The sequence below is a fragment of the Drosophila yakuba genome, chromosome 2L (genome assembly GCF_016746365.2).
Source record: "Drosophila yakuba strain Tai18E2 chromosome 2L, Prin_Dyak_Tai18E2_2.1, whole genome shotgun sequence".
NCBI classification, from domain to species: Eukaryota; Metazoa; Arthropoda; class Insecta; order Diptera; family Drosophilidae; genus Drosophila; species Drosophila yakuba.
In genome coordinates, this window is record NC_052527.2 from 14,696,040 (window position 1) to 14,821,378 (window position 125,339).

The following is a 125,339-nucleotide window of genomic DNA, read 5'->3' on the forward strand; positions in this document are numbered from 1 at the left end:
GAGTCAGAGGTAATTGTTCCCATTCAAGTGAGCGGAAGTGTCGGCTCATTGTATTAACTGCGATTGTCTTTCCGTTTCAAGGAATTGAAAACGTGCCCTCCCCTCGCAGTAGATGGCTACCTAGTATATGTATGTACATAGGTATAGAGCCACCCTATGCACCCTACTTCGTGGTCATTTAACGCTCCGTCATAATTCGTTTCCTGTTTATTCAACTACTTAAGAGTGACAGGGGACTTTTGTGTCAACTAATAAACCGAAAAACGAAAGAGACTCGTAGCGCACTGAAATAAAAACGAGTCAGCAAATTTACGACCATCCGACCATCCTCAAATCGTGACCCTGTCCCGAGGGGTTGACCAATGTCGAAAGTACCCCACACTCCATACCCCTCACTCCATACCAAATACCCCACAGCCCATGGCCTGATGGAAAGTACACAAACGAGTATATCCTTATGTGTATCAGTGCCTTTAGTGCGGTACGTGTGAATAGCCTTAACGAGAGAATGTCTCCCGCCGCCGGTCGTAAAAAACAAAAGGTTCCAGCCGTCGTACATACGTATGTACATACATATGCAACTCCCCTCGGGCTGCCTGGGATCATAAAAACTAACCACCCATGGCTAGGCCCCAACGCTTTTGCTAAATGTTCGATAATTTTTGGTCGCAATTGCAGTTTTATGACATTTCATGGATCATATGTGACGCTGGCCATAAATTGTTGCAAGCTTTCTCCGCAGTAGTTATCTTCCATATTATGTCCTGTTCGTCCTGGTCGCATCCTGGTCGTAAACTCCCCGATAGACGCCAGCCAAACCAAGCCAGCTGTCGTCGACTGCTCTTAATAACTATTTCTATTACACTTGGCACTCGCATCACGAAGCGCAGAATGGGGGGCACTGCGGTTCTGGCAACATTTTCTACTTATCTCAGTAACGTTAAAGGCGTCGATCCCAGGGGCTTAAGGAGCTAAGTGCCGCAGCAAAAGGACACTCGCACAGACATTAGGGGTTACAACGAGTATCCTGGCTATTTTAGATTAGCATACGACAGCTGGAGCGTTTAGCTCTGAACGATTCAATAGTTGCCCTCTTCTACATGAAGCTCTATTAAATATAAATTGAAATTTGCTTCTTGTAATGTTACTTTATTCGTATGGCAACTTTGTTGAGTCCGCTGTTAAGAAAACGACAGTACATCCAATCAAACCCATTGAGAAACGCAGGAGTGACCGAAATGTTCAGTTCGCAACAAATGAATACAAGCTTAAACTGGCGCTCATAATTCTCAACTAATTTAAAATAATTTATAACGGGCGTTTGTCACATAAATCAAGACGACTATAATCCTTTTGAACGGGGCGCTCGCACAAAGGAGCTCGACTCCATGTCACTTGAGGATTTATATCTTCCTTTTTGTATCTCTCAGCTGAGCCGGCGTAACATCGAACAGAAGCCCTGAAACCCAGAAACACTGAAACACTGAAACCCCAACTCCAAGTCGGTTCCAAAGTTAAGCTCGATGGCAGCGTTGGGGCGGCCGCCTTTGATGTGCAAACATTATTAAAAAGCCAATAAAACATTTAAAAACAGCTTGAAATTTTTCATTGTTGAGCTGCCCCACTCGCTTTCGGAATGTTTTTTTTCTTCTCCCATTTCGCTTTTCGAAATTGAAAAGCAAAAAAAAGGGAATGAACCGCGCAGTCTCGAAGACTTATTAATGCGACAAGAACGATTCCGCGGCGCAGCATCGCCGACAATTTAATATCTTTTGAATCCCTTTGAGCTTATACCGAATGCAGAGGCCGCGTTGCCCGCCGAGAACGGTAGCACACGAAAATGTCAACAATCAGGGAACAATCACATTTGGCCTGCTGTCAATGTGACAGCTACCAATATTTATTTTAAATCACCAGCTCTCAAGTATATGCACAGCGAAAAATTCAATGGTTACTTATATGTGCAAGGACATAGTTTGAAATACAAATCTTAATTTATGTTAATTTTAATGGATTGGTTCAACTTTTACAGTGACTCGGTTTGGTTTGGTTTGGACTTGAAATATTTCTTTATCTTAAAGAAACAAAAAGGTCGTTTGTGACAAAGAATCCTCTCAATAATTTAGTACTATTAACAAGATACTACTATTTTTGCTCAGTGCTGCGGGGGCTTACCTGGTTGCTGGGTCCCCAGATCGGCGTTTATTTAGGCAGCTACTGTGTTTGTTTTTTGGCTTCCAATTTCGTTTGAATCCGCTGCTCAAGTCAGTTGGACAGTCAGTCAAAATGAAATACAAATATCTTTGACAGCTCCTGTGTGTGGATGGATCGTGACAAGGACTGTGAGGGGGCTGGGGAGTCTAAGGAGGAGCTCAGCCACACCGACTTTGAAGTCCGCCTGACTTGAGTTGAACTGAACTGAGCTGAGCTGAGTTGACTTGCCCATCATTCGATTCATTTCGTCTTCCCTACTTTTTTCTTACTTTTGTCATGTCATGTCTCGGAACTCGGCTTGAATCTCAGCTTGGCTTGAATCGCAGCTCGGTTCAATTGAACTCAGCTCCTGACTCAGCGCGCCTCATTTCCTTTTTGGTTATTTTAGACGATGTGTGACACACATTCCTTCTGCATAAAACGGCACTACTTCAAAGGATACTCTCTCGCCCCGACTGTCTTTTTAAGCCGGGCGTGTGTCTGTGCGGCTTGGGTCAAACGAAACAAAGCCAAAACTAAAGGAAGCTGGCAAAAAGACAACAGTCACCGAAGAAATGCCCCTATGCCAATTCACAATTTGAAACAATGCATTGGCCTTGAGGCGGTTTGTTGATGTTCTCAGAATCAAATAGTCTCCTAAGACAATGTATATTGTCATTCGCCTAATGATCTTTCATAGTTCTTGCTCGTAAAAGATTGCCATAGTGAATAGGGGAAAACTAATAACCTTGGTACGATATATCAGTAGCTAAACTAAATAACATTCGGTGTTATAGAATTATTTTCGCAGTTTCTATTTTCCACGGGTATCAAATTCCCCAAAACTCACCTTGTAGTCCAAACAAATTAACAATCCATCCACACACTACCATTTATATATACATACATACATCGATTTTTATAAAGTACATTGTATATGGATGGGCAATCAAATATCACTCATATGCCATATGAATAATTCATCCCATTTAATGGGTACAACCAAAATGGAGGAAGGAAAACAGCGCTTCCAATGCAAATGCCCATAAAATTATACAATTACAAAATATTAAAACAAAGTTATGGTTAATAATTTTCGACGCGTATGAAGCAAAAACAAAGCGAGCTTTTATTTGTATTTTATATGCAAAATATAAACAAAGACCCAAAACGAAAGTAACGAAATGAAATGCATGAGGAAAGGTAAATGGTGCCGACAAAGTGGTTGCTGTCTGATCATTTCATATATCAAAAGACCATAAAAAGAAACGGGCTCGTTACGAAAAGCATTTAGGGATGGTGTAGACATGGTGATACTGTGCTTTTTATAATATACTTTATGCACAACAATTGTGACTGACTAAGACCTGGAAATTCATTAGTTATTAAAACCTTATCATATATATTAAATTAATAAAATAAAAAGATTATTAGAATCAATGGTATTTAGTCGAACAAAAATGAGTTTAAAAATGTTTAAAAACCACCAATGTTTTTTATATTAATCTGTATATATATTTACCAAATGAGTTAAACTCCCGGGTTTGATGGGTATCTCATTTATTTCTATGCACGCGGCAATGGCTCGATTGAAACGAGACCCCCATAAAGAGTGAAAACGTTTTCATAGTGTTTTAAATAGTTTACGATTATTGCAGGGCATCGAAGCCAACCGACCGACCAGAAACTAATGCCAATGGGCTGTGATTAGTAAACTGTCTGCTGCTTTGAACTGGCCCGACACTTTTCGGCTTTTTGTCTGGGGCCTTGAACAGAGGTTTTCCGATGCATTTTTAATTAGGGCCCACGGACAGAAGTCTAAGTGTTGATAATCATGAAATATATCACCTGTGAACCGAGCCTCGTTACCAAGCAATCAATTAAAGGTGGTCTATGCTCCTCTCTCCCTCTCTCTCTCTCTCTCTATCTCTCTTTCTCCTGGCCATAAAATGAAAACATGTTTTTGGAAAGCTGAGACTTAAGGCCAGACTAAAAGATTTAATTTGACAGCCACCGCCTCATCATCATCGCAATCAACATTTTGCGGCGAGCTGCCATTTACCGTCACGTCAATCACATCATTTCCACATCACAGGCTTTTGTCGAGCCCAAAATTGGTGGTTGTTATGGTTTGTTGTGCACATTTCTAAGCTATCGCTAATTGCAGTCCCACTTGAATAGTCGAACCGCCTAATTGCGGCTAAGCACGTGAATGAGAGCACTTCAGGAAGGGACCGCATTTTTATAGATTTCATAACGGCTTAAATGAGTAAATGATGTACTTTAATTTAGTTAAATGTTGGCTCTACTAAAATATCGCCTGTCAACTAGTTTAAAATTTCCGCAATAATATGTAGTGCTTTGAAATTCAACCCCAATTCGAGAAACATCAATAGATTTTGGATCAATTTGCGAATAAAAAACGTGATTTTCTCAAGTATCCGCTGAATGTTTTCATGTTACCTTTTTGCACAAATTAAATCCTTCGGGAATTGAAGTAAAGAAAAAATAAAAAGTAAAACGCATTTCTGCTTTTAAGCAATTTCCGCACTCACACACTCTTAAGGACTCTCAAGAAGGTTTCAAAAAGTGGATTTTCTTTTCAAATTTTTCCCCTGTTGCCAACAACAAATGCAATCAAAAATCTGCAAGTGCCTGGCTGCAGCCCTTGAGTTAATGATATACACTCACTTCAAAAGGAGTGTGCGATGGGGAATGGTGGGCCTACGGAAGGGGTTGCGGCATTATCTGGGCACTAAAGAGGCTTTCCCTCACCCCGCTTATCATTCGGTTTGAGGAAACATTGTGTCAAGTTTAAAAATTGCAAAGAAAGCAAAGCCATTGAGTAGAGTCCATTGAGAATCCAGTGAAGAACCCGATTTGGGTTGCGCACCCCTTGACGGATAATGCAAACACTCTCGTGCAACTCACACGGGCTTGATAAGGGTAAAAAGTATCCGGATAGCTCGGTTTTTCAATGACTGACAGCCTTTCTTCTCCGCTGAATTGCAACTGTGAAAACAATTAAGCCCTAGACATGAAAATATTTGCCCTCTCCATCTGCTCCCATGGTGATGTAATAAATCCCTTAATGCCTCAGTTGACTGACTGAGCGGCTGCTGGCTGCTGGCTGCTGGTCCATAAACCCGAAGGCACTTCAAGTGTCAACCAATAGATACTTTTGATACTTTTAATGCCAGCCCGGGTAGTAACCCTGACAACCCTCGCGAATGGGTTGATGATATCCTCACTTATCCGATAAAATCTGTTAGCTATTTAATTTGAATTAGGGCGGGACGGGGAGTGGCTGCGACTTTGAGCTCCCCGCTGTTCAATGTGAGAAGTTCCCATGATCAGCGTCCAAATGTCACTTCCGAGTTGGTCTCTGAACTTCCTAGAAATCGCCTTCGCTCGTGTGTCTAAGAATTGGCCAATTTCAATAAATTAGAAGAACCTTGAGATCCTCAACCGTTTGTCAACAGAATGGTAGAGCAGCCCAGAACAACAGCGGGGTTCCCGAGAAACCAAAGAGAAGGGACAACTTCAAAGGAGCGACATCTACTTAGGCTGCCCGAAAAAGGTGAGCCCAAGTCGAATTAGGGCTTCCATTTCATTCATATATATATTTCTGCACACGGATATGGGGTCAACAGAACTGTGCAAATATTTTCACTCACCCAAATTTCTTCATAATTTGTGCGGCACTTTTTATTTCGATTCCTTGTTTGCGTTCTCTGCAGGACAAAGTGGCCAACAATGGATATGACCACTGTGCGTGCCCGAAGGCATATTAATGGGATTTCTTTGGGTGCCGCCTGTTCCAGTGAAATATAAACAAGTTAAATTTCCCATTCAGGTGCAAAAGGTGTTTTTTCCTTTGTTTCTGGCTTTGTATTACTAAGCAAAAGCGGTAGGTCTATTTGATGTTTTTATATTTGGATGATTTTACAAAAAGCAACGTGTTTTCGATAGTCAATTTTAATTATGCCATAAAGAAAAACTTACGTTTTGAAATTATTTTAATTATTTGTTTAAAAAAGCATCGAATAAGTTATTGAATATTTCTTTAAGTATATTTCAGAGAGCAACACCAAGATGTCATTGACTTTTGCTGTTCCCAGGGACTTGTTGATAAGAAAGCTTTCACCATAGATAATGTAATATGTATATAATCTTCTCCTAGACCAGATTTCATTGTGTACATATATAATCTTCTCCTAGACCAGATTTCATTGTGGGTTGCAGTCAACTGACAGATCAGTTGAATATTTAACGTCGTCGGGAATTTACAAATAATGCGGCTACAGTTTATTCCGGTTTTAATGATATTATATCCCACGCTTTCACTGGCTAATTCCCTTGAAGAGGTTAAATAATATTACAAAAAATATCAATGTGTTGTTTTAAAATCTTTTTTTTAGTCCTGTACCACATCTAGTGAAATGGAGAATCGTTGTGCCGCAGTTTGCTATCCAACCGTCAAGCCTCTGCTGCGATATATGGAAGTTTGTGAAAGAAATTTAAAGCTAACCTCTGAAAATCAGGCTAAATTGAAAGCGCAGGATATTGAGTTGATGAAATGTATGGAAGACGTTAAAACACAGAGGCATAACTTAGAAAATTTAGAGGGACAGTGCAACTTTAATGGAATTCTAAGGCAGTCTTTTGAGGAAGTTAGACAAGTGAATTCCAAGCTCAGGGGAACGATAACGGAGTTGCAATCTAAGAAATATGAAGAATTGTATCAATCTTATTTAGAACTTACTAGGGAAAAAAACTATTTTAAGAATTTGGCTAAACGAAACGAAAAAGAGGCCGCAGATGTGAGATCTGAATTCGTTAGCTTCAAGACAAGCTGCGAAAGGCAGCTGAGTGAATGTTCATCAACAGAAGATATACATCATTTCGGCTCATTTCATAGCAAATTTGAAATGAAATTTCCTTGAATCCCTTTTAATTAATTGATTTGAATATTTAAATGTATTAAACAAATTATTATTTTAAAATCATAAATAAAAAAGCGTGTTATTCTTAAAAAACACAATCAAAATGTAAATTCAAAATGCTTTTTTCTGTGAATAGTTGTGATGCCTCACTGCTTTGACATCATTGTAATGGGGTTCGCAAATAAGAATCATATATACACTATTTAACTTCATTTATTTCTTCATATACAAAAATCACGTCTGATCGCTATGACCGCAAATTACAAGAGAGAAAGAAAGAATACAGTTCAGTTCAATTAGCATCGATATATAAAATGTTAATCCGCTGTTAAGACAGCTGAAGCACCGGGTGACTCCGCTCATAATCCGTACATGCCGCCCGCCAATGCGTCGTCCAGCATGAAGGCTCCTTGTGATTCTTGATCCGTGTGTTGATCATAATTATGTTGAAATCGGAAGTGGACAAAGCTTTGTGATTGACCTCTTTTGAATGCCAGATTTCGTCTTTAATGTAACCACTCTGACTAGCGAGTCCGATCCAGGGTGCAGTTCGACGACTCGGCCTATAGTCCATTTAGCTGGTGGTAGATTATCATCCTTTATAATGACTAAGTCGTTGATGCTTAGATTATCTTTGATTTGGCACCACTTTGGCCGAGTTTGCAAGTGTGATAACCAATCACGAGACCATTGAGACCAGAATTGTCGCGTCATGTGTTGTTGTGCGAGAAATAGTTCACGCAAAGGCTTATTATTCGGCCGACCTTGTGGCGGTGCCAGTAGTGCGTCACCAATTAAGAAATGTGCTGGAGTTAGTACTTCTAAATCGTCAGGGTCGGCGGTTAGCGGGCAAAGTGGACGTGAGTTCAAACATGCTTCAATCCTGATCAAAACTGTAGTAAGCTCCTCATACGTCTGCTTGTGGCTGCCGACGATCCGTTTAAGATGATGCTTCATTGCTTTCACGTTTGCCTCCCAGATGCCACCAAAATTGGGAGAATATGGAGGTGTGAAATGCCACCTTGTCCCATGTTGACATGTCGATTCGTTTAGGGCTGCCTTGCAAGTGATGGGCTGGTTAAGCGATGTACTCGCGCCAACAAAATTTGTGCCGTTATCACTATACATATGTTGAACTTGTCCTCGACGTCCGGTGAATCGCGTAAATGCTTGCAGGAAGTGCTCTGTTGAAAGTCCAGTGACGGCTTCCAAGTGGACCGCCTTGGTTGCTAAGCATATAAAAATGGCTACATAGCCTTTGTAGGTGGTTGATCCTCGTACACGCGCGGCTTGAAGTTCAATCGCACCAGTGTAGTCAACTCCTGTTGTAATGAACGGACGAGTTGGGGGGTTGACTCGATGTAATGGCAAGTCACCCATCAATTGCTTCGCTACGACTGGAGCTACCTTAAAACATGTGACGCATTTCCGGATGATTCGCCTGACTGCTTGTCTGCCTCTGGGAATCCAGAATTTGTAGCGTATGTGAGCCAGTGTTAATTGAGCGCCGCCATGTAGAGTGAGCTGATGAGAGTGTTGAATTACCAAATCTGTAAATAGGTGACAATGAGGTAATATAATTGGATGTTTTCGAGAAAAAGAGAGATTTGAATGCTTGAGACGGCCACGAATCCTCAAGATATTGTTGTCAAGAAACGGTGTAAGATTTGAAAGTGTGCTACGGGGTGGTAACGGCTTGTTCCTTTTAAGCGCTTGGATGTCGGCGTGAAATGTATCGGATTGTGCAAGGCGAGCTATGCAGCACAGGGCCTCATCCAGCTCGTCAGGAGAGAGTGATCCGTGACTTCGTTGTGCTCGAGCATGAGCATTGTGGCAGAATCGTAACATGTATGCCGTGACACGTAGCAGTTTTGTATACGACGAGAATCGGTCAATAATAGAATCCTTTGTGTCTGACAAGGTAGTGAAGGCTCTAATTTTTATGGATTTGGCCTCCAGATCCCGTTCTTCTGGATTGAGCAATTGTGATTGCGTGTTTGGCCAAATATTGTGTGGTTTGCATAGCCAGGATGGGCCATGCCACCAAATATCAGGTATTTGGCTCGGTGGTAAGCCTCTGGTTGCGCAATCTGCTGGGTTTTCCGATGTGTCTATGTGGTGCCACTGAGCCGCTGAGGTGTGGTCGAGAATGTAAGACACTCGGTTGGCTACAAACGTTTTCCACCTAGTAATGTCTCCTTTAATCCAGTGCAGAACAATGGTAGCATCGGTCCAGTAAAAGGTAGATATATGTGCATTGGTCCATCGGTTATTCTCCAGCACCCATTTGGTGAGTTTGGTAGCTAATACTGCACCGCATAGCTCAGTGCGCGGTATTGTTAACGGCTTGGTTGGCGAAATTTTTGATTTTGCGACGATGAGCGTTGTATAGAAAGTCCCATCAGACTGTTGGGTGCGTGCATACACTGCTGCTGCGTAAGCACTGGAGGATCCATCGCAAAAGGTGTGCAGTTGTATCTCACTACTAAATAGTGGCGTAAATTTGACGCTGCGTGGTATTTTGATCGTCTTAACCTTCATTAGTTGCTGTCGAAATTGTTGCCATTTGACGGCAATGGTGTTGGGAACTGGCTCATCCCAATCCAGTGATGTACTCGATCCGTCCTCGCGATATTGCTTCGCTAGTGTGATTTCTTTCAATATAATCTTTGCTGAAATTACAACTGGAGCGATTAATCCAAGAGGATCAAATAAACGTGCTATGGTCGATAGGATTTCTCGTTTTGTTATACCGGCTGGAGTATTTGCTAGTAATTTATAAGTGAAGCAATCTTGCTTGGGCAACCAGTACATACCCAGTGTTTTGATGGTGTCCGCATTGTCCCAACTGAGGGATGTCTGCTTGCATCGATGCTCGAGAGGTATCGTTGCCATCAGATCCTGGTCATTACTAGCCCATTTTCGTAGCTCCATGCCAGAGGATTTTAAAGCTAGCATAGTTTGCAAACTTTTCCGTATTGCTGCCTCTTGTGAATGATCGCCTGAGAGAATGTCGTCGACATATATCTCATTTTTGAGAACGTTGGATGCCATAGGATATTTTGTCTGTGTGTCTTCAGCTATTTGATGGATGACTCTTATAGCTGTATAAGGTGCAGACGCTGTTCCAAACGTGACGGTAGTTAAGCAATGCTGTTTGATGACTCCATCCGCCGCCCGCCATAAAATCCTCTGGTACTGCGTGTCATCAGGGTGGACATTGATACAGCGATACATTCGTTGTATATCGGCAGTGAAAACAAACTGATATTGTCTCCAATTCAAGAGAACGGCTGGCAGATCATTTTGCAGCGTGGGACCTACACATAGTACATCGTTTAACGATCTGCCATTTGAGGTCCGGGCCGATGCGTCAAAAACGATACGTTGTTTTGTGGTGAGGCTTTCTTCTTTGAAAACTGCATGATGTGGTAGCACGCATGATGCAACATGCCGACCGTAGGAATCCGTGGTTATGGTTGAGTTTTCGCTCGTCTCTGCCAACGTGATTTGACCTAGTTGAAAATATTCTTCAATTCCTTTGCAGTATCTGATCCATTTGTCTGGGTCCCTTTGAAGGCGCCTTTCGAGTTGAAGATATCTGTTCAGGGCGATCTGATGAGATTTTCCGAGCGTCATACTGGGGTCAAAGTTCCTCTTGAATGGCAAACGGACTTGATAACTGCCGTCTGGTTGACGTTGATGGGTCTGCTTAAAGAAAGACTCGCACCATTGATCTTCTTTGGAGAGCTTTGGGCGTTCTGGAACTGATTCTACCTCGCAAAATACCTTAAGCAGCTCTTCGGAGTTTATTATGGCATGATTACATCGAATGTGGCGTGTAATATGCGTGTTGCCAACATTGCCTAACAGAACCCATCCGAGTTGAGTATTCTGCGCTATGGGTTCGTTTGGCAAGCCAATCTTAGTTCCAGGTAACAAGAGTTGTGCCATAAGGTCGGCTCCAAAAATGATATCGATTCGCTTGGATCTATAATAATAGGGGTCTGCGAGCATGAGACCATGGATATGACTCCAGTTTCCTGCTGGAAAACTTTGACTTGGCATGTGTGATGTCAACGTGTTCAAAACATAAGCATCGTCGACCTTTAACGAGAAATTTGGGTTAGTTGCTGTTTGCACCGAACAACTTACGATGAATTTGCAGCGTCGTCCTGAATCTTGACCGACTCCGGTGATTGAAGTGCGAGTTGTGCTTCGGGAGAGCTGGAGAGACTGTACAGCATGCTCCGAAATGATAGTTGCTTCCGATCCTTGGTCAAGAAGCGCGTTTACCGTGGCCTGGCATCCTGTCTGTGTGTTACTGAGTACAACCCGAGCTGTTGCTAGTAGTACCTTTCGATGAGTCATAGATGAAGTTGTAGTTGACATGCACTGTAGAGTCGGCTTGGCATCTGAACTGGCTGCTGAACTTTGGCATGATGTCGAGGAGGGTATCAGCGTTGGCTGTGTTGCTGGAAAATGTAACATCGTGTGATGACGTTGACCACAATGAAGACAATTCTTGTTGCTGGGGCAGCTTGCTTGTGTGTGCGATTTTCCCAGGCAATTGAGACACAATTTTGCCTTGCTGGCCACTTCCTTCCGTTGGTAGCAATCCATTGAAAGAAATTGCGGACATCTTCGAAGTATGTGTAAGTTGCCACAATGATAGCAAGCGGACGCGGAAGCACCCGACCTGGTGTGGGCGCTGTGCACACGCACGCGTTTAGTACCGTCTGAAGTTTCATTTGACTGTTTCATGCCGCTGCACGCGTTACGGCTTTCAATAGCGTCTAACGTAACAAGTCGATCATTGAGGAACTGTTGCAGATCTTTGTATGAAGGAACGTCAATCTTGCTGCCCAGATGATGCTCCCAAGCTGTGTGAGTGTCTTTGGGTAGTTTGGTTGTTAGATAATGAGTCAACCAAAAATCTCCTCCCTGTAGTGGCGCCTTGACGGTATTGCAAGCGGCAATGCAGACGTTGACTGTGCTAACCATAGACCGTATGTCAGCAGATTTTTCTTTCGAAAGATTCGGTAAGTTGTAGAGCATGTTCATGTGGCTGGCGAACACAATTCGTGGGTTGTTATATCGTTGTAGAAGTGTGGTCCAAGCGACTTCATAGTTTGCTTCAGTTAAAGCGATTTGGCGAATGTCGTTGTCCAGGCCTACTGGTAATGCTTCCTTTAAAAAATGGAACCTTTGAATATTATCCAGACGCTCATTATTGTGAATTAAGCGTAAAAATGCATCATGAAAACTTGGCCAGTCCGCGCAGTTGCCAGAGAATTTCGGAACTGGTAATTTTGGCAGTGGTATCCGTACTTCCTCTACATGTGTTGTTATTGTAGAGTTAGCTGATTCGTTGTGCGTCACTGTGCCTGGATAAATTCGTTTCTTTTCTTCGGCCACGAAACAGTAAACTTCCATGCCCAGGTCTTCGAATTGGCTGATTGTATTTTGTTGCTTATACACACTTTCTTCGTAGTCTGCCATGCATATAAGTGTGTGATGCGCCTGATGAAATTCTTTGTTAAACTCGTCGATTTGATTCAAACGTTTTTCGAAATATATTTCCGTTTTCCGCGCACTCGAGTCTTTTTTCACATTACTGAACAAGCGCTTCAAAGACTCAATGCGGTCAGTTTGAACTCGCACCAGTTGATCAAATTTCGACATTGTTTATACTGACGTTGCTCCACTGTATGTAATATGCACAAATGCTCGTATGTTATCGGTGTTCTTCTTTGACGTCTTGTTTTTTTGAGTTGGCAGAGATTCCGGCAAATCTAACGGAATCGAAGGGCAACGGGACTTAGCTCTGTCGTGATGAGAGCGAGCGCGAATGTTTGCGTATACTGCTCTGTCGTGATGAGAGCGAGCGCGATAGAAAACGTAGGCACGGTGATTTATCTGGATGAAGCCGACCACGAAGATAAAATTGCCAAACAGCTTTTAGCAATTATTAATTATGATTCTTATGAGCAAGGTTCCCCTCATGGGCCACCAATGAATAGTTGTGATGCCTCACTGCTTTGACATCATTGTAATGGGGTTCGCAAATAAGAATCATATATACACTATTTAACTTCATTTATTTCTTCATATACAAAAATCACGTCTGATCGCTATGACCGCAAATTACAAGAGAGAAAGAAAGAATACAGTTCAGTTCAATTAGCATCGATATATAAAATGTTAATCCGCTGTTAAGACAGCTGAAGCACCGGGTGACTCCGCTCATAATCCGTACATTTACTAATACTCGACCAAGTGCCAACTGCATTTCGCGAAGCGACAGATAAAGGAAGTTGCAGGGAGTGGTAAGAAGATGCAGCTAACTGACATTTGACTGTCAGATGCTGTTGGCTCTCATTCGTTAATGTCAGGGCCAAGAGTTAATCTCGCGTGCATTCGTAAGAGCCCAGACAGGATGAAGCTGAAACTGGGAGTTGGGAGAAGGAGAAGGGCATGGCTGGAAAGTCAAGGTACCAACTGGTCTCCGGGTTGGGCTTCCTTCATATCTGACGCGAAACAGGAGCAAAAGCAGCATGAATGGTAACGATAAACACTGCTCCGAAAAATGTACATAATTCAATATGGAAGAAATGTGAATGCATTTAAATAAGTTATAATATTTGAGATATTTACCTAGTACCTGCTTACATTTATTTAAATACTTTAAATTATATCATATTCATTTCTGCCCGTGTATTGGCGATTGACCGACTGACTGACGTCCTGCCAACTGGCGAGGAAAAGCTGCAACAGGACCATCGGCTGATGGATGGCTGAAAGGCATTAAGAGAGAGAGAGAGAGGGAATGCGTAGAATGATAGAGACAGGACTATACCGAGAGGAAAAAGACGCGTAACACAGATGGCAAGAAAGAGATGGAACGGCTGCAGAATGGATGAATGGCATGGCAGGCATTTTCCCGCCCGAATGATGATTCGGAATCCCAGTTGGAATCGAGACTCGAAAATGGACTTGCTGTTCTTCCACAATTTGCAGTGGTAATCGCATACAGGTCGAGGGGAGATAGGGGGAATCGGCGAAGTGCAGCGCGTGATAAGTTGCCCGGCCATTCAGTGTGGTCAACTGAACTGCAGCTGTGCGGAGTACTTTCCACGGACATTGGAACCCGCCAGACGGACACTCCACTCCGGACCACGGAGCAGGTATTCCTGACAGATTCCACGAACCATATACCCCGAACCATGTACTCCGAACCATGTACCCCGTTCACTGGACCTAGCCACGTACACTCCATTCCGGAACATGGATTCCCGAGCCGTGTACCCCGGACATTGGACCCTGCACCTTGGACCCCTGACAACGTTCGCCGGAATGCTTAGTTTATTTAACAAAAATATGACAACAAACGAGCTGGCAAGCGCAAGTAACGAATTTTGGCACGGAACTGACTTTGACACGACTTTGGATCGCCTGCATTGACTTTGGCCCCCTTTCGCAGACTTTGCCGGAAGAGAACGCCGGCATATAGACCATGATATAGTGGCAAAGTAATTTGAAATGAAAATTAATGACATGCAATCAATTTTCGTAGTCGTCGTTATTTGTTATTTTGATGACTTGCCTGGCGCACACACACAAACTTGGCTCCGCTCCCTCCCACTCTCGCCCATTTGTCAAGGGCGAAACAATTGGGAGCATGAAAATGAAATATGTCTGCCATTCTGGAGAGGAGTAGCTTCAGTTCAGTGAGGACTGTTTGCTTTTAACCGCAATATGCTTAAGTTGCGGTTATTTATTGTCTGGCATTTATAGTGCGGCAGAAAGGAGCAGTACTTTGCTACCCTCTACTCGGAGGAATATGTTGCTAGAAGACTTGTTGAACTCATCAGAGCTTCTCTACTTAAAATTCACACGATCTATGCATTTTATACTTCGACATGGCAGTCAACATCACTCAATCGACCTATTATTATAGTCTTAAAAGCAGATTAAAGATGATGTTATTATGATCTTATTTTCTATATTAAGTAAAGAGGTTCTGCATAAAATTGAAATAAGCTTTTAGTTGGTAACTTTGTTTAAAATAATTGAAGGGAATTTACCCAGATTAATGTTCACCTTTTCCCTTTAATTTTCGTGTATTAAGCCCGGTTGCAGGATGTTTTCTGCTGATCTTATTTTCTATATACTTAGTAAAGAGGCTCTGCATAAAATTGAAATAAGCTTTTAGTTGGTAACTTTGTTTAAAATAGTTGAAGGGAATTTACCCAGATTAATGTTCACCTTTTCCCTTTAATTTTCGTGTATTAAACCCGGTTGCAGGATGTTTTCTGTCTGATTCGTATCGACATATTTCGCCCGCATTTTGTATTCCGGCTGTCAACGCCAAAAGTTCAAGCTGATCAGACCCTCTTTTGCCCCTTCACCTCTCCAATCATTTACGCCCCCGCAGCGCTTTGTTCCTCTTTTTTGGGTGACTGACATGAGCTTTCGTTTACACCGGCCTCCGTGCCCCGGCATCCCAATCCTTCTGATGGATGGGCGACAGCAAAAAAGTTGGCACTTGCTTTGCAGTGTATTGTGCCAGCGTCCCCAGAACCACCCACTCGCCCACAAACCCCCCTACACACACACACACCCAACAGAACAACAACACAACCATCCATCCGAAAATCGAGCCAGTTCTCGTATTTTGGTAGGGAAAGGTGGTCAAAACACCACCCGAAATAAGTCATCGCGTGCAGGGCTGCCATCAAGCTAAAGCCAAGATTGATTAGTTATTGAAAATACATCAGCTGGGGGAGTTGCGCGACTCGTAAAAACGCTGAGCTATACCCTGTAATTAACGTCTTTGCTGATGGAACGTACTGTTTTTCAGAATGTTTCTTGAAGAAAAAAGTGTTCATACTACAAGTATTATGTTTGCTCAACTGTTATCATTCTTTCAGCTTAGCTATTACTTAACAGATACAAAGTTATGAAAAATTCTCTCTGTGTAATCACTTTGGGCCTTCTCAAATAAGTCATAATGATTTTTGATCGATGCACCCCAGTCCGAGGACGTCGACGGATCATTAACAAAAGTGAAACTTGCCGAGGAGGGCAACCCTCCCCTATCGATTCCTCGATTCCCTGCGCATAATCATTTTCAATAAATAATTTTTTCCTCTGTCCCGGACTTCCACTCGTTGTTGTTGGTGTTTTTCGACGCTATTTTTTGTCGGTTGGCATAATGACAGCATGACAGGATAAATTACTGCCAAATGAATGAGGCGAAATATGTCTTAAGCGACACACTCGCACACTCGCACACACACAAACACACGCAGACAGCCACGCCCACTTGGCGCTGCCAAAAGCCAAACATCAAAAATTGTTTTCCCTCGTTTTTGTTGTGTAATTTACCACCAACCAGCGATGGTCGACTGAAGGAAGGCAACGCCCGCATGGGTAAAATTAATAGGCATAATAATTTTTTGACAGCACACCCAAGGATAACGCAGGCAACTCATCAGAGTCCTTTGCATGCGGTGGTAGTGAATTTTTTCCCAACCCCGGCGGTTGGGGAATTCGTTGAGTGACAGGCAGGTTGATGATAAATGATGTCGCTGATGTTGGTCCGGGTTGTGCCCCGGCAACTTGCCTCTTGCCGCTTGCCACGTCACGGAGGCAATCATTTGGGGCGCCCCCGTCCTGCATATCCTCTGAAAGGGCCCCCTGCTCCCCTCCCTCCTCCCTGACAGACACAGTCGTCGCCTGATTACTTTGATGACGTTGCCACATATTTGTGTGTTCTGCCCCATCCAGGAATTAAATTCATAATATTTTGTGCACTCTCACTTTGGGCTCCAATTGGAACTATAGTTTGGGTACATCAACTAAGGAAACAGGTAGGACAAAAAAAAAGATTATTATCTGATTAAGATATTCGGTTGCAAAATTAACTAAAATTACATTTACATAACTCATAACCTTGCTTATAATTTTTATAAAGTTTAGAATTACAGGTTGTTAGCATACCAATTAAAAAGAAAAACATATTGAATAGTAAGTATACTAGGTATCACTTCTTCGAATGTCCAAAATTTTATTTGACTACATGACAAAACAACTTAAAGTTCGAGACTTTTCTTGATCATTCTATTCTTTCACATATTTTGGCTTGCCAAATAAAGTTGAATAATTAATTGATGGAATATTTCGGTGCGTGCGTCGCTTTGACATTGAATAATTGCTTTCCATTTGGCCAAAAACCACTCACGTGGCCATCTCGTCCGTCTGCCGTTATCTATTCAGTATAAACCAACGAGCCTAGAAAAACATAAAGACGGCAGTATATATGATAAGTGCCGAGTCATCAGGATCCAATCTATCACATGCGATGTGTCAATTTAAAGTGTGAGAAAATTGCTGGAATTGATGAATGATGATGACGCTACGGATCGTAAAGAAATAGTAATTAGTGCGACTCAATGATGTGTGTACTCTTCAAATTTGGGGAACAATTTATTTACTTTTCCCCTTATTTTCAGATGAGATGATTTTCCTAAAATAAAACAGCACAAATATACATTGTAAGCATCTTTGTCGTTATTGTGATCGTGACTCGTTCACATTCTGCAATTAATCAATTTACTAAAATACAAAGTTTTATTGCTCGTGTGAAAATGGGCAAATTGCTCCACGTTTGTTGTAGTAAGCGCTAAATGCATATAAAATGTGTTTTTAATTGCGAATTGCCAATTGGTAACGAGCAGCCTCTATTTTTTGTTGATAATTGAGCGATTTTAGAATAGGCAGTCTTGCAGATTACGTATACGTAGTATGCGCAATTAACTAAGCTCTCAATACAAATCAAATAGAATGTACTGCACTGGTGGAATTGCTGGCCGTGGCATAGAAATTGAAGTCAACACCCATACAATGGATACTGAATCTGAAATGGCTCATAAATAAAACAATTGAGTTAAGCCATAAATCAAACACTTAATACAATAGTTTCCGCTTTTATTATTATGTGTTCGCTTTCAACTTCCCAACTACGCTGTGCACTCGCATAAAATAGCCATAAATTAAAATAACAGTAAAATAAACCACTGAGTCCGTAGTATTTGCTGGCAAAGGAGTGCTTTATAGCCATATACCCATATACCACTATACCCATATAGCCGTACAGCCACTATGCATACAAGTACGGTGGTGTGTGTGTGGGCCATTGTGAAGCGGCCTAAGCTCGCAAATTAGCATACAAACTGTCTGGCAGAAAATTCGCTATTGAAAGAGACCAGCTGAGTCGCACGATAATATTAATATGTACCTCACTTAATCATAAATGCCCGGCGACATGCGAGGCCCCTTCCTTCTCTGCCCCGTCGCCACATGAAAAGCAATTGATGTATGGTAGTAGGTACACTCGCACTGCCAACTGCCAACTGGCAACCAGTTGTTTGTTGTTTCAGTTGCGGGTTTTGTTATTTTTCCCTGAAAGCTCAGCAGGCAGACATTTGTGAATTGGGCGGCTCGGTACCAACAAGTTGCATGTCGCTAACTAGTTAATAATAATGCTTTGCACAAAAAGTGGCAGCCTGTGTGACGTGACGCATTGCATGACATGCAAGTGGCCATTTGGGCGATGTGGGGTGGCCTTTTGCCACCCAAACGCTGCGATACGACCCAATCCGATACGATACGTTACGATACGATACTTAGACCCAGTTTGAGACCGGGCCAAGCAAAGCCGCACCGAAACTAAGCCAAATTAGACGCTTTTCATTTTCCGTCGGATAATTTATGACCGGCACTTTTCGAGTCAATTCAGCCAAGCGTTAATCGCCGTTTGACTCGTTTCCCCCGCAAGTCCAACAATGTGCATAATTCAGACTACACTGTGCTGCAAGATAGCGATCGATCTATCATTTTACAAGCATCTTTTGAAAATGCTCTATAATGTATTATTTCAAATGTTTTGTTCGTATTGAAAGTATAGTTTTTGTTTTGTCTGACATTCAAATTTACACAATATTTCAAAACATAACTTTGTATATTATTTGTAATAGTATTAATTGTATTTTTAAAGTAAAATAGTTATTTTCCATATAAGTCCTTTATTGATTGCTAAGTATAAATGTAGTGTGGTAAGAGCGAAATACATTGTACTAGTTCTTAGGAATCCCATCTTTTGCTGGGCAGTGAAAGAAGTAGACATCAGACCGGCTGCACCGAATGGAACTGGGACGGAGAGTCGGCACTTTGTCGCATTGTCGTCCACATGGCCAGAAGACTGCCCTTCTGGGCCAAGTCGCCGGCTACCGTTCCACTGTTATTATTATTGTAATTTGCTGGCTCAGACCACAGACCCCACGTTGACAGCGTGTCACTTCGGATCGTTTTGTTTAGTCATAGTCACAGTGGGTCCCCTTCCTTGCGACTGCCTGCGCTTTGTTTCCCGCTTCGGTTTACTGGTTCGACTGGGCTTTTTACACGAAAATTGTAATATGGCATATTTCATAATTAATTGTGAAATTATACAGAGATATGTATGCAAAAATGCTCGGAAAGTCATAATTTTCACGTGACTTGGTTTTTTGCCCTGCCATACGAGTATACCCTTCACACAAAAGGCATGGCGAATTGATTATGACTGTGGTATCGTAAAGGTGATTTATAAATCTGAGTTATGGTTTGAAAATCATTATATTCGTTTAATTCCTAAAAACTGCTACCTTAACGCCTACTTTCAGTTTTCTGTGCCGACAATCGCCTTCAACGCGAACAACACGCACCGGTGTAGAACCCAAGACTTGTTACATATCAAAGTCGGCTGTCCAAAGTTAAAACTCTTACAATTCATAGGAATTAATTGGTTTCCATGGAGGTGCCGGTGTCCGTGTTGCGGAAGGAACTACTTGCGGACAGGGAATGTTGATGCGATGACGCCAGCGACAACTACATAAAAGTTTGTGAAAGGTGAAATCATGACCGGGCGAGGCAATGCAAATCAGGAAGCCAGTTCAACACCTGCTCGAAAGCCAGAAGGACGAAACTTCAGTGAGGCGCAGTGGAAAAACCCAGGGGCTTTGAGCAACAACCCCTCACGGAAAACCAACTGTCATTGCCTTGTAATGGAGGTTGATTTTAACGGGGGTGGAGGTGACGTGTCAACTGTCAATTTGTATTTGAAAAGCTGTCACTTGCGCTCCCTCCACCCAGATATTCCTACTGCCACACACAAATCACAACAAATAAACGCCAATTGACAGCGACAACCCAGCGAAGAAGAAGTCGTTGTGATACAGTGTGCACTCGCAAAGTGGGATGGTGTACGAAAATAAAATTAAAGACATTAAGTTCCATAAAAAATTATACAATTGTAAAAATAACTAAAACAATAAAATAAAGGTGGACCAAGGAACATAAAATGAAAATAACTAACAAGGGATATAATTATTTAATGGTTTTTCCTATTCCTATAAATGAGCCTTACCTATTCCCCTCCAGAAACCTCCAGGCTCCTCCAGGGGTCACAGCCATCAATTGAACTTTGTCATGGAATACGCATTTCTCCGTTTGACTGCTAAATGCTCGTGTCTGGAGAGTTTATTTGTCTTACTTATTTATGTTTATGTGCGCTTCTTAAGCGTTGCTAAATTAGGCGCACGTCCGTTTCGGGATGGTATGGTAAGGCATTGGATTGGATTGGGGTGGCAAGTGGCATGTGGCAAGTGGCAAGTGGTGTAGGCGATAGGGGACCTCCAACACCACCTCTGCCGAATAGCAGCTGTGCCTAATTTATTTCAGTGGACGTGCCCCCATTTCGCCTGTGGCTGCCGCCCATCGGCTCGAATCAAACCGAAACCCAGAACGAATCCCACAGTTTGAAGATTTATTTCGTTCTGAAGAACATTAAAATTTTACAAATTGCTTTAATCAAATAAATTGCCGCGTTTATGGTGATAAATTGTGTTTGGGGCCAGCAAGTTCTTGATTCAGGACTCGTGAACACAACTCGGGAATTAGAGTAAGTGAAAGGGAGTCAGTTAAATGCAGTGTGGAAAAATAAAAGGGTGTTTGATATGTGATATTACCCCTGATTTTATTGATGTTACGTTGACAATATAAAAAGTTTGATGGAGACTGTCACTTAAGAGCTGAGCCTCGTCTCAACCCTTCAGCACGTCGGAGTTATTAAATATAATTTATGGTTGCTCTCAATTTAGTTTCAACGCCAGCCGAACTATAATAGTGTTTCCATCTTCACTTAAGTTCGCTTCCGATAACGATAACGATAAGTATCTTGCGTGTATATATAACGCTGTTCACCTAAGTGACTCTTTTGCATAATGAATGGACGGACGGACGGATGGACGGACAAACGGACGGACGGGTGAGTAAAAGAAGCCGGGCATGAAGAACAAGAAGAAACTTAATGACTTGACATCTGCAGACATGGCCACCATAATACTTTGTATGTAAATTTCGCCAATAAAGTAATTTCTTTTAATGAGCCGCGGGCTAGTCAGAAAGCGGCGAAAGAAATTGGGAATGGGAATGGGATGAGAATGAGAATGGGTGAGCCATTAAGTATCGCATAAAGTAACAAAATGAATTAGGCCCCGACAAGATGATGATGATGGTGGTGCGGCAGTGCGGTGGTGCAACACTGATGGGCCCCTATCAACTCGGTAGTCCCGATGCGCGGAAGTAATTGAGTTAAATATGCACAAGATGACAGCATAAATTATGCGCCTCACAAAAAAGAGTTAAATGTGGTCTTGTGGCAAGCAAAAGGGTGGAGGGGAGGGTCGACGGGGGAAAGACAATGACAAGAGCCGCCAGTCGTCCAGCGCTGCGATGGCAAACAAAAGGCAACAAATGAGGGAAGCCTACTTATCAACGGCATGGGAACCGCACCGAAGTGTAGAGAGCCCGTAGCATAGAGCACTTAAGATTCGGTCCTTGAAAGGGGTTGCAATCTACCTCCTCGACTGCTGACACTTGAAAAAGTGTGCATAACAAATTCGATAATGAACTATGAAATTTTTGCCAGATTGTAACCCTTTTTGGCATTGTCGGAAATCCCTGCCCCACATGTCGCAGTTGAGATTTATTTTGCTGTCATAAATTTTGAAATAACAATTATTGCCATTTATAGCTGGCAAAGGGAATCCTTGAAATGGGTTTCCATTTGCATAATAAACGCTTGTCCCAGAGCAAGACGTATTTCATCCTTGGCATTGTCATAATTTCTGGGAAGGACTTAGTTCGGGGGATGACGTCTGAAGGATTGAAGAAAAGTTAGTTTTGCGGTTGGGAAAATATGTCATCGTGATAATATTACTTTTAAAAGTTCGTGCTTCAAGCTTACAATTTTTTGTTCACCGAAAAAATATATACATATATTCCAGGTAACTACCATTATTTTGTATTCCTTTCAATATTTATGAAATTTTAATTCAAAATGTGCCATCTAAGAGTCTCTTCATTATTATTTCCTCAAATTCTCACTGAACAACATAAAATAACTCGATATTTATTTCATTTTTTAAAATTACCCAATTTTTGAGAATTTTTCTCTGATATTTCTCTATATTTTTCATACGTATATTCTTGGTGAAGCGTAGAAAGTAAATCAACTGTAAAATGGTTCGTTCCTGCTCGTAAAGTATAAATTTGTTCCACAATCTGCAGAAAAATATGTTGGAAATATGCAAATTTCCCCCGTTTTCCCTGCACTCCACCTCCTCGTAATTTTTATCCCAAAAATTGTACGGCTAGTGAGTGTGTGAGAAAAGTCTCGAGATGAGAAATCTGTGCTTAGGTACGCCACTACTCACTCGGTTTCCTCACCTCAGCCATTTTCCATTTAAATGTAAATTAATGGTCAGTTAAGCTGTCAGCCATGGAGTTTTGGGTCTCATTCAGTCTGTTCTGCGGCTCTAACGATTTGGGTGGTTGGTTGATGGGATGATGGGAATGGCCATCGCAGCACATCACAGATTTGTGGTGTTAATTTGCTGTGAAATGTTGACTGACCAGAGACCAGAGACCAGTGACCGAAGACCAGTGACTGGTGACCGGTGGCCGGTGGACCAGTTTACCAGTTGATGCCATTTGCCTGTAATTAATTGTCTGTGTTTAATGTGGGTTAATTTTATTTATGGCCAGCTCGTTATTTACATTTTCGCAGCGGAAGGAGCCTGATCTTCACACGGCACGCATTTACAGAACAATATTTCAGATTTCATTTCCACTTCTCTCCCAACTGCTGCTTTTCGTCCCAGAAGTCATCGCCGTTGTCAGGAATTGTTTTCTGCCCGAGACGTGGCAACACCGACAGGACTCTTCTGACAGCCCTGAGACAGCGGGGACTAAGCTTCTGCTAATGTCAACGGCAAACAGTTCAAATTGTGCAAAATATGGCCACGAACGCTGGAAGTGGGTACATCAGATGTTGTAGGAAGCAGCCGCATAGCGATAAGAAATAATGACAAAAATCATGCATTATGACACAAAATATTAGTGTACATTATTCTAACTCAGTTCTGATGCCGAAAAGAGCTCATAGACAAACCCTAATATTTGGAGCAAAATCGGTAAACGAATTCCGAAAATATTGAATAAAATTTAAGAGTTTGAAAAATTAAAACGTCTGTCCTTCTCGTTTTACAAACCTTATAAGGCTGCAGTACATCCAGCTTCTGTAGGGCATTTGAAGATATAAAATTGCATTTCCAGTGACCGGGAAGAGCGGCGAGGGGGGGATGCGAACAAAAGGGCTGGAAAACAAAAGCCAAACAATAAGCAACAGTGACAGTGGCAGTGGCACTGCTGTCTTCTGCTCCACGTTCCCTTCTGAAGCTGACAGTTGTCAACTGCTGTTGGCTGCCGCCTTTTTCGTTGCTCGCCTGTCATCCTCCGACCCTCTGCTGTTTTTGAGATTTTTCTTATTGCTATCTTGTACTTTTGTACATATTTTTTCGGGACTGTGGTAATGGGTGTGCACCGCTCCAGTTATGACGTTCTTCGTCAGTAGGGAGCTCAGCTCACCTACGTTGTGGAAGCGCCCCGTAAATCAAGTTCTAGTCCTCACTTACCTGGAATAAACTGGCAGCATTGTTGTCTTCGGCTGCGATCATAAATTTCCTTTTAACCAGTTTGGAAGTGGGGGAAAAATATCATAAAATACGAAATGAAGTACGCTCGACATGCCTCGGACGTTGTAGAATTTATGTGACAATTTTGTCCAGAATAAATGACTGCAGACTGGCCAGAGAAGGATGCCCCATATGTGTGTGAGTATGTGCGCATTCAGGTTTGCGGCAGGGTATCACGCGGGTCTATTAATTAGTTAGGGAATCTCAAATCTAAGAAAGTGCACATAAAATATCTGTATACATTATACAAAAAGTTATATGGCTATTAGAGGAGCCACTTAAAGCGACCTGTTTTACACGTAGTAAGTGTAGAAGAATATATAGACAACAGCTCTCCACAATGAAAACAAGAGAGAACGCTATAGTCGAGTTCCCCGACTATCTGATACCCGTTACTCAGCTAGTGTAAGTGCGAAGGACAGTTTTTGGCGGTTTGTGGGCGTTAGAGTGGGCGTGGCCAAAAGTTTTTTGGCAAATAGATATAAATTTACAAGAGTAATACAAAAATGAAAAAATATCAAAACATTTTTCAAAAGTGTGGGCGTGGCAGCTTTGGGCGGTTTGTGGGCGTTAGAGTGGGCGTGGCCAAAAGTTTTTTAGCAAATAGATAGAAATTTACAAGACTAATACAAATATGAAAAAATATCGAAACATTTTTCAAAAGTGTGGGCGTGGCAGCTTTGGGCGCTTTGTGGGCGTTAGAGTGGGCGTGGCAAAAAGTTTTTTTGCAAATCGATAGAAATTTACAAGACCAATACAAAAATGAAAAAATATTAAAACATGTGGGCGTGGCAGTTTTGGGCGGTTTGTGGGCGTTAGAGTGGGCGTGGCAACCTGAATCGACAAACTTGCGCTGCGTCTATGTCCCTGGAGTCTGTATACTTAATCTCAACTTTCTAGCTTTTGTAGTTCCTGAGATCTCGACGTTCATACGGACAGACGGACAGACGGACAGACGGACAGACGGACGGACAGACGGACATGGCCAAATCGACTCGGCTATTGATCCTGATTAAGAATATATATACTTTATATGGTCGGAAACGCTTCCTTCTGCCTGTTACATACTTTTCAACGAATCTAGTATACCCTTTTACTCTACGAGTAACGGGTATAATTAATAATAAACTGTATTTTCCTTTTCAGGGTACCTCAAATTCCAATTCCCTTTCATTCAACTGCACTCTCCAACTTTCCCTGTGTCGTAGAAATTAGTTGGGCTAAAAGGCACGCACACCGAGGAGGAAACCAGGCGGAGGAAGGAAGAGGGATGCAAGTCCTGGCCAGCGTTTGGCTCCGGCGATTGCCATTCCACAGTGCCCACAAAATGGGTGCCCACTAAAAACTAAACCACTGGCCATCGGACGGAAAAAGTGGGCTGGTGTCCATGGGGGATGTGGAGATTGCGGCTGAAGGATGCCAGGGATGCCGGGAATGGTGGGGAGGGTTCGCCACTTCAGCACTTGGTCTGGGATCGCTTTTGTCTGTTGTCGGTCATGTTGCATAAATCTCATTTTGGGCTTTATTTACTCACAAAATGTTCACGTTTCGAGCTCGACCGCCTCTCCACTTCCACTTCCACTTCCACTTCCTGAGCAGCTCGTTCGCCCTCTCTGTCCAGCAAATAAATTCATTTAGTGGCATTTAGTGGCCCCTTTCACCTTATTGTCCGTGGGCCATGGCCATGCCATCTCACCCCAGGAAAAACCAGGGTCCAGGTTCCAGGATATTGCCAGTGTCCCATGTGTATGTGCCGTACTATGGGTACGTATGTGTGCATTTTATGGCAGTGCCTGCGTTTTTGCGGCCAAACATGAAGTGAAAATTATACACACACATATGGCAAATGTAGCGCAATTGTTTTGCCCATCCCGCCCCCCTTTCACTCGACCCTTGTTGTGGCTGCTGGATTTGGCTTTAGTCGGCAGTTAATTTTCATATTTTCCAGCCGCACTCACATACCAGAACCCAACCCACCCACTGCCGCCACTGTGCGGACATTTCGTCGTAAATAAATTTAACAATTTATTTAGATTGCAATGACAGGCGGATGCTATTAAAAGCGAAATTTATGAGGTCCTTTGGCGCTGTTCTGAGGGGTGGAAGATGGAAACGGAAGATGCACAAATGAACTTTATGATATTGCAATTTGCAACGGAGCAGTCAGTCCTACGAGAACTTAGTGGAATGATTTAGGAAAACCAAATAAACCGGATCAAGTTTACTTAAAAATTTCAATTTAATTTAGATTTTTTATACCCAACTTCAGTTTGAATAGAACAGACATTGGCAGCCATTTTTAGAATGCCACACCGCTCTTTTCTGAGAACAGGAAATACATTTTCCATAAATCAAAAGTATGCTGACAGCTGGCGATTAAAAATCTTCAGTTGGGACAGTAAAAATCAAACCACTTGACCCAACGATGTCATCAATTAGAAATTTGAGCTCTCATCCTGACAGACTTTTTTTTAAGTATAGCACTTGACAATGTAAGGTCACCAAAATGTACACACGAATTTGTTTTACTTTCCATTCCCAGCCACATGTTGGACTGAACAACTTGAAGTGCAGAAAGCAGAACTTTTTTATGAATATATTCCGGCTTAAATAATTTATTGGCAGCGTTTAACTAACCGCAAAAGTGAAAACCAAATGAAGTTGGAAAAGGGTTAAACTATGCTCTGGGAAGTGGACTTTTGCCATCTTTGACAAGCTGGTGGAGGGCAACCGTGCGTTAAACAAACTTCCTGCATAATCCCAAGCCCATGAATCTTGTCAACCACCACCCCCTTTTCATGTTCAGTCGGATAGAGGAAGTTAACCCCCGTTCGGTTTTGGATATGCCTTTGTTTGCCTGAAATTGACTGATTACCCACAAAATTACCAACATTTATTTGTCCGTAATTTGAGACATTAATAAAAGTTCTGCTCCTTTTCTGTTTGTTCTCGCCTTGGGTTCTTCGGTGTTGTTGCGTTAGTTTGCCGGATGTTACCCCTTTTCATACCGGCATCTGACAGTTGGCTTCTAATATTTCAAAATTTGTAACATTTGTTACACTCAAATGACATCAGCTAATTAGCCCGAGACAGCAACGCATTTGTTGATGTTAATTTGGTTTTATGGCCTCCATGGGAGATCGGGTTCAGGTTCTGTGGGAATCGCGGCACACAAAAAGTTAGAATGGAAAACAGTATTCAAATGTTTTGTTGGAAAAATAAAAGTTTTTACCAGACACTCCGAGTGAAATGAGCTTTGTAGAATCAGAATGAAATTTCAACTACATTGCAGTGCAGGCGAAGTGCAAAATGGAGTATTTAAAAATAGCACCATAAAATATTTAAATTCTCCACTTCCCCTTAAAATATCATAAATGGCACTTGATGGCATCACATAACTTTCTCCGGGCTTCCAGGCAATTGGCTGTAGTGCGTTGTTTATGACCCCTCTGAGCCCAAGTGTTGACGGAAGTTGTGAGAACCATTCAATTTTCTTGGGGTCCTCATTGTTAGAAATTCGGGGAACTAATTGAGCGTGTCTCATGAGGTCTCGGCACTTGAAACAAACGCAGACGAGCGAGCGACCGGCATCACAGCCAACAGACTACAGACTACAACTACCGAGAACTCAATTTACTTTTTCATTAGGGCGAGCGAGGATGGCTGACGCTGTCAAGGATTGAGGAGCCCGAGGTGGAGGGCACTTGAGTGCAGCTCCAATTATGGGGCGAAACTGACGTCAGCCCGCGGCTCAACTCGACTCGACTCGAATCAACTGAACTCATAATGAAAACATTTAACCTGTCGTCGTCAGTGATTCAACATGAAAATCATTCCGCATCCAGGGCCGGGGATTTGGTTTTCCTCTGTCTATCCACTTTTTCAATTATTCGAGAGCGATGCGATGCCATGCGATGCGATGCGATGAGATGCCCAACGCCACGGCTGCGGATCCTTTCGAGGAATCGGAGGCAAGCTGGAAAAAGCAAAGGGAGAAAAAAGCGAAGCACTTGAGTGGGAATTGACAGAGAGGCAGGTTTCAAGTTGAGTGCATAATACACCTTTTTCTTCTGCACGGGCTCCTTGTTGTCATTAATGAGACGTCTTCTTCAGGCGCAGCGCCGATTCTGGTCCGATTCTGGTCCGGATCGGGGGTTCCTTTGGTCCGGGTGCGCAGTCATTTCCACTCCAGCTTGTCAAAGACTATGGACAAGACCCCTCGTCATCTTTTGTGGCGCATCGTGGTACCTGGCCCTCTCACCGCACCCTCTAAGAACCCCACACCCTTTTCTCGCAGTGTGCATGTGTGTTTTGGACATTTCGGGCATTATGTCGCGCCTACTTTTTCCGCCTTGCGCCCTCAGTTAAATGAGCGTCGTCCGCGTCTAGCCTTTGATCTTACGCTTCGCTTCTAATTTGATTATGAACGCACTCTATCGCACGAGGAAGTAGTCCGGCCTGTTCTCGGTGTGCTCTCAATCGAGCACTCCGGGTCCTTTGATACCCTCTACTGGGGGTAGCTTTGTGAACTGACATATTAGGTTAAATACTAAGATGTGCAGACAGAAAGAATACAAAAGAATAATGAAAAACTTGATATTTTAAATACACATATTTTTAAAAATACATTAGGGCTTTGTTTAGTAATATAATAATGATATTGCGATATTGTCTGCATTTCTAGCTTTAGTTCCAATAAACAAGTTGATTTGAAAACAGTAGAAATATACCCTTTAAATTGAAATATGTCATCTCCTATATGGCTGTCCATTATCATTACAAATAAAAGCATGCACTGCTGATGGGTATCTAAGAGTGCCGATGGCTATCTGCGGATTCCACCTTGCCGCCATTCCAAACGTCTTCATTTTCAGCTCGAATGCTCTGCGGCTGAGGTTGGGGATGGGGCAGCACTTTCATTCCACTCACCCACTTGCAAACACACTCCAAGTCCATTCCGCTTCCACTGATGCTGATGCTGATGTTGATGCTGATGAGTGCGCGCCGCGGCTTACTCAATGACGCGTTGAAAGTGCCATAAAAAAGGACATGAAGACGTCGCCGGGTCTCGGAGGCAGATGGTGGGGGAAGTCGGGTCTGGGGTTAGGTGCTGACAGCATTTTAAATGAAATGAAAACGAGATGCTTTCACTTTGGCCCACAAGCAAATGTCTCACTTGGGTAGCTTGCCCCTGGTCGCTTCTGTTCGCATAGATTGCCAAAGTAAGCAGAAGTAATGCTGAGCAGCCGAGAATGAGTATCTGTATTCGGGACGGGGTGAAAATCCTTTCGGTACAAAAAAGGGTTTTATGTGATGGCCTGCTCAAAAGACGATTACATTCAAATCAATGGGCACGGTAAATATATTTTGAGTGTGGGGCGCCAATTAAAAGTAAGTTGTGAGTTTACTTTAGGCGGTTAAGAGGGTGTATTTAAAAAAACAATAATCTGGCATTTTAAAAAATCAATTCTATTGGCCCATCCCATAAACATAATGTTTAAAGACGAAAGATATATCGATTTTAAAACTTCCTTAAAAGAGCCGCCAGATTCCAAAGACAATAAAGAGTGCTACTTTCGAGTTTATGCAACCTCGTGACGATACGCAGGTCCATCAATAAAGTAGCACTGAAATCGGAGAGATGCGAGCGAAATGCGAATGAGTAGTCAGCTCAAAGGAAGCGACGACTGAGCAGCAATAACAAATAACAGGTCCAACAAAATGCCCGACAGTCGTAAAGGACCCTTGTACGAGTAAGAACAAACACGCCATGCATAGCTGATGAATCCTCCGAACGTGAAGAGTTATACGGGAAAAGTGAGGCAAAACCCTTGCGCAATAAAAACTAAATTATATCCTTTTGCGGCTCAAGTGGCGGCGGAAAAAGAACAAAACGCTGCACCAGCAACATGTTGGCCAGACGTGAAGTCACAGCCCGACCAGAAAGATCCATCCGAAGCACACAGATATATATATGTATATGCATGTAGAAATGTAAAAACCACCGACAGACGTTGTCGACCCACACACTATTTAATTTAGTACAAAATTATTATGCGCAACATTAGCACTCGTCTCGGCTTGCCTGGGTTTCCCTCCGGGCTTGGGTTTTTATCGGCTCTGGGCTTTGGGCATGGGTCTCTTCTCGAGTTTGGAGCGTGAGGTGCCTCAAATGAGGTGTGAATTTCGCTGTCAGCCCGTCTTTCTCAGCGAAGCGAACAGAACACACAAAAGTGCCGACTTTGGTGGTTCTTGTGCGTCGATTCTGAATTTATGTAAATACAGTCGCTTTGAAATCGAGCGTAGCGTTGAGCATCGCAATTATTTCAATACCCTCAGCATTCAAATAAGTCGCCATAGTCTGTGGAAGCTCTACTATTGGAAGCAATAAAAAGCATATGAGCAAGTATCGTAGCTTGTTAAACACTCAAAACCTTATTCATATTAATCATATTTTTCCCCTTTTTCTGTACCTTGGCTCATACAGATCTATTATAAATCAATGCATCATAAGCCATGCTCTTTGTGTTACTTACGGGTTCTCTAAAAATATTCACAACGCTTGCCATTCCATATATCATAATCGAACAGAACGAGCAGAGGAAAACATTTGCACAGGCACCCAGCACCCAGTACCCAGCGAGCATCAGCAGAACAACAAACAAAATATTTATGGCCAAACATAAAAATCTTTATGACCTTCCCGATTCAATCAGAGCAGAGCTGGAGCACAACAACTGAGCCAGGTCCCAATGCGACTACGGCTACAACGACTGGCGCTTCCTGGCGAGCACAGGATATAGCCATCCATAAGGTGTTTCCCCTGGCCAACTCGTCCTGCCGGCCTGCCGTCCTGCCGCCTTCCCGCCCATGTGTGCTCGCCTTGATAAAGAGAACGTAAATTATGGCCCTATATATCATGGGAAATCTATCGACAACGCTGAATTTTTATGGTCTCCGAAGGAACGACGCAGTTTAACGAGCCGGCGAGAGTCTGGCCATGTTTATTGATTTACTCGCTAATTTTTCAGCTCCGGCAAAGACGGCCGAGGAGTGCGGTCAATCAAGGACATCCGAGGACTTGCCCAGGCTGAGTTAAGGACGATCGCGGCAGGCAGGCCATTGTCCTTGATTTATGGTTCGTCATTCATTGCCAGCCACCAAAGTTGACACTTCTGCGTATATCCCGCAGCCTGTCCTGCCATTGTCATCCAGTCACTCCCCTCGATGTCGTCGTCCTGCGTCCTGCGTCCTTCGACGTCCCCTCCCTCCCGTTGCGTGCATCCTGACATTTTGACAAATAATTTTATTGATGCTCTGTTCCTCGCCGTCTGTGTTTGGTTTTTAATTGTCGCTCAGCTGCGCTGGACGCACGTGATAATTGCTCATTTTATGACGCATTTATCAAAGTGCGTTCCGAGCTCGGCCTTCGTCTCGTCCTTGGCATTGGAATTGGCATTGGCATCGACATTCGGAGTGTCCTTTGTTCGTGGTGATTTTCTGCATCAAGCTGCGTCTGACAGTTGGACCATCGTACTCCTCCTGTTCTTCTACCTTCCTATCGATTCCTTCGCAGATGCGACAGTCACGCGTCATTTATTTGGCCGTGACAGTTCCACTCCGGATTGCCATTTTCCTTTGCGGGAATTAGAGACCTGCCTGCAGTTTAATTTGGAAAAATGGTCCGAACTCACCGATTCATGCCAAGTACATTTAATTCTGTACCTAGCAGATGGTGCTACGAGTAAATCTTTGGAACTACATGGATGTTTCCTAAAATCCTAAATTGAAGACTATTTGTGTATAGAAGCATGATTTTTACATTAGAACGTACTTCCTCTATCTATAAACCCCTTGAAATCTATATTCCTTGCGATTCAGTACAGCTCATTATTTCGTTCTCATAAATACAATTCACGTGATTTATTTCCTAGCTTAAACCTTTATCAATAACCGCCGTATATCAACAGGAATCTCCGCCCCTGGACCCAAATCCGTCAGATCGGATGTTGTAGGCAATTAATACTTAATACCCGAAATGGCAATAAAAATCGATGCCATCAATTTATCATTTTAGAATCCTGCACGTGTCAACTCGTAGGTATTTCCACTTTTTTCTTTTTTTTTTTTGGTGTGTGTGTGTGTCCATTGTTCCAATCTTTTTTGAGGGGAGCATTGGCAACGATTAATTTGCAGTATTAATCCAGCAAGCGATGCCACACACAGGGGGTGTTGCAAACACAACCCGCAGTTGGCAAAAAGAATCCCCTTTTTTGGTGCATTACCGTAAAATTTCAATGTCACCATTATTCTTCTTCCTTTTTGGGCAACTATTACGAGATAAATCGCCGTCGATAAATTATCGACAGGCAGCAGGCGGAGCTCGGACTTCAGCTGGGTTTCGGATTCAGCTCGATTCGCAGCGGGACACGCTCTGCATCCGCTTCCCCTTCACAGAGTCCGGGATACATTTTTTACGGATCCGTCGCTCTGTGTGCCTGCTTAGTTCGCTTTCATACGGTTCTATTGAATTTATTGCAGTTTGTTTTTCAATTTTTTAAATGGCACTTTCGCCCTTCCGCGTTGCGAAGTGAGTTATTGTCTAGCTGCACGGCACGTAGACGCATTCAAATCGGAAGTAATTATGGTGAAACATAAGCCATATGAGGGAAAATAGCAGAATGGCTTATCAAGCGTAAAAAATTGGGAAATCACTTATGAACAAGCCTGATATTTGTATCAAGTAAACTAAAAGCAAATAGTATGAAAGCAAAGTCAAAGGCCTTTGAACTGCCAGTTTAGATAAATAGCGCCGAGATGAAGCAGAAATCTTCAGAGTAATTAAGTTTGTGGCATTAAATTTCATATATTCCCACCCCAATCAGGGAAAAATATGTCTTCCAAGATAGCTTTTTTAAGACTGCGCGAATGGATATGCAGCAGGCAAAATAAAGCAATTATCGTGGGTCGGTTGGGGTTTCTTCTTTGTGCGTAAGTCAACTGAAAATCCGCAGACAGTTAAACGACTTTCCCTCACCAGTGTGGAACCACTTCACGGATATATATACCTTCATATTGCCGGAGATAATGTCAAATTTATTGCATTATTTTTCGCTCCTTTTTGCTCGCCAGTTGCTCTGCATGCGTGCCACCCACTCTGGCCGCAGGCAAACCACCCATCCACCCAACACCCAACACACACCACCCACCACCCACTGGTGTGCATAAATCAAAAGGTAAATGGCTGCATTTTTATGACTGCGCCGCCATCGTCGTCGTTCATCGTCGTTCGCCTTTTGCGCTGCTTCGCTTTTATCACACAAACATTTCTGTGATAATAAATGCCATAAAAATGAAGAAATATGTGGTTAATTTTATGTGCTGCCTCTGCCGTTCCGCCGTTTGTTGTTCTTGTTGCTGTTCTGGTTGTTGTGGCATCCAGTATACTTCCTTTTTATTTTCCTCATATAAATGTTTTCGCGGCTACAAATTTCTCCCACTACATTTGGATATCTCTCGGCGCTTTCCTTTACGACTTCTGCAAAGATATCGAGAGTATTCGAATTCGGAACTTCTCATTATAGTCATGTATAGTAATAAAAACCTAGCATTCTGATTTTCAAAGGGCTCTGTTGTTAGTTTACCAACTGTTTCATTGGAAGCATACATTCATACATACATGCATACATACATACAGCTGCAAAATTAACTTATTTATATAACTTAATATAATTTAAAGAAAGGTTTTTTTTCGTAATCATAGCATCAAGACCTCTGCAGGCATAAAATAAAGTTATCAACGCTGAAATGCTGCAGGGTGAGCAGTACTCTGAAAGCAAATCGCTTTAGTCACGGTATCAAGGTGTTCCGCACTTCCGCTTGGCAATTTCTTCGTCTTCGTGTAATTTATAATATTTTTGTATTATTTATATGACACCCCCGACCACCGACCACCGGCTTGCACTTACCATCGGCCCGCTCCCGCAATTTGCTAGTAAATAATTCACATACAGGAGCAGCGAATTTATGACGCTGACAAAGTGGCCATAAAAAATAACAAATAATAAGGGAAAATGCTGTGGAACGTGTGCGTAAACTCTCCAACTCTCTACCAGTATATATACATATACATATATATGCATATATTCATATATATACATTATTTTGGCAACACTTTTTTCGCTTTGTTGCACGCAAAACCGCAAATTATGTCTAAGCCGTATCGTAAAGTATCGCAGCACGCTCTTAACTAATAAATCCATCAGTTCGCCGAAGGCCAAGAGTTTTTCCTCTACCTGTTTTACCCTAGAAGGTATTTTGCTGCCGGGTTTCGGCTTAGGAAATCCCACCGAAAAACATTTAAACACTCTAAATCGGGATTAAAAGTGTTGCTTCTGGGTTTTCGGCTTATAGCCCATATTTACACAGATTTTAATTTACTTGCCAGGGGCTTTGAAGGGTTCTTAAAACTCAGCCTGATGATTAGGTAACATCTCTCAGCGGTCAGATATTCAAAAATCCCCTTTGGGACTTCAGTTAAACATCTTGATGCATAGTTTTGTGGTAAAACCACCAGATTTGGTTCGGATTGCATAGGTATTTTAATATCGATTAGGTAAAGAGAGCAGAAAGATCAAAATCAAACTAATCTTAGTGATTAGAGGAATAATAATTTCTTACTACTTAAATAGTAATACATATTATGTTTAATAGGGCTTGCCTGATAATAGAACAAAATAATTAAATTATAACTCCGCTTCGTATGCAATTAAAGACGCATTAATTATCTAAAAACCAAGCAGCGCGAATAACGAATTAACTATTAACGAAGGTTCGTGCGGATCGCAAATAAATAAGCTAGGCAAGTGCTAACTGGAAAATTCAATCCAATTGCAGAGCGATTAAAAATGCAGCGGAGTTAACCAAACCATTAAACTATTACCAACTCTCTGAGTGCAACATGCCACAACACACATTCGCTTGTTTGATATGTGCAGATTAATTACACACACGCACACACACACACCAAGTAAGGAGGAAAAATTGCTTGGAAAAACTTTTCGACGCGACAACAAAACAACGATTTCCACTTAAACAGCAAAACAGGAGCCACAGAAAAAAAAAGAGGGAAAACCAACCGCAGAAGTTAATCGAAAAACGCTAAACAAAGGCCACAACAACAGCTGTGCGAGCGAGTGGGTCAGAGGGAGAAGGGTGGCGTGCGAGAGCGGGAGAGCGACAAACAAATTAATTTTTATATGACATTAAAACGAGCGAAGCGAGGCGATGGAAATGGAAATGGTTGAAGAGTGTGTTTAAGTGTTGAGTGGTTTGCTTTTCCGAGCAACAAATCTCGGTGCCAAGACAATGAGGCCTCTGCCGCGCCGCTGCTGCCGCCGCCGCCGCCGTCGCGCTGCTGCTGCTGACAGCCCCATCAAGAAAAAGTTCCCCCAGAGAGACAAAGAGAGGGAGAGTGAGCGTGACATATGTGCCAAGATAAAATTAATGTGCCCCCCAAAGCAGCAACAACAACGAAACTCAGTGCCACTGAGCGGCGCTCTCAGCGCTCAACTGTTGCTCTCTCGACGAGTGTTGCCGTGGTGCAGCCATATGATAATGATTATGCATCGAGCCAAGTCAGAGAGCGAGAGAGCGAAAACCTGTCTTGGCTTCCATTGCAAGGCGCATGCGATTGTGATTGGGCAAAAAGTACGCCATATTTGAAAATTACGCACAGTGCATCTCGCTCGCACACAGCAGGCGGCGCTCCTCTAACGCAGGCAGCAAGCCAAAGTGTGCAGCGCTGCTCGCCGGAGAGAGCGCTCTCGCGTGAGAACGAACGCTTCGCTGCGAGGGCAGTTACACTCGCGGCGGCAGTCGTTGAATTCAATTCGAGTTTAGACTTCGCAGCGTTCAGACGTGTTCGGAAAACCTGAAAACCATTCGAGTGGCAAGACACATAGCCAACAATAATAAGAAACGCCAGTCAACTGTGGTCACCGATCGAGAGTGTTTCGTTTCGAGTGAAAAAGTGAAAACAGAGCCAAAACACAAATCGCTTGGCCAGCAAATTGAAAAAGTGCTACACAGACCAGAGTTAAATTCTCTGCTCAAAACTACAAGTGTTAAATCGCCGAATTTCTTTGGATTAACCAACGTTTGCCGACGCATTTCTGTGGATTAACCTCATCGTCGCCGAAGCAAAGCTACGCATTTGTAGCCTTGTCTCGCATCTCACGTGGATTACCCTCGAGAAACCACACTAAGCAACTGAAATGGTTGTCTTGGAAGGAGGCGGCGGCGTTGTTACCATCGGTAACAACCAGTACCTTCAACCGGATTATCTGGCCCCATTGCCAACGACGGTTAGTATTGACTAGGTTCATTTTAGAAAGGCCGCAAATTATTAAATAATTAAATTCGGATAGTTCAGAAGGCTCAGTATAATCTACAAAGATTTTGAAAAGTTAAAATGTTGGAACAATATAGATTTTCTTCTGGATATAACTTAGAATCACTTATCTTCAAATTAAAATCAATATCAACCAGAACTCTGTGCTTACTATAAACTCATAAAAATATTTAGATAACAAAAAACTTAATTCGAACTCTTCACTTTTATTTCATTCACAACAGATGGACGCCAAAAAGAGTCCCTTGGCTCTGCTCGCACAGACTTGCTCCCAAATTGGAGCGGACTCGTCGGCGGTGAAACCCCTGTTGGCGATGGACAAGAACAAGACAAAGCCCGGAGCCTGCTCCTCGTCGTCGAACTCATCGAGTTCCTCGAGCAGTGCTGAGATCTCGGCAGCCAAGTCGCCCTCCGGCCAGGCCAAATCGCCCAAGTCGAGCACTCCAATCAGCTCGACGGCAACCAGCACAAGTCTGGGTAACACCAGCACCGGAGAGATCAAGCTGGCCTTTAAGCCCTACGAGACCAATGTGCTGAGCCACCAGAACCAGAACTCCTTCAAAAGCAGCTCCTCTCTGGAGGCGGAACCCACGCGTCCCAGCTCCAAGAACTCCTCGTCCGCCCAGGAGCGAGTGCCATCGCGCAGCAAATCCAATGCCACGCCCACAGATGGCGGCAAGGTGGAGATCTCCGCGCACGATTCCTCATCCAGCCGGAAGACTGTCTCCCCGTCGGGATCGTCGCAACGCGGCGCCAGTCCCATTGTGCGCTCCGGCATGGAGGTGCTGAACAATGCCAACGGCACCGCCCAGCATCCCAAGGAGATGAGCAGCATGGCAGCGGCGGCAGCAGCAGCAGCAGCGGCTTACAAGGCCGCCGGACCCTATGGCCTGAATCCCCTGTCCGCCCTGTGCTGCCCGCCCGGAATGGAGCAGCACGCCAATCCCGCTTTCCGGCCACCCTTTGCCGGAGGATTCTCACACCACCACGCCGCCATGTTGGCGGTGGCCGCCAATGGAGTGTATCCAGGAGGGGCTCCCGGCGGCGGACCAGCCGGACAGCCCAATCCGTACATCAGCTACCAGCGCATCAAGACACCAGCTGGCGGAGAGGCCATAGTGCCCGTTTGCAAGGATCCGTACTGCCAGGGCTGTCCCTACTCGGCGCACACGCAACAAATGCTCATGGGCGCCCCCTGCCCCGCCGGATGCACCCAGTGCGAGCACCAGAAATACGGCCTGGCCATGGCCAGTGCCGCCGGACTGCCACCAGCTCATCCGTACTCCCAGGCGGCGGCCGCGGCTGCGGCAAACGCGGCGGCAGCCCGCTCGGCACCCTACGTGTGCAGTTGGGTGGTGGGCGATGCCTACTGCGGCAAGCGGTTCCAGACCTCCGACGAGCTCTTCTCCCACCTGCGCACCCACACGGGCAACCTCTCCGATCCGGCGGCTGCTGCGGCGGCCTTGGCCCAATCGCAGGCTCAATCCCTGCTGGGAACCCTATTCCCGCCATCGGCTCTGCGGGCTGGCTATCCCACGCCACCACTGAGCCCCATGTCGGCGGCTGCGGCAGCGGCGAGGTATCATCCCTACGCCAAGCCACCACCAGGCGCCATGGCCGGAGGACCCTCGCCCTTCGGCGCCGCTGGAGCCTTCAATCCCGCCGCAGCGGCTGCGGCAGCTGCTCTGGGACCCTACTACTCGCCATACGCCATGTACGGCCAGAGGATGGGAGCGGCTCATCAGTGAAGTGACTTTCACAAAAGTTAGATACCAAAAAAAAAAAGGGGATTACATTGAAGAGACAACCAGAGATATAGGATGAAACCGTTTCCAAACCCTGTTTGAGATAATTTCATAGAAAACAAAAAAGATTAAAACACAAAACGATTGCAAAGGCTGACACACATCTCTGGCTTTTGCGCTATTCTGTGATACTAAACTGTAGTTTAAAGAGCGCTAGTTACACTTAAGTTTCGCAAACAGAAAATAATCAACCACCTAAAGAGCAGTAGCAGACGCAAAAATAGCAGGATCACTCTTCTATCATCGTAAATGTCTACATTGTCTACATAGGTAAAAAGGAGTGCAGCCAACACGAAGTTTACTCACTTCCATTTGTTCTCAAAGTTCAACCAAAGTTTTTTAAGTCTTAGCCAGAACGCATTCTACAACTTCCAATTTTGTTAACGAAGAACCCATTGCTGAGATGTTCAAACATTGTTTTAGTTTAACTTCGCTTTAAGTTCTATTAACTATTATTACGATTACGATTACGATTATCTGCAAGCATACAAGAAACCAACAATTGAAATAATGTTCTTTAAGTCAACTTATATGTAAAGTAAGCGTAATGAATATTTGTAATACCAACCAATCAGAGATAAAAAATGAAAAAAAAAATAATAATTACGAAAAATAAAAATGAATATTTCATATAATTATGTACTGTGTGTAAATTCTATAAATATAAAACTAGATTTGCTATTTACTCCTTGATGTACGCAAACCACAATACGATCTACACGAGAAGCCACGGAATATCAAACAAAAGTAACTTAATATACATACAACACATTCGTATAAAACTGAGAAATATACAAGAAAAAACCATTTTTAGAAGCATAATCCACAACTCTTTTCTTTCGAAACAACCTCTTTTACAGCTGGAAAACTTCTCTTTGGGCCATAATTTCGCTTCGGTTATCTCCGCTGTTTGGCTAGCTCGCTTATGGGTCATAAATATTGCTGATAATGCTCCGCTCGGTTTTCCATTATATTTACATGAGGCTGAGTGACAAATTGTGGAAACCATATCAAGGTCTAATTCGCTCCACTTTGTTGATACTTAGAAATGTTTAAGGAGCTTATAATTCCGAGCACTGAACTGCTTCTAAGAAGTATTACTGATGTGAAATGGAAACATCTAGAAAGGAAAGGAAGAACAAATATCTTTAAAAATAGGTTATCCTTTTTAAATATTTGGAATGGAATTGTTTTTAAAACTAAATATTCTGATGCATTCGGAATTTTGTTTCCATGAATTCTCGATCTTTTTAAATATGCACTCGAAGAGATCTGGTTTTCCCATCTCACTCAACACATTTGCAATTCAAATTAGTACTATTAATTTGCATTGCTTGTTGCATTTTAAGCGCACTTAATTTGTATGCAGCGATTCGAATTCAGCCCAAAAAATCAAATCAAAGGCAAATTTCAATTTCATCAGGGGTGGGGGAAATAACTTGATTGGGCAAGCCTTAATAAAACAGTCGCCGGCAACAGCCATAAAACACCCAAGCTGAAAATTAAAAATCAATAAAAATCACATTTGTACCAACAATGTGTGTAAAAAAATCAATTGCCATTCAATGAGCGACTCAAACGCATATAGACGGGTATGTTGGTATATATAAAAATAAATTTGCTGACAATGCGACATGACGAACATTATTCACAGACAATATGCCTCAGAAATATCAAAATCTGAAACCAACCTGACTACTCAAAGTTAAGCAACAATCAGGCACAGCAACAATGAAAATCAATGGCGATATTTCGAGTGTATCTCATAAATAAATTAATTGTGACAATATTCAATTGATTTGATTTGAAATTATCGCATTCAGCTGTCAAGCGATCAACGACAACGTTTTCTCAATTGTTTCAATTTCCAGCGGATTCTTTCAATGTCTGTACCCATTCCCCCTTCAACCCACTTGAATGTTGTTTCTGATTTGATTTTGATTCGTTGCGAACACAGCCGTTTGGCCCCAATACGAATGTGGGAATATGCTTTTCCGCAGGGTCGGGTCGCGAAGGGGGTAGACTTATCAATACTCAGCAATCAGTGTTGGCAAATGAAGTGGCGAAGTGCGAGTTCTTGATTTTAGATTGCCCAGGGATTTTAATATGGTGGAGCATTTTGAGTTGGATACAATGGAAAAGTATGCAGACCCCAATGGAATTGTGTATATTTATACGAAAACAGCATGATAAAAGAGCAGGATATCAGATATCAAAATGAATAAAGCATGCCAAAGTTGCTTTTTATGATTGAATCGTATGAAACCGAAGAATATGTAAATAACATTTATTGATAAGCCTGTGTAGGCGTAATTTATGGCATATAATTTCACCCTCCTTTTTCCCATTAACTGTGGATTATTAATCAAGTTTTGAATCCGTTTAAGCTGTTGTTGTTGCTGTCGTTCGTACCCAATTGAATTTATTTACATGCCACGCATTTCTTTGTTTTGACCTGCTGTCCATGTTAAACAATCTGTTTTGGATGTCAACACTCGTGCGGCGCCTCCGAACGGCAGCCATAAAAGCAAAATCAACTTGAAAGGCAGCAAAAGCAGCGGAACACCAAACCCAAAAACCAACTCAACAACAAACTCAGCAACTTTTCGTTAAAAATAGTAGGTCTCTGAATGGGGAGCAATCGCTCCAACTCTTTTGTTTTCTGGCCAAGAGATCTTTCGATGCACTGAAGTTGGCGGCTTGGAGCCCGCCGTTCAACTGGCTCGTTGGTCTAGGGGTATGATTTCCGCTTAGGGTGCGGGAGGTCCCGGGTTCAAATCCCGGACGAGCCCAAGTCAAATCGTTTTTTTATTTATTTCATATTTTTATTTGATTAGTACATTTGTTTTTATTCGAGGTACTTGCAGAGACAAAGGGTATGCTAGATTCGTTGAAATACATGTACCATGTAGAATAAAGCCTTTCCGACACTATAAAACGCACTACACCAGGTTTCAAAAAATGTTTTGATTTTTTTGATTTTTGTATGATATTTAATATTTAAAGGAAATTAAAAATGTACCGCGTATAGCGCATTCTTTGATTTTTGTTAGACTACAGAAAGTTAAAACATAAACATCATGAATAATCAATTCGGCATTGATTAATGTTCTTACAGTAACTTATTTAAACAAAAACAATTAGATAATCTAATAACGTAGTATAGGTCCTGTTATTTATAAAACTTTCCAAAAAAAAAAAAATAAACGGAATAAAGTAAAATTTCCATCGATTTATTGCTGCATTTCGTGCCATACAGTCGAGCTATCAGAAGTTGAGTCATAATTATTAATACTCTACAATAATGGGGCTGTTCAAAGCCATAAATATAAATATATATATGGCAAGGCTTATACCATGGCAAAACCTTTATGGTATCTTGTGACTTTGGAGCTCGCACCTGTCTAAATTTATGATCGGTGGTTGTGATTTCTTTCAAGAGGTTTCCCGACAAATGTGTTATTTTAAGTTTTAAGTTCGCTTGCAGTTTAAAAGTGCTTAATATTTAAATTAAACACTTTCGGTCAATTTTATAAATGCCCTCTTCTAGGGAATTGATCACCCCTCAAGTCAGTAAGAGTATTTGAATGGTTGGTTAACGAAACCAATTGATTGAAATCTCCATTTGTTCCCTTTGTGATATTGGTTTGTTATTTATTGGCACCTCAGAGCTGACAACTTGTGGGATGGTTATTGCTATAAAGTCGTAAAACCGATTTTATTGTCCGAGACGCATATAAAGATGTTCAAGATTATGCGACATGAAAAGCAATTTTGATAGTTTATGATCAAAACAGAAACGTGGAATTAGACAAAAATCTTTAAAAATATATTGTCGACGTAGGAACTATTTTTATTTATTTATTAATCAAGTTTCAGAATAATCAGAGTATTTGCAGCAATACTGCTAAAGCGGACCACCGCCCATAAATAATTTATAATAGCTGACTGAGATTGCAGGAGGATTATTTGTGGCCCTATACAATGTCGACAGCTGTTGGGTGCTGTGATTTTCCTTGGCAGATTGATATATTATTGCACTGGCAAGTTGACGTTTAAGATTCGGTGATTTATTCCGTGATTTATGAAGTGCCGTTTGAGATTAGCCAGAGATTAGCATTCGCGAACTTTGCCATTGTACAACTGATAATACCCTTAACCATTCATGGCCATTTATACTTTGTGTTTTGCTTTTTGTAATAAATTCAATTCCGCGTTCAGATGTTTATTATATTTTTTGCCTGTGCAGATAGATACCAAGGGGATACCAAAACTAGGGGACTTCCAGGGCCAGCCAAGAGTCCGGAGAGTTGGAACAAGTTCTAATAGGTGGCGAGACCCACTCGCATGAGACCACTTGGCCATAAATTAAACGCAACAGCACAGCAGCTGACTGATGTCAGTGTTGTCGTCGCAGCTAATTAACAGTTTTGTTATAAATTACACCCAAAGCCATTACAATTTTTCGTATTCTCGGCTCAAGTTGCCGCTCCTTAGGGCGGCACACCCATTTGGGGCGTCAATCATGCGTAAAGTGACACAGATGTGACATCCAGCGGGGGCCCACTGTTGGTAAGTGACTAGCGGATACATTTGTATCTTTAAGTCTGTGTGCCCGATGTCAACTGTCAACTCCTTAATAATTTTCCGTAGTCTTATTTCTTATTTCTTACTTCTTTTCTGCTTTTTTTCTGTGAAATTCACGCCCCCGCTGCGAGTCGGTCCAGGGTCCCTCCTCTTCGAATGTCCCATGCTGTGTTGTGACATTGTTGCTGCTGTTAGGCTGCTTTGTTTTAATATTTATGGCTTCCTCGTGTCATTTTCATAATGTTGCGTTTGACACTTTCCCTCTGGGCTCCACAAACAAAATCACACATACACATGCCCATCCCTTTCAGGTTCAGTATTATCTTACATTATATGGGCGGTTGGCTGTGATCGCCCATCTTGTTCATTTACCATCTCAGTCTTCTTTCCAGATTTTGTGTAAAATGTTTTTGAAAATGACATTTGTAGCTGACACGACGACAACTGTCAACGGGCACTCGGTGGGCATTTATTTCGGATTTGTTTTGGGCGTGGTAAACAAGATCTTGTAGTAAGGTGGCGGATTTGGAATGGTTTCGGTTGAGCCACAAGTTGAAGCCGTGGCATATTATCATGTTAAAGGTTTTGAGCCCCATTTTTATCAATTAAATATTTTCATTAATTTTTGTAGCGAACAAAAGCGTACCCACTTTGAGTTATGTACCCCCAACCCCTTTTATTTTAAGCCTATAAAGATACTACAAAGAACGCGTAGCCATAAATTACAGCCGGGAAACAGGGAATAAAATATGATATGGGAATGGACAAAAAATATACGTCCATTGGTATCTATAAACAAATATATGTAATGAAAAAATATATTAAATCTCGCTGAGAATTTATGGCCCTGCAAGGCCTTCCAACTGAAGCCGCGGCATAAATACTTCAGCTGTGATTATTACTGCACCCAGCGAGCCACCCAAAAGGAATACCAGAACCTGGCCAAAAAGCCAGCGGAAACAACTGGAAAGCGACAAAAAACGAAATACCTTGAGCCAAGCCGATTTCCCGATTTCACTGTGCCACACTTCAAAGGCCAGCCGCCGACACCGACACAACGAGTATGTGTTTTTCGGGGGAGCTTGGCGCTAATATTTTATTGATAGATATATCAGTGATATATGTGACACCGGTCAGTGGCGGCTTTGCTTACGTTAGATCTAGATTGTAAATTACCAGTGGCAAGAAAATGCCGACTGGCCGGAAGGGTTTGTTCACTTCACAGCGTGGGCTGATTGGTAAAATCAGGTCACTGGCAGAAAGCCGTCAGCGGTAATCGCCATTCGCAGATAACTCATTTATCGGAAATGCTCGTTGACAAATCCGGTGATGAATTTCTACGATCTCTGTTTAATCGATTGTGCGTTAATTTTACTTCGTTTTCTTTGTACTTTAATATTAATTATTAATGTCAAGCTGTCAGCTTAAAGTTTGTGCGACGGGCCAAGTCTGCAGTCGAAGTCGACTAAGGAATGCCCTATAAAACAGTCTAGTCTTCTAAAAATGAATAAGTATCGTGTGAGCATGGGATGTGTTCTACAAAATTGTTCAGAAATGTAAATGAGTGGGTATACATGCCGCAACTCCACACACGCTATAAGCCTCTGAAATAAGCTTTACAGCGAGGCCTCGAAAGGGAATACATATTTCATGCAATGTCAAGATAAGCGATTGGCTTAAACCGCCTGTTAAGTGTGATATAGTCAGAGGCAGAGTCAGAAGTTGCTAAATATGGGCTTGACCTGCTGCTGTGGTTGTTGTGGCTGTTGTGGCTCTTGCTGCTGTCCGATGGCCACATTATTAAGCCAATTCAGCGGCAGCAGATAAATAAATAAAATTTGAAACATTGCCGCAACAATAAAAGGCGACAGTACACGATTTATTAAACGGAGTGGCTGCTGCTGCTTCTGCTTCTGCTGGTTTCCCGGCTCCAAATGAAGAGGCAAAACACAACACCGTCAACGGCTACGGCAACAGCAACAGCAACAGCAAAAGCAACAAGAAAGCAAAAGCAACCGAAAAGCAAAAGCAACAGAAAAGCAAAAGCAAAAGCAGCAGCTGCCACCGTGTTGTTGCTCACATTACTCTTTTTGGCGTGGCCCAGGCTGGCGGGCAGACAGAGGGAAACCGACAGCAGATACAAAGATACAGATACATTCGCTATATAGAAAACACACAATACTTGAGGTTGAGGCCAAAATGACTAATGACCAGCGATTATCAAGCGATAAAAGGCAAAGAGAGCCAGCAGCAACAACAAAGATAATTTATTATTGTTTTAAACATTTGTGTTTTGCGCTCAAACGAGATACATTTGTCTCCTCCATGCCGTTTAGAAACCTTTTCGGCTTTTGTTCATTAAGCCAATGATGAAATAAAAATACCATCAAAATATAACCGAAGAAGGTTTTCCATACTCCATATGTTATATACATACATTTATTCAGAGGGCTCTGTGTAACTTTTATTGGCATTATATAACATGTATTTTATTTATTCTGAGCGGCGCAACTATTTAGCATATGTTTTTGGGAGCCATTGTGGCAACCTGTAATTAACTGGCCCTTCCTACGACCCGCTTTTTTCAATTCTGTTCTTACTACCTTTTGAGTGTTAAGTTTTCGTTGGCTACCAGAATTAGTGGCGGCAAAGCCAGAAGCTCCACAGAACAGACAACAATAATAAACTGGAAGATTCATGAAAGCGGCAAAAGGAAAATAAACAGTCAACGCGACGTAAATTTAAGACTTTCAGTATTTCATTTCTTTTGTTTCTGCCCTTCCCTAACCAGCCTTTTTCAGACCACTACCAAGCCAAAACTATACGAACAAGAAACGAACTTCCGAATATAGGTAACCGGCATACCTATTAAAACGGCATACCTATTTTACTTATAATAATCTTATAATTACTTACGGCTTATATACATCAACTTATCATTAATATGTAAATACTATTTATTTAAAATGTACAAAAAGTTGTGCAGTTTTTTATTCAAAAAAGCTCATTTTATTTGCCATGGTTCAATATACTTCATCTAAAGGGTATCCACAAAGGGGTAAGATGATCTTAGCCCGATTGTTGCTGGCAGCGTTGTAAATGTGAATTGGTCGAAATTAAAAATATATTTATGACTTAAGTGGCAATAAATTATGTTTCTTGTTAAAATTCTATTGTTTCAGCGTCTGCTAGGCTGTAAAATTTTCTGCTTCTGGCTTTCTTTTTCACCCTCTGAATTTATTTATTCTTTTGGTTTTGCTTAAATTATTCACTTGGTGGTGGCTACATAAATTTGCTCACAATTGTGCGCTAATGAAATATTTTTAAAAATTTGAATGTGTTGTCGCGGACGCGCTAATTATACTTTTTAAAAATATTCATGGACTATAAATATTTTCACTGATAACCAAATTCGTTGAAGCAAGATCATGTTGCACAAGAACAAAATTGAACAGATTTCGGGTGTCATTATCTGTTGTCAAGACTCCATTGGTGTCCGAGGTCATCTTGAGTGATTTGTTGTTTTTACACTTTAAAGCTTTTTGATTTGATTTTATGGGCCTATGCATTTAAAAACACTTTTTTACAATTTCAAATATTTTTCACTTCGTTAAATGAAATGGAGTGATTTCGATCTCTAGACGAGACAACACAGCACAGTTTCCGTTGGCATTTTTGTGGGCGCTGAAATAAAATTGATTTTATAACGACACAATTATGTTGGTCTAATCTAAATGAAGAGCAATTAAAATGAAAATTTATGGCCCTTATGTGCCACATACTCAGCGAGTTCAAGAGCCGACTCGGCTGTCATCAGCTTATTATATTTTATAGAATTTTACGAGGTCTGCCACATTCAAGTGATTGTATTTTCTGTAGGCAATTAAAAATTTGTTTGACTAACAATATGGACTTATACTTAAGTTTTTACTTGTGTAAACAGCACCTTTGGAATCAGTTAAGAATAGCCTGTGTTTTTTAGGCAGTGCCATGATAAACAATAGACTGCGACGTCTGTGTTTTCTTTAATAACATTGCTGGTATTAGGCTACTAAGCTTCCGAGCTAAGATAATAAACCAAATTTGTGAGGAATTTAAAAGACAAACGGCGCAGGAAAACAAGATAATAGCATCAGTGGAGTGGAGTCTCGTGATTGTCGTGCCGCCCCATGACAAGGTCTTTCGTTCTCGAATTAGAGGGGATCGTCTAAATTTAGTAGTCGCTCAGTAAGTTTGCTACCTGTCATTTAGATAGCACACGTCTGAGAGTAAATGACGCTCATAGAGACTCTTGAGGTATTAAACCAGATTGTTATTGCAGCAGCATATATCATCTTTCCTTATATTCGTTTTATTGAACTTTCAAAACCTTGGCTGTCTGCTTCACTGACAAGAAAATAAAATCGTAATTATTTACAATTATGAAATATAAAACCCCGAATAATAATAAAACGAGTTTAAATGGTTTAAAAGGAAATCTGCCGTCAAGAGGTGTCTTTGGATAGCTTTAAGGCTTCGCCCAGCCCAAATCGGCGGTCAGTCACAGCTGTCGGACATTAAAGCCGCCCACCATTGAGCCAAGCAAGCTGGATCTGTCCGCCACTTTGGCAGTGGCACTCTTCTCTTGGCCATTTAATCACAGCATTAACTCTTTTGCCGAGCCGCCTGTCACTCATGTCCACAAAACGGACTGGACGCTCAGTGGTGGTTGTGGGACAGACGTCGATGTTATAAACACTACTGTCTTCCAACTGTCAAGTTGGTCTAAGTTTTTGAGCGCAAAATAAAGGCCGACTTGACAGCTGAACGGTCGACCAACTCATGTTGATGATGATGATTATTATGTATTTTGTATTTTGTATTTTTGCCGTTTCTCGTTTTACTGCCCAATGACACTTGCACTGAGACAATTTTTGGATGGGGCACATTAATTCATTTAATTGCTATTTTATATTGATATATTATCAAAGTGTAAATGTAATTTTGAAATTGTGGTACTTATTATAATTTATTTGGTCTTATTTATGCATTTGGCTTAGAATCATATTCAGACGAGGACTAAAAAAGTTGAATATATTCAAGGTGGGGCGGCATTTCTCTCAGTGCTGCGAGGCTTGGCCGCTACAGACACACGGAGTCGCCCATGCACATTCGTTTAGGCTTTTAAACGCTTAGGTCGTCTTATGTTGGACTTAACGCGCTGCCCGATGCCAAAAGCCAACAGTTGGACAGCTGAAGACGCCTCAAAAACTCGATGGCGGCGGCGGCGGCGAAACTTGAAATGAATTTGGACGCGCTTCGGATAATGAAAACGAAACGAGGCGCGCGCGCTCCACAAAACGGACAGCCCAAAAACAAAAACTAAAACGAAGAAGGAAATAGCACCGAAAAAAGTCAAGTAAAATCCCAGCCGACACAAAGAATAAAAACGTCAAAAGTGATTTTGCGCTTTGGTCAGCAGCAGCGACATCCACAGCGGCAAAGCGAAATCAAAAAGTGCCGCCGCCGTCAGCACCTCCCCCCTAAACTACCCCTTGCTATCCAGCCTGCCTTTTGGCCAACAAAATGGCCAGTGTCCACAGCTAACTGTTTCGTACGGTACGAGCTGGTGAGGTTTTGGCCGCTTGGGGATTCTGACATTTCGTTTTTGAGTCTGTAGCTTTCTACAGAACTCCTCCTATTTCAAACATATTTGGTTATTTTGGCACGTACTTTACCCAGTAGTTACTTTTAGCCACGAAAACTCTACTGCCGGCGTGCTACAGAAAAAAGAATGTTTTTTTTACTTTTTAACAAAAATTACATTTTTTTAGAGTGTAACTCATTGCACCCAATAGAAATCGATAATTGCGCAGAGTTCACAGCTGGGAAAACTCTACCAGTTTCCCAGGCAATGAATTCGGGTTAAGGCCCCACGCACACAGTAACTCACGCAAAACTTCAGGTATTGGTCTTCGCCCTCTTCTTGCCAAATGCGAACCTGCTAAGAATTGTTTATAAATTATTGATTAAATGACAATGCGATGTCAGAGTTTGATTTATGGCCCGGCAGAGAGACACGCAAGCTACTCAGCCTGGGAGACTGGGAGTGTGAGAGTGGGCACGACAGCACACTGAAAAATTATTAAGCAAACAATAAAAGATGGCCGACGTCCCCCGCCGAACGATTTATGACAGCTAATTATATACGAGATGGAGCCCCAGAGCTCCAAGAGCTCCAAGAAATGCTTGGCCCAAAGTTACACAACGGCCAAAATCGAAATCGCATTGCAGAGGGGGAGTGTGGCATTGGGAGTACAGGGATATAGGCGTTTTTGCTCGTGATAATTTATCATCGGAAAAAGGCGAAACAAAAGTGACATCGAGTCACTCATCAATCAAAAATTACGAAATGACCAAAAGAAAAGTATGACAAACTTTGCAATAAATTATCGCTATAATCGCTGAAATAGGGTTCCTAATTTTTCCGGGGCTGCTTTCAATTGGCGGTTTTAGCACTTTTAACTTGTCATTAAAACAAATAATATGCTAATTACGGGGAATCAATAAGCCACTTCAGATATCAAGTTTTGCACAATAAGTTTGGTAGAAAATGGAATTCATTAAAGTAATCTCGTACTCATTATGGAAATTTTTTCTCTGCACCTTGTGGCAATCTTATCACACCTAATTATGGGTCTTACCTCAAAGAACTCGTTGAATCAGATGTGTTTTTGGGGCTTACAGGCAAGATCAATGGCACTAATGGAATATTTCTAGTTTAACAGTTCCTAAGTGAATTGAAAGTTAAGCCCTCTTACATCCTTTAAGAACCCGAACCGATTGCACTTCTTGTTATCAAGTCTTCGGCGCTGTCTGATAGAACAGAGTGACGTTATCTTAAATGGGGCTCTCTGCGCCGTAAGTAGGGAGGAGATCCTACTTAACTTAAGTCTTCCAAGTCTCTGCGGATTAAACTACGTTTTGTCATTTAGTAGTAGTACTCATTGTACGAGTTTAAGTAACTCGTGCTTATGGACAGTTACAGGAGTTGTATAGCATTAAATGTAAGGTTATTATTTGTTTGTACTTGGAATACAGTACACCTTAGTGTTTACTCTCTTAATAATCAGCTCCATTTATTTATGATACGAAGTATCCGCCAGATACGAAAACGAAGCGGATTTACGGCGGACAACATGACATATGATTGTGCGAGGTGTAAATACCGGGGATTATGCTGCTGCGAAAGCTACTGGGCTCTTGGCAAATAGGAATCAGAGGCAGCCACTTGGACAGGCACTTTCGTAACCCTTCTTTACTGCCTTTCGTCATCATCTTTTGGTAGAACAACTGTGCTAATATTTGCCAAACATTCAGCGCTGTCCGGGCGGTAAATTTCGTATGATATAAGCCAGTTGGGTTGCTTTTCAAAATTCTCTATAATGCGTCTCTGCCGCGGCAGTGTTTATCAAGTGTAACACGCTGTGTCTCTATTTGTTTTCCAACACTCGCTGTCTGGGCAAAGTTGATTACAAATCCCGCTTTATGGCAAACAATCCGAGTCGTTTCTCCTGACTCTGCTAACTCCGACTCTTGACATACAATAACTGAAAGAGATTTACAGCCCGTGGGCCTTGCTCTATCTCGTCGTGTACCCGTAATTTCCAGTTACCAGATTTCACTTTTTATTTGTGTGTTTTATTTAATTTTTTGTTGGCTTGTTTAAATAAATGGAAATAAATCTGCACGTCGGCCTGCTGGCACAGAATTGATTTACACCGTATAATGCGCATTTTTCTCGTGTTTAACAGACTAAATGTCTGTTTATAAGACTGCGAACGGTAACGTTCGGGTGTTGTGCTGTGTTCTGTTGTGTTGTGTTGTCGCGCTATAAAATATATTTAACAAACTGATTTATTGCATTTTGATAACCCCTCACTGGGTCGGGCCACCGCCTCAACTCGCCATTCCCGCTTCACATTCGTCGTCTAGGAGCTAAAAACCTAATGGCATCGAGCACAACTGTGCAAAATGTCAAGCCACACCAGATGAAGAAGAACGCGTTTTATAATTGCCTGGTAATTTATGAGCCACTTTTTATATGGACCCATATTATATACACCCACACGTACATTTACAGATTTATACAATTTTATTACGAGAGAGTGCGAGTGTGCCTTTAATGACTTTGTTTACAAATGAATTGGTGTTTTTTACGCCTTGGTTTATTCCATTTTACAAATTATTGCTGAGGCGCCCAAACTTGATGACGCAAATATAAAAAATTTTCATCAATTCAGCATGCTTGAGGTACATGAAAATGCAATGAGTTCAACGTTTAAATTTATTTCTGGGTAAGCCCCCAAAGACATAATCTAGAAAGTATAGCTCTCATTTAATTGGGGCATATGACTGTCAGCCGTTTCTTTTTTCTTGTCCAAAGATTAGCCACTTTGACATTTTTGTGTCAAAATATTTGCGCATTCAAACTCTGCGACTAGGAAAATGGGCTAGAAGCCGACTTGAGCGATAGGTAAACGAAGAGCTCGACATTTGACGCAATCTGCAAAGTTTGTTCACGTGTGACAAGGTTAATTTTATTCATAAATGAACTGATAATGCTTGAGTCTAGTGTGTACTTAGGAACTAGTGTTTGTGATTGAAATGACAGACAGCTGAATTGACAGTCAAACAGGGAGATAACGACACGACACACTTGTTGCGAGCTGAAATGGATATATATTTTGAACCAAAATCTCTTTTTTTATATGGCCAAATGAGGATAGGGGTAATGCTAGGATAAACACTCTTTTTCATGACAAGTATTCATTATACAAATATATGGTTCTTTGAGCTATATTTGTTTTATAAATGGCTGCTCAGACTCCCGTAAATCCAGCGACCCAAATACTTAGAAAACCCCTTAAAACCACCTCAGCACTTCTCGGGTAATAAGCGAGGCAGAATAAAGTGGAGAATGGAGTGACATATGCAGATGTGTAGGAATAAAAGAGCACCACCTTCTGTTGGCTTTCAGTCATTAAGTCATTTACATATTTGCCAACAAAATGTCAGCCATAAAATATAAACTAAAGCAACTGTGTGAAGAGCAGAACCCGCACAAAGTGGGCACCCAAGCCCGCGGCAAAGGCAAAAAGCCGGGAAGATAAATGAAGGCGCAGCTGCTGCGGCTACATCAACGCTAATTGCTCTGTGCATCTTACAGATACTCGACGGGCTGAGCAGCTAAGATACGGATACACGGGGCGCGCGGCCTGGGAGATATACGTTTATATATACGAAATCATAATTCATATTTCTCCTCTTCCCCCTTCCCTCTTCACTCATTTTTGTCGCTTCTCGAGCTGTTGTCTTCGTCTCTTTGGCGGACTTGTGATCTGTTTGACGGGGACGGATGGCGGCCAGCGACAGCAAAAATGTCAAAATGCATTAACATTTAATTGAGGCTAATTTAAGGCGAAATATTTCGCCTGGCATATATGAAAATTTATGCGTCTCATTTCGGTCAGCTCTTCGTCAGTTCTTTCGCTTTCGTTCTGCGTTTTTCAGTCCCTCACTGTCTTTCTGTCTGACAGAGCCGGATATGTTTGAGAAATGAGTGCATTTTGTAAAAATGTCACATTACATTTAATTTATGCACGCCAACGCTGAAAGCCATTTAGGTATCTGTGTCTTTTCAGTGCCCTTTTGCAGCTCCTTGCACTGGAAGTGTGGCATGAAATTGTCTTGATGGCGATGGAGATACTGCTTGTTTGTTTTCTCAGCGCAATGTTTTGTCTGCGAAATTGTTTTACATTCGAGCGGAAAGGAATTTTGTCGTTTGTTTAGTTGGTCTGGTTTTGTTAGGAAGCTGATGGAATATAAGTACACTTCACATGGCAAATTTATTATATCCATTTAAAACATATTCTGTTATTACTACAGCTTACGGTGTTGGAGTTATACGCCTAAAAATAAAGTACATCTGTGAAAAATAAGTAAATTAATACACTCCCTTTATTGTAAGAGTATAAGCTCGTCTACTATTCAGACTACTATTCAGACTTCAAATGCCACATCAATTTTAAATTTAAATAAAATTCAATTCCGATTCCAGACCTTGAGCTATCAATCATGCAGTCGGCTGAAGAAAGTCCTCAACAAACTTCGCCCCGCCCAGTGACAAAATTTGACAGGAAAGCTGGCAGGAGGTCGTACGCCGCCCCACTCGTCAGTAAGTGAGTGTAAACTTGAGTTCGGACTCCGGACCTCGAACTCGGACTTTGGACCACCAGCTGCCAGGAACGAGATGCGGCTGTCAGGCTTTTTAAGCCCAAAACGTTGTCGACGAATTGATTTTGCTCCTCTCAGCAGGACTCTTAGCCAACTGACACTGGCAGGCGGTCCGTGCAAGAGAGATGGGAAAGTGAGCACTTTGTAGCCGCATCTGGCAGACTTACATACATACTTATATGGAATCATAGAAATAAATAAATAATAATAAGTTATTTTTTAAAACTTTTAATTTATACTTTTGAACGGATTATTCTAACAGTAACTATATTTTCTATAAGTATATATCTATCATACAGTAATTAATATAAATAAAATGTTCTTTGAACCAGCACTTTCTTCGCCATGTATTTTATCTTTTCAGCTCCTTTTAGAGTTTTGAAAAATAGCTATATATTTTTGTAATATACTTAAAACCGACATCACTGCCGGCCATGCAGACAAAGCATCAACCACCTCGGACTTGTCACTGATATCAGCTGGATGTGGAAGTGGAGCTGAAAGCTGGGCGAAGTGGCTACGCCCAACAGCTAAACAAAGTTTGAATTGACTTTGTTAACTCGACTGGTGGGCTCAAGTGGTAGATACTCTTGCGTACATACGTAGATACTTACGCTCGTGCATGCCCGCCGCGCTGTGAAAGGCGTGCTGTGAAATCTGCAAATTGCCGTGTCATTATTTGTTAGCATCAAACCGAAACGCAGCCAGGAACCAGGATGATGTCAACGCCCCTTGGGCAGTCTTAACCCCAAGAAGCCCTCGCTGAGTGCGAGCTCATGCACATTGTGCTCGGCGTCAAAATGTGTAATTGGCAGTCCGCCCGACAGCGGACAGTCGATTCCTGGGGATCGCATCGGTCCTGGAATTGTAAAATTGGGGTGTAACCCACTGTCGGCTTACACACTCGAGTCAAGCGACCAACGCCATCCCCCATCAGCCTCACCAACATAACCTAACTGAACTGAACTGAACTCAGATCAACTCAACTCAACTCAGCTCAACCCAACCAAACCAAGCTGAACTGAACTGAACTGAACCGACGAGCTGGAACCGGCAGACAGTTGGTAACTGTCAGTGGGCATGTTCGACTTGACAGCATAATATTACAAATCCCTGCCGAAAGCAGACAGTAACGATGACAGGACGGCCGGCAACGCAACGGGGCAAAAGGCGAAAAGGACAACCGCAGGGCAGCCTACAAACAGAGAGAGAGAGAGAGAGAGGCAGAGAGAGAAAGAGAGAGGTAGTTGGGAAATATCCTGCCCTGTGAGAAGGCATATTTTATTCCTCAGGTAAAATGTCAGACTAGGGGAAATCATTTTACCCCAAAATTGTTTGCGGTTAGCCAGGGAATGGGTCGCAGTTGCCCTTTTCGGGCGGAAAATCGAGCTGGCCAGTTCAAGGGTCTAGTATGTGGTATGGTCTGGGGACTGGATTGAATCACAAGTAAAGTGGCCCTGATTACATTCCATATGACGGTTCAATCACTCAAAAATTGATTTTCCATTGATCGTTTCGTGCAAAATGGCTGTCAAGGACTTCCTTTGTTGTGGCATGCATAAGCTAAAAGATAAACGACTGTGCCAAAATATGCAAGCATTTTTTATTTAAAAAGAAATTATATAATTTAATCTAAGTTTTACAATCCTGCTTACATTTACTTTATATAAGTGAAAAATTTAATATCTCTGAATATTAATTTTCATGTGTGTACCTTTTATTTTACTCTACCGATTATGCCAATTAATGTTGAATAATTCGAAATAAATTTCTAAGAAAATCAAGTTTTATGCCCACATATTAATAATCAAATTTATACCTTGGGGCTTCCCAACGAGCAGCCATTCAATTAACAGACAAACAGACAGATGGAGATTTACCTCATCGCCAACTTCCATTTTCCCAATGCGAAAAATGCGAACGGTAATCAATTAATGTTGTGTAGGGGAAGTCACATAAATTTGCGTAACATTAAACGGATCGCGTCGTCGGCTTGAAACGGACGCATTCGATATGGTCACATTTCACAAATTTTACGAGGAGCCTTTCAAGTTGATAGAAACATTTACGAGCCACTCCATCCATGGCGGGGTCCACAGACTTGGTCTGGTTCGCCTGGTAGCAATTGGTAAACAAGTTTATGGCCAGTCTGCATCCAACTCCAACTCCATCTCCATCTCCATCTGCAGTGCACATTTTCTCTCTTGATTCGCCGACGTGGCTATAAATTTATTGCACTTCCTTTTGCATATAATTTTCAAATTAAGTGTTGCTTCATGTAAATTGATACATTTACCGAATGTATTTTTCGAGCTCTTCGCTGATAGTGCCAGCCAAGGCTAGTTGGCTGTCCGGCTTTTAGGATTCTTAGCGAACGAGGTTAGGGCCCATAAAACGCTGGTTTTCAATGATTCATGGGGCTCTACATATTTTCTATTGCTGAGCAGCCCGGATGGCAGCAAATGTATGTGCAATAAAATTTTTAAATAGTGTGAGATTCAAGTCGTTGTTAGTTAAGTTCAAGGGAGCTGCACAAAATAATAAAGCCAACACTTAGAATAAGTCATGGTTATGAATAAGTGGAAATTTATCTTTAAAAACTACTTTCTTATTTCGAAAGAATAAAAACATCTTTAAAAAATCACTGAATCATACTAGAGTGCTTAGGAACAAGATGAAGATTTTTCAACTCTGTAATACTTAGAGCATCGTCCTTCAATAGTTGCCTAACTCAGCTCTTCTCACCTTCTCTATTTTCCGTTCTTGACGGTTTCTTCGGGCTTTTCTTGGCCAACTACGGGGCCTCGCGTTCCTTTCGTTCAGCTGACAGTCACTTCCTGTCAGCGTGGAGCAGCTCGATCCCCTAGTAGCCCCCTCTAGAACCCCCTAGCCCCGCCTGTGACGGCTCATTAGCATGTGTGCGTGGCTGGTCCTGCTCGTCTGCCCGTCGCTCCTTTGGCCTGCCATTAATTTCGCAAACTCTCCCTGCTCTTCCTGCTCTGTTGGCTGTGTGTCTCCTTGGGGCGTTTACAACTTAGCCAACTTGCAGTGTAACGCTTTGTATTGTTCACGCAAAATTTATTTCCGCTACGTCATGAACATCCTGCTGTCGTCGTTGTAGTTGCACTGGTAGATGTAGTTGTAGTTGTAGTTGTAGTTGTACTTGTACCTGTAGCTGTATTGTAGTTGTCCTCATCAACATCCTTGTTGTATTTGTTGTTAATTTACGTAATAAATACGCTTGAAAATGTTGCACGCACATGCAAAATGAATTACGTTGCTGCTGGGGAGCAACACCAAAAGCAGCAGCAGCAGCAGCAACATCAACTTAACTGTCACTTGTCACAGGGACGTTTCAGGGGCCTCCCTCTGGATGTCCTGGCGGTGCTGTCGTCTCTCACATGTCAGCGGGCGTCGCTTTGCTTGGCATTTTTGTGATGTGAAATGAAGCAACGAGGTGACAGCAGCAGCAGCAGCAGCTAAAGGGGAGTTGCTGCTCCTTGCAGCGGCAGCATAAAATGAATTACTCGCGTGAACAACAAAACCTGTCAGAAGGCTGTCAGCTGTGGGGGCGACACGTGGGTGGGGCACCATGTCCCATTTGCAATCGCCTAGTCTCGCTGATGTTGCTGCTGTTGTTGGTGTTGCTGGTGTGTGCTGGGTGTCAGCGCATCGCATTTGAAATCCTCGCACACTGAGGCACAGTGAAACACACGGAACAGTTGACAGTCAGCAGTCAGGGCAGCGACAAAGTATTGCTCCCGACATTCAACGCCAGCGGCACCTACAGCAACAACACCTACAGCAACAGCAGCAGCAGCAACAACAGCAACAGCAACAGCAGCAGCAGCAACATGTTGCCATCGCTCGCATCCATGGCCATGCATAGGAAATGTGAGTGTGCGAAATCTTTTGTGGGTCCGTGGCCCATGATTATCTTACCTCAAATTGCTTGTAGCAATCATGGAAAAAGCAACGTTGCGGTTGTCAAGCTCTCTGAGTTCTCCCTCGTTTAATTTTTTTTCATTTTTCTGCTTTTTGGCCACAGCAATTTTCATTTTCGCACTCCATTATAAAGTAATTTTTTTGCATTACTTATGCCTGTCAACGTCTGGCGCTTTTCGCTTTCTTCTTCCTGTTTCCGAGGCAACGCCCCGCGAACCACCACGTGGGCATGGGTATCCTTCTCGTTGGCCAAGATTAATATGTTGCCGCTGTGCCGCATCCTGTACTCACTCACTCAGCTCGCCAGCTTGTGAGCTTGCCGCTGGTTGAACGCTCTCATGTGTGACAGTTTGCAAATGTGATTGACAACTGACGCTGGCATATAAATTCAAAGCTTTCGCACACACTCAGCCGTTGACAGTGTACACGAAGAGGACAGGAGCAGCAATAGCAACAGCAACAGCAAAAGCAACTGCCTCCTGCCTTGAAGGCATGACAAACTGACTGACTGAATGACGGACGTGCCGGAGGTCTGAACGGTCGCACTGACTCACTGACTGACTGAATGACTGACTGATGGCCCGACTGTCTGCAATGCAGTTGGGTGTTGTCTCAACTCGAGTCAGTTAGCGGACTGGGGAAGTAATCGCAATTCATCAGGGAAAGATCTTGGGAAAGATTTAGGGTTGTCTTTTGCACTCTGCTAACGCAAATAATTAATTACTTCCCATTTTGAAATTGGGTTTTATAATTTTTAAAAAGTCACAAGAAATCTGTAGGAATGTGACTTCAAAAGTAAGTTCTAGCATTATTTTTCCTCATGCAAGAATGGAATATAATGATTAAAGGTACGCAATCCAATACTTTTCCATTAGTGGAACTTGTACCTTACTTCTAATTCGGAAGAGCCCAAACCATTTGATCGCCCCGCTTGTAAGTACGATCATTAGGGTGGACCGACAACTCTGCCAAGTCATTTCCCCAAAGTACAGGTCTTTATTTTGTTAGTGGCTTCCCGTTTCTTTCAATTACCCAGCCATGGCCTATAGAAACTAATACCAATTATCATGACAACTTCCGTTTCTCGGCTCAAATTACGGCGGCCTAATTGCTATTTAGGGCTCCTTTCGGAACGTCGAGCCGCGTAATGTCCAATTATTCAAACAAGAGACGGAGCCCATAACCGCTGACACAACCAACCGTCCGGCCCGAGTTTGATAATAGACTCATCAGACATCGGTCGCCATCATCGTCATCGTCGTCATCATCGCCGCGCAGCAGGTAGTTCCTTCTCAAGGAGGGAAAACTCATTTGGGGGATACACAGGAAGAAATGAAAATGGTGGCTCCACCTTTTAGAAAAATGTAAAAATGGTAACAAGAAACAATTAAAACCAAATAAAAATATACTCATTATATAAAAAATATACTTTCCGAGTGTTAGTTTTAAATCTGATATGTGTCAATTTGATCGACTGTTTTATATTAAACCTTGTAGGGTATTATCTCCGATAGAAAAGTTCGGGGCCCTATTAACATTGCTAATCATTTGATCATCTGATTAATGACAGCTTTCAATCAGATACCTTCCGCAGCAATTAATAATTCCGCAGATCTGTCGCAGAACTACACATCTATTTCTCTCTGTGCATCAGTGATGAGACTCGAACCTGTCGCTCGTGCTGACGACAAATGTCTTCAGCGGAAGTGACACAACAAAAATCCCAGGCAACCGAAAGGGAACAAAAAACGCTTGATTATAAATGCCCGATGCCGCGAAGAAAATAAAACTAATAAATTGATGTCGATCTGGCGATGCTGCTGGCTACCGTCTCGAAGCAAAACAAACGCGCCATGACAATGACAAAATCAAGCGGCAGAGCTGACAATGATGGAAGTGACAACGACAATGGCGCTGAATGACAGGAGGATGTGGATGTGATGGCACTGCAGAAGCTGAGTGAGCAGAAGCGGAGTGGGGCCTAGGGGCGTCGGGGAGAGGGGTTTTCTGGAGGAGATCCGAGGGGTCGAACAGTGGCAGCTGTTCGCTAACTCGACACTCTTGGCGTGACTTGTCAACGTGCATCATTCGACTGGCGTCGAGGTTGGGGTTGCCGTTGGATGGATGCTGGAGCAAGAAGATCATCATTCATGACGATGATGATGCGGTCTCCGCCTTTTGTTTATCAAATTTCAATGAGATTGGACGACTGATGGAGGTAGCACATCACGTTGAAACGCAGCGTCTTTGTGCTCAGCTGGGCTCGATTTCACTGGAACTAGTAGTGTCGTTCAATGGGGGGAATTTATCACTTTTATAGCATACATCACGCCTCTTCGAACTGCGAAAACTGGTAGTACAAGTATTTGTTCTAATAGAACCCCTACTTTTCATACTCATTTTAGAAACTATTATACCCGCAAAACATGGTTCTTTACTTCGATGTCACCGTTCCTCTTGATCTCCATGCTTGCGGTCAGTCTTGTTTAGTTTTCGCCTTCCTGGCAACAGGAAAAAGACAGGCAATTCTCCGTTTATCCGCCAGTCAGTCAGTCAGTCAGTCAAGTCATCGATCCATCAGCCATTCAATCATTCACTCATTTCGACTGTTGTCACTCACTCGCATTCGAGTGGAAGGAAAAGAAAGGAGACGGGGCAGATGGGGCAGGAGAATTCAGGCAACCACGTTGCACGATTCCGTGGTGCGCTTCAATGAAAACAAACTGATATTTGCCTGACACTTGAGATTGATTGTCATCCATCAAGGGAGCTGCTGCTGTCGTCTGCCTGAGTGATTGAATGGTAAGGATGCGCTGTTTGCATTTCGAATTTACATGCCAGCCCTGTTCTCGTTTCCATCTCGACTACCTACCTACCAACCTACAAACCGCTCCCTGAGTTGGTTTGCCCAGCCCCTAAACATTTTGGCGTTGGCCTGAATTGATATTCAATTACTAGTCTGGCTTTTTATTTTGCTAAGCCGAGGGACAGGGCGGGGAGTAGTAGGTCCGAAGGTTGTGGCTTTCACACTCGGTCCACAAGTTGTTTTGGCCAGCGTCTCCATTACCTGACAACCTGGATGCTCGTACAAGTGATGGTCCTTCTCGGCATCGTGGTCCTTCACTTGTTTGCATTGGCATGTGTTGGCCAGCAGTCAGCAGCCAGAACCGCAGAAAAGCAGAAAATCTGCCAATTCGATTGGCCTTCTCAAGAGTCATGTGGTCAAGCAGCAGCTGTTAAGTTGCCATGTGATATCCAATTTACACGAAAGATGCTTGAGTCAGTGAAAGGTATAACTCTACCACTCTTTTTTATATCGAGCAAGGCAATATGGCCTCGGTAAAACGTACACGCATTTGTAATAAAAGCCGCGCACATTTTTTCAAATGAAATTTCGAAGCCGTTTCAATTGCAATTGTAGCTCAATTTGTTTTAATTAAAAAATTGTTTATGTCAGTTATTCATTGAAAACGTTGTTTTAACATGTAATATCAATTTGCTGCAATTTATTTCCAATCAATAACCAACTGAAATTTCAATTACTTATCAAGGCATTTGATCGGCTCTCGCGTAAGCAATCTCAACATATTGTAATTCAACATTTTCAGACATTTTATTATGTTAAACAGTATATAAAGACTACCAGTTTGTGGCTTTTTGTGTTAAATTAAATTATTGCTTTCACGAAATAAGAACTCCAAACTCCCAGCCACACATATAATATCCACTAAGACTTCAAAGACAAACACAAATTTTCCTTTCGGGCTGCCTTTCCTCCTAAAGACTTCAACCATTTTCAGATCGTCCAAGTAGCGCATAAAGAAATTGAATTCATTAAACATTAGCTTCCTGACACGATCGTCGCCAAGCCTCCGCCGGCAGAGACCTTAAAACATTTAGTGTCGCAATATGCAAATCCATAAATTTTCTGCCCCAGACATGCCGGGCAACGTGGGGGGATCCGGTGGAGACGATGGAGGCGATGGAGCCTCAGTCCTCGGTTGTCGGAGACAAGACATACACACGCGATAAAGAAATTCGATTAGGCATCAATTTTAAATGAGACGCATTCCCCTGCCTCCTTGCCGCGACAGGCCGCCTGCTGTGGATGCCACGTAACCTGATATGGTGACACTCGTCCATGTCGTTCACGTCGTCGTCGCGGTTGCAATCTAATTTATGACTTAATTATCAGGCCATATTTAATGTGTCCAATAAACTAGTCTACAAAATTATACCAACACGTCGTTGTTTAGGCTTTGCCGCGATCTGTGCTGCACTGGGAACGCTGATCGGATGGGATCTTTTAACTATAAGGATTATTCTTCCTAATATTCCTAAGGAAAGTTTTTTAGAATAAACATAAAATATTTCTTAATTTAGTGAAGCAGATCTGTTGCAAGCATATATATTTAAATGAAATAACTGTTGAATTGTTCAAGATTTAAGAAGAGTCTGTGTTGTACAGACTAAACATGCTTCATAGTTGCCACTTGAATGTCGTATTAAATTCATGACTGCAATTTTTCGCAGTGCATTGGACTTGGTTTGCCTGTGCTTAATGCGTAATCGGAGCGCGGGGAACTTGAATTTCAGCAACTCAACTCGCCAACTGTCCGTGGTGTGGCCTCCTTTAATTCTGCGGCCATCAATTTGCTTTTAAATGCAACAATTTGGTTGCCATTGCGGCGGCACCACCGACAGAGTCTGCTGCACCACGTCATCGTCACCGCAGCATGCAGCATTATTTTTTTTTAAATACGTATTTTGTTTTTATTTTGGCAGTGGGGACGGAACGAACGCTCGATCGGGCTGGGCTTCGTTGGCTTGGCTGGCTTGCTGGTTCAGCAATAAAAATTTCGTGAAGTGGCAATAAAATTCCATTTAAAATGGCAGCGATTATGTCTCAACAGACCATTAAAGTCACTCAAATGACAACTACTACTTAGGCACTCACAGCCAACACACCGCACCACTTTCAGCATCGCCTTGGACGCACAGCAGCATTTATTTTGTATTTATTCTTCAATTTTTTTCTGTATTTTTTACTCCTTCTGTGTTGATCGTGGCTCGCTGATCGCGACATTTGATGACGGGCGCCGGACTTGGAAGTCAACCGTTTTCGCACAGTGGGGCACATTTTATTACCTTGGTGCGTGGTGCCGATCCACCAGTGATCCACTTGCGTGGGTGTCTCCATTAGTAGTGCGGCTTAATCGGAAATGGACTTGGAAAGTTTGGCTTGCCATATTTGGCAGTACTATGATACAACTATCGAAAATTACTTTTCAGTCATGTCGTTCAGGTAATATGTAATACAGTATTTTATTTTATGTCCCTCACTTAAATTTTTTTTTTAATGATTTCCTGATTTGTGAGCAACCCCAAGTATGCATATTCATGCTCTATACATTCAATTACTTTTAGACCCCAGTGGCCTCATCAAGATTTTAAAACTCCAACCAAGTTGCATTTTCCCTCCATTTTTCTTGTGTGCTCAGCTGAAAAGCAGACGCAACTACCCCAGTGCGAATTTCCTGCTGACTTTGCATTTTATTATTCGACGGTAGTCTGGTTGCCACCACTGCCGCGTCTTTGCCCCCAGTATGATATGCTCATTTCAGCAAACGACTTTGGCTGCTTATGGTCCGACTTCCTGGCCATTTTGGCACTGTGCACTTTCCGAGGTTATGACGTCTTTGTCGGCACCAGCATCGTTTAGATAAGTGAATCTTTACTTCGCAGGGGGTTATATAATTTCGGTTGATAGGCTTAAGTTTTATTATATCCTTTGCAGAATTTGTATGTCCCGTGCTATGCGATCTCCATGGGTACCATGATTACGAAGGATGTGCCTGTGAAATCCAATACAAAAAGGATGTTTGCCCGTCCATCTGAAATTTAATGCCAAAATTTGACTTTCAAGTGGTTCGAAACAAAAAAGAGCGAGTATTGACAACCCATAGGGGTCCCCATCCTCCATTCTCGACTCCAGTTGATCCTCATTAGTGGTCACATGTCAGCTTGACGCGCATTTGCTGTATAATTTTGTCATTCATCATTTTTCGCCCATTTCATTTTGCGCTACATGCCGAAGGACTCGTATTTCACGCTCATCCCTCTGCTCCTCCTGCCGTTCCCCGCAGAGTGGTGTCATCTTTTCCAGCGTCGGGTGACATGTGACAACAATGTGGAACCGTTGTCATTGTCGCTGGTAGCTGTTTTGCTGTGACACCTCCCAGCATTCCCCTCCAGAAGTTTTCGGGGCCAGTGGATCTCCGCCCAGCTAGGTGTGATTTTCAACAAGTTCGTTCATTTTTCTGCTTCAGTTTTCCCATTTTCCTACGCATCCCTGCGACCGTGAGCCCCGTGATATATTACCCAGCCAAAAACACGACGCTCGAGTGAGTGATGAGTGACTGAATGGGCCACACTAATGAGGGAACCGAGTGCTGGTCAGCTACTGTCAGTCTGCATGAAAATGAATGACAATCGCGTAGGTGTGTGGTTTGATTAGCCAGCAAAATTGAACGTCAGCTAGAAAATATTTTGGGGTGACTTTTGTGGAAAATAGTTGCCTAAGGGACATTTTTTATATTGTCAATTTCATACAGGAGGTAGTAAAAACATATAAAAATGATTATAAACCTAGAGATTCGATAATAGTGCTTACTATCTTTATGGGTAATTTAATCTTTATATTTTGGTTAATTAAAATAGCTTCAACTATTTTTGTTGGGGAATTTCGGCGCCTTAAAATAAGAAGCATCGGTGGTTCAGTGGTAGAATGCTCGCCTGCCACGCGGGCGGCCCGGGTTCGATTCCCGGCCGATGCATAATAGATTTTTTTACTATTTTATAGTATTCTTTTTTAAGCTATAGCGTGACTTAAACTATCTGGGCGAAGAAATCGTAAAAATAAGTATAAAATAGTATATCCTTTGCTTAACATATTAATAGATAAGAAATAATCATTAACCAAAATATTATAATATTTTTCAGTAATTTAATATAATTATTAAAATATTAAGATGCATCGGCCGGGAATCGAACCCGGGCCGCCCGCGTGGCAGGCGAGCATTCTACCACTGAACCACCGATGCTGTTGGGAAAACTAATATTTTCCGAGTTAAAATTTTCCTTTAAGCAAAAAACGAGACGCGAATCTTCGCAAAAATCTTCTTCGCATTTTACAATGGTAAAACCGGATTACAAATGTAACCAACGAAAAAAGAGTTGGGTAAACAGGTTTCAACTAACGATTCCGTTGTGATTTTTATTAGTGTTAGCAAATAAACAATAAATATAAAAATATTGCAGTAAATATAAAAATAAAGTTATAAAAAATTGTGTTTGCATCGGCCGGGAATCGAACCCGGGCCGCCCGCGTGGCAGGCGAGCATTCTACCACTGAACCACCGATGCTGCTTAATTTGATCCGCCAATATACTAAAATTTAAGCTTTGGTCAAACAAATTAATTATAGTGCTAAAAATAGACAGGAGATTGTAAATTAATTGATCGACTTAAGCGATTAGTTTCTAAAATATCTTAAAAATAAAAACTCTTGTATTAATTTATGATATGGTCCAGCAGAATTCAAAACAACAACAAATACGAAAATATAACATATCACTTCCCAGAATTCCCAGGTTGTCCAAACGTGAAAGACGAGTACCACTGACAGCCGTCTATTAACTTCTGTGAACTCAAACAACTCAAACATCTAAGAGCCTATTAGAAACCAGAGCTCAACTACTCATGAACGCAAACAAACAAAGCTCTCAGGATTCGCAGGCACCAGGAGACCCCATAATTAAGGTAACCTGAGCTAATTTTCCGAGCACACCACACCGCGACAGACAACAATTGTCGCCAGATTTTGAACCATTCCTGCCCTGCCAAACAACCCTTCCAGGCAGGATGTCCATCATCTGACAAGCCCAGCCCAACCCTTTGTGTTCCTGGCCCCGTTGACAAGCGCTGAAAAATATCAAATTTCATGCAATTTCAATGTGAAGTGGTGGCAGGAGTTGCGAAGAGCAAAACCAAAAGAAAGCCAACCAGCACGCTAGCTTCTCGACCCATTAATACCACTTATATTATAAGTAACACCGAAGAATAAACTAAAAATCATTTCATTTGTTTCTACATTTTATAAATGTAATGATATTACTTTATAATATATTGAAAGTTTCATTACAAATTCTTTCAGTTGAACCATAAAAAGTGTATAATACTTACGTAATTAACCCTTTTGAACTGATGTTCCAGTGCGACATACTCCTCGTCCTACTGATTACAGGGTACAATGAAAAAGAAACTTGGTCCGGGAATTGAGGGAAATATGACGACGGTTTGTGAGTGACAGCAGCGCGGCAACACCTAATTCAATTTAACAATTCATTTATCATAATCAGGCATCAAGCCGTTGTCACTCACAATTACGATCAAGCCGTACTGAAGGCCGAGCAGAAAAGGCCAACAAAAGAACGCCACGACTCCTCCCCTCAATCTTCTCGCATCGCCTGATTGCCCCGCGCTACTCGTCTTACTCGTCTCTTCCTGCCAGCCCGCCGCCAGGATCTCCTTTCTCTCTGCCCCATTGTCCTCCGGCTCCTCGGTCTTCCTGTCTCAGTCCCAGTCCCAGTCCCAGTTTCAGTCCCAGTCTCAGTCGCTTCCTGCCAGCCTGCCTGGGACTCGCTATCTGTCACTTGGCTGCCAGCGGTGCAACGCAGCACGAAGTCCAACCAGTCGGCGGCGAAACAGCCAACAACTCATTGTCAGTTAAATGTTGAGAGCTACTCACATTTTAAATGAGACAACAGCCAAACAGCTGCGAAACCCAGACGACTGCCAGGACTCGCGGGAATATGGAGAAAATTCAAAATAGTCGAAACCTTGGCGGTTACCGAAAAGTCATGCCAAGCAACTCACCACGATTTCCTTCAAAGCAAAGCGATTTAACCTTAACTTCAGTTTAAAACCAATTATACTTCTTCGTACTTCCACAAGCTGAGTCAGTGGTATCATATAGTTGAGGAACTCGAATACATATATTATATTGTTTTTGGAAAGGACTATATTTTACGAGATCATTTCATTCTTAGGTATACCAGCAATCTTATATTTATATTTCTTTAAGAACGGAAGATGTGTACACCATTCTTCAGTTTCAAGTGCCAGGATACTCTACACCATCGAGAAGTGAAGTTTCCGTAACGTTTTAGAGAGGCCTTAATTAAAACGAAATTTCAAACGGTGTTCCCAATTTGGGTTACTGGCGGTAGGTATTCGTCGAAAATATCCTCGTTTCTTTGGTGTACGCAAGCCAACACATGTGCATATTACATATTCCGTGTTGCATTTCTCTTTACTCAGCTGCCACTTCCACTGGCCATTAATTTAACGGCCAACAGCAGTGACAGAACAGAGGGAACACCCATGCTGCCCCTTGTGTAACGTTGCTGCGTTACGTTACGTTAGTGTGCCCCTCCTCAGAGCCTGCCCCCATTCCCATTGCCACCCCCTCCCCCTCCTGGCGCTGTGTGGCACTATCTGTTTGGCTCGTAGTCACACAACACCCCCTCCCCCTCTTCGAGCCCTTTTCGAGCTGTCAGCCAACAATGCTTTCGCTGTCAGAAACAGCAGAGTTGTTGCTGCTTCTGCTGCTGCTGCTGTGCAATTTGTTATACGTTGCACTGTGGATTTTTATAACAATTTCTACTATATTTTTGCACCCAAGAGAGGGGGGCATGTAGGGATGGTCACATGTCAACAACAACGATGCATTCTGACAGCCCAATGACATTTTCTACATTTTCGTAAATTGCTTCGATTTGTTTGGGGGCCCTTGGCGCTGTTGGTTGTGTTAGGGTGTGTTATATGGCCGATGGCAAAATGGGTCCCTACTGCGTTGTGCAATGGCAACATGGGCAACACGGCCACGTGAACGTATTTATTTTATAGATTTTTTATCGGCTGCACATTTGTGTGAGCTCGGAGCAGAGCTTGTTGAAGCGATAAGGAGCTTTTCGGTTTTAGCTCCAGCGCTCTAGCCAAAACTGCGACTGAGTTTCATACTCAATCACTCTTACGTTTCCACATTTTTGCTCACTCTTTCATCACGTTTGACACCAAGCTGCATTCCCCTCGATGTTTTTATTATAGCCATAAATTTTCATTAAAGCAGATATGTTGTACATTAACTTGTACAGTTTCCTTTCATGTTGATTTGATTTGATTGCTTTTTCGAATGTGTATTTTTATAAATATCAGCTGGCGTTTATAATGATCTACACGCGCCCACCACATTAACCCCATTGCAAGCATTTGTTTTGGCTATAAAATATGAGCCAACTCGGCACTTAATTCCCAACGAAGCATTCTGTGCCACAGTCCCATGCACTGAAACTAAGGCTGCAAGAAGTATGTTGGATGCATTCTAAAAATACAGTTTGAACTTTGAATAGTTCCTAAGAAAGCATAAGTGCACTGAATATCCCGCACTGTTATTGCTTTGTCAGAGTACGGTGGATATGCACTGATTTCTTCTCAGTGTATATGTGCAACAATGTTGGCTGCAATTGTGTTTACCACTTGCCTCTGAGGCGGAGAGTTTGTGCCAAAATGAATGGACCATAAAGCAAAGACACAATAAACGCAACTCGCGCGATTAGCAAAATAACTCTAGGATGTCCGAGTGCACTCAGTATAGCAGTATGCTGTTTACGTTACCTTGGCCAAAGCTCTATTTATTAATAATATTTATGCACGGCCAGACTAATTGACTCATAAATTAGCCACAGGACGCAGCCCCCCACCCGCAGTTCACCACCAATTTCGCTTTTATAAAATCTTGACAAATTCACCCGCATGTCTGTGACACTTGGACATCAAGCACGGGGTCTGAGAAGTCATGATGGGAACTGCGACAGACGGACAGTGACACAAAGTGCATTTGACAAATGACATTTCACAGACTGCCAGACACACAATCCTGGGGTGGATGTTCAAGGGAAGGCCCACATTCTGGGGCCCGTCAAGACCAAAGTGTTCTTAAGTGAATTAGTTTCTCTGATTTTTTTGCCTTAGGTACTCTATGCTGGGGTATCGTAATTACCGAGAAGTAAGTCTTCAAATAATTCAATTTAGATCCCAAAAGTTGTAAATAGAAAAATGTGTACATATTGCGTTCGAAGCTATAAATAATATACATTTTTCTGTCATTAAATACTCGTTGTTACTTCTGAGATGGCTTATTAGTGCTGAGTACTTGGCGAGTGTGCGAATCTCTCCCTTGAAAAATGTATATTTATGTCTTATTTTTGGGAAGTATTAAGTTTTTTCGTCATTCTTTTATAAGCTTTTCGTCGTTCAGCGATTCGCGTTGCCATCACCGCCTTCTTCGCCCAAAAGAAGATCTCAATTTCCACTTCAATTTGTCTGCTGTCACTGGTAATTGAGTTCAATTTACAATAATGTGCTCTGACGTTTGTGCGGCTGAGCGCCAGCTGGGCGGCTGGGGCATCCAAGCTGATGGGGCGGGCGGAGTGGCAAGTGTACGAGTGTCTTGCGAATGCAATTTGTACCCGCTGACTCCGGGCTCCCGACTCCCGACTCTCGACTCCCAACTTCATGCTCTGATCCCAAGTAAGGCCCCCGACCGCTGGGATTCTGGAGTCTGGAGTCAGGCGGCATCTCTTTGGGGGTCAGTGGTGGTCAGGGAGTTCAACAGTTTCCAATCGAGGGGGCGTGACTGCCAGAGGGAAGTGGATTGGAAATTGTAATTGATGCCCGGATATTGATGGCACTTAGTGGATTTGAAGTGGTTTGCATTTCTGGAGCAGTTGTGTTTCCGATGGTAGCATATCTTTCATCTGTGTCTGGACACCAACTTATAGTTTCCGTATGCAATCAATCTAACGAAAACTGAATCCATTTTTACAAACTTTGGTTCGTGAAATCAATAATGTTTTTCTAGAATTTACCAATCACCATTTCATTGCTTTATTGATAACCAAATAGCCTTCCATTTGCTTCAGTGTTTGACGTAATGCCTTTATCTTATTCTATATGCGGTCAATCACGGGTAATCCTGTTGATTAAAGCAGCTTAGTAGACATCAACGCAACGTTTCCTAGACACCAAATAATAAACCTTTTGTTATCTGCGAGTCCTTGCCCACTTTACCGAGGGGCAACGATTTTTGCAAACTTTTCAAATAAAGCCGGGGAAAGCAGGGGTTAGAGAATGGGACTGCTGAGCTGGTTTCGGGTTCATGCATAGGGCATAATAAATCTTTTTAACGAAAACAATAAATCGCATTTCACGCATACTCTGCCACGGCGCAAACACTCAGGCACCAGAGGAGGGCGGCCAAAAATAATAATGGCAAGACCTAGTAACGGCTGGGAAAGGAGAAGCCAACGTGAGTTGGGCCAAGAGCGGCCAAGGTAAACCCTTTGCCCTCGCCCGAAAAGAAAATTGTAGAATTTATGCATTGGGTGGGGGAATTCTCGCCGAAAGACAACGAAAACCCATGGGCCAAGTAATTTCTCAGCGTAAAGCAGTCAGCGAGTTTCCTCTTTAGCGAAAAAAAGCAGTGCAATTTCCATACCCTTGGACGGGGTCCAACTAATTTTTCAAAGCCTAAAATGGCAGGAGCTTGCAAATGAAAACTTAATTTGTGATTACCCGGGATTTATATTTAACTTACATTGGCTTTAAAGTTATTGATGCGTGTAAACTGACTCATCCTTATCAAATATTCTATTACTATTTTATTAAATATTTTGAGCTTTAAAAATCTATAGGTAATATCTAGAGTTATTTCCTGCTAAGGTGCGAGGTATTCCCGAATGCGTGTATGCCTGTCACTTAAGATCTTATACCTATCCGCATGTGTGTGGCAGTTAGCCAGTGTGAGTGTGATTACACCTACTTGAAGTCATATATCTTTCACTTTGCGCTTTCAACAGTTTGTGACGTCGTCTCCGTCTACACATTTATCCTCCACTCCACTTCACTCGAGGGGGCGGTTAACAAAAGCTCTTTGATATACCGCCACCAACTCGACGCGAGTCGACTTTCGAGACATGCTACCAACACTTCAGCCCTCTATATGTACCAGACCCAGACCCATTCCCATACCCAAAGCCATACCCATACCCAAACCCATGCCCATCGTATAGCCTCGCCTCATTTGCTGCTGCCTCTGCCCGAAAAGCTCAGAAGTGGGCATGTCAGCGAAAATCACCGTAAATTTTCCGCATTGTTTAAAATTTATTACACTTTCAGATTTGCCAGCGAACTGAACCGCACAGCGAGCGAGGGGCAAACGATGCCTGAATGTTGCGGGTGTTGCGGGTTTTGGGGCTGTTGGGGGTGTTGGGGGTGTTGGTGCGGTTGATGAGGAAGTCGTTTGGGGCACGCCCTTTGTTTGCCGGGGTTCTCCGGGCCGCCTGCTATCTCTGACATGTTGCTGTCTAATAAGTGTAACCAGTAATTTTCTTATCACGTAAACTGACTCATGTAGCTGCCACCTTTTGGTCTCAGCGAGCGAGAACGTTAATTTGAATATTTTAAAATCTCGAAACTGATTAAAGTTGTATAAAACAATACCCAAAAATAGCGCATTTACGGGCAATTAAAAATACAAATCGTTGGAAATGAGAGCAATAACTGTAATTATCTATCTTATAAGCCACATTTATATTTATGGACATTAATTACTACATATTGGTGTATTTTATGTTGGTGTATTTATTATTAGATCTTCAGATTTAGTAACCTACTTAATTTAATTTAATGGTGGTTATGGTTAATGGTTTGTTTTAACAAAGTAAGTAGAGTTATGCAAAAGTAAAAGATTAATTTTTTGTAGGTCGGCTACTAAGTTGAATTTACCAACGTCAAGACGAGTATTCCGACGTTACGTGTCTTAAATAAACTTCCTGAATGAAAAGCTTACGAAACTTTTGCAAATTCCTGAAGGCGACTATCTTTTTGCGTTCAAATGGTTCTCTAATATTTCTCTTCTTTGCGAACGATATAACGATTTCCTAAGTATTAGGGTTGATAACTTCTATAGGTAAATAGATAAATTCTGTCATTTCCTAAGGTGGCACCTATCTTCTTATTGCTGTTGATAATCTCTTCAACATTTTACTGAACCAATCATGAAAATTGACGCTTAACTCCAATGTAACTTATATATTAAAAACATTAGACTTAAATGTTTCAATGGAGAATTCAATTAGAACTTCCCGGTCAGAGTAATAATTCTGCATCAGTTGACAGTTTCATGAACAGCACTGGACAATTTTAAGTACTAAATTAACATATCGGAAACATAAATATTAAACTAAATACTAATGCTCTGCTGTTATCCCAAAAGCCGGCAAAGTATAATGTACATATGCATAATTTTCGGCTAATCCATATTTCATGTCCGACAACTGCATTGGCCCTCGGAAAACCTCCACGTTATCAAAAACATCCTGTTTTTGCGGAAAGCCCATTTATAAAATATACTCGCATATAGTGCAGTGCCCTCGCTATGAGTATCTAATAGATATGGGTAAACAAAAAGAGTGCAACCAGAACCAAACCCGAAATTCGAGTCTAAGCTCTGACTGCATCCGCTTGTAAATCATATTAAAATATTTATGCTGCCGCCCGATATCCCCTGTTGCTGCTCTTTTTTTGTCGTTTGGCTTTCACATTTTGTGGGGCCACCGATAAATTGTGAACAAATGACATTATGCACATGTGCTGCGGTATCTGTGTGTGTGCGGTTTATTTAGTGCATTTAGATAAAGCGAGCGAAAATGTCAACTTTTGCGACTATTTTTCGTGTTCGTAAGTTTGTCGGGACTGACACTGCCACACTGCCACTGTGCTACTGCAACTGGCTGCAATTATCGTGCAACAAATCATGGCAACAGTGGTTATTGTTGCTGCCGCCGCTGTAGTTTATGGCATTAGTTGTGTTAATTTATGTCCCATTTATGAAATATTTACAAATTTTTCAGCTATTATTGTTGTGGCGCAGATTTCGCACACCCACTCCTTGCCACTTATTGTGCCTTATCGCAATGGAACAAAATAAAATAAAATATTTTGTAAACCATTTTTCAGCTCAATTCACTGGGGATCGGTTCGCTTCGGTTGGTTTATTTATGGGATTTTGGATGCCTGCTCTCCGTGACCTCCGCCGGATGTTTAGTCGCAGTAACTTTTGTTTGTTGTTGGCCACCGGAGGTTGGGACTTATAATATTTATTAAAATTATGCACTCGGTTTGGCAATTAATTAATGTAATGACGTTTAAAGAGTGAGCAGGTTCCATTGAATGGCTAGGCAAAGCAGGTGTAATTAGTCCTAAAACCGGTGCACGAATAATTGATATCAATGGCCTAAAACAGTAGCGATGACTAAATGGATAGGAGAGGCATATATTTTATAAGCTGATTTTTAAACAAACATTTAAAACGTAATCGCATTCCAGTTTAAGCAGTTAATAGCATCTATTACGTATGGAAATGTTATGAACTATTTAATTGATATTGACTGCAGTAATTGTTATAGATATGAGAGCCAACCCTTAAAACCTGTTCATAGGGTCTTATTAACATAAAATTGAGTACATATTATATTAAACACATGGAATCTGATTGGAAACTTTGACTTAAAAGAATAGTCGCTATTACATATTCATATATTAATACTCTAGATAATAACCCTTCATAGTCAGCACATATAGAATCTTTCTTCATATAGACACTACATTTTCGAAATTATCTTCCATTTCAACTTGGCAAACATTGACCGAGTCCAGACGTGGCAAGACCAGACCCAATGTCACAACAATCTCCAATCTCCAATCGATTCCCAGCACAATTGCTGTTGATTAAGATGCTGATGGTGCCCCATGCCACATCGCTCTCCGTTTGTTGGCTGTTGTGTAAATGTTTGTGTTATTGATTAATTACATTTACAACAATCAAAGTTCATTGAGTGATACCAATCAAAACAACGCCAGCGAACAACATTGGATGCAGTGCGATGCAATGAATCTTCGAGTGGAAGTTGGAGTGGTGGGGCCAAATGGACGCGCAGCGATCGGAATGGCTGACTGAATGACTGAGTGACTGGATGACTGGATGACTGAGTGACTGAATGACTGACTGAGTGAGTGAGTGACTGAACGAGCGAAGAACATGTCTAATGTGCTTGTGGTGTTGCCCCTTGCTGGCTGATTGCCGCATGTTCGGCTTGTCGCTGCTTGTACGGCATTTGTCTGTTTTGGGCTCCGCGTTGCTTTGATCTTATTTCTTTCTCCTTTTTTTTTTTTTTTTTTGATCTTCACTCGCTTTGATTGATCAATTAAATTCATTTGTAAACAACTTCTTGCCGACGATGATGCGGCATAAAGAGTACAGATGTACAGATGTATTCCCCACCACAGGAAGACGGCGTCCTCAAAGAGCGGAGAAGATTTATTTGGTTTTCTATATTTACGCGGGAGTCGGTCGATCTGCGGGCCGGTTAAAGCCACAACAAACACATCCCGCTGATAATAATTACCAGATGATTTGGTCTATCTGGATAAATTGGTTTTGAGGTTGCAACTTGTAACAGGAATTTGTAAATTTGATTGATGCACATTCCTTTTTCAATGCTAGAAGTAGCTTGATTATTTTTGGAGGATTTTCAGTTTTTAAACAAGCATTTTATTTTTAAGTTTTCCAGATTTGCACAGTATTTTCTGCCATGCTGTTGGCCATGTACTGCTAGTTTATCGTACATTTTTATAGCTGTCAGTGCGTTGGCTGTCAAGTGTCAGAAACATTTGCAGCTTGCAACGCGCCAAATGCAAAATGCAAATGCACTTACGAACGTCTCTCGCCAAATGCCTGACAATGACAAGCCAAGAGAAGATATATATAAAAAGTGTACGTACTTGCCCGACGGATTTGCATTGTTCGCCAGATATGTATTACACAAGTCACAGGCAGTCAGCATAACAGCAACAGCAGTTGGGTTACAATAGTTCCTCGTGTTCGAGCAGGGGCACACACATGACTAACCCACCAACTGACTCACTAACTCACTAACTGAGTGACTGAACGTGCATATGTACATATATAGAAGCAATGACGATAATGACGGTGCCATGGGGTTGATGATGCTCTGACATTGCCTGACGCCTTGATTAAACTGTCATTTAACTTCATTTATTTTGACACAAAACTGACAAGAGACCCCCATTCTAAGTGGCAGCTTATTCAATTTTGCACACCCGTCAGCGCACTAAGAGTATTCAATAAAATAAATTTAAATACTATTTATTACGTATATAACATAGTTCGTAGACGTATTCCATATGCAATCCTCGATGCGGTCATCACACGTCTGAGAGATTGCATATTCAGATGGGTTACCCGATCCCAAAGTAACAAATCAATTCCACTCATCCGCAAGTCATCCCGAGAGGCGAGAGGAGGCAACTCATTTATGCTAAATAACAAGTGATTAAAGTTCTTTTTGCGCCGATATAAAGCTGTCACTAAACATAAATTACAATATGTCAGTCTCGAGAACCTTTGACTTTTATTAATGTAAACATGAAAAGCAACACGCACGCCGAACCTCCGAACCTCCGAACGAGCACACAACAGCTACAACATGCTGACACTGAAAGCCGAGATAAGTTACCCAGGCACACACACTGGCTCCGTCTCAGACCCCGTCTCAGATGCCCAGCATATAGCCCAGACCCAGACCCAGACCCAGACCTAAAAACCCCAACTCTGAAGTCGGGCTCCACTTGGAACCAGCGCTGACAGGCAAAAGTTTTGTCCGAGCGACGAGCTGTGTGTTTGTTATTAAAGAACCCGATGTGCAGCAGCGCAAAGAAGATGCAACACTTGAGGCTGGCTAGGATTGGATTTTGGTATAATATGCTAAATTACAGGCTTCACTGCTGCTGTTGGCTTGGTTTATGTTGAACATACAATATTATAAACTTTGTGGTTTTTAATTATATATTTTAGGTTAATTATGTCACAAAAGAGTTCCAAATTCTAAAGCTTTAAAAAAGATTTTTTAAATTAACAGGTTTTATATAAGTTAACCGGAAATCATCCTATAAAAATGATAATATTCCTTGACAGCTTCCTTCCCAACTCCGTTCCAAACATTATTTTTCACATCGGCATGTTTTACTGTACTTTAACAGCCCCACCCCGCTAGTTTTGCATTCATCTGGCTATATCTTGGTATACCGTCCTGGGCTTTTGTGTGTTTGCGCTCACTTAGCGATCATATCATTTTGACATGCTCGTGTGTTTAAGCTGTCAAATTGCCTGCTGTCTACGGCTGCTGTCTGCGATAGCTTGTGGCTCCCTCTCTCTCTCTCTTTACCTCCATCTCGCTCCTACGGAGCCTTAACTATCTTTTCGTTTTACATGGGCTAGTCGCGCACTCCTCGGTGCCCCGGTTGTCTATTTGTATCTGGACAGGCACTTCGGTCGGCCTCATGCCTCCTTAAGTTGACGTGTTACGCTGTCAGCATGGAGAAAACCTCAATTTCAAACTGTCAGTTTATATGTCAGCTCCAACTGACAGTTCTCCATGTTGTCGCTGTCTCTCTCTCTCTCTCGCCGATTCGTTTCGTTTCGTTTCTTTCGTTGGGTTACGTGGTTTGGCATGCGCTCGCTTTGGCTTTTCCACGGACTCGGATACAGATACAAAGCCGGCGACAGCGACAGATACTTAGATGGGCATTTGAATAATGCGCACACAAGTCTGGCTTACAAGAGGGGCTTGCTTGGGGATACTATACTGCTTAAGGCTGCTCATTTGACCATGATCCTAACTCTATTCATGGTGCGCGCCTTCTTCAGGGGAAACAACTCAACTCGACTCATTCGGACTGCTGTCCGCAAGGTGAATGGGAAAAAGATACGGATGCGAGTACGAGTCCGCGGAATCAAGTGATCGTTTCCCAACTGATCTTTGATTAAGTTTTACAACCACGATTCCTGGAAGTTTGCCGACTTTTTAAGTAGCTACGAAGTTGTAAAGCCGATGCTACTGTACTGATTAACTTTATAAGCGGATTTTAGGATAATTCTTCCACGCAGGTAATATCTAATATAAAAAGGTACTTTAATAGATATAAAGTTGGTTGTAAATATGCTTATAGGGTAAAAATATTGTATTTGTTAGAATTAGACCGTGCACCAGCCCTGAGAAAACTTGTAAGCTAAAAAATCAAAATATGTATTTGCATCGGCCGGGAATCGAACCCGGGCCGCCCGCGTGGCAGGCGAGCATTCTACCACTGAACCACCGATGCTTCTTATTTTCTTTGGTCAAAATTACCGAACATAAACTACAACAACGGCTTTATGATTTTTCTTAATCTTTTAACAAAAAGGAAAATATAAACATGCATCGACCGGGAATCGAACCCGGATCACCCGCGTGGGAGGCGGGCATTCTACCATTGAACCATCGATGCCGAAGTGGCGTTCCGAAAAAAACTGACAAACATAAAAGGCTTTAAGGATCATTGGCCAATATCATTGTAATTCCAAATCGAAGGGCTTGAACTCCTTCATTTGAAAGATGCTTTCAAATATCTTCCTGAGCTAATAAGCTCCCAGAGTGCAAAGCCAGTGTTCATCACCTGAGAAACAATCCCTTTCTCAGCGAGGGACAGTTACCTGGCCGTGTTCTTAAGCGATAAATAAAGTTGTGAACATTGGCCCGATTTGTTTGTAGGTAGGACCGCCGTTCGGTTCGCTTGGCAAGGTATGGTGTGGTATGGGTTGGCATGGGTTGGCAATCGCCATCCCCATCCCCACGGTCTTATGGCTGCCGCAGTGCCTCCCTCCCTCCCAATCCACCGACCCCATAACCATGCCCATACCATCCATCCTGATCCGAGCCTTGGCTTTGTCGGCCCTGTCGTTCGTTGCACTGCGTCGGACACAAAAGATTTACGATTATGGCGCGACTATTAAAAAGTTTCGCCTCTCGCACACCTCCGCCACCGCTACTCCTCATCTCTCACTCAAGCCCACATCCAAAGTCAAAATATTGTGTAAAAAGTAAAAATAAAAGGCCAACAAACAGAGTGGGGGCCTGGTTTTTGCAGCCGGCTCTCTGGATCGATTAATTATGTGCGGAATTTGGTTTATTGAGTACGAACCGCCTTTAAATTGTCTAAAAGACCCGGAGAGCTGTCAGGGCATGTTCATTCGTTTCGGGGGGCGATCGCAGATCGCAGATCGGCGATCGGAAAACGGAGAACGGAGAACGGGTTTCAACGGCTGACTACGCCTGTAATTTATGAGTTTAACTATAATTTTTAACATTTACGCTGCGCCTGCGTGCGCTTGCAATATGACAATTTTACTGAGCGACAAGGAGCTCAACGAAGGGAGTATATGTATATTCAGTCAGGAGTCCAATGGACACAAAGATCGGAGAGTCCGGGGGACAGGTCATATTTGGACTCTACATGGACAGCTGGTCAATTGAGTTGGCCCGAATGCCGGCGTGTTGGCGGGGCAACCATTTTGTTGTTTTCGATTAGACTGTTAAGTTGTCAAGCTGAAATTGATTTGTAGCCACTGGCCGACACTGGCCGGCCTCTTTTAAATTGCTCAAATTAATGTTACACAAGGTGTTGCCTTCGTTGAGGTTACAGCCAACTCTCCACCAACTTTGGCTGCTCAGCCAACTGGATGCTGATCGTAAATCGATCTGGCTAACCATTTGCCCGGCTGCCAAGGGGTGTTATGACTGCTGTTAGATGCCGGACTAATCGCGGTTTTGTACGAGTGTCCAAGCCTTAATCGATGCTGATTGGCGTGAACTATTTGCCTGTTAAAGTGTAGCTGGTTTATTTGGAGCCGTGGCGACACTCGTGCGGTTCTTATTGGCCTTCCTTTCCGACTTCGTAATTTAAAGCAGCTTCAGCCACTGCCTAATCAAAACGCTTTCCAAAGAGAACTTTTATATGGTCATAGTTAAATTTATTATTTGGTAAAATATATAAGTTTCGATTATCTTCGATTTGTAATCCGAATAGTCCTAAGGGGGCTGCACATACCGAGCACTTCGATACAGTTTGAGAGATGAAGGCTTATTTACTGCATTAAAAAGCATTCGACCCTGTATGCTGAGCACCCCGTTTATATAGTCAGCCGATAGTTTTTTGTTCAGGGGTGAGCCCTCTCCTTTAGCTGGAATCTTATCCGATTTCTTGGTGCCGAATCCAAGAATAGAGCTCTCCACAACCGCAGCCAAAGCTAAAATTAACAGCAAAGTCCAGCGCAAATGCTTCGATTGCATTTTTTCAAGAGTTGGGTATTATAATGCTATGAAGTTCTCCGAAGTGGTTATTTTTTCCCAGTTTGATATGAGTGATTGACACATAACACATTGCTGGCAATGGATGTAATCGTGCTGATCGGACTCGAACAAGTGCTTAATCGCTTTATAGCGTGATTTCTGAACGCGATTGCAACCCACTAAAAATCCCAATTAACCGCCATTCTCATTATATGCTGGTTATCTGATAATCCAAATATTCATTGCGATTGCGTTTGCGACACTCATGGGGTGACCATCATGGCCGGCCTGACTAATCATTTTCGAAATCCACTCCGATTAGTCGTTATGCACACGTCCACTAATCCGCCAACGTTTCCAGCTCACTGATCTGTGGATTTCATTGGGGCAGTGACAAGGGGTGGTGCGTTTCCAGTAACCAACCAACTAACTAACTGACTGGCTGACTGACTGAGAGACAGTCAGATACGGTGTCTATCCTCCGGATCTGGCTTCAAAGGAGTGTGCGACGCCTTAGACGGCAGTGGATTTGGATGACGCCCCGCCCAGTACTTGATCCGGGGCTTCAAGTGGCGGGGCTTGTGTGTGTGTCAGGCCCGACTATAATCTGACATTTAATTAATAATAAAGTTGACAGTTTGTTTTGAGTGACTGTGACAGTTTTAATTGAGATTTGTTCTCCAAATACCCTGCACGGTTCGCAGTAGAGCTTATGCGTTTCCGCCCGTGCAGATGACAGTCATTTTGGATAGCGGGTAAATATAAAAGATTATTAACTTTAGTTTTTTTAAAGTTGGTGACATTGGAGATTGGAGTAATGTATGTTCTGTGTACGGCTTATCCACAGACATTTTAGTTACAGATTAAAATAGATTTTTGTTCTCCACGAGAGGCAAAAATATCATAGATATTGAATAGCTGCAGCGAGCAGAGTGATTTTCCCCAGTGATCTCACTTCCACTCAATCTTCATTTTTAGCCACTTGTAGTTGGACATCGACAAATGACCATCGCTATCTGCCTTTGATCTTCAAGTGCCTCAATCTTGGCCCCTTCCCCAAGCGAATCACTAATTACTGGGCTGTGCAGGGCATTCGAATGGACTTGATATTCGAAACAAGCGGTGAGAGTCAGTGAGTGAACGAGCACCCACCAGCGTCAACGAGGTGCCACTCAGAAAAGTCCAAACCACTTAAGTGCCTTGGGGGCCAGAAGGGGGAATTTCCAGCCAAAAAACAAAAATAAAAATAATAATAAAGAAAGAAAACATAAAAAACGCATAACGAAATGGGCTTTCGGGTCGATTGAAAGGCGATTAGCGAACAAAACAGAAGTGGCATGTTTTGATGATGATCAGCCGGGCACGTCGGATTGCCAGCAATCAAATCTGAATGGTGTGGGGGTTTCTCGTGGTCCACGGGTGTCTGCGGGGGAGCTCCGTAAGCTGGACACGCGTAAAAACGCTCCCCAGAAGACTTTTCAATTGAGTTGTTAAGCTGTCTGATGACGGTTGTCAAGTCCCCCTCCCCATTCGCTCCCCATTCGCTCCCCATTGCCGCTGCATTCGCTATGTGGCAAATGCTTGCGCGATAATTGAGTTTTATGATTGACACGACAACTTTGCTTTTTAAATTGACATAAATTTCAATATGTCGCACACAAAAGCGAGGAACACAACTGCGAGTTAAGCGAACCAAAAGCGATCTATCTCCCCATCCCCCTATGTATCTCCGCCTGCCCCTTGTCAGTCCGCCAGTTCTCAATATTCTGCCAGGGCGATAAATTGTGCAATAAATTTCAATTACTGTTATTTCGCCCGGCAAAGCGCCCATAGAATCCAAACCAGCTCTCGACCAAAAACCCATATAAACTATTTAAGTGAACCGAAAAAAAATGCGGAAAAATGAATGTGGAAAAGGAAGGCGAAACAAGAAATACAAGAAATATGCGACACACAAATTGTGATAAATTTTATGTTAAAGTGCATGAAATTATATGGCGACACATTTGGGCACTCATAAATTTTATTTAAACAATTTACAATTGTCATTCGAGAATTGCTTGTCGCAATTGTTGTTGCCATAGCTTTTGTTGTTGTTACCGTTGTTGTTGTTGGCTTCGCAGTCAGCGACTGGACAGCGACTTTGTTGTTGTTGGGCTATAGTTTATGTTGTTGCTTATGTGCGGCTTTGGCCTGCGAATTATTTATGTTTTATTGTCAGTTGGAGGTTATTATATTGCCATATTGAAGCACGTTAGCGCTATAAAAATAAAAAGCCAATGATATGCACGTTTTAAGTGGCTTGAACAAAAATTGGTTTTACGACCGTAAGTGAAGGTTGGGCTGACTTCAATGCATTCGTTGATTGGATATTTGGATTGGATATGGGGCACTTTTCAATAAAATACTGGAGCTCTATCCACTCTTGAAATTTTTAAGATACATATAAAAAGTAAGATGATATGCATAGATGTGGGTAACAACTAAATAGTTGGCTAGTAAAACCCGCCACCTTATAGTTAATACCCGTTTGGAATTCACATTAATATTTCCTTTTCATTAAGCTTTCAATTATTGATATCTCAATATCCTGAGTGCATCAGCAAACTGTCTCAGAATCCCAGCTGGGTAAGCCCGTTGTAGTTATAGTAGTTCGTTTGATCAGTTGGTTGAGTTGGTTGGGGAAAATGGATTGAATCCCGAGTGCGCACAAGTCATTTGCCTTCGTCTGGCACTCGTAATCGTAATGTTCGTTTGATTTGCCAGCTTAATTAACCCAGCGAAATGCTCCGAAACGTTTCCAGTCGAAAAGCAGCAGCAGCGGCAGCCGCAAGTCAATCAAGTGAGAACATCAAAGCAAATGTCGCCTGCACTTTGCACTGCCGACAAGATGAAGGCGAACCGCTGGGAAAGTTTCGAGCAACCCGGGATTCCGGAGGACTTCACTCAAAGTTCTCGCCCTCGTTCAGTCCAACTGACAGGGCCAGACATTTTGGCCCTGTTTATCCACTGCGCACCACTGCGATCCACTTCAGCGTCCTGCTGCCACCAACCAAAATCCAGCTTCCACCAACCAAAATCCAACATCCAACATCCAACATCCAACATGCAGCATTCAGCATTCCGCATTCAGCATTCAGTACCAGTGACAACTTACTTTGGCATTTGGCTGTCAGCATGCTGTCAGACATTTAAACAATAAATGACCAAACACTTTTCATTATGTTGCTCTTTGCGGTTTCGCCTGCAAAGGACAGGAAAACCGACTTTGACTTTGCTCGCAATTGAAATCCCAGTTTGAATCGGACGGACGTCGATTCAAAGCCCCTTTTAAAACTGACTGATTCGCACAAAGAATGTTGAGTGCTGAATGTTGGCCATTCATATGAAAATACTTTTCGAATTGCTGCTGATGTGGGTCAACGTCAACTTGTGGGTCGGTGGGCGGTCAGAGGTCAACGTTTTTACTGCTGTTACTGTCATAAAAACGTTGCCAACATGCCTCACAAGACCCAAAAAAGTTATTCGCCCGGCTTTGGTCCGAATGTGCTTTTGGTCGGCGATACAAATGCGAACCCATTTCAAAAATGTTGACACCCAACATAGGGCAATTAAATTCATTTTTCATTCATCTGTTACATACGTGTGTGTGCTGGACACAGTTGGCAGCCTTGTTGAAAGTAATTGACATATTGCGTTGCAAAGTTTGAAAGGTTTTTCTCTTATGGCAAACACACTCGCTTCGGCTGCAATTCTGTGGACTGGTTATGTCGGAAGGCTAGAATCAGGAAATTTGGAAATTTCCACTTTGGCAAACGTTTTTGTAAACTGTCATCGTGGAATGGTCATGTTGCAAACTTGAAAATCAAATTAAGAATATTAGTTTTGTTTTGAAATGCTTCTGTCAGCGCCTAAAATACTTGTTATTGAGCAATCTAGCAAATATTATTTCTCCACTTGTTTCTCAAATAATTTCTGAACATCTTTATGAGCTCTCGAACTTTCGAGCAATTATTTCCCATAAAATATCACTCACCGCACCCATTAATGCCTACAATAGATTCCGAGTATCCAGTGCCAGCGATTTATAGCCTTACCCCCACAATCGTCTTGTCACTTCCAGTGTCAGTTGGGTATTAAGTGCGTTTCGAGGCCATTAATGGACTCTAAACACGTTGATGGCATTCTTTGCCTCAAGACCGAACATTCGAACAAATTGCTCTGCACACATTAGGAAGATTTGGAATGGCTTTCTCCTCGGTCCTTGGACACCGCTCCTCTCCACAAGTCCACAAGCCCACGCACCTTGGGCACTAAGTCCCCTCCATCGTCGGGCCATAAATTTCGTTTTATTTATGAGCATTTAATTTTTGTAACATTAATTTAAACATAACTGCCAAAACATAAATTTGCTTCCGTTTCAACTAATTATGTCCGCCGTCGTCCCTCGTCCCTCGTCCCTCCGGCAATCCCCTTCCCCTTCCCCTTCCCCTGCCCTTCGTGGCAATCGCTCAAGCATGAAAATTGTTGACTGCACAAAAGGCAACATCAGAAACACCCCCTCACACACCCCGCACAGTCGAAAACCGCATAAATTTAAATGTGTGCCCTCGTCGGGTCCGCCCCCGCCCCCGCCACGCCCCCCTCTTTTTCTTCATCGTTTAGGGACTGTGCGAGCGCCACGTTTTATCTTCCCGTTCGCGGGAATGGAATGGAAATGGGATTATGGGTCCACCACCACATGGAGTGGGCCAGTTGGTTGGGGCTGGAGTTCTTTAAGTGCCGCTACACATGCATCGGCACCGCCATCGCTCGCAACCATATAAATTTTGATCTGTTTTGCCGGCTGCCCTTTTGAACCGCGTCCAAATTAGTTGCTCATCCAGGCAATTAAACAAAATGGGCCTTGTGCGCAGGGCTGGATAAAGTGCACGGGAACTCCTTCGACTTAACATAAAATGGTAATTTTTGGAAATAAAAAGAAATGGTATTTTTTAAAATATTAGGAGTTCAATTTATAATGAAAATGTATATGGCACTGATACTCGAATTCGCTAGAAATACTAACCACAAACCGCATTGAATGTAAGTAGATATAAATCGTTTGTTAATTATTATTAATTTTAGTTAATATACCATACTATTTAAGGTGGTCATTCTCACTCAGCCCAACCCCTTTCACGGTTCTACTTGGCTGCTTCTGGTGCCCTGGAAGCCGAAAACAAGAGCCGAATAAAGAAATACGGCCAGAGACACGGCACAAACATAATAATCATAAATATATCAGCCGGCTAACTTTCGGCTTGGCATAATAAAATCCAATTAAAAACCAAAGAAAGCAAATGTTTACGACCTGACACAGTCCAAGGGGCGATGGACCGCAGGGGGGAGCCGGGGAGGCCGAAAAGGGCTGTCTGTCTGTCGACGAGAACATTGAGTTATGTTAATGGGCGGCGCAAAATATGTCTGCGCCCCCACAAAGGGGGGCCATATCGAATTGGAGAGTGTTTTTTTGAGGTAGCACACAAAAATATTTTCCAAAGGGGTTGAGACAATATTACTCGAGAGGATATTGCCCAGATGGATATCTTTTAACATATTTAATATAAATTACTTTGTATCTAGGCACCCTGAATTCCAGCATTGATTTGTTAGTAATCTTTTCAAGAGCACAAGAAGTTTTCTTTGCGATCTTTATGTATCATCGGACCCTAAACCAGTACACTACCCGCAGTTGGACATAGACAAAACGGTAGTCAACAAGCCCTGGCAGAAACAGCATCCATGGCCAACTAACACCACATAATTCACAGGAAATGACAAACAGCTGAGCTCGAGCCATCAGGGCACCCTTCCTGCGCGAAATCCTGGGACCCCAAAATCCCTGCCCCTTGGCAAGTGTCAGCGTAAATCTTGAAACTCGCCGAGCAGAAAGTGTTGCCTTTGTGGAAATTGACTTGGCCAAAACCAGCAGCAGTCCAGACTCGGACTTGAAGTGGGTGTGACGAGGTGGGCCGAGACGGTGGTGCTTTGCACTTTATTATTTATGGCTGTCGGGTTGAGTACGAATTCATTTTATTTATGAAGCAAGTCAGCCAAGCGACCAGCCAAACAGCCAAAGAGCCAAGCGGCCAAAAAAGAAAGACAACCCAAAGCGAATGGCTAACGGACAACTGTGGTCGTTGTGGCTTTCTCGACTACTGAAACCCTGAACAAAAAACAACTCTTTTCTTCTCGCCCAGATGGGGAAATGGTTTCGGCTCACACAGCAGTGGTTTATGTGGCCTGCAACCTTAACCATTAATTTCGTATTGAAAAATGGTCTGTTTCAGCATTAAAAGTTTAAAAAAAGAGAACTAGAAATAAAAAGTTGGTTTCTAAAATAAAAACACTTTGTTAAAACAATCACAATTAAATTATAATAATATTTAACACATAATAACAAGTAAGCTACAAAAACGATTTTATTTTTGATGAAACATTTTGTAAATCTCTTCCAGCAATTTTATACATTCAAATGAGAACCAAAACTTTTTATTGACCATCAAGCTACAGAGCTCAAGTCGTTCCACTGTACTTACAGTGAGGATTCCCCAAAGAAAGTAATCCCATCCGCAGTTGGCAACACTTGCACTGTGGCTCAGCGAGACAATGAGGCCATCCCTCTTGCCTTTGGTTCCTCCCTCAATCCTCGACTTTGGCCACGGTCGTAGCAATTTTCGAGTCGGCTAATTAGCTTTGGGTGTATTGTTTATAAATTTATGACGCATGTTAAATGGGTTTAATTTATTTATGGCACTTTGACCGCCCTTACAAGAGCCCAAGTCCAAGACCATGGCCGAGTCGAGTGCTTAAGCTGTGGCCAATTGAATTTTCGTTTGTGAATTATGTTTATGAGCTGTCCTGTTCTACTCTGTTCTGTTCTGTTGTGTTTTGGTTTGGTTTGGTGCCGGTTCTGGTTCTGGTTCGGTTCTAGTTGTGGCGTGATGGGCTTTCCTGGGTGGGGGACACCGAGGCAGTGTTCCACATATTTGTGCGGTTAATTAGAGACGCCTCGTGGCGGGGCGCCACCAGAGTAAGCGCCCGACAAGAGACCCAATTAAAACTTCAAGTTGTCAGCCATCCAGCTATCAGCACCACCAACCTCCCCCGGCGGGTCAAATGGCTCTATTATGCGGATTCAATGGGGAGGTGGGCGGAGAAATCAACCCCGATTATGAAAATGGGAATACAAAATTCTGATGACTATCATTATGAGTGTGGTGATTATTCAAAAGGCACAAAACTCGAGGGATAAGAACGACTTAATTGAATACGTTTCAAAACTGCAGAGCATCGGGTATATCACTTTCAAGAAGGATTAGGCACTTTTATGTTACTGTAAGCTAAAAAATTGGAATCATATTGCTGAACATTGCCTTATGAAATCAACATAGTAGAGTGCTCTAATTAAAATGAAAGGTTTATTTGATTTTGGAGTAATACTTTATATATAAAGGAGTGCTTTTGTGAGATAAATGTTTAGTTAGGGAATTTTCGAAGTCGTTCTCGCTTCGGCGTGGGTAGTTCAAAGAAATTCGGAAGAAACTCTGTTGTCGCACCCAGGCGCCGGGGTCGAATGATCAATGGGCGCTAATTAGTGTGTCCTCCGCTTTCGGACCTTTACACATGCTCGCTCGATTCCCGGATCCACTCCGCTGGACGCCCCCATCCTCCTGAGCCGGGGGTTTTCAGTTACAAGTGCTGATTACGGCCTTGCCTTTCCCTAGTATTATGTGTTTTTGTTTTTCGGGTTTCCCGCTGCGGCCGCAGGTCATTTATTATGTTGCTTGCTGTTGTTGGGCGGGACTTGAATTTCAATCATGAGCTGTTGTTGCTGCCGCTGCTGCTGCCGTTGGTCGCTGGGCCTTCGATTAGAAATTGCGATAATGTCCGATGGCGACAAAGTTTCCGAGGCGCCCAGAAAGAATGGCCAGTTGGAGAGCCGACTTTCCCCTTCACATCCCATATCCCATATCCCACATCCCACGATCCCCAGTACCCAGTCCCCGATTCCCAATCCCCAAGCCGATATCCCATAGGCCACATCCTCGCCCATCGGCGCCTGTCTGCAGTTTGTCAATGCGACGGCGGCCAGAGGGCTTATCTGCACTTGGCTGCCACTAAATTATGTTTTATCTGCATCTGTGGGTCATCGTGTTACTCCCATGCACGGGGAGTACATTTAGCGTACATGTACATATATCTCCGGCGCTGTTGTGGTCACTTTGATCGATGGGCCCCGAGCGCTAATGAGCAGCAATTAATAAAGCCATGGACTTTGTTGACCGCAACAATATTCCAGTGTATTTGTGTGGGCATTCGGCATTCGGCATGCGGCATTCGGGAGAATAGAGACATTCGGGGGGTTGACCAACGGCCAGTGACTTAGTGACTTGTCGGTGTCCAGCTGATTAATGCCACGCCACGATAATGAGGTTTTGACTTGGCTCTGGAATATGTTTTAATGCCCATTTGATTGATGCCGATGCCCAAGGCGACGGCAAAAGCGCTTAAGGCACTGCCAAAAACTAAGTTTCTTAGAAGTATTTTTGGTGAGGACGGAATGGCTTGAGCTTGAGGGTTGATGGGTTAATTCTTGGGAACTCGCAAAGGGTTGGCCAACTCAAGCAAATATAAGCCTGCATCACAATTTAAGGTCTCAGCTGTGTAGATGAGTGTGCAGCTTTAAACCAATTACTATTATATATCACATTTTAATACATATCAGTTTTGAATAAATGTTTGCAAATGGAAAGTAAATTCGGCTGTTATTAATTAACTTGTCAGCTGGATATGCAAAATCGGGCAAACAGAACAATATATGTGTGAAATGAATATATGAAATGTACTGTGACCAGACAAAGTTATTTTCCATCACCTGTCAGATGAACCTTCAATGCCATTTCCCTTTGCTGTCACGCCTTTCTTTTATTCATAAAACGCCCAGGGGATGGAGCAGCTGCAACGATTACCACGAAAAAAGCGGATATAAATGTATTTAAGTTATGTAAATGAAATGCGCTTTGCAATTGCTTTTTTGGCCGAGCCCCTCCCGCAACACTGCGCAAAAATACATATTTTTTGGCGCAGTAGTTTAGGGAGCGCGTGCAAAAATAATTTATGGGGGCCATCAACAATCCTTAGAGCTGAAATGATAGATGGCGTGCCAGGATGTCTGCCATCCAGCGAGAGTTGGACTACAACTGAAACCGAAACCGAAACAGAAACTGAGTCTGAGTCTGTAACTGAGTTTGCAGTCGAGAGTCGGAGCCAAAGTCGAAGGCAAGTTAACCCAAAACCCCAAATTCGCTGCGGGCGCAATATTTCTCGCACTCACTGTCACCGAGGGAAATGGGAGTTGGGAGTTGGGGCCTTCGACTGGAGGGTGTCGAGCACTTTCCGAATTGAAATGTCGTTTTGGCTGGCGCTAGAATTTTTCATTGCCAATTGCTGCCAGGCAGTGGCAGTGGCAGTGGCAACTCGGGGTGAAGACGGGCTTTGCCAAAAGCTGCCATATTTCTCGAGGGCCCGGCACAAATGTCACATCAATCTTGTGGCCAGCGTTGCGTAAGAAGTAAAGAAAATATTCATTTTGTTTTTTGCGCCAGGTCCCGCTTCTCTGCCACCCCAAATGAAGAAAGAACATGAAATCAAGTCTTCCCGCTGGCTGCTTGCGAAAATGATTAATGGCCTGGCGTGTTGTGCGAATTTTTATATGCAAGACGCCTGCTGCAGAAAGGCCAAAAGAAGGGCCAAGTATTTTGATTGAATGAACTGTCCTAGGGTTTCCGCAAGTTGCTTATATTGGGCTATCAAGACACTGATGGTATTAAGATATTATATTCTAATTTTTGATGTCAAGAAAAACTGCAATTGGACTGAGAAACTATCTCAATCTGGCATTATTAAAACTGTTGCCTACTTAGAAGGTTAATTGGTTAGCCAAGCAAATTAATACCTTACTAGATCTTGGTCTTTCAACAACTTAAACTGTAGCACAACTTTTATAAGGTAACATAAACTTTGCATTAAATTGATTACACATTGGGCTTAAAATTGAAACTTAGCGCACCATAACGCAATTAAACAAGCACCCTCAGCATAATTTGCCAAGTAACGTTGCCACACAAGCACAAGTTATCAAGTCATCAAGTCATCAAGTGCGGGTGATACCACCCCCTCTTATGGCCACCGCATAGTTGACTCCCTCTAAAGTCTCCTCTACGCCACTGCTCACCTCTAACACGGCCACAGCGTCATTTGCGCTGCTTAAAAGTTGATTCGAAAAGTTTTACACCGCAACCGAGTGGGGAAAGTGGCGGAAAAGCGGGTGGAAAGGTGGGAAATTTGCGAGACATGAAGAGAGAGGGACGCGGAGGTGGATCCTTGAACATGCCGCAGTCGACGCCTTCGCTTTTCATCCTAGCTCCTGGCTCACACACACACTTGCACGCAATTAGGCATAATCACCTACACACACAATTAAACAGGAGCCCGCCAAAACAGCAACTCACACAGATACAGGAGCAACTCACACAGATACTCTCGCACACATGCATCAGGGCCAGGGACCGGGTTATAACCTGCTTGCAGCGCAGCGCCATCGTCGCCGTACAATTTCCGCAAGTCGTAAAAGTCGGTAATTTATACCTTTTGCCCCATATGCTACGGCATGGTAATTTGTTAAGTAGAGTTAAAATAATTGCTCGTATTTATAATTTACACATTTTGCCTTGGAAATTTATCGTCGCGCTGAAAGTGCGCTAGTAGATACAGGTCCCAAAGGCCCCAAAGGAGGATCCTGCACTCCGAAAACACAACTGTAAAGTGGCAGGGGCGGGGTGGGGGCTTGGGCTTGGGGTTTGCCAACATGCCTCCGCTATTTTTCGGTGTATTTTCCACTTTTGCGCTGTGCGCAAATTTATGGCCACAACTTGCCCCTGCTAAACTGAATGAATGAGTAAGTGAGCTTCTGCTCCAGGCGATGCTGCAAGTTGTGGCAGCACCTCCCTCTGGCCAAGTTGAAAGTTTTAGCCGCTATTAATTTCCCACACCAGCCCGTTTTCGGGGTGAAGCCGGGTTCTCGTTCTCTGCGGGGAATATGAATTTCAGCTGAAGAGATTTACCGACCGTTCGGGCTCCAGCATGAAAGAAAAACAATTTGATTTCACTTGATAGACGCTGGCTGTACAAAACTATGGCATTCATGTACTACTCGAGTGTATTTGTTCAGTTTCGTATTCAAACATACTCTTAGTGCCTCTAAGTTGGTACTGAAACGAGCATTTTAAATTGCCAACATTCTGCAACTTCAATGGTTATTATAATAATAAAACGAGATATTCTTCAGTAGCTCACAAATATAGTATATACGTAATATTCACATGGAGTAAATAGTCCTTGCATAAATCGTGTTTGGGGAAATATTAAGAGACAAAGTAACATTTTATGTGAACCCGAGGCTTGGTAGCATTCATTTTCCGTCCAAATTACCAAGTAACTCCATTTTGCACGAAAATTTCGAAAACCATAAAACATTGTGAACGATAAATTTCATTTTAATGGCTGGAGAATGGTTGGGGCACGTCTCCTTTCCCTCTCACTCGCACTCGCACTCAGGCACTCGGTTACTTTGTGTGCTGGAAACATTTTATAAAACATTTATTTGCTTGATTCCTAGCCTCATTTCCGCCAGACATTTCGCACCCGCTTCTAGTGCAAAGCCCAAAGCCCAAAGCCCCGGTACCATTCTACCCCAGTTCAGCAGAAAAGATATATATTTTGTCTGCACTCCGCGCTCTTCCTTTTCGGGCCATAATGAGGCCATAAAAAGGGTTAAATAAAATGTGCAGCAATTGCTTTGCTAAAGCCAACGAGGTCTAGCATACCACACACCCCTTTCACCTCCTTTCCCCCTGCCAGCACCCAGCCATTAGGTTCCGACCACTGACAGCGAAAATTTGCCCGATTTTCGCGCCGTTGCTCAAGAATTATCGACGTCTTTTTTATTTGGTCGAGGAATGTCAGAAGAGAGAGGCGTTGGAAAAGTGGAGGAAAAGTCGGGGAACAGGCGGGGAAAAGTGTGCAGCGGGTGGGACGCAGAAATTACAGCTTGTAGCTACAAATTGCTTCCGTTGCAGGCACTTTGGGGCTCTTTAGCTGGGAGGAGGGCAGCCCAAAATAGACACATCAATGAAATTTATTAGTTTGCATGTGCAAGTGCAGCTGGCGGTGGTCGGGATTTTCCATTTCCCGCCGGACCGAGCTCTAATTCGCTTCCTTAGCCCCTGCCTGCCTCCTCCAACGGATGTGAATTGCAGCTAATTTGCTTTGTACACTGAAATTAACGCAATCTCAAATGGGAGCCTGTTTGGCGGAGCAATGGTAAACGTGATAAATGCCTTTGGGAACTTCAATTATTCATAAGTAAGTGAAGGGAATATTTAAGTTGCATATTTGGGTTGAATACACATTGTTCTCAGACTTAACTTTCGAACCAGGTTGATAGCTTTGGAAATTCTAATTTTCCATTCCATCCATCCATTCGAAAACGTACACATTCAGATTCCCTTGAATTTCGCAGAGTTGAAGTCTGGCAGGACTTTGATCTCGCCGCCCGCCTTTCACACATTTTTGGGTTTATGATGCGCCCCATATGCACGACAAATGCAGCGAAATGAAACTTGAATTTGGCTTCCCGATCCGCCCACCAATTCACGTGCCCCCCACTTTGCCTTTTTGCCTTCTGGCCGCCTCGCCTTTACGATGCCTCAAATGGTGTGATAATTAGGTGAACAGACGTCTGCCAACGTGTGTGTCGGTGCAACATCAAAGGGAGCATTGCGCCCCACGCCGCTACCCGCTGCCTCCCCCCTCTCCAACGCCCACACTCGTCGGGTATCCGCCCCTGTAAAATGTGCGATGACGAATTCCCAGAACTGTTTGCTATGTCAGTTTACAATTGTTGGGCATTCCGCGGAACTAGATTGCTAGATTGCTAGATTTCTAGATTCCGAGTCCGATGTTTGACTAGGCGTCGACATTCTGGATGTTTATTATCCGAGAGGTTGGTTATTCTATTTATTCAACCAACTGCCTCGAATACTCGTACATGTGTACTGTGGCACTGTGGGCAAACAGGAGCTACGTTGCAACAGATTTCAGGCAGGTTATTATCATTTTGCTAAGCATGTTAAAAAGCATTTCAACACGAGTGGAAGGCTTCTATTAAGCACACATAAAATGTAAATGCTTAGATAACTGCGTTTAAGAGAATTGAAAAAATGAATGTGCCAAGATCTGAGCTTATGATTTATGTACTGCACAATCAAGATCAACCCTATTAACCATAGAAACAGCAGAGGTTAAAGCGTGCTGCAGACCTTGAAGTCGACTGGCCAAAATAATACCCACATGCCACATTTGGTGGCTGTGTGTCTTTCCACCTGCGGAACGGCGGACAATGTTGCAGGTCAAAACGATTCAAGCGCCAACGGATTGGAACCGCGGTGTCAGCCACTTTGCAACTCGTTTGTTGCCCCTCGATGATCCGTGGACATAAGCCGCCGCCAAGCTAGCAGTCTCGAATATATCTAAAAATCTATATATGTGCATATATCTTTGTATCTAGCAGGTTGCATGCGGCCGCCTGTCGCTGATTAACATCGCCATCGTCATCGCCATCGCCACTCGTGTCTGTTCCGCAGATAAGGCGCTGCCTCCAAGACACAGACCTCTCGATCAGTCCAATGGATATATCCATATGTACGAGTATATCCACGCCACAGCAAACCGGCATCGATGCCACAAATCATTGCCAAACATGATTTCTTATTATGGCCGGCAAAGGTGTGGCTGGAATTCGTGTTTGCCTTCCAGCTTAGACTTGTTATTTCTGATTTAAGCGCTTGTAACTTTAATTATAATTAATTAGCCGCTTATATATGTGTGCAGCTTGATTTATCCCGCAGGATGCTAGCAGCTAACAGGTGAAATCTTCTCCCAGATACTAAAATATCATGCTATACAATACTGCTCGTAAGCCCACTCGCTTTTTTGTCATTTACTTGTGGAACCTCAATTAATATTTTGAATGGAAAGTTAATCAAATTCCCATGATGCATGTTCCAGCGCCATCTGACATATTGCCATGCGCTCAAGTAAATATATCAATTTCGATGATAATCCAAACGTGAAAGCTTCCTGCTGAGATCTATATGTATATGTCTATATGTATGCACGAGTATATATAGTTTTCCGTCGCCCACATGGAGTGGGCCTCCGCTCATTAGCTGCTGCATTCGGAGATGCTGAACAAGCCACTTAATTTAAATTTAAATGTTTACTTCTCGCTATGCGTGTGTGTTGCGTGTTGTGTGGGGCCGAGTATTTTGTCTGCGCTGCTTTTAGTGTTCCTACACCCTCCTCGGCCAATGTATCACTCCTTCGGTGCACTGCAAAAATATTAGGCATGGAATTTTAAATGTTAATTATGTGTTGTCTATCTAATATTCCTAATATTTCCATTTCATTGCTTACTAATAGCTATAGTATGTACTAAAAATCTTGGCTAGGCTCTTCACCGCTTCTGATATTCCATTACCAGATTCTCAACACAATGTAGAGTGAAGATAGATTTGACTAGGGAATTATTTCGCTCAGTGCATCATCCGCTCTGTGTCACGACAGGGCAAGATTTATTTTCGGTATTCCATGGGCGACTAAAATGCGCTGTCAGCGCAGCAGTTGCTGCCATACTTCGCCGTCTCCGTCTCCGGCAATGGCCATGGCATCGGCTTGGCCATAGAGATACATTAGCTGATGGTGGTCCGGGTCCGGATCCGGACCAAGGGGACCCACAGAGCGATCGTTCCCCCTCATTGCACTTGACACCCGAAATTGATGCGCCACTGCGCCCAAGCCGGGCCACATTAATTAGGCAAAATATTGACACGCTGACGTGTGGTGTTGGCTATTGATTAACGCGTCTGTTGGATGGGGTCGGTTTTATTGGATTATTTTTAGTGGGATTGCGTGGGGATTGGTTTGGCTTAGTTTGGATCTTCACTTGTGTTTCTTCTGTGTGGTTGTGTGTGGTTCTGTGTGGTTGTGTGGTGTGGGTGGCTATTGAAAAGGCCTAGTAGATGGGCTTCCTTTTCGGTGGCAGGTGGCTGGGAATGGTACCAATAGGAGAGTGCTTGCCTGGATTTTTCTTTGTCTTATTGCAGCCATGGAAAGGACGAAGGAGGCGAATGATCAATTGCATAAAGGCTCCCCAACGCGCATGACCTATGATTTAGATGACGCTTTGGATTAACCTGCATGGGACTGCTCCTTTTGTGGTCTTCTGTTGCTCTTACCATACTCCTGGGAATGGCTTTTCCACTTGGCATCCTTGGGGCCATCCTTCTTTTCCACTGTCTCCGAACAGGTGACCACATTCGAGAGCAGCGATGGAGATTTTTTCACCTTCGGTACTCTTACCACCTGAGGACTGCGTTCTGGTGCCACGTACGACACCTCAACGATGCCAGAGTTGGCCTTCAACGGAGGACGATCCTCGGAGCTCATGCCATTGGCGCTGGCGAAGCGGGCACAACTCTCCGTGGACTTCTTGAGCAGGAACCAGGATTGCTGCAGAACGTTGCCCTCTTCGATGAGTTTCTCGTAGCCATTCAGAATGCGGCGCACATCCACGTTGATCAGTTCCTCGGGGACCTCGGGCAGATCGTCCAACTGCTGTAAAGAAATACATAATATAGTTTTAAACATTATTTTACACAGATGTGCTGCACTTCTCGATCGACTGGAGTTCATTACAGATTTTAAAACAATTTGAAGCCCGTAACCACTTTCAGCATTCCAATAAAACATGGTTGGGTTATATACAATTTATTTAAATATTTCTTAAGTTTATTACGCTGAAAGACATTCCAGGCTTGAATCCAAAAATGTTGGTCAATATAAATCGTGTCCTAATAAAAATGGTTTGAAATTTTTGAAATGACGAAAGTAACACTTAAATGAACTACTTGTCGGTTAAATTTTGCTATGAACGTCGTTTAAGGTAATGAGATTTAATCATAGTTACTGTCATTATAATGCAAACCTACCTGAGAGTTCTTGCGCAGATCTTCGAAGCGCTGGATCATCTGCTTGATATTAAGATTGCCCTTGGATCCCTTGGTGATCCCGGCACCCACGCCCGCTGAAGGATTGACTGTCACATTTGCCTCCGTCGAATGGGTAGAGTCCGGAGTCTCGGAGTCCGAGGCATCCATGCTGGAGGAGCTCATCCGGCTGAGTATCTTGGCCGTCTGCTCCATGAAGGACGCCTGGCGATCGCGCAGCTCCTGGAGTCGCATCTTCAGCTCGTCGAGGTACGCCAGCTGGCGGGGAGTGGGCTGCCTGGTTGCCATTGTCAATTTTGCGATGCCACTTTTAGATTCTTTCGAACATGTGAATGCGTCCCAAAATGCTTAAGTTTTTGGGTGTTTTTTTTTGGGCTATGGATATTTGTGTGGGGCTTGTCGGACCTAATGTCTCCAAATGAGGATGTCAGTGCTGAATGCTATGACTGCAGGGAGACTGACTACTCAGTTACCTGGTTTCTCGGCCAAGCTATTGAACTATACAGCCAAATAAGTATGCATTGGCACCCGGGAAAGTATGCCATTTTCCTGGTAAGTATGCCATTTTCCTGGTAAGCCATCACCTTTCAACCTTTCTAAATATTATTTAAAGACAAAGACCATAGTATATACATCACTTTATTAAAACAGGCTGAAACTATTTAAAGAGTATCGGTAAGTCGTACTCCATAGCTGTTCCCGCCTTTGGACATGGCCTATTACTCGCCATTTTTATGAGTTCCAAATTGAGATATCGCCTGCAATTCTGGCCGAGCTAACTAAGTTTTAACGGCCTCCGCCGCACGAAACCGATCCCTCCCCCAACTTTCATTCGCCTGTGGTGGAACAATGGAGCGATGTGGCAAGGACAGTGGGCGCGGGGCAGTGGGGCAGAGGGGCAACTGCTGATACACCTATATATCTTTGGATTAGCCTCTTACTTGACTCACCTTTTGCGATGCTGCGGGTGGTTGGGGCTAGTTTGGAATTTCACGAAGGAAAACGTGCCGCTGCCAACGGCTGACGCCTACAATGAAGAAAAGGGGGCGTGTCGGCCACTCTGTGACTCTCGCAGACTGCTGTTGATTTCCCCCGGAGGTGGATACCACCCCCCCTAGCATCCACCCCTTGCCAGAGAGTGTGCAATTGTTGTTTTCATATTTTAATGCCTTTTTGAGTTGGTAGGCGTGCCACGACACGATTCTTCTTGCCGATAAGCTGTTATTTTTATGGGCCCCCGCCGAATCGGATCGACTTGAAGTGGAGTCGGTGGTGCAGTGTGGTGCAGGGTGGTGCCGGGTGGTGCCCGGTGGTGCGCCGTGGTGTGCGGTGTGGGCTGGCTGCCGACTTAAAGAAGTTAAAATTATTACACCGCAATTGTCTTGATCGTTGATTTATGTGCGCTTTTGTTGTCGGCTCTCTGGGCCTGCGGCTTGGGTTTTTCGCTTTTTATTACTTTTTGAAGTTGCCAGTTGGCCAAGAGGCAAATTTGTGTGGCTGTTGATATTTATTGGGCATGGTCCGGGCATTGGCATTAATTGTGTATGCAACATGGGAAGTTGATTATGCCTCTCATTAGCCACCGTATTTTTTCCTTGTGCACGAAGTGGCGACATTTCCATTCCCATGGAAATGCAGTGGCCCCTTTTCAGCTTATCTTCCATATTTTGTTATAAACGGTTGTAATGGTATGGTAGTTTAAATATATTGCGTAGATATCATATTGATCCTCACATTTTCTTATTTCTGTGAGACCTTTTAATAAAACCTTTAACTAAAACAGGAGTTTAAATCCTGCTATCTGATGGTCCACATCCATTTTATTTTAAATAAGCCCATGGTTCTTTTCGGTAACTTGAGGAATTCTCTAATTGAGTTCTTGAGTAGGCGGCTCCACTTCCTCCTCAGCGTTTTTCGGTGAATGTCTGGCCAGTGTCATAATCTCATCGCCTCCTCCGGACCAAGCCCAAACCAACCCAATGCGATCCGATCCCATCCGATTCGAGTCCCATTGTGCGACTCCGGCGCGATTAAAGCCAACCGCATTCGCATTCGCAGCCGCCTCCAATTGCCTGCAAACTTAATGATTTCATCTTTCATTGAATTCAAATTTGTTTCCCCATCGGGCCCCCACGATGTCCGAGTGCGATTTGCAGCTGTGCAGGGAGCACGACGTTCGACGTTCGACATTCGATGTTCGATGTTGGGGCTCTGGCAAAATGTGCTCAGTGTTTGGGGCTGCCGAATGTGGGCGTGCCCCCATCATACGCCCCTGGAGTTATTGTCGTTGCCGTTCTGCACTGTTGATAGCCAACGCCGCGAACTCCGCTGGCCGAGCCTCGAAAAATAACGAATTTATTATTTATTTCACCTGACAGCCCCGGCAACAGACTCTATAAATTTCCCTAGCCAATCCACTCCAGTGCACTCCAGTCCACTCCACTCTCCACTCCGGCCCGGAATCATATTTATGGCCCCATCTGTATCTTTCTGGCGATGCGCATATGAAAACGAAATTATTGATAAGGCTTGCATAGCTCCATATGTGCGAGCATGTACTTACACATATACGAGTATGTATGCCCTTTGTTGCACAGCTCTGATTGAAATACCGCTTTCGTCTGGCAATGCAACAGCTTCATTTGGACAACCAGTGAATAAAAAAAAATAAAGACAGAAAAGAAACAAGGAGAAACAAGGCGAAACCGAAAGGTGGAAATCAGCTGCAGCAACAAAGTTTATTGGCAACACACAACGCGCAAGGAGGTAAGAATAATAAAACCTTAACCCAATATCCTGCTTATGGTCATAATTTTAATGCTGCTTCCAGCGAAGAAACCAAAAAACTGCAGATCGACCGCCTGGGCTCAGCTTATAGCAGTTGCTCCAGGTCCAGGTCCAACTCCAACTCCAGCTCCAGCTCCAAGTCCAGATGCAGATGGAGGCCCAAGTCCGGGGAACTTTCCCGAAGCCGCAACGTGCCGCGTATTTCATTATGAATTGCTCTTAACGATGTTCCATTTTTCATGAGCGCATTCATAAACCTTTTTCTTATTTTCGACTTGAAGCGGATTGTTGTTTGCATCTCGCCGTTGCCGTTCAAGTTGCCGTTTCTGGAACAGAGGAGATTCTGTCTGGCGGTTTGGCGGTTTGGCTGCCGCCAGCACTCCTCCTCCGCTCAAGTTAGCAAGTGAATGAATAATTGCACCAAGGTGTTGTAAGGAGAGCTCTGCTTTCCGCAGTCCTGTTCCGCACAGTGGTTGTAATGTACAAGAAGAAAATTCAAAACTGTGTATAAGCATTTTGGAAAAAGTAAGAACTCTTATTTAGATGCTTTCTATTCTATATATCAACTTGGAATTAGTTGACATTACTTATTATTACTTGCATTACTTTATTTACAATTAATTGCTACATTATTTACTTTTTATACCTAACATATAATTAAAATATATAAATATAAATGCAACTCAATCTTTTTTTTGGTGGTATAGCGACATTTTATAATTTTTTTTTAATTGCCTATTTATTAATAGATATAAGTAGTGAAAATACGTGTGCTATGTTTCCCTTTCATTTTTTGATTGACAATACGCTGAAAAACATTTTAACTAGCATCGGTAAGAGTAATTTTTCAAATGCCAGTTAGAGGCCCCTAGGGAGACTTCAAGCCCTTCCAATGCCTCATGTTTCCGCTTCCTCCATCTCTTTCCGTTTTGGCGAAAACCAATTGCCTTTTACAATTCCGCGGCTCTGTGGCCGAGAGTCTTGGGACCAGAGCTACACTGAAGAAAAGATTTGTGTGTATTTCACTTTACCCCTTTAAAAGCAGATATAGAGCTTCCTAAAACTGTTGTAAAGTCTAGTTTCATTCATTTATGGTAAACTTGAACTCAGTTAAGGAATTTCTTGAGGGTCGTAGATTACTTAACATTTTTTGCAGTGTAAGGAAGGGTTTCCGCAGACCATATCGGCTCGGGCTGCTGTCAAAGGCGCAGCGGGCAGTCGTAAAATCGCGGCAAACACAATTGAAAAACGAGCGGTCCGTGGGAGCGAGATAGGGAGATGGGGCTAGGAGGTGCAAGTGGGACGGGGGGATATGGGTGAGTGAAGGAGTGCGGCGGCAAACACTCCACACTTGTCAGCAGCGGCCTTAGTCGATCCAAGCCCCTCTGCCAGCCACCCCCCGCGACGGCCCAGAGCCGCGCTTATGCCCACAAATCATAAATTGCCGCCTTAAAATTTATCTTCAATTTTCGAGACCCCATGTGGTGCTTAGCGAATGGTGTTTTGAAATTTATTGCTGCATTTGCAATAAATATTGTCAGTGGGGATTGGGGCAACAGAGGAAGCGAGATGGGGGAGTGCTGGTTGGAGCGGGATGGCCATAATGGCGGCGTTTGCTTGCTTTTTGCATGATTGCCGCTGTAACGCCTCCCCGCCCGTAACCCCCAAGCCCCTCCCCCTCTCCCTCCTTTTTTGGCCACACTCCGCCCCTGAAAGTCCACCCATTCAGTTGGTGGTTCCTCCTCGTCGTCGTCCCCGGATTGTTTATTGTTTTCGTGCATATTAATGCACGCTGATTGCGGGCCATGGTTAGCTGAAAGCTGAAAGCTAAAAGAGGGGTCGTTCAGCCGCAGGGGCAATCCCCCGCGTGGCAGTTAGCAGCTGCCGTGCTGTGTCCTTTTCCGCCAAAAAGACCTCCCTCACCCCACACCACCCCTCCACAACCCACCCGTGATTGTTAATTTACAGCGCGAGAAATTGATTGCCATTTTGTTAAGATAGTGTGTGCCCATTGGGAATTGTGGGGCCATTCGGGGGGGCAATGTTCCGCAGGGGTGTGCCCTTCTATATTTGCTGGTTAATTGGGGTGTCTTTTATACCAACATAATATTTATCGCCTCGCATCGGGAGTGGCGCTTTAATGGAATCATCAAGATAAGAGGATGAGATAGCTCAGAAATAAGATGATGCGGTAAAGTAGATTAGTAATCTGAACTAGTGAGCTAAAAGGTAAGTAGAAAAGTATTTATTTTACTAGCTTATAAATTATGCTTTTGGGATTACCTATAAGTTTCTTTAGCTTACAATTAATATTTGAATAACTTATTTGAATAACTTTATACATTTCATTATTTGTTATTTTTGTAATCCCTATTAGCGTAGGAACTCGCATAAGCTAAGCTCAAAGAATTAATTTCTAACTGCCAAAATGCGATCCGAATATCATTGGGTCGCATTTGCAGAAACGCCATGCCAGATACTCTTTGTACTTTTTATCTGCACTCTCGCTGAGCCCACTGAGCACACAGTAAATGAAAGTAAGCCCGGAAAGCTTCGACGACTCGTTGGACGTCAGGCGGCATTGGCAGACCCATCAATCAATTCGCAGAGAGCCCAGACACGGACACTCGAATCGTAAGCCCCGTAAAACTCGTACCTCGTAACTCGTAACTCGGCGCTGCCTACAAAGTCCGAAAGAATGGAACAACTTTCCCCACTGCCCCTGCGCTTTCGGTTGCCACAATTTGTTTGCACTGCTGTCAGGCGTCGATGACTCTTCGTCTTCCCCCGACTCCTTTCCCTTCCCTCTTAGTTACCTTGTAAAAATACGTACACCGAGAAAAAACTGGAACAACCCAAAATATTACAAAGAATGGGAGGGCTTTTGCTGGCAATATTTTCAATATCATAAATATTTTGTTCAAGCCATGTCCTTGCATTTTGATAAGGAATAAAGTGCGAAAGCAAAGTTCTCAGTGGCGTAACAGTCAGGCGAGGCACAAAACCCATCGATTCGAGCATGTGACACGCATCAGGCAGGGCTCATCAATCTCCTGTCGGTCCAAACAAAATATGCAATATGTTCACATTGCGGTAGGGAGAAACCTCAACACGAAAGGCGAGCATCGATAGCACGGGGATGGGGATCGGGTTTGGATCGAGTTTGCGAGGGAGCGGCAAAAGTGAGATATAAAAACAAAAAATAGAACTCTGCCGAATTCCGAACCCCTTCATGTTACTGCGGCCTAACCGCATTCAGTAAATATTGTACGGGCGAAACGCGGCGAGGGGGGAAAAAAATTAGAGAGTATGTGTTGACAGCAGTCATCAATCAAGTGACACAACTTTTGACATGTCAAACGAACGAGTGAGCGCATAAATTACAATGGCAGCAACCATTTATACGACCCCGAAAGTTACAGAACCGCCGAGATAGTGATTGTAGGCCTCCAGTAGCCGACGAATGGGTAAACATGCCGGCAATTGGAAAACCGATTTCATCAGTGGGATGGGGAAGGGGATGGGGAAGTGCGGCGTGTTAAATGTCATTACACTTATCGATAAGATTGATAAGTGTAAACGGTTTTGCGTGTCGCTGCCTTTTCTGAGTCATCTGCTGCACAACAGAAGCGCCGCACTTAATCACTCCGCAACTGACTTCAATACTCCTCCCAGACTCGGATACCCAGATTCCCGTACTTACACTCACACCTCAACGTAAGCCATCAGTTTGCAGCCAGACAATCTGTCAAACAGTCACGCTGACAGGCATTTCCACTTAAAACAATGCCAAATAGCAACAGCTGCGGAAAAACTCCTCATTTCACTCTTCACACTACGCTGTAATTTATCCGGATTCGACTTTGCGATGTGGGAAAGTTGCCGAGCCGCCGAGAAATTCAAGATTGTGTTTATCAGCCAGAGAGTACTCAACTCGTTAGTTTCGAAGCCGATTCAAGCCGATTGAGTTTATTACCACATTACGAGGCGATTATATAAGAGAATAATCACGAGGTTTTTCCTGAAAAAGTTTAAAAAGTTACAACGTTTCGTTCCAGTAACACACGATTCAGCTGATACTTTCAGAAAACGCCTAGAAAATAATCCTTCGAGCTTGGCATATGTTCATACCACCTAACAAAAAAGATATATATATCGTATGAAATATGGGCTTTATAGACTTTTTTGATCACCGCTTTACCAACTCAAGGCAATCTGTTTCGGATAATATGCATAATAAAATCAAAAGTTGGCAGCACTTCGGAGTTGGTTTTTCACTTTTCGCGCAGTTTCCGGCGTGACAGATTTTACGTTTCGCTGAAGCGAGTGCGAGTGTGAGTCTCTCGATGGGTGTGCGGTGTGTGTGTGTGTGTGCGGTGTGCGTGGTGTGTGCGGTGTGTGCGCCGCTGGCAGTGACAAATCCTTTAGCGTTATTTGCGCATGTCGACACTTTGACAGGCGCCGACACATGCGAGTCGCTCCACGTACGCAGTCGACCAAAGCCCCTATCATATTTCTTGGGGTCTCAGTGGATTCTCTTTGTTGCCGTCGCTTCCTGTCTGCCCAGCTTGCGGCAAAGTTTTTAATAAATTTGCGTCGTTTTCGTTGTTTTTCAATTTTTTCGGTTCGTTTTTCTGCCGGCTTGCGGGTGAGCATGGTGAGCGAAATCCACCGAAAACATTTATTTCAATTTTCCACCCACCCCCACACCTCCCCCATGTCGGACAGGCAGCGCAACATGAGAAAGGAAAATTGCTGCTGCCAGAGTACTTTACAAATTTGTTTCCGTCTCAAGCGAGGAGCGTTGACAGCTGTCAGTGGAGCTGGCTCTTGAGCCGAAGCCAAAAAATATTGACAGTTATCGTACGTCACATGCAAATCAAGTTGGACGCGGTGCAGTCGTGCGATATGTTCACCGTTGCCTCCTCATCAAATTGCAGAATGTTTGTCTTTCTCGGCTCTACAAGTTGGTTCGGCCAGACAGCAGTACACAGCTACAAATCTTGCCCGGCAAGGTGGAAAATTAAATTAAACTATTGGGCCTTAAAACACACAAATTTTAAATGATATATTTCGTTTTAAGACGATTTTCCATTGCTTAGAGGCATATTTAAAATGAGATATTTCGTTTTAAGACGATACCATTGCAATCAACCGTATCCAAGCGTATTTTTAGAAATCCCAACTGCGAAGTGAAACCCAAAGTAAATTCGAGAAATTTGCGAAAAATTCAAAGTTTGCCACACAAAACGCAGCGAAACGAAGCGAATTGAATTGTGAAAATCCTTTGCAATTAAGAACTGTCAACGGTCTTTTGTACACACAACATTCTTCGAATTGTTTGCGAATTCCCCAACACTCATTTGATTTACGATTCACTTCGCCGCGTTGAAAGTAATTTGGCGCTCGATTTTCCTTTCCGAATTTCCCTGCCGCCCATGCCATTTCGCCTCGACTCTCGTTCACCAGGCTGTTTGTTGGCTGTCTGGGGACTGACATGTTGGCATCTCTTTGTAATTGATTAGCCAGCGGGGTTATTCACTGACACTGCATGTCGAATCCAATGAGAACAGTCTCCGTTCCTCGGGGAGATCACCTCGAGACTCGAGAGTTTTCTGGGCGTGAGTCTGCCGCCTGTGATTGATGGGAATGATCGCGAAAATCAATTGATCAGGCAACACTTTTATGAACCCGACGAGGTCATGAATCATTTGGAAATCAATTTGCAGACACGATTGAAGGCTTATATATGTATTGTACAAGTGAAATATGTGTGTTCTATGAGATCACATGAGTTTTAATACCTTGCCTGCGATCGTTAACTGTTTGTAGAAACTTGACGAACAACTTATATTCTGTTAGATTTTATCTGGCAAATATGTTGAGTAAATAACTGAACAATTGCCATGTTTGCATTGGAGTTATGTGGAAATTAACCCTCATCCGTTGCCTTATCTCCGCCCATGTTGATGTTAGATTGTCGCATTCCGTTCACGGGCTGATCGATGGGCCCATAAAGCTGCCAAAGTGTAATTCCAGTAGGCGCCGCAGTTCAGAGTGGGCGACTGCACTTAACTATACGAGTATGCAGTATCTATAAATCCCAGGCGACCATGTTTATCGTGTGGATATAGTGGATGGCAGATAAGCGGCGGCTGGTAAGCCAATTGATTTACAGTGCCTTGCTGCTGCCATCAATCAAAACCGGAAACGTCAGATCGTCGCCTTAAATTATGATCGCTCTCTCTGGCTCAGTAGAAAGGCAACCCTCTGCGGCTCCTTTATGCATTTATGCCCCCAGCATCGATTAATAATTCGCCGCTTATCGAGAATGCAATTTATAATACAAAATGGCAGTCGAAAGCCGCTCGAGAAAAAGGGACCATAATTAATATTTAAAGGATGCAGCCACAATACTCTGCCCCCGGCTCCCCATTTCCAGCCCCATCTGGTGTGCTCTCCTGTTGCTTCATCGGCGATTCCAATCAGATAACATTAGCACGTCACATCACACAGCGTGCAAAAATTATTATTCATTGAATTTGTGATAAATGTGACAGGCCCAACAGCACTCCGAGGGGTCTCAACAATGCCGACGGTTCGAAGAGTCGAAGAGTCGACGAGCCGACCAACCAACCGACCTGCCTGCATTTCCAGGCCAATATGGCCAATGTGGCCAATATGGGCCAGGACCGAACCGAACCGAACCAGGCCGCATCGAAGCTGTCAAAAATTTGTTGCAAAAAGATATTATCTGGTATGGATGGAAAGGACCAGCGATGACGATGACGGACCGAGACTGCCAGTGATGGCAGTTTGGCTAAAAACTGGTGGGATTCCTCATTTACCTAAAGTATATCTATATTACACCATCCATCTGGACTGGATTGGAAGGCTATTCGGTGGATAGAATTGTTAGTTTATTTAAGCATGGATTTTAAAATCATGTCTTTGGCATCACTGGCAAATGTAGCTGCTCCGGGCTCATCAATAATGAGGCGACGAGGATGCGGCTGCTCGGCAACGTTGCTGATGATGGCAATGGCGATGGCCATGATCGATGATTGACCTGTTTTTGTTGCGCCCATCTTTAGAGTGACGATTGCCGGCGAGGCTTCTTCTGGCCCTGACCACGACCACACCCATTGACAGGCAGCTGCAGTGTGCAATTATTTGCGGGCAATCACAACAGCAGGCGGAGTACTCAAATGGAATTGCCACATTGATTGATGTGCTCAATAAATTGCACGATGAGCAGCACATCAACTGTTTCTGCAGTCCGGCGCTTGGTATTTGGCATGTGATAAGGCCGATGGGAGCTGACAAGGGAGTCGAGCTGAGCTGAGCATTTAAATGTCCAATAGATGTCTGCACAAGAGCATGAGAGCAATGGGAATGGACAGTTCAGAACAACCATTTATCAATTCAAATACATTTGCACAGCTTGTCTTGGAAAGTGATTAAGAATCATTAGACTATTTATTCAGAATCCGAACTCCGAAAAATGTACTGACATTTCATTTGACACCTTATGTTCCTGTATTTCTCGCATCTGCTGCAGGAATCTTAATCCCCAGCGGAATGCCTTTCGGCGTATGAATCATTGGCAAGGCCCCACAGTCTTCGGGGAACATTTTAATTATGGTTTTTAATTTCACGGCCCATATGGCGGGCTGTCAGGTGATTTCCCCTGAAATATGCGCAGAACTCACATCTATCAAGCACGCCTGGTTGGTTGGTGAGTGAGGAATGCGCACTGAGCGGTGAAATATTTCACTCTATTTCTGTTTCTGTTTCTGTTTTCGTCTTTCAGAATGAAATTAAGTGTTAATCTCATTTGATTTGTCATATTCACATGACGTGATTTGGCGGCCTTCGCAGCTCTGGGGCAATAGAAACGAGAAACGATCGCTCCTCTGGCTCGTGATGTATGGGAAACAAATGTTTCTCTGACACATTTATTTGTTTAATGAGACGTTGAATAATTAGTTGGATATGGCACAAGCGCAAGAAAATACTCGTATGTACAGCCGATACAAAGGCGAAAACACAACTTGCATACTCACAACTGTGGATTGTGAATTGTGGATACCACCATCCCTACACCCCCGCACACACACATCAGTTGGCACAGCAATTTATAAATTATGATTGACGACTCTGTGTGCGGAATTGTGTGACCCATCGCAGTTAGCCCCCCTTTTCAGGGCCTTCCCCACTTCGAAACTCGGCTCCACCATGTGAGATTCGTCTGACATTTTTCTATATAGTTTTTTGGCCTGGCCTCGGTCATTATGGCTGACAGCGCGCCTTCAAAATGATGAGTTTAGATTGATGGCCGCACATCACTCAGCGAGATGGCAGCCACACCGAGTGGAGATGGAAGGCTGAAGAGGTTGGGCGAAGTCGAAATACCCTATCCAAGGACCAACACGTCCCTGGACGACACTATCAAAAGCAGCTAGTAAACCCATGGCCAAGTATTTGGTTAGGTAAATAGATAGACAACGAAATCTATGCAATATTTGTATTTTTATAACTGTTAATCATCACTACAAAATTACTACTAGGCGTGCTTAAAAACATAGTTCTTTTGGCATCAAAAAATCTAAATAATAATATTTCATATGAACAAACTCTTCTTAATCTCTTCAAATAAAAGTTTCAGCACAACTCGTTCTATCCAGTTGCCCTCTAGAGACAGAGCACTAAAATCCAATACGACTGCAGGCTATTTGTGGTTTTGGGCCCAAATCCTCGTGCTCCGCTGCCTCGCCTGTTGACATGTCACTAATTTCGGAATCGCTAAGCTGATTTTGCTGAAATCTGATTTTTTGTTGTGAGCCAGCCCCTGGGATAGTGGCCCCATCCCATCTTCCTTTCGCAACTCCGACGATGATTGATGTGTTTGGCATATGAAAAACCGAGCTGAAAACAAAAACCCTTTTTCCGAAACATATTCTGTGTCGTTTTGTGTGCCAGAGGAGAGCGGCGTAGAAATGTATTAATCATCCGTGGCGAAGCCTAGCGAGTCGAGGTGATAAATTAAGTTTGAAGACGATTGGGAAAGTCTGTCGAGTAATTAGTGAACTGAGCCGGGTCTGGATTGGATTGGGCTCTCTGGTCGGGTCGTGTCTTTCCACATCCCAAAGGCCCACGTTGCCTTGGAGGCGGTGGCGGTGGCGGCGGCCTAAGAGAGCAATAATGATGTGAGTGACAGAAGAAATGCAAGAGACCGAAATTAAATATGATAAAAGACCCACACAGTCTGTTGGCATAATTAAGTATGACATGCAAAAGTATGAATTATCACTGAAATGTCAAAGTGTCACAGCTGCCATCAGGAGGCGATGGAAATGCAGATGGAGATGGGGATGGGGAATCTGGCGGAAGGCATAAATAAAACCAGAGAAGAGAGTGCAAGAAGCCATGACAACGAACGCCGCGTGTGGGATTAACTGACTTGAAAATTTATGATATGAAAAATTACTTTAGCCCGACACACACACACACTCGCACACACAGCTCATGGCATACAAAACTGCAAACTGAAAGATGCAAAGTGGCGGGCGAGATACAAATACACAAAGAGAGATGTTTATTTTGTATTTTATTCATCGTCGCCGTCTCCCATTGAGCCTCATCAGCAACAGCATCAGCATCAGCATCGCATCGAGAAATTTGTGGCCCGAACAAATTTCCCAAAGTCTGTGTTGAAAAATTAATGTGCACAACTGTCAGTGCAGTGACAGAGATGCGATGTGAATGGGGTTCATATTCGGATTCGGATGCGGATCGGATCGGAACTGAACAGAACTGAACTGAGCGGGACTGAGCGGGGCGTGAGGGTTACTGTTGTGAAAGCTCTTGATAAATGATTTTGAAATGTGACAAAATGCTTACGAGCGGGATTACCGGGACGAGACGCGACGACTTCCCAAGGATTGTTCGCCCGGGGCTCGGAAAAAGAGTTATTTGCCAACTGAGGGACCAGCAAAGTTTGTTTTGTGCCGGCGGAATCAGATGGGATTATAGAGATTTGCTCAAATGAAGTTGTAACAGAAGTGAATGCTCAGATGAGTGAGATGAGTGAAGGGAAGGTGCATGGTGCGAGTAGTCCTGAGCTAGACGAACAAAAGCCGTACGCCCATGAAAATCACATAAAATAGGATTTGTTCTGTTAGCACTCGGAACAAATCAATATTGAATTTTTGCGATTTTAGTAAGGATTATTGGGAGAATGGAAAAGGTTTTCATAAGCTGGGTAAAATATAAGTATGCACGGTCGTTGTCGATAGGGATTTTTCAAATTTGTGTGTGTCATTTATAAAACAGAAAGTAAAATAATATTTGGACTGCAGATTATATGAATTGTATATGGCCCTTTCGGCAAATGCAATCTAGAATCGACATGAAAACGGTTTTCTTTCCCGATGCAGTCTTGTGTTATATAATGGCCTTTCATAAGTTAACTACCTTCGCTTTTCCTTTGACCATAACCCATCAAGGCATCAATCAGGCGTTGTCGCGACACTGAAAAGACTCGAAACCAAAGACACCAGCAGTTTACCTCTGCGGCTGCCCCATGGAAATCGAGTTGCGAGGCAGACTTCAGCGATCACTGGATGATGGGTAATCGCCGATCGACGATTTTCGGCGTTACCAGGCCATCGATCTTGTTAGTTTTGACGCATCTGTAAGTGGCGGCGACACAAGTCGGAAAGTGAAATGCAAAGATCCCCCGCCGAATCGCTGGACGGATCGCATCGGGCCAAGACATCATCAGTCAAGTGGCGCGACTGCGTCCGTGGCCGGGTCAATTCGCGTGACAGCTCTCTTGATTTATGCGGCAGACACTTGAGCAACCCTCGAGATAATCACCGAATTCCCCGCCAGGGCGCACACTATTTATCATACAATTAAGCGAGTCGATAATGTTATTACACTGTCTATAAATCGGACACGGCCAGATCGGAGCTGCGCTGATAGATTGGCCACATAGGTGAGTGTGTGTGGCAGGTGTCTAAGCGGGTCTCTTAGAAAGTGGCAAGTACTTGGCCGCATTTGACACGACGGTAAACACAGATACAGATATAGCTTGAGGGCAGCGCCTCAAATGCGGGTCTAGCTGGGCTGCTGATCGGAAAATACGACGCCATTCAGTTAATTGAAAACCCATATCAATATATTTAGATACTGTGTATTAAGAAAACACGAGGGTGTATTATAATTGTGGGTGATTTAGAAAGGTACAAAATCTTTCAAGCAAAAACATATATTCTTTTTGTATCTTTTGGCCTGTAACTTTTTTTTTAATAAATATAAAGTATTATTTACAAATTATATATAGCTTATATAAATATTTAACAGTATGTCAAAACAGAGTAATTTAATGCTATGTTTTGTTCTGCTCAGCCATTTTACTTCAGCACTGAGTATCAGGTAGTCGACAGAGAAGCATTCCCCAGGATTCCTTTGTTCGGGGGCGACTAAGCGAAAGCGCCACTCCCAAACCTCCGAGCAGTGTCCACTTTCCCATCCAGCCAGTCCATATAAATCAATTAATTTAAACTGTCAGGCAGCTGTCAAATTGTGTTGCTACCGGGAGCGTTTTTCGTTTCATTTCGTTTGGTTTCGCTTCGCTTTTGAGTCGCTCGGCTTGGACGGGGGTTTTGTTTTACTTTGTTTTGGGTTCTCGAGTTGCGGGGGAAGCCGGCAAAGAGACTTTGGGTTGGGTACGGCGACATGTCGAGATTTACTACTGAGTGATTGACGACTTCATGTGTCATTAAATACCGTTAGCAGTCGCTTTTGTATGCCGCACAGTACTGGACCGGACTCATTTTTCATGCCACATCGCTCGCGCATAGTGAAAGTCACTGCGATGCCGCATTTGTAGCTGCGGCACTTGTGGCTGCACATTGCAATTAGACCTCTCGCCACGGGGGCGTCAATTGGGAGTGAATTCAATAGCTTAATATAAGGTATATACAAAATACAGACTGTTAGAGCCAAACAATGCCCATTTTTAATTAGGTTTACTTCTTAACTAGGCTTCTAAGGAATGAATTTAACTTCCCATCGCATGCTTCACAGTCCATTCCCTAGCCAGTTGAATGGCCCTCGCCTCGTTGTCCTTCCACAACTCCGCCACATCGTTGACAAGTGGATCATCTGGGTTGGGAGCACTCAAGAGGGCCTGGATCGAAAGTAGAACGGTTCGAATTTGCAGAGCAGGACTCCATTTCTCCTTCAGGATGTCCAGACAAATTCGGCCCAAGCGATCGATGTTTGGATGGAAAATCTTTGTCAAAAATCGAACCTTTGGCGCTTTCATGGGATAGTCTTCGGGTAAAAACAATTCCAACTTGAAAACTCCACCCTCGAAAGGCGAGTCAATGGGGCCAGTGACGAGAACGTGAAAGTAACGCGCATTACCCTCATCCGGCATGGCACTGATCCCGGGCACTGGGTCCTCCAGGAGGCGCTGCGTCTCCTTGATGATTCTGGTGGTCAGTGCGGCCATTTCCTCTCTGTGCAGCTTAACACGACTCGTATGGCAATGGAACATTTACGCTGCCTTCAGTTATACCTTCAGTTAACCTTTATCCTTGATAAAGGTTACGTGTTTCAGTTATAAGTAACTACGTCAATTTTAGTTAAATGAAATATATGAACTGGGCTACTGGGTAATTGGGTTCCCTTGTAGGGCTTCTTGCTGCAACTGTCAATAAATTAACTTGGCTGATTTGAATGCCCAAGTCATCTCAATGAGACCGAATCAAACGCCCAATTCCCATGCATTTGCAATTATCCTTCAGTGGGCAAAATTAAATTGACTAGAGGCATTTGCCCTTCCATTCCCCTACCACCCACCACCCACCACTCACCACCCACAACAATAAAAGCGAACCGCATTTCCATCCTGCTTCCAATGCTTGAGGGTCCTTCTGAAATCCCGGGTGAACTGGCTATGTTAACTGGCACTCAACTAGCAGCTTATTAGCAAACTTTCCCATTGGATTATATAGTTGAATATTATAATAATCGAGTTAGGTTCGTGTAAGTGGATGCTCCACCGCCCCCGCAATCCGCCTGCTTTGGGGCCTGGTTAGCAGTCAGCTTTCATGCACAATTTCCGTTTTCATGGCTCCGGGCATGAAAATAAGCCCACAGTTTATGAGACGACGACGAGGATGAGGGCGAGGACGAGGACCAGGACAAGGGCGACGTCTCATGTTGGTGTAACAAAAAGTGGGCAACTTTTTAGAGCGCCGAGGAAATACTTTGCTAAATTGCCAGGGCAGTGGCAGTGGCAGTGGAAAAGGCGGGCAAAACCTCACACTTTGTGCCTGCCCTCGTGGAATGGCTACAAAAACCAATAACAGGACGTAATACACTCATGTGTGTGCGAATTGGGGGGATTCCAACTTTTACAAATCGTTAGCATTTCGCACGTTTATTGAGTTGTTTTTGTATGTAAATTGGTTGCATAACTTTTGCCATGGAAAGTGTCGAGTGGCCGGAATGGCAACACTAACCCAACGCAACCTAACCCTTTCAGTGCCCTCGCACTATTCTACACTGGATTATTGTCTGTAGATTTTCAGATACGCAAACGAACATTCCCTGCCCGTCTGAGTGCCCTCATGTGCATAAACTTTGATTCCACTTTGAATGCGCCAGCGAGTGCTAAACGCGCTGGAATCCCTGGATGTGGTATTTCGATATGATAGTACCCTCGAAAGCAGCCCTTTTATCTCTTTAGTAGATTGTATCACTTATATAGATACAAGTTATCAATACAAATTATCAAAAACGTGATGTTCGATCTATATATTAAATCTTATATGAGGAAAACCCGAGGAAGCATGGAGAACTATCACAGAAGAGGACCAACAATTGCTGAATAATCAAAAAAAAAACAACTGCCCTTCTTAAAGATCCAAAAACACAAAGCATTGCAACCTTAATAAAATGCCTTAAAAAAACTAATCTGTAGAATTTAATTTTAGTCCTAACATAAAAACCCTTAAACTACATTAAACATACATAAATATAGATTTGCATAGTCGTTGTCCTCGTAGCCAATACTATTTATATTTATGTTAGTCTTAGCTTTGTAAACTATACTATCCCCTCTAATAAATAAAAAAATATAAGGAAAATGTATATATTTTAAAATTTTTATAAAATAAGTAATTCAAAGCGATTTAATCAAATGACTGTTCAATTTTGTTGAATTTCATAAAGTTGTTATAGCTCAACATACCCTCATCATCCACGAGTGCGAAGCATAAAAAGTTTAAGCTATTTGCGGATCTCCAAGCGAAGGCTTTTCCAAGTGGGAAAATGATGCGGGGAAAGGTCGCTCTGTCTGTGGTTGTCGGTTTGGTTTGCATTGGTTTGCTTCGGTGGTGCATATTTGTCGTTTGCGGTTTTCAGCTGCAAATATTATAGCAAATTGAACTGTAAATAGTTTTTATGGCCCCTTCTGCCACAGAGACGGAGTCAAACAGGGTCGAGTCGAGAAAATGCCGGGATGAAGTGCAGCATAGCTCTGATTTTTGTTTTCCAACTACATCGGACTGGCCAGGCCACAGTTTGTTTGCAGAAATTCCACTTTCCGGCCAACCCAGAATGGCTACAAAATGAAGTTGTGTCGCCAAGATTAACTCAGGGAAATTCCAAAGCAAACAATTGACTGGAAGCGCGACATCTCTGTATGCAAAAAGGTTTGGAAAATGATTATATTGTTAGAAAAATAGTATATAAGTTAGGCGGTTATAAAGTATGCGGTTATTTGGCATTTATTTACTTATTTATTTACTTCAGCCAAAAAGTAAAGTCAAATTAATCAAACGATTTCAGTTTGATTGTTTTCTAATGAATTAATTCAATTGTTTCAATGATTCAAACAAGGCAGAATAAATTCACTTAATTCAAGCACACCCCCCAACGAATTGCCACCTTTGGACACAGGCCCCAAAGAAATCAAACAACAGCGGCGACACCCCCTCATCGGATGATTAATGGCTGGCAAATTAATATGAAATTCCGAAGCCGGCATCGTCATCCTCGCAGAACACGAAACTAATAATTTGTGTGCCGTAATTTGCATAGATATATCATTATTATTATATTTCTTTCCTTTTATTTCGTACACGCCTCGCGTTTTCATCAATCAATCGGACGGATACGGATACAGGACGGGCGGGGGAAAGACATGACATGAAAAATATGTTTGCCCGTCGATGGAAAAATTATAATTTATAAAAATTTTAAGAGCACTGCAACGTGCGCCACTCGCGCCATCAATCAAAAATCTCGGTGGACATTGCAGACGAATGGAAGGTGGACAGTTGGACAGGCGCCTGCCTCGGATCCCAGATTACGACGGTAGCCATCAGAGGCCGCGGTCCAATGACCGGCCATTTACTTACTGAGTAATGTGAGTCGAAGTGGGATAACCCCTCTGGAAAATGTTTTAACTACAAAATCATATATTATATAAGTTATCTTACAATGTATTTCAGAGTGTATGCTTTCCGAAAGAGATATCAATTTGTTAAATTAAATCATTAATAAAATTAAATCAAAAGGGCTTTTAAATCAGACAACTGGTATCTTAATATATAAATATATCCATTTCAATCCTTATTGTTATTATTAGGTTAGCCGTTATTAAACGGGGTATTCAAAGTGCGTTACCCAGAGCTGCTTCTAGCCCTCAGTTATAAATGATTCAAATTATGGAACCGACAATGAGATGAAGACCATGACGATGCCGCCCGACTTCTGATGATGATGATGTTCGGCCCTCGCTTTTCGGCTATTGTCTGCCGGCCACGACGGATGTTGAAAAATGTGAAAATTGTGAAAAATTCTACAACAATCCAAAGTAACAAATGCCCCAGACGGAAATGCCGGAAAAAAGAAGTATATTGGATTTGTTCCAGGCCAAGACAGGCCGGTCATTCATCCAGGCATCCAAGCATCAATTTGTTCGCTCTCAAGCGAGATTAATGGTGCTGCACTCTGGGGCACAGGGGGCATCTAACATTAAATGCCAGCTAATTAATGATCAAACTGTTGCAAGAAACGACACGCCCCCCGAAAGTATAATGTGCCCACATTTCGCACGATTGGAGCTGAGAACTAAGTGACACAGTAGTCACTCCATATGGATGATGATTGCTCTGCTCGGTCGCACTTCCCTTCCGGTCTGGTGTGTCCCATGATTAATGAGCTTATTATGTACTCTGCCACTCGCTCAATCTCGCCTTCACTAACTTTCGCTCGGTTCGCTCGGTTCAGATGCTGTGGACAAGTCAGAATCTCTTTTCTTTTTGGCACAGGCCTCATTATTCTTCATTGTTCATTTGGCGTAGTGTGCCAGAAAGATTTATTACAAACCCACTGGGCCGGGGATGAAAAAGGTCTCAGAATATTTCCAAAGGAGTGGGAAAGTCACTCTACACACATATATTGTAGTTGCTGGCTAATATTATTAATAGGATTTCTTATTAATAAAATCGTTCTGATAACAGGCATTGAGCTACCCTTTGATCAAATTAACCTGTGTTTAATTATTTGCCCATTTGGTTATCTGGACTTCTCTCTGATTTCTGCAATCAACCACTCATCGCTGGATGTGAATTAAAATGTTTATAAGCCCCTGAGCCCGGCAATTTGCAGTATTTCTCAGCTAAGCGGCAGGGGCAGGAGCAGCATTGCATTGGCAACAAAATCAGCGAACGAACGCGCTGACAGCTGTCAACATGTCGTATGATTAATGTTGGCCAAATGCGGTTGCATTTTTGTGCGTTTCGCGCTGTAAATGAAATGATAAATTGGGTGTGCAAACATTTCTGCCTCGTTCGCCATCCGCCATCCAGTCGACCGATTTGCAGCTTAATAACGAAATGAAAACAGAGCAGGCAGCGGCAGCGTTGGAGCGAGAAGTCCCTCAATTAAATTGCCTTTCACCAGCAGAATGCCATTCAGGAAACTTTGCCACATATCCGTTCGTTCATTCCCCACTTGGAGTTGCACAAACAGTTGATGTTCTTGTTGTTGTTGCTCTGGCTGGAGTTGTGGCAGTGGCACACCTTTGTTGACACCTTTGGCCAACACAACCTCAGCCTCGGGCGCATTCGTGGCGTGTGTGAAGTGGCATGTCCACATCCGTTTCGCCTCGCGTTTGATTGATTGAAACTGCAGTTGCAACTCGCTGGCACCAAAAGGCGTTGACAGCTCGCCTCTGGCAGTCGTGTGAACCGCGGGGGAAGTGGGAGTACACCTTACAAAGTGCACAAATCACTGCTTGTAATGTGCGACCTTTGCCCTCTTGTCAGTTAAACGCGACTCGCGAGAAATCACTGCTATTGAAATCAATGAAATGTCTGAATAGGTAGGTAAGCACTGGCTGGAAAAATCAGAGATATTGGCTCGTGCTTTACGTTTGTAATCAGTAATAAAAAAGCTAATCATGCTCGGAAATAAGAAATTGAGATGGTTATAAAAATGCAGTCACGCTGGCTTTTATTGTGAGGATAAGCGTTTTTAGAGTGGCAGTAATTATAGCTAATGCAATTTTGCATTTATCCAAAGACTAGTGCCTACGGATAAGGAATACAACAAATAAATTAAACTTTTTCTTAGTATTCTTTATATTATAAAATTATAAACAATATATTTGACATTACACAGAAAATCTATTACTCAATGTTGTTTTGCGCATTATAGAAAAACCTAGTAGCTCTATTATGCGTACAAATTAGCCATTTGCATCTGCGGATGCAAAATCCAAATGGGGCTGCATTTGGTGGCAACTTGAGTCAATTTCCTGCTGCGACTTGAAATGCACAACTAATAACCCGAATGGGCGGGGAATTTCGCCTAGCAAGGCAAACATTATAAATGCAGCCATAAATGCTTCATAAACCAGGCAGCAACACGGAATCAAGGACTTCGGGGTGGCGGGATTTCAAGACGTTGATGGCAGCGTCGCAAAATATGGGCAAAGGCTGCAAGCGGCAACAACATAATAAATTAATTATATGCAACATCAGCAACAGTGCCAACCCCCCACCTCTCCCTCACTCCCCTTTGCGCCATACTCACTTGAGTGATGTGTGGCATAAAGTCGTGAGCGTGAGCGTCTATTAGCAGTCAACGTTGACGACGTACAACAGAACCGGCAACTATCCGACCCGCCCCTTCAGCCCCACCGTCCCCTTTTCTTCTTATTCTTGACAAGGCGCACACGAGCGCGAACAAACAAGGGGCGTGGCACGGGGGCAAGGGCAGGGCAGTGCAGTGCAGATAGTTTAGCATGTGTGGCATCTCGCAAAGGCGAGCCAAGTCAAGACAAGTCAGCACAGGAGTAGTCGACGAGAGTCGAGTTCAGTTGAGTTGGCTTGGATTGTTGGCTAGGGTTGGGTTGGATTTAGAGGGGCTTGGGGCAAGCTAAGGGGTAGATAGGGAACAACAACGGAGCCAGTCAAACGGGCAATCCATCCATCAGCCGCTGGCAGACAGCAATTGCAAGCTGCAAGTTGCAAGTTGCGCCGGCTATGTGGCACGTTTGATGTTGCTGCACTAACCACACCGAGCCAGTTATTACTGCTGCAACGATGCGCCAATTTTCTGGGGATTTGCAGGGCGAAAGGGTTTCGGATTAGTCCTTGAAATCATGTTGAACTGTTATATGTTGCATGTTATATAAGCGATTCTAGTAACTGTTGGGAATGGCAAATGTATAGATCCAAATTAGCTGATTCTAAATAAGTTTCCCTAAATCTCAAGATAGGATTTATTGAAATAGTCTGAAGGTTCTAAATTAACTACATAATTAAATGGTTTTTTGAAAAGAGTATTCATAGTTCGACTTACGCATAGCCACATTGCCTTAATAATTCTCGCATTGTTGCTGCAAAGACGCTGCCACAAATGTTGCTGACGTTGCTGACTGGCCAACTTAAGGAGACGCTGACCGTAGATTGCATCGGGCTTCGAGGGGCTGGGGGGACTGGGAGGGGACTGTTCTGATTGGAAAATCAAGTGTGTGCATCGGATGGGGAGAACGCTTGCAGCCGGGGCATGTTTGCCTGCTTTTAATGGCCCCAACTGACAGAGACTGCAGCTCCGCTAATTGCGAATGCTTGACGCATGTTGCAGCCACTCATGGGTAGACATGGACGCAGGGCTAGTGGGGTATCGTCGGGTATCGCCGGGTATCGGGGGGTGGGGCCTTCGGGGGCGGTGTGGCAGGTCTTTTGCTTAGACAGCTCCACTTCGCTGCGCTCCTCACTCAATTCGTCTCGAGTCCTCGCGGCCCGAAGCGCAGCGTGATTTTTAATTAGTTTTCTTAGAAATTAAAATGTTAATTTGATCGACGCATTTTCCGCACTCGCCCCTGCGGCTGCCCCTCAATCCTAATCTCCTTCGCCGAGCTGCTAAGTGGCCTGTTGCTTTGACTTCATTATGGTAGTTGGTGGTTGTTGGTTGGTGCTGGCTGTTTGCTATTTGCTGTTTGCTGTTTGCTGCTCGGTTGTTTGAGCTCTTTGTCTGCTCATTAATGCCAATTCTGGCGCGCCAGAGTTGACGCCTGCCACCATATCGCCATATCGCTATATAGCCCCCTCTTGGACCCCCCTTGGCCCATCTGCCCCCTCCTTTGGTCACGGCCATCAGGCAAGACAAGTTGCACTCGTGACTGAGTGCGCGAGTGACGGTTGTTTATGGGTCTTACGGGGAACGAGCTATTCGGAAATTGCGGCTATTGCGAAGGGCAAAAGGGGGGAGGGGGTAAAGTGGTCTAGAGTCGAGCATATTTTGCAGTTAAGGGAATGCAACGTAAGAAATTGCTTGCTGACATGCGACTTGTAAAAAGTAATCTAGGAACGGATTGATGGATGAATCGTTAGTCAGGATCAGGATGGTGGTACTCAAACGGCGGACGACTGAGTTATGATATGCCATCCGCCACATTTACATGAAGCTCTTTGGCTAGCAGAAGTGATATATGCATACATTTATTTTTTTAAGAAAAAATACAACAGGTGGTGACAATTATGATAAGAAATGCGTTGCTCACCTTTTGAATTAGATTTAAAACTGTGCGTTCTATCAGGTATTCTCTCAATGACAGCCCGATTTGTTTCATTAATCAAAGCTGCAGGGTGATAAAAAAATGTATTGTTTACATTAGTGGGATGTGCGAAAATGGTTATCCTTTGTTGTTGTTACATGCAAAGCGCTGTCAAAGTTTATTCGCTGTCGGAATAGACCCAACTATGTATATACATATGCATACCAGTAACCCCAATTGCACACGGACTTCCACCCTGCAACATCTCAACTGATTGTTGCCCACGACCAATCAACTTTCGCCTCCAATCAGTCAGTCAATCAATCAATCAATCAGTCCGCGCTCAACTGACAATTTGGAGCCGCCTCCCCCGGAGCGAGTGCCACCACCTCGGCGACTCAGTCACGCCCTTTACGGTGCACCGCGGTGGTGCAACATCTACGTTCAGGTGGTTGGGGTTGCGGTGCATGTGAATGTGAATGTGCATGTGCATGTGCATGTGCCACTCACTGGCAATTAAGGCCGAAATAAAATAATACACCGAAAATGCCAATTAACCTTTGAATGCCATGCATGACCACGTAGCCCCCTGCACTCGATGCACCGGAATGGGCTGTATGCACTGCGTGTGTTCGGGGGGGAAGAGCGGAATGATAAAATAATTACCCAGACGCATAACTCGAAAGTAAAATATAAAATTTAATTTATGCATGCTCACAGCGACGGACAAGGAAAGGACCGACCGAGCGCATAGCACCCGGATCCGGAGCCAGTGCAATTTATCTCACGCGGATCGCAGATATACACATCCATCCATCCATCCATCCAACCATCCAAACATTCGCCCATCCTCCTGATCCCCATTTTGCCCACCACTGCAGCGCCTGCATTTCGATGGCGGAGCCCTAAATATGAAATAATTTATGATGCGACATTTTCATCAGCAATTCGTTAAAATTCATGCATGCATGCATTTTTAAGCAGTACTCCCTCCTCCTGAGCCCTTGAGCCACCCCTTCTGGTGGCGTATTTATAAATTTATTAAGCCGCGCACTGCATTCGCCCTGAAAGGAGGGGACCACTCCTTGGCCCTGAGTTCCGCAGACAAAGCCGGGCGACGACAACACGAATCGCGAATCGCATGTAAAATTCTTATTTTAATCGATGCAAATATGCAGCAGCGATAGCAGCAGCAGCGGCGGCAACAACAATTGCTGATGACGCTGATGGTGGTGCATGCTGCATGGCAGGCGGTGGTGCAGTGGCAAGGTGGTGCGGTGCATGTGATGCATGTGTGTGTGTCGCCGGGGAGGCCTGCAGGCCCGAAGGGAAGCAAAACTCGGCCATCGCGATAATAAATCAATTTTCACAATAAACAGTTGTGTGCCCTGGCGGCAGATGAAGTCGACGGCTGACTGTACAGTGGGTCCGGGTACAGTGGGACCTAGAAGGAAGCAACTAACTTCTAAATTCTTCCCCACATATTCTGAACATGAGCTTTTATGAGCTACTTTTTACTTGCCAAATCAAGCTTTAATCAGTATTGAGTGAGTCCAATGTTCTTGTTTTCCAGTAAAATGTTATCAAGTAACTTCTCAGAAATTCGAAAAGCATGAACATGTATTTTTAACTCTATTTGCTTCCACTGTGGCACTTCCACTTCCACTTATTTGGTGCAAGGGGCTTGCACTTCTCGCACCACTTCATGTGTTGGCAGCGACAATAAATTAACTGCACTGCAATTATTTTCACATTTTCGCAAAGTAAATAAAATTATTAAGCTATGTGGCAGCGATGAAAGGGGCGGCGATCCCAAGGGGGCAGGTTGATAGCGTGGCCGCGAAAGTGAGAGCTTATGCAAGGGATTAGCTGGGGAACAAGCATGTGACGCCTGACCCTTGACCCCCTGACCCTCGAACCCCTCCCCCCTGGCAGGCACCTTGAGTGCCGGTTTTCCCCAGAAAAACCAGTCCAGTCTGCAGTTAATCAAAATATCAAATTAACTGTCGTGTCTGTGGCAAATAAATCAAAATAAAAGCCGGTCCCAGGCTGCGAGCCCAGCTGAACTGAATCGAGCTGGAGCAGCGCCCCCTTTCCGAGCCACGCCCCCCTTTTGGGCCCCTGCCCCCAGGGCCACCTCCTCAATCAAGCCCACTGATGACGCTCCCCAATGGAAATTTCACATGCAGAGACTGCCTGATGAGTGAGCTGAATTTATTATAGGCCATGGTGATGGTGATGGCGATGTACGCGATTTTATGAATGAGCAGCGAGGTGTGAGCGGGGGAAGGGTGTTTGGTGTGTCGTCGACGCCTTTGGCGGTGATTATTCAATGTCAAAACTTAATGTCCCCAAATTGCAGTTGTTGTCAGCGGTCAGCCGTGAAATTGAATGCATGTCGCCCGGCTGCAGCAAGCGGGTTCACAAGTGCCCGATGCGGCAGCTGTTGCATAGTTTTAGGCGTGACACATGACAACTCCTTCGTGCCCCCGATCCCTCAATCTTGCCACTCGAATGGCATTCGGCGATTATCCCCAAAACGCAGCCGGCAATTCGCGCAATCCGAAAAAATAATATAATATCGAAGCATTGACATTCGGGAGTGAAAACTGAGATACCCTCTCTTCTTGATTTAGATTAAATTGATTTTAGGCTTGCTCTAAAAGAGCAAGAGAAAGATGAGTCCCACATTATGGTCTTTTACACCCATTAATAATTATTTATGTAATCATTAATTTATTAATCATTATTAATTGATAAGTTCCCACTGTTTTCTTAATTTATCTTGGATTTTCTGCACTTTATGCAGCCCATTAAAAAATGCTGACTTAAGCTGTGTATCTCACAGCCAGGGTATGCAACTCCCCAATCCATGGCCCATGGCCAGCCAAACTCAACCCCAACTCCACTGCACTCCACTCCACTGGAGCTCAACTCATTTGGCAGCAGCTGCCATGGGGCATGTCCAGTTGCAAGGAGCACGGAGGGATTGGGAGTAATGAGCGGGGAGGGGGAGTCCGAGTTGGGGGAAGCTTGTTACCATAAAATTGGTGTAAACGAATTGCAGTCATCGTCGTCGTCGTCGTCGACGGTCTGTCGGCATTGCAAAAGTCCAAATCGCTTGTGCTGAGAAGGGGGGAGGGTAGGGGAGGGTAGGTGAGGGGGGTGCGTCATTGTGAAATGTCTGTAATTTGGACAATTTGATGAATGGTTATTTGCCACGAGATGGCAAAGTGGTCATTATTCTTTATCTCCTTCGCTCGTTCCTTTTTCTCTACTCGGCTGCATTTTTTCGGTTACATTTTTTACGTTCAACGTTTACTAACTTTTTCATTGCACATTTGGTGCAGCTTTTTAGCATTTTTTGGTCGCCTCTGCAGCAGCGGAACTAAGTGCATTGTTGTCTAAAGGGTATCATCAGTTGGTGATTAGGTTGACGGGGATCTTTATTCTTATAAGGATAAACGAGGGGATCATATTGTGAAATATTTGTCTCGATATTTCGAACTGCCCTTCAGTGCAAAGTATATTAAAAATGTAATTGGTTTTATTTGAATATATATATATGCTAATAATTTTCTTGAACAAGCATTTATTTTTGGAAATGGGTAACATCGAGAATGTATTAAGACCTTAAAGTGCAATAGCTGATTAAGTTCTTCTCATTCAGCACGCAAATCCAGCATTTAAAACCCTTATATAAGCAATACAATTAAGAGAACTTTTCTAAAAACTTTGTGAAAAATGAAAATGCCCTTTTACAGGGTATTTGAAGCCCTGCTCACATAAGCTCGGTTGCCATGTTTGGTGCTTTGTTTTAACGACCCGTTTCATGGAGGAATAAATGGCAATTGCTGTGCCTGCTGCTCGTTTCATAATTCAATAAATTCACAAGGCGTTCACCTGGTAATATTGTCATTAGCCCCTTTTCCCCACGGTTAATGGGGTTTTGGGTGGCTACGATCGCCGGGTGCAGGCGGCTTCGTGACCCGTTATCATTTGGGCGCACCGATCGCCGTCCACTTCATGGCGGTTGCTCGTTTTGGCCAGGTCTGTTGGTCTGCTGATGTGCTGATGTTCTGTGTGCGGTCGCGGTCAGCTGAAAGCCATCTGTTTGGCCACCCCCTTTGGCCACACAAGCCAGCAGCGCCCCTGCCACGCCCCCACCCCGAGATCGCCCTTGGGCTGGCCAGAATGCGTTCCACATGGCGGCAGGCCTAATTACATTTCTCTGCAAATGGCAAATGGCAAATGGAGAATGGCGTGATTGCACACGCAAATGCGCTCCGTTGTTTATATGCGTAGCAAATAGATTTATGCGCTCGTATTTTACACGCTTAATTCCTTAAGGCAAAACCCCGCAGTTGGAGCGGAAGAAGCAACTGATGCACTTGCTGCACTGCACTGCGAGAAAAATCAGTGCATTTCTGGGCTCAGAAATCTTATATCGCTGTATAACACTAATGTTCAATATGTTTTTTCTTAATGCTACTCATAACCCAAGTTAGAATTGGCATGTTCCGAACCATCTAAATCCAGAGCCATGCTGAGCATTGGATTATTTCTTTCTGTGTCCTAACCCTCTCCAGTGTCTGGACACTTCCCACTGTTCATCTGAATGGATATGCCAGTTCCTGCCAATTGCTCTGGGCCCTCTGCACTCAGGGTCCCTCTTTCGGTCTGGAAAGTAGATGGGCCCGCGTTCAAGTACTTAAATTACCGAATGGGTTATGCCCTCGCAAATATTCCAGAAATGCCTAAGAAAATAGAAGGGGCTAAACGAAGCAACATTTAAGACAAACTGCATTGGAATTGAATTGAGCCTGTGCAGGCAAACATATTAAAATCGCTTGAGACTTTCAGTTTTGTGGCAATCAGAACTCTAGTTATTCTATACGCCTTTGTTTAAATAAGCAACAAAATTATTTCCTAGCACCAATGAAAAGTTGAGTCATGGCGGTCTCTTAAAATTCAGACCCCAAATACAACACCTCCTCTTGAATGTCGCTGGCATTTGCTCTGCTGTTTAATTTTCCCGCCCGTTCATTAATCAAATGTTGCCCTATTTGCATTGGCTCAGCTTCATCCATTTGGTTCCTGCCCCTGCGTGGTATGCGAATTGCCGGGTTTTATAAATGGGCTATAAAATGGCCTAGGCATCTTTCCCAGCCACTGCCTTCGGCTTCCCCTAGGTCGCTTAATTTATTTGTAAATATTAACACATACATTTTTCAGAACGAACGTTTCGCAATGTTCCTGAGGGGATCTGTGTGGAGCTCGAGGGCATTTATCAATATTTTATTGGTCCCATAAGCTTATTAATTGTCCGGGTTACCTTTTTGTGGGGGATTTAATTAGCCGACAGTGGGATTGTAATTGCATTACCAGTACTGGAGCCATCCATTCGATCGAATCACCATGAAGGCATTGAGCCAAGAACTCCCCACATGCGAAGATTCGAGCGGGGCGTCATTTGTGCGCTTGGCAACACTGACCACAAACGAACTGCAAGGACACTGATGACGGGTAATGGAATAAAATGGAATGAATCGGATGGAGATGGAGCTGGAGCTGGAGAATGGAACGAACAGGCGACTGCTCCTGACAAGTGCACACGAATGAGTTTCATGAGCTGGACTCTGGACATAGTCCTGGAATCGGGGACATGGATAATACTCTGACCTCCATCAAAAGGTATTATGCGCAAAACGGATTTACATGTAAAGTAAGCAGAAGCTATCAGGAGTAAAGGTTGACCAATTTATAATACTTAAATCTTATATCTTGTAACTAGTAAATTAACTCATAAAAATACTTTTCATCTACAGAATATTTATAGTTTGAGTTATGACTGAAGCATTAGCGGATCTTCCAGGAGATCCACTTTCCCCAGCTGTGTTAGGGTATCCAGGAATTCCTCTTCCGGCTTGACTGAGTGACAGCTGCTTGCCAGTCGGACATTACGTGTGGCTGAACCTAACCGTACCCGTACCCGTACCCGTACTCCCAGTCCAGATGGCTCCTCCGCCTGCCTGGGCCCGGACACATGAAGATGACATGAGTCTGCCCGCCCCTGGCTGTAAACTCTGATGATGGCCTCGCCTGGCAGGCAACTCATGCTGAAAAATCCTGTTGACGAGGATAAAATGCAAAAACAAGCCGAGTAGAGTCGACCAGAGTCGAGTCGAATCGAGTCGTGTAGAGTCGAGGAAGAGGCGGAGCTAAGTGAAGTGTAGACACAGTGTCGGGCTTTGCATCCTGGGACGGGACTTGGCTTGGGATAAGTTTATTGTTGTATGTGCCACACGAATTGTTTTCTGGTCAAATCTGTCACTCGGCCTGTCCAACTGTCACAGCTTGAAACGAGACGGAAGAGCCAAGTTGGGGAAAGAAAAGACCCTGACATGGAACCTAATACCGGGACCAGTTGGACTCTAACCCCACATTGCAAGGTTATGATGCCAGAGATTGATGATGGCTTGTGTTGATTGTGGAAAACGTGTGATAACCCAATGGCAGGGGAAAACTCGAAGTAAAAGGTTCACCTGGTGAGTCAAAAGTGGTGTTAGAACTTGGCGAAGAAGGTGAACTAATCCCAATTATTCGAAACTTATAGTAAGCGAAGTTAACCAAACGGTTTGCGCTGAGAAAATAAGCACCCGCGGCTTTTGCTTATGGCCGATTACACACAAAGACGTTGCGCCGACGGCTGTCTGGGATCTGGGATCTGGGATCGATACCCAATTTTCCCGACTTCCTGGGGGGCACCATGCTGATTTCAATTTCTCGCAGCGCAACATGAAACGCTACAAAATAATAATGATGACGATTGGCCCCGTCCGAGCATTACTTTGCAGTCAAGTATCTTGGTGCCTTGCGCATTTCTTGACTTCTCAATGATATAGTAGAGCTCGGCACTCGTCGGCTTCTTTTCTTTCTTTCGGCAATTTCTTTATTATTGCTCAGTGGACTTGGATTCGAATTCGACGATCCATCGGGGCGACCGCATGTGGTCACAACTGGCGGGCGAAGAGAAATAAATGGGATTGGGACAGAAACCCCGTTCGATCGATTCATTCATGAAACCCTCGACTAATTCAAGCTGAAATGTGTGAACAACAATGGAGGAAGCCAACCAGGCAACCAGGCAGCCTCACAGCCTTCACAGTCTCGGCTGTTGATTAATGTATGAACGCACATCGGCATCCCCCATCCTCCCCAGAAATCCAGAAATCCAGTAGCCACGCTGCTCTGTCGATCGGACTGAGTGTCATTAAGGTTGACTGGAGCGCAGCTGGAACCGCCTGCGGACTCGATTCCGGACCCGGACTCCTAACTAGAACTCGGGCGCGGAGAAAATGTCAAATCGCTTTTGGCGCAAAATGCGATTTGGTGTAACTCAATACAGGCCCAGTTTGCTGGCCGTAATTGCCGGCCAAGTGAGTTCATTTGAGCGATCATGCATCATGCATGATGATCATCGAAAATGGGAATGCTTCGGATGCGGATGCGGATCGGGTTCGGGTTCGGGTTCGGTTACCGGGGATCATGAGCACTGAATCTCTACTGAATCTCCGCTGACGGGGCGTAAATAAATCCAATTTGTTGCGCGC

General features: G+C 43.3%; 5 protein-coding genes, 3 long non-coding RNA genes and 6 other non-coding genes across 18 annotated transcripts; 6 read left to right on the forward strand and 8 right to left on the reverse strand.

Moving 5' to 3' along the window:
* The first annotated feature begins 6,411 nt into the window (after positions 1-6,411).
* Positions 6,412-7,178, forward strand: LOC26536245. The gene is made up of 2 exons (XM_015199225.3): positions 6,412-6,560; positions 6,615-7,178. Exons 1-2 carry the CDS (start codon positions 6,489-6,491, stop codon positions 7,137-7,139), a joined length of 597 nt encoding a protein of 198 aa, XP_015054711.1. The 5' UTR covers positions 6,412-6,488; the 3' UTR covers positions 7,140-7,178.
* Positions 7,179-7,940: 762 nt separating this feature from the next.
* On the reverse strand, positions 7,941-13,416 carry LOC120320585. The gene is made up of 2 exons (XM_039370652.1): positions 8,873-13,416; positions 7,941-8,156 (listed from the first exon to the last, which is right to left on the reverse strand). The coding sequence occupies exons 1-2, from the start codon at positions 12,822-12,824 to the stop codon at positions 8,080-8,082; spliced, it is 4,029 nt and encodes a 1,342-aa protein (XP_039226586.1). The 5' UTR covers positions 12,825-13,416; the 3' UTR covers positions 7,941-8,079.
* A 9,173-nt stretch (positions 13,417-22,589) lies between these two features.
* Positions 22,590-35,707, reverse strand: LOC120320572. Of its 3 annotated transcripts, XR_005560099.1 has the most exons (5): positions 28,339-35,707; positions 27,915-28,253; positions 23,795-23,899; positions 23,301-23,552; positions 22,590-23,238 (listed from the first exon to the last, which is right to left on the reverse strand). It is a non-coding gene; the product is annotated as an uncharacterized LOC120320572 (long non-coding RNA). The 3 variants fall into 3 exon arrangements; XR_005560101.2 differs by lacking the exons at positions 27,915-28,253; positions 28,339-35,707 and adding an exon at positions 24,218-24,623 and having other exon boundaries at positions 22,598-23,238; positions 23,301-23,499; XR_005560100.1 differs by lacking the exons at positions 27,915-28,253; positions 28,339-35,707 and adding an exon at positions 24,218-24,622 and having other exon boundaries at positions 22,599-23,238.
* Positions 35,708-36,154: 447 nt separating this feature from the next.
* Positions 36,155-39,316, forward strand: LOC6528234 (zinc finger protein Noc). The gene is made up of 2 exons (XM_002089260.3): positions 36,155-36,642; positions 36,914-39,316. The coding sequence occupies exons 1-2, from the start codon at positions 36,553-36,555 to the stop codon at positions 38,435-38,437; spliced, it is 1,614 nt and encodes a 537-aa protein (XP_002089296.1). The 5' UTR covers positions 36,155-36,552; the 3' UTR covers positions 38,438-39,316.
* Positions 39,317-41,214: 1,898 nt separating this feature from the next.
* Trnap-agg lies at positions 41,215-41,286 on the forward strand. The gene has a single exon. It is a non-coding gene; the product is annotated as a tRNA-Pro (tRNA).
* A 9,626-nt stretch (positions 41,287-50,912) lies between these two features.
* On the forward strand, positions 50,913-53,690 carry LOC26535299. The gene is made up of 2 exons (XR_005560214.2): positions 50,913-51,141; positions 53,181-53,690. It is a non-coding gene; the product is annotated as an uncharacterized LOC26535299 (long non-coding RNA).
* Positions 53,691-64,066: 10,376 nt separating this feature from the next.
* On the forward strand, positions 64,067-64,137 carry Trnag-gcc. The gene has a single exon. It is a non-coding gene; the product is annotated as a tRNA-Gly (tRNA).
* A 196-nt stretch (positions 64,138-64,333) lies between these two features.
* On the reverse strand, positions 64,334-64,404 carry Trnag-gcc. Its single transcript has one exon. It is a non-coding gene; the product is annotated as a tRNA-Gly (tRNA).
* Positions 64,405-64,655: 251 nt separating this feature from the next.
* Positions 64,656-64,726, reverse strand: Trnag-gcc. Its single transcript has one exon. It is a non-coding gene; the product is annotated as a tRNA-Gly (tRNA).
* Positions 64,727-76,595: 11,869 nt separating this feature from the next.
* On the reverse strand, positions 76,596-76,666 carry Trnag-gcc. Its single transcript has one exon. It is a non-coding gene; the product is annotated as a tRNA-Gly (tRNA).
* Positions 76,667-76,760: 94 nt separating this feature from the next.
* On the reverse strand, positions 76,761-76,831 carry Trnag-ccc. Its single transcript has one exon. It is a non-coding gene; the product is annotated as a tRNA-Gly (tRNA).
* A 16,873-nt stretch (positions 76,832-93,704) lies between these two features.
* Positions 93,705-95,282, reverse strand: LOC6528243. Of its 3 annotated transcripts, none has more exons than XM_002089262.4 (3): positions 94,827-95,277; positions 94,074-94,452; positions 93,705-94,002 (listed from the first exon to the last, which is right to left on the reverse strand). In XM_002089262.4, the coding sequence occupies exons 1-3, from the start codon at positions 95,130-95,132 to the stop codon at positions 93,851-93,853; spliced, it is 837 nt and encodes a 278-aa protein (XP_002089298.1). In that variant the 5' UTR covers positions 95,133-95,277; the 3' UTR covers positions 93,705-93,850. The 3 variants fall into 3 exon arrangements, with proteins under 3 accessions (XP_002089298.1, XP_039226957.1, XP_039226958.1); XM_039371023.2 differs by having other exon boundaries at positions 93,931-94,019; positions 94,827-95,278; XM_039371024.2 differs by lacking the exons at positions 93,705-94,002; positions 94,074-94,452 and adding an exon at positions 94,590-94,762 and having other exon boundaries at positions 94,827-95,282.
* Positions 95,283-103,943: 8,661 nt separating this feature from the next.
* Positions 103,944-107,230, forward strand: LOC120320645. The gene is made up of 2 exons (XR_005560167.2): positions 103,944-105,369; positions 105,445-107,230. It is a non-coding gene; the product is annotated as an uncharacterized LOC120320645 (long non-coding RNA).
* A 2,406-nt stretch (positions 107,231-109,636) lies between these two features.
* On the reverse strand, positions 109,637-110,322 carry LOC6528246 (ubiquitin-conjugating enzyme E2 N). The gene has a single exon (XM_002089265.4). It carries the CDS (start codon positions 110,200-110,202, stop codon positions 109,702-109,704), a length of 501 nt encoding a protein of 166 aa, XP_002089301.2. The 5' UTR covers positions 110,203-110,322; the 3' UTR covers positions 109,637-109,701.
* Positions 110,323-125,339: the final 15,017 nt, after the last annotated feature.

Bases quoted from the DNA above. Each gene is read 5' to 3' on its own strand.
- LOC26536245 (XM_015199225.3), top strand. From the start codon at position 6,489: ATGCGGCTACAGTTTATTCCGGTTTTAATGATATTATATCCCACGCTT. The intron at 6,561-6,614 runs GTTAAATAATAT...TCTTTTTTTTAG, and splicing joins TGGCTAATTCCCTTGAAGAG to TCCTGTACCACATCTAGTGA.
- LOC120320585 (XM_039370652.1), bottom strand. From the start codon at position 12,824: ATGTCGAAATTTGATCAACTGGTGCGAGTTCAAACTGACCGCATTGAG. The intron at 8,157-8,872 runs CATTTCACGCCG...GGGACAAGGTGG, and splicing joins TCGCCTTGCACAATCCGATA to CATTTCACACCTCCATATTC.
- LOC6528246 (XM_002089265.4), bottom strand. From the start codon at position 110,202: ATGTTCCATTGCCATACGAGTCGTGTTAAGCTGCACAGAGAGGAAATG.
- LOC6528243 (XM_002089262.4), bottom strand. From the start codon at position 95,132: ATGGCAACCAGGCAGCCCACTCCCCGCCAGCTGGCGTACCTCGACGAG. The intron at 94,453-94,826 runs GTAGGTTTGCAT...ATTTCTTTACAG, and splicing joins ATCTGCGCAAGAACTCTCAG to CAGTTGGACGATCTGCCCGA. The intron at 94,003-94,073 runs GTAAGAGCAACA...TCTAAATCATAG, and splicing joins AAGCCATTCCCAGGAGTATG to GTCATGCGCGTTGGGGAGCC.
- LOC6528234 (XM_002089260.3), top strand. From the start codon at position 36,553: ATGGTTGTCTTGGAAGGAGGCGGCGGCGTTGTTACCATCGGTAACAAC. The intron at 36,643-36,913 runs GTTAGTATTGAC...CATTCACAACAG, and splicing joins TGGCCCCATTGCCAACGACG to ATGGACGCCAAAAAGAGTCC.